Source organism: Procambarus clarkii, chromosome 26 (assembly GCF_040958095.1).
Source record: "Procambarus clarkii isolate CNS0578487 chromosome 26, FALCON_Pclarkii_2.0, whole genome shotgun sequence".
Taxonomy (NCBI): domain Eukaryota; kingdom Metazoa; phylum Arthropoda; class Malacostraca; order Decapoda; family Cambaridae; genus Procambarus; species Procambarus clarkii.
Window position 1 is genome coordinate 21288003 of NC_091175.1, and position 118471 is coordinate 21406473.

General features: G+C 42.3%; 2 protein-coding genes and 1 long non-coding RNA gene across 5 annotated transcripts; 1 reads left to right on the plus strand and 2 right to left on the minus strand.

Annotated features, from left to right (window-relative positions):
* Nucleotides 1–31649: 31649 nt before the first annotated feature.
* On the minus strand, nt 31650–32015 carry LOC138368825 (urease accessory protein UreE-like). Its single transcript, XM_069331529.1, has one exon. It carries the CDS (start codon nt 32013–32015, stop codon nt 31650–31652), a length of 366 nt encoding a protein of 121 aa, XP_069187630.1.
* A 22924-nt stretch (nt 32016–54939) lies between these two features.
* Nucleotides 54940–98095, minus strand: LOC123756862 (tigger transposable element-derived protein 1). 3 transcript variants are annotated; one of them, XM_045740247.2, is made up of 4 exons: nt 97892–98095; nt 79185–79424; nt 62390–62484; nt 58029–58757 (listed from the first exon to the last, which is right to left on the minus strand). In XM_045740247.2, exons 1-4 carry the CDS (start codon nt 98010–98012, stop codon nt 58626–58628), a joined length of 588 nt encoding a protein of 195 aa, XP_045596203.2. In that variant the 5' UTR covers nt 98013–98095; the 3' UTR covers nt 58029–58625. The 3 variants fall into 3 exon arrangements, with proteins under 3 accessions (XP_069188072.1, XP_045596203.2, XP_069188071.1); XM_069331970.1 differs by lacking the exons at nt 79185–79424; nt 97892–98095 and adding an exon at nt 76880–79178; XM_069331971.1 differs by lacking the exons at nt 58029–58757; nt 62390–62484; nt 79185–79424; nt 97892–98095 and adding exons at nt 54940–55317; nt 76880–79178.
* LOC138369043 (uncharacterized) lies at nt 66018–67566 on the plus strand. Its single transcript, XR_011229734.1, has 2 exons — nt 66018–66298; nt 66951–67566. It is a non-coding gene; the product is annotated as an uncharacterized lncRNA (long non-coding RNA).
* Nucleotides 98096–118471: the final 20376 nt, after the last annotated feature.

Genomic DNA, 118471 nt, shown 5'->3' on the forward strand with positions numbered 1-118471 from the left:
TTAATATATTTTCTCTAATTTTTTTCTTATGAAATGATAAAGCTGCCCATTTCATTATGTATGAGGTCAATTTTTTTTATTGGAGTTAAAATTAACGTAGATATATGACCGAACCTAACCAACCCTACCTAACCTAACCTAACCTATCTTTATAGGTAAGGTTAGGTTAGGTTAGGTAGCCGAAAAAGTTAGGTTAGGTTAGGTTAGGTAGGTTAGGTAGACGAAAAACAATTAATTCATGAAAACTTGGCTTACTAGGCAAATCGGGCCTTGCATAGTAGGCTGAGAAGTGCGTTCTGGCTACTAGGTACGACATATATATATATATATATATATATATATATATATATATATATATATATATATATATATATATTGTGAATCGTGTCCTACTACTGGACCTGTCCACCCACTCGTCCACACACCTGCCCACTCATCCACCAGGCCCCCGCCCCACCAGCATAAGGTAGCAGTGACTGCCAATATCCAAGGAACAACTGATGCAAATATAAAAATATATTATACAATAGGCAAGATAAAATTGGTAAACTATGTTAGTAAAGAATAAACAAAGAAAGCGGTGCGATATGTTACAACCAGATAAATGTTCCCTCTACGCCAACCTTAACAGCTTAAACTATTGTAACTGCATGGTTAATTAAACAATATAAATATACACTTCCCGAAATGTTATATACAAACCTGTACATATAAAGTAAGAGTTCTTGCTGACAAACTTCAAGGTCACGTAAATAATAATAATAATAATAATAATAATAATAATAATAATAATAATAATAATAATAATAATAATAATAATACCAAGGAAATCACACTAACGTAATATATAACTGAGAAAATCAATTGGAGCAATGCAGGGATTCGAACCTATAATACTCCCAGCTGCGTGCCTTAACCCACTAGACCACAATACGTTATAAGTGCTGTAATTTAACCTGGGATACTACCGAGTTCTCTCGAGACATCTAGATGATACTAAATCAAGTTTTCACAAATTACATGCACACACTGTTGTAGCGTATCGTGGTCTACAGGGTTAAGGTGCGTGGCTGGGAGTACCCAGGTCACAGGTTCGAATCCCCTCATTGCTCCAATTGATTTTATTATTGATATATCACATTAGTGTGATTTTCTTGTGTATTAAAGAGGAGCGTATTGCTGTGGTCTTTGCACAAGTTATGCAGTCTCACCTTGAGTCTGTAGTCTTTGGAGATGAGAGTAGAAGCAAGTCTAGACTTCCTGGGTAGATGTAGGAGGTAATAAGGTAGGTGGGTCCTCCAGTTACAGCCTTGGGGTAGTCCAGACCCAAAATATCAGCAACAGGGTTACGGCAATGTCTTCGAGCCCAAGATGTTTGGTCATTTCTCTGTCCGAGGCGTGCGCAGTTCCCCGCGCACGGCTGCCATCCACCAATCACGACACAGCTTGTAATCCACCAATCACGATACAGCTTGTAATTCACCAATCACGACACAGCATGTTAGTGGACCAGCCATAGGCTTAAGGCCCGCGCAGGAATATCTCTGAAAAAAAGGACACAGCTTCATCTATTGGATGACACTGTAGTGATTTCAGTACCCCCTACAACACGGCGGAGTTGAGGAAAAATGGCAGAGGAGAAGCAACCGACCAGCGAGAGATCAACAAGCAGAGAACCACGAGACCAGAGGCTCCCTCACACCTTCCTTCAGCCCGTCCTCCAAACAAAGACCTAAAAGTGATTCCATGCACCCGCCAAACCCCCTGTTTATGAATGAAAAGCGGTTTACACACGACTCACAACTGATGACGTTCGAACACTTCTGGAACAAGTGCTTCACGGACGAATTTTGTTCGAACCACAATCTTGAGATTATCTCAGCCCGTCCTCCAAACAAAGATCCAAAAGGGATTCCATGCACCCGCCAAACCCCCTGTTTATGAATGAAAAGCGGTTTACACACGACTCACAACTGCTGACGTTCGAACATATCCGGAACAAGTGCTTCACTGACGAATTTTGTTCGAATCACAACGCTATAAATGCTTCACCCACGTACTACAAATACAAATAATCGCCAAGAGAACCTAAACACCTAACCTAACCTATGCCTATATATGCACATTATGCTAATATATTATAATATTAATTTAGATTTGAGAACATTCGCGTTTTGAATGAACAGCATGTTAAAATTTATGAATGCGTCTGTGGGGTCGACCGCTGGATGTAATGGACTTGAAAGTTGAGGGCAAGTTACCCTCCTTAGGTTTGTATAGTTGTAGAATACATATGAGTGGATCAGAGACTTTTGTTTACTTAACCCTTATCTTGTGGATATTAGGGCACTCAAACCCCATTTCTCCAGCAGACACTTTGAATGTGGTTCCTTTCATAGAATGGCGGAGAATTCCTAAGCCTACACCAAAGTGTACCCGGGTAATTTATGAAAACTTGATTTTGTATCAGGTCGGTGCTTCAAGGGGCCCCCTAGTGGATTCAGTAGGATTTCAGACTGAATTACTTATAGCATATCGTGGTCCAGTGGCTTAAGGCGCGTGGCTGGGAGTAGTACCCTTGGTCTCTGGAATAATAATAATAACAACAAACATTATAATTAAGAGTTCACATGGCCCATATTAACTTGCTGGCATTCGTGAGTACTGGGACTTTAACAAGTCGGTTCTCAGGTAATTTTCCTATTGTGTTGTGTGTACTGAGGGTGGTTGTTAAGAGGTAAATGTTAGGGGTGATTGTGAGGGGTGACTGGTAAGAAGTGAATGTAAGGGGTGATTGTAAGGGGTGACTGTTAGAGGTGAATGTAAGGGGGGATTTTTCCCCGTTACATTTTCAAAATTCACGATCTTAAATTCTGGTATATTTCTTTAGCGTTGAACACACACTAAAGAAATTTGTGATTGCTCTTTTTACGACCGTTTTATACATATAATTTACTGAAATTTGATGTAAATTAACTCACATAAATGTACAACCATTTATAATGGAAGTTTTTTTATTTGATTGTTGCTGAGTCAGATGTTGCAGTAGGCTGTCTGTTTCCGCGGCAACGTTGCCACGATAGCAGCAACCCGTCCGCCTAATAGGACGTCCCATTTTGACGTATACTCTATTGAATGCCAAAAATTGTCGTACTAGAAAATGGTAGTGGCTCGCGAAATTGACATACTATCCCGTTTTCTGTTTTGGGTCCTCTGGTAGGTTAGGAAAAGGGTGTTTTAGTACGACAGTTTCTTGACGTTGGGAAACCTTAGGAGGACGGGTTAAATTACTAACCGGGACGGGATAAATTACTAGCGCTTCTTTTCGGTTGTACTACGACTCTATTTAAATTTTAACGTTCTTGTGCATAGAGTTGCATCTATTTCTACAGCATACGCGTCTGCATTCCCGAAAAAAGTGGTTGTCAAAGCCACAGTACCAGAGTACTGCTGGATATTATAACAGCCCACGTATTTTGGACAGTTTTCTCCTCTTCCTCTGCTTCCTAAAAACCTACCAGTACGCAAATGTGACTACGATTTATTAAAAGCCTTTTTAAAGAACCATTAGTAATTATTTGTCACACACCCTGATTGACTTATAAGCTTTCTCATTGGATACAAGTTGCATCGTTCATTACACGATTGTCTAACAATTTTAAAATCAACTTAACCTTAATGAACCTAGCCTAACCTAACCTAGCCTAACCTAACCCAAACATACCTAACCAGATTAAATCAAAGACTATTCGTAAATGGTTGTACATTTATGTAATTAGGAAAGTTTACACAAAAGGTACAGTGCATTAATTACACAAGAATGACAACAACAGCAGGACAAATAGACACTGTTATTATCAGAATCACAACCTCAGTCCGTAACAACTTACACAAGCCATTACAATAATGGCCGCACTATAGCAATCAAAATCAAACTTACATTTTAGGCATAAAGTGAGCGAGCATTTAGATAGCAATTTGAAAGATGATATAATAACTAATTTTGTCAGGGGGACAGGTAGCCTGTATATATATATATATATATATATATATATATATATATATATATATATATATATATATATATATATATATATATATATATATATATATATATATTATTAAATATGACCGAAAAAGTAAGATTAATAATTCTAACACGAATTTTCTCAATCTTTCGTACATTACGCTTCACTGTTGGAGGTAAATCAAAAATCACTTCTCCAAAATTCATTTTTATTTCTAGTCTGACGCGACACGGGCGCGTTTCGTAAAACTTATTACATTTTCAAAGACTTCACAAATACACAACTGATTAGAACGTATCTCTGATTTTATATCTACATTTGAGTGAGGTGGGAAGGGTGATGTGGCATTAACACAAGACAGAACAGGAGGGGATATTAATAGGGTATTAAAAGTATCAACACAAGACAGAACAGAAACAATGGGTATTGAATAGAAGTGTTTGTAGAAAGCCTATTGGTCCATATTTCTTGATGCTTCTATATTAGAGCGGAGTCTTGAGGTGGGTAGAATATAGTTGTGCAATAATTGGCTGTTGATTGCTGGTGTTGACTTCTTGATGTGTAGTGCCTCGCAAACGTCAAGCCGCCTGCTATCGCTGTATCTATCGATGATTTCTGTGTTGTTTACTAGGATTTCTCTGGCGATGGTTTGGTTATGGGAAGAGATTATATGTTCCTTAATGGAGCCCTGTTGCTTATGCATCGTTAAACGCCTAGAAAGAGATGTTGTTGTCTTGCCTATATACTGGGTTTTTTGGAGCTTACAGTCCCCAAGTGGGCATTTGAAGGCATAGACGACATTAGTCTCTTTTAAAGCGTTCTGTTTTGTGTCTGGAGAGTTTCTCATGAGTAGGCTGGCCGTTTTTCTGGTTTTATAGTAAATCGTCAGTTGTATCCTCTGATTTTTGTCTGTAGGGATAACGTTTCTATTAACAATATCTTTCAGGACCCTTTCCTCCGTTTTATGAGCTGTGGAAAAGAAGTTCCTGTAAAATAGTCTAATAGGGGGTATAGGTGTTGTGTTAGTTGTCTCTTCAGAGGTTGCATGGCTTTTCACTTTCCTTCTTATGATGTCTTCGATGAAACCATTGGAGAAGCCGTTATTGACTAGGACCTGCCTTACCCTACAGAGTTCTTCGTCGACTTGCTTCCATTCTGAGCTGTGGCTGAGAGCACGGTCGACGTATGCGTTAACAACACTCCTCTTGTACCTGTCAGGGCAGTTGCTGTTGGCATTTAGGCACATTCCTATGTTTGTTTCCTTAGTGTAGACTGCAGTGTGGAAACCTCCGCCCTTTTCCATGACTGTTACATCTAGAAAAGGCAGCTTCCCATCCTTTTCCGTCTCGTAAGTGAAACGCAGCACGGAACTCTGCTCAAATGCCTCCTTCAGCTTCTGCAGATGTCTGACATCAGGTACCTGTGTAAAAATGTCGTCAACATACCTGCAGTATATGGCCGGTTTCAAGTTCATGTCGACTAAGACTTTTTGCTCGATGGTACCCATGTAGAAGTTTGCAAACAGGACACCTAGGGGAGAACCCATGGCGACCCCATCTACTTGCTTATACATGTGCCCATCCGGGCTCAAGAAGGGTGCCTCTTTAGTACAAGCTTGGAGTAGTTTCCTCAGAATACTTTCTGGCATGTCAAGAGGAGTACAGGCTGGATCACGATACACTCTGTCGGCTATCATTCCGATTGTCTCGTCCACAGGTACGTTGGTAAACAGCGATTCTACGTCCAACGAGGCTCTTATCCCTGTGGCCCGTGTGCCCCGCAGTAAGTCCACAAATTCCTTTGGAGACTTCAGGCTGAAGGCGCAAGGAACATAAGGAGTCAGCAGGCCGTTGAGTCGCTTTGCCAGTCTGTACGTGGGTGTGGGTATCTGGCTAATGATTGGCCGAAGTGGGTTTCCAGGCTTGTGCGTCTTGACATTTCCATACGCATATCCAGGTTTATATTCCCCAATGATCTTTGGCAGGTGGAGTCCGGATTTCTTGGCGTTTACAGTTTCGATCAGTTTGTTGACCTTTGCTTTTAATTCGGCTGTAGTGTCCTTCGTTACCCTTTGGAACTGTCAGGGCAGTCGCTGTTGGCATTTAGGCACATTCCTATGTTTAGGGCCACAGGGATAAGAGCCTCGTTGGACGTAGAATCGCTGTTTACCAACGTACCTGTGGACGAGACAATCGGAATGATAGCCGACAGAGTGTATCGTGATCCAGCCTGTACTCCTCTTGACATGCCAGAAAGTATTCTGAGGAAACTACTCCAAGCTTGTACTAAAGAGGCACCCTTCTTGAGCCCGGATGGGCACATGTATAAGCAAGTAGATGGGGTCGCCATGGGTTCTCCCCTAGGTGTCCTGTTTGCAAACTTCTACATGGGTACCATCGAGCAAAAAGTCTTAGTCGACATGAACTTGAAACCGGCCATATACTGCAGGTATGTTGACGACATTTTTACACAGGTACCTGATGTCAGACATCTGCAGAAGCTGAAGGAGGCATTTGAGCAGAGTTCCGTGCTGCGTTTCACTTACGAGACGGAAAAGGATGGGAAGCTGCCTTTTCTAGATGTAACAGTCATGGAAAAGGGCGGAGGTTTCCACACTGCAGTCTACACTAAGGAAACAAACATAGGAATGTGCCTAAATGCCAACAGCGACTGCCCTGACAGGTACAAGAGGAGTGTTGTTAACGCATACGTCGACCGTGCTCTCAGCCACAGCTCAGAATGGAAGCAAGTCGACGAAGAACTCTGTAGGGTAAGGCAGGTCCTAGTCAATAACGGCTTCTCCAATGGTTTCATCGAAGACATCATAAGAAGGAAAGTGAAAAGCCATGCAACCTCTGAAGAGACAACTAACACAACACCTATACCCCCTATTAGACTATTTTACAGGAACTTCTTTTCCACAGCTCATAAAACGGAGGAAAGGGTCCTGAAAGATATTGTTAATAGAAACGTTATCCCTACAGACAAAAATCAGAGGATACAACTGACGATTTACTATAAAACCAGAAAAACGGCCAGCCTACTCATGAGAAACTCTCCAGACACAAAACAGAACACTTTAAAAGAGACTAATGTCGTCTATGCCTTCAAATGCCCACTTGGGGACTGTAAGCTCCAAAAAACCCAGTATATAGGCAAGACAACAACATCTCTTTCTAGGCGTTTAACGATGCATAAGCAACAGGGCTCCATTAAGGAACATATAATCTCTTCCCATAACCAAACCATCGCCAGAGAAATCCTAGTAAACAACACAGAAATCATCGATAGATACAGCGATAGCAGGCGGCTTGACGTTTGCGAGGCACTACACATCAAGAAGTCAACACCAGCAATCAACAGCCAATTATTGCACAACTATATTCTACCCACCTCAAGACTCCGCTCTAATATAGAAGCATCAAGAAATATGGACCAATAGGCTTTCTACAAACACTTCTATTCAATACCCATTGTTTCTGTTCTGTCTTGTGTTGATACTTTTAATACCCTATTAATATCCCCTCCTGTTCTGTCTTGTGTTAATGCCACATCACCCTTCCCACCTCACTCAAATGTAGATATAAAATCAGAGATACGTTCTAATCAGTTGTGTATTTGTGAAGTCTTTGAAAATGTAATAAGTTTTACGAAACGCGCCCGTGTCGCGTCAGACTAGAAATAAAAATGAATTTTGGAGAAGTGATTTTTGATTTACCTCCAACAGTGAAGCGTAATGTACGAAAGATTGAGAAAATTCGTGTTAGAATTATTAATCTTACTTTTTCGGTCATATTTAATAATATATGTCTACAGGAAAGACTGCTACCAAAATATACTAATATATATATATATATATATATATATATATATATATATATATATATATATATATATATATATATATATATATATATATGTTTCATTGAATATGACCGCATGTTCTGTATTTATTATTTTCTGGTTTAGGGCTTCTATCCCTCTAACTATTTTCTTAGCATCAGGGCTTAATTGGAATAGGAGTTCTCCAAAACTCATTTTCGTACTTTTAAGGTGAAGAAAAGAAGTGATTTACTATAGAGTGTATTACACTTATTTGTATAATTTGCACGACGTTTCGAACCTCCATGGTTCATTCTCAAGTGAACAGATCTTACAATACTAGTTGATTTTATACCCGCATTAGGTCAGGTGATAATACAATGAAGGTGAAAAACATGGGGGGGATACATAAGGGATAAACATAGGGGCTGCAGAAGGCTTATTGGCCCATACGAGGCATCTCCTATCTAAACACAAAGATTAATCCAGTGTAATTGGCCTGTTATGTTGGACATTGTCTTCTGTGTTGGCATCGATATGTTCTTGTCTTGTCCTTACTCTCATGGTGGGTAGAGTAAATAGTTCCGTGATTTGGGTGTTCATGGTAGGTCGCTCTATTCTTATGTGAATTGCCTCAAGAATTTGTAATCTTCTTGAATCTTGGGTTTTGTCTATTATGCAAGTATTCTTGTTCAACATTTCTCTTGTTAGAGTAATGTCATGGGCTTGTCTCATGTGATTCCTAGGGGCACCAGATTGAAGATGGCATGTCAAACGCCTCGTCAGCTTGGTCGACGTCATACCTATATACTTACATTGAAGGTTACATCCTTCGTGGGGGCAAGTGTACATGTATACAACGCTTGACTGCTGTAGAGGGTTCTCCGTCGGCTTCGGGCTGTTTTTGATAAGGAGTTCGGAAGTCTTCTTGGTTTTGTAGAATATTATCAGGTTTATGTTTTGGTTAGGAGTAGTGCTTTTTACTCCTTTACGGATTATTTCTTTCATTATTCTTTCCTCTTTTATATGTTCACTGTGCATGGTTGATTTGTAATATAATTTTATTGGGGGTGTTGTGGTTTCTGTTCTAGGTTCTGAATTATACCAACGGTCCAAGTGTCTTCTTATAGCAGCGTTTATTTCCGCGTTGCTATATCCGTTGTTCACCAATACCTGAGTTACTCTTTCAAACTCTCTACTCACGTTGCTCCATTCAGAGCAGTGGGTAAGCGCTCGACGAATATAAGCATTGAGAACACTGGCTTTGTATCTTTGGGGGCACTCACTTCTACCGTTAAGGCATAATCCTATGTTGGTGGGCTTGGTATATACGTTGGTGCTTAAAGAGGTTCCTGTTTTTGTTGTTAGTACATCCAAGAATGGCAGACTGTTATTTTCACAAAAGACTCAGATGAACTAATTGACCTAAAAAGACACCTAGAGAGAGAGTCAGTACTCCGATTTACACATGAAAATAGTGAAAATAACAGTCTGCCATTCTTGGATGTACTAATAACAAAAACAGGAACCTCTTTAAGCACCAACGTATATACCAAGCCCACCAACATAGGATTATGCCTTAACGGTAGAAGTGAGTGCCCCCAAAGATACAAAGCCAGTGTTCTCAATGCTTATATTCGTCGAGCGCTTACCCACTGCTCTGAATGGAGCAACGTGAGTAGAGAGTTTGAAAGAGTAACTCAGGTATTGGTGAACAACGGATATAGCAACGCGGAAATAAACGCTGCTATAAGAAGACACTTGGACCGTTGGTATAATTCAGAACCTAGAACAGAAACCACAACACCCCCAATAAAATTATATTACAAATCAACCATGCACAGTGAACATATAAAAGAGGAAAGAATAATGAAAGAAATAATCCGTAAAGGAGTAAAAAGCACTACTCCTAACCAAAACATAAACCTGATAATATTCTACAAAACCAAGAAGACTTCCGAACTCCTTATCAAAAACAGCCCGAAGCCGACGGAGAACCCTCTACAGCAGTCAAGCGTTGTATACATGTACACTTGCCCCCACGAAGGATGTAACCTTCAATGTAAGTACATAGGTATGACGTCGACCAAGCTGACGAGGCGTTTGACATGCCATCTTCAATCTGGTGCCCCTAGGAATCACATGAGACAAGCCCATGACATTACTCTAACAAGAGAAATGTTGAACAAGAATACTTGCATAATAGACAAAACCCAAGATTCAAGAAGATTACAAATTCTTGAGGCAATTCACATAAGAATAGAGCGACCTACCATGAACACCCAAATCACGGAACTATTTACTCTACCCACCATGAGAGTAAGGACAAGACAAGAACATATCGATGCCAACACAGAAGACAATGTCCAACATAACAGGCCAATTACACTGGATTAATCTTTGTGTTTAGATAGGAGATGCCTCGTATGGGCCAATAAGCCTTCTGCAGCCCCTATGTTTATCCCTTATGTATCCCCCCATGTTTTTCACCTTCATTGTATTATCACCTGACCTAATGCGGGTATAAAATCAACTAGTATTGTAAGATCTGTTCACTTGAGAATGAACCATGGAGGTTCGAAACGTCGTGCAAATTATACAAATAAGTGTAATACACTCTATAGTAAATCACTTCTTTTCTTCACCTTAAAAGTACGAAAATGAGTTTTGGAGAACTCCTATTCCAATTAAGCCCTGATGCTAAGAAAATAGTTAGAGGGATAGAAGCCCTAAACCAGAAAATAATAAATACAGAATATGCGGTCATATTCAATGAAACATGTTTGAAAGAAAACCTGCTGCCAGTATACACCAATATATATATATATATATATATATATATATATATATATATATATATATATATATATATATATATATATATATATATATATATAACAACAGTTTTGGATGAGGTGAACAAAACTTTCAACACAGGATAGAACACGAAACAATGGGTATTGAAGGTAAGAATGGAAGTAATTGCAGAGGGCCTATTGGCCCATATATATATATATATATATATATATATATATATATATATATATATATATATATATATATATATATATATATATATATATATGTCGTACCTAGTAGCCAGAACGCACTTCTTGGCCTACTATGCAAGGCCCGATTTGCCTAATAAGCCGAGTGATTTTCTTTATTTTCAATATGCATTTTCCGATGCATTTCCAAATGATCTGGTATTCCCTTCAGAAAATATGGAACATCAAATGATCTGATGTTACTATCACTGAAATATAAGAGAAACAGATAAAAACCATATGAAAAACACTGAAAAAAATTAACAAATAAACTATACTCATGAAATGAATGGTATGGTAAACAACACAGCTCAATTCCAAGGCAATGTCACAAAATAATGAAATCAAAATGAAAATAAATTGAAATCGATGAAATTTCAATTTATCATTGCAATCGGAAACATTGAAATTGAATTGTAACATATTTAGTATAGCGAGTGTTGCCCTTACGTGCAACAGATGGCGTTGTTTTGCAAACAAAGCATGGTTTTACCTGTCACAGGTGTGGCATCTATACTTATACTCACGAAATGAACTATATGGTAAACAACACAGCTCAATTCCAATGCAATGTCCCACAAAATAATTAAATCAAAATGAAAATAAATCGAAATCTATGAAAATTCAATTTATCAATGCAATAGGATACATTGAAATGGAATCGTAACATATTTAGTAGAGTAATGTTGCTCTTGCGAGCAACAGATGGCGCTGTCAATAAAAAAACATGTTTTTACCTGTCACAGATGTTGCATCTATGTAGTAGGTATATAAAAACATGCGCATATTCGAATGGAACATTGTGTCAACATTTTAAAGCAATCGGTGAAGAACTTTCGGAGATTACAGCATGTTGCTCTTATGTCCAACAGATGGCATTGTTTTTTAAACATGCATGTTTTTTCCTGTCACAGGTGAGGCATGTATACAGTAGGTAAATAAAAACACGCGTCTATTCGAATGCAACATTGAGTCAAAATTTCAAAACAATCGGTAAAGAGGTTTCGAAGATTTCACTCACATGAAAAAACACAGTTTTTAAAAAAAAACATATTTTTTTTCTCGTCACAGACGTGACATCTATGTAGTATGTATATAAAAACCTGCTCGGATGCGAATGGAACGTTGTGTGAAAATTTCAAAGCAATCGGTGAAGAACTTTCGGAGATTAGCGATTTTGAACCAACGAACATTACATATATATATATATATATATATATATATATATATATATATATATATATATATATATATATATATATATATATATATATATATATATATATATGTCGTACCTAGTAGCCAGAACTCACTTCTCAGCCTACTATTCAAGGCCCGATTTGCCTAATAAGCCAAGTTTTCTTGAATTAATTGTTTTTCGACTACCTAACCTACCTAACCTAACCTAACTTTTTCGGTTACCTAACCTAACCTAACCTATAAAGATAGGTGAGGTTAGGTTAGGTAGGGTTGGTTAGGTTCGGTCATATATCTACGTTAATTTTAACTCCAATAAAAAAAAATGACCTCATACATAATGAAATGGGTAGCTTTATCATTTCATAAGAAAAAAATTAGAGAAAATATATTAATTCATGAAAACTTGGCTCATTAGGCAAATCGGGCCTTGCATAATAGGCTGAGAAGTGCGTTCTGGCTTCTAGGTACGACATATATATATATATATATATATATATATATATATATATATATATATATATATATATATATATATATATATATATATATATATTACATTATATAATGACGCAAAGTATGCGAATAGTTCTGCTGACAGAGTTTACATTTAGTCAAATCTACATCAGCAGATGTTACAAACTGCCGAGGTACTTGTAGCCGAGACTAAGCCTAGCAGTGGTAACATCTAGAAGTCTGCTAACCTTATTGGATGACCCATAGACGTGCGGTTCTTCCTGCATAATAGAATGATGATAGATGGAGTAACTGGTGTGAATTTCACTTTGCCTCAAGTCTACGAGATTTTGTTGATGTTCCCGGAATATTACTGCCCTCAGGCTGCTCAAAGGCAGTCCAAGTTGGTAATCAATTCCCTCTTTATGAGCAAAAGGTTGGCTAGCTCATCAGTTCTATCATGCATTCGGAGGCCAATATGGGAAGGAATCCACAGGAGACAAACTCTGACTCCATCATTGATTATTTCACTATATCTGTGTCTAGCTTCAGAGATAAGCACGTCACAGTTATGCCTTGGGGAGCTGAGGGCAGTCAAGGATGACAAGGAATCACTTACAATTAGCGTGTCAACTTTGGATTCATATACGCGCTCGAGTGCAAGGATTATGGCAACCAATTCTGTTTGAAGAGTGGAGGCCCAGTTACTTAGACGCGCTCCACACTCATGGGAGAAGGAACCATCTCTCCCTGTCACAACAACTGCACTTCCAGCTGCACCATGGGACTGATGCAAGGATCCATCAGTGTAAATAATCTGGGAAAGGGAGCGCTCTCTAACTAAAGCATCAATTTGGCTTAAGGTATTGTACTTTGCTTCTTGTCGAAGCAAGGCTTGTTCTTTAATCAGCTCTTGAGTTGGAAAGGATGGAAGGGGGGGGGGGGGGCGAGAGTAATTTGGAAAGGAGTGATCTCCCATGGTGCAGGAAAGTGTCCTTGTTGTCTTTCTTGGTAGAGGTGATGAATATTATACATTTTGAGCACAGTGGCGGTTTTGGTAATCCATTTGGAGGGATGCTGACCTTCAAGAAAGAACTGTTGGACTATTATGTACAGTGTCCATCTTGATCCATCACCTCTCTCAAAAGTATCTATCGAGTCTATTTTAAAGCTGCCAATAAATATACTCTGGTGTGTGCCGGGAACCTACTCCGCCTTGTCTCCCACACAATAACCAAACCAATACTTCCCTCTATCCTTCTTGAATCAGGAACTTCTCCGGAGTGTAAGGGGGAGCACCTAGCCTAACTAAACAACTAACTGTAGTTGCCTAACAATGGTTACCTATAGTCATTGTTACGGGCCCTGACCTAGGACATGAGTTATCAAACATTTACGCAACCACTTACGAAACCTGTACATCTTTCCTTAATCATGGTGGCTTTGTTTACATTTATGAAACAGTTTATGAACTCCGAAGTTGTCTTTAACAATAATATCCTCGGGTTGTTAAGTTTCCAAGCTCGTAAACTGTTTCATAAAAGTAAACAAAGCCGCCATGATTAAGGAAAGATGTACAGGTTTCGTAAGTGGTTGCATAAAAGCTTGATGAATCCTGGCCCCAGGTCTAATGGCGCCAAGACCTTGATTATATCTACCCCGTTGTTGCTGCTCATCGAACTGAAGAACACTGATGATGTGGGAGGTTACCTCTCCAGGTGTGGGAGGTTACCTCTCCAGGTGTGGGGAGATTATCTCTCCAGGTGTGGGAGGTTACCTCTCCAGGTGTGGGAGGTTACCTCTCCAGGTGTGGGGAGGTTATCTCTCCAGGTGTGGGAGGTTATCTCTCCTGGTGTGGGAGGTTACCTCTCCAGGTGTGGGAGGTTACCTCTCCAGGTGTGGGGAGGTTATCTCTCCAGGTGTGGGAGGTTATCTCTCCTGGTGTGGGAGGTTACCTCTCCAGGTGTGGGAGGTTACCTCTCCAGGTGTGGGAGGTTACCTCTCCAGGTGTGGGAGGTTACCTCTCCAGGTGTGGGGAGGTTATCTCTCCAGGTGTGGGAGGTTACCTCTCCTGGTGTGGGAGGTTACCTCTCCAGGTGTGGGAGGTTACTTCTCCAGGTGTGGGAGGTTACTTCTCCAGGTGTGGGAGGTTACCTCTCCAGGTGTGGGGAGGTTATCTCTCCAGGTGTGGGAGGTTATCTCTCCTGGTGTGGGAGGTTACCTCTCCAGGTGTGGGAGGTTATCTCTCCTGGTGTGGGAGGTTACCTCTCCAGGTGTGGGAGGTTACCTCTCCTGGTGTGGGAGGTTACCTCTCCTGGTGTGGGAGGTTACCTCTCCTGGTGTGGGAGGTTACCTCTCCTGGTGTGGGAGGTTACCTCTCCTGGTGTGGGAGGTTACCTCTCCTGGTGTGGGAGGTTACCTCTCCAGGTGTGGGAGGTTACCTCTCCAGGTGTGGGAGGTTACCTCTCCTGGTGTGGGAGGTTACCTCTCCTGGTGTGGGAGGTTACCTCTCCAGGTGTGGGGAGGTTATCTCTCCAGGTGTGGGAGGTTATCTCTCCTGGTGTGGGAGGTTACCTCTCCAGGTGTGGGAGGTTACCTCTCCTGGTGTGGGAGGTTACCTCTCCAGGTGTGGGAGGTTACCTCTCCTGGTGTGGGAGGTTACCTCTCCAGGTGTGGGAGGTTATCTCTCCAGGTGTGGGAGGTTATCTCTCCTGGTGTGGGAGGTTACCTCTCCAGGTGTGGGAGGTTACCTCTCCTGGTGTGGGAGGTTACCTCTCCTGGTGTGGGAGGTTACCTCTCCTGGTGTGGGAGGTTACCTCTCCAGGTGTGGGAGGTTACCTCTCCTGGTGTGGGAGGTTACCTCTCCAGGTGTGGGAGGTTACCTCTCCTGGTGTGGAAGGTTACCTCTCCAGGTGTGGGAGGTTACCTCTCCAGGTGTGGGAGATTACCTCTCCTGGTGTGGGAGGTTACCTCTCCAGGTGTGGGAGGTTACCTCTCCTGGTGTGGGAGGTTACCTCTCCAGGTGTGGGAGGTTACCTCTCCTGGTGTGGGAGGTTACCTCTCCAGGTGTGGGAGGTTACCTCTCCAGGTGTGGGAGGTTACCTCTCCTGGTGTGGGAGGTTACCTCTCCTGGTGTGGGAGGTTACCTCTCCAGGTGTGGGAGGTTACCTCTCCTGGTGTGGGAGGTTACCTCTCCAGGTGTGGGAGGTTATCTCTCCAGGTGTGGGGAGGTTACCTCTCCAGGTGTGGGAGGTTACCTCTCCTGGTGTGGGAGGTTACCTCTCCAGGTGTGGGAGGTTACCTCTGCAGGTGTGGGAGGTTACCTCTACAGGTGTGGGAGGTCCCGCACCCTCTCTCAGGGATATCCTGCATAAGATATCCCGCATAAGATATCCCGCATAAGATATCCCGCATAAGATATCCTGCATAAGATATCCCGCATTAGATATTCTGCATTAGATATCCTGCATTAGATTTTCTCGGGGGAATCAATATTGTCAATGACCAGAATTTTACCGGCTAGTCCAAATGGAGCCTTACCATGAGCCAAATATAATTATTGACCAATCATCTTGCACTGTTTATAATTTGCAACAAAGTAAGAGCTCACGTGAAAATAAACATTAACAAAGAGCGCCACAGTCTGTGTGTCCCACCAAAGCTACCCACATGTACTTAAAATAACGGCCACGTCATGCCTGAAAGCCTCATAAGTTGTAAGTCAAAGAGCGGAACACGAGGGCTGGTAATGCCGAGGTGGTGATTACTCCTCCACCACTAACCGGCGTCTCCCACCACTAAGTCAAAGAACTTGCACTTGCTAGTACGTAAAACTCTAGTATCGACGTAGTAATAGCCCCTCGCACACAGTTCACATAACTAAATCGCGATAGAGTAAGCAGTTAAAGTTTACAAATCAATTGACATACAGGTGAGGGAGTGTAATTGACTGTGGCTCAATATTCGTAATCTGTCACTGAAGAATACCAGACTTGGCCGACATACAATTATACTCTTACATACACCACATAATCATCATCGATATAATAATTGCTATATACATTTAATATACACACTTACGACGTCATAGAGCCGGCAATTATAACTTACGAATTAATGAGGATAAAACGCCGAGACTGTTGAATCACGCAGAGGGAGTAAATCACAGGCTTTTAAAAGCCCGAGTATAAGTAGCGGCCGTCGTCACAGGCGGGGCCAGAGGTGCTGGGGAGGGGGGGGGGGGGGGGGTTCCAATATTGCCTGTTGGCTCATGGATTACGGCTCAATGGGTGTGCATGACTGGCGGGGGGGGGGGGGGGGGAGGGGGAGGTGTTAAGGCAGGACTAACACATTAGGGGCAACACCAAGCCTCGATTATGTTTGTCTTTCATTACACCCCTGACCACGGCCCCCTGCGCTCTCAAGGCTTAACCTCTTCACTGTTCACACACACACACACACACACACACACACACACACACACACACACACACACACACACACACACACACACACACACACACACACACACACACACACCCACCTATAGCGCATAGAATGAGAGCGAAGCTGCTGGTTATGGGGGACCTAAATCACGGAGAGATAGATTGGGAAACGAGGAATCCCCATGGCGGAAAGGAGACCTGGGGAGCGAAGCTGATAGACGTTAATGACAGGAATTTCCTAACACAGCATGTGAAGGAAGACACTAGGGAAAGAGGAGGGGATACGCCCAGCCTATTAGACCTCGTTTTCACCCAGAATGTAGAAGACATCGAGCATTTAGAACATGTAATACCACTAGGAGCCAGTGACCGTTGTGTCCTAGTCTTTGACTACATGATGGAACTTAAAATTGAGACCAAAGGACAAGAGGTCCGGGAAAGGAGACTTGATTACAGAAGAGGGGACTACAGAAGGATAAGGGACTACCTGAGAGAAGTGCAGTGGGAGGAAGAAATTAGAGGAAAAACAGTGCAAGATATGATGAACCAAGTCATATTGAAATGCAAGGAGGCTGAAGAGAGATTTATTCCAACAATAAAGGAAAAAAGCAGGAGGGAATATAATAACCCATGGTTTAATAGACAGTGTCAGTAAGCAAAAGTGAGAAGCAGGAGGGAGTGGAGGAAGTACAGAAGACAAAGGACAGAGGACAACAGGATTAGATGTAACAGCTAGGAACGATTACATTAACATAAGACGAGTGTCGGAAAGAAATTATGAGAATGATATTGCAATCAAAGCGAAAAAGCAACCTAAATTACTACATAGCCATATAAGAAGGAAGATGTCGGTAAATGACCAAGTGAGAAGACTGAGGAAAACAGAAGGGGCATATACAGAAAGCGATAAGGAAATCTGAGGTACTGAATGCCAGTTTCCATGGAGTGTTCACAACCGGGCCTGAGCAGCTCCCATTGTTTGAAGAGATTACCCTAGATGGAAGACTATCAGATATAGAGGTGACAGCAGAGGAGGTAATGAAACAGTTGACAACACTGGATGCAACTAAAGCGGTTGGTCCAGACAAAGTATCACCGTGGATACTAAAAGAGGCAGCGCAGGCTCTCAGCGTGCCTCTGGCAATGATCTTTAATGAGTCACTTATGTCAGGAGAATTGCCCAGTTGCTGGAAGGAGGCAAATGTCGTACTGATTTTCAAGAAAGGTGATAGGGAGGAGGCACTTAACTACAGACCCGTATCACTGACAAGCATCCCCTGCAAAATACTTGAAAGAATAATTAGGCTAAGACTTGTTGAGCACCTGGAGAGCAGTGAGTTTGTAAACAAGCACCAACATGGGTTCTGGACAGGGAAATCATGCCTAACAAACCTTTTAGAATTCTATGACAAAGTAACAAGGATAAGGCAGGACAGAGAAGGCTGGGCAGACTGCATATTTCTTGACTGCCAAAAGGCCTTTGATACAGTACCGCACATGAGACTGCTTTACAAACTTGAGAGGCAGGCAGGAGTAAGCGGAAAGGCCCTAGCGTGGGTGAGGAACTACCTAACAGGAAGGAGCCAGAGGGTAATGGTAAGGGGCGAGAAGTCGGACTGGCGAACAGTAACGAGTGGAGTACCTCAAGGATCGGTGCTGGGCCCAATCCTCTTTCTAATTTACGTAAATGATATGTTTACAGGAGTGGAATCATACATGTCAATGTTTGCGGATGACGCAAAATTAATGAGAAGAGTTGTGACAGATGAGGATTGTAGGATCCTCCAAGAGGACTTAAACAGGTTGCAGAGATGGTCAGTGAAATGGCTACTGGAGTTCAACACCAGTAAATGTAAAGATATGGAAATGGGATCAGGTGATAGACGACCAAAGGGACAGTACACAATGAAGGGGAACTGTCTACCTGTAACGATTCGAGAAAGAGACCTGGGAGTGGATGTGACACCTAATCTAACTCCTGAGGCACATATAAATAGGATAACGACAGCAGCGTACTCTACACTGGCGAAAATTAGAACTTCATTCAGAAACCTAAGTAAGGAGGCTTTTAGGGCGCTTTACACTGCCTACGTGAGACCCGTCTTAGAGTATGCCGCGCCATCATGGAGCCCCCACCTGAAGAAACACATAAGGAAACTAGAGAAGGTTCAGAGGTTTGCGACGAGGCTTGTCACAGAATTACGAGAGATGGGATATGAAGAACGTCTGAGGGAATTGAACCTTACGACACTAGAGAAAAGAAGGGAGAGAGGAGATATGATAGGAACATATAAAATACTCAGGGGAATTGACAAAGTGGAAATAGACTAAATGTTCACACGTAATAAAAACAGAACGAGGAGACATGGGTGGAAACTAGAAACTCAGATGAGTCACAGAGATGTTAGGAAGTTTTCTTTTAGCGTGAGAGTAGTGGAAAAATAGAATGCACTTGGGGAACAGGTTGTGGAAGCAAACTCTATTCATAATTTTAAAATTAGGTATGATAGGGAAATGGGACAGGAGTCATTGCTGTAAACAACCGATGGCTGGAAAGGCGGGATCCAAGAGTCAATGCTCGATCCTGCAAGCACAAATAGGTGAGTACACACACAGGGCCTCGCGGCTGAGTGGGCAGAACGCGGGGTTCGTAGTCCTAAGGACCCGGGTTCAATCCCCCAGTGATGGCAGAAACAAAATGGGCAGTTTCTTTCACCCTGATACCCCTGTTACGTAGCAGTAAATAGGTACCTGGGAGTTAAATAGCTGTTACGGGCTGCTTCTTGGGTGTATGTGTGTATGAAAAAAGTTAGTAGTTAGTAACAGTTGATTGATTGACAGTTGAGAGGCGGGCCAAAAGAGCAGAGCTCAACCCCCACAAGCACAACTAGGTGAATACACATACAAACATACACGGAATCTCACCTTGGATTCTAAAAGAAGGAGCAGAAGCACTGTGCCTATCCCTCACAATGGTGTACAAGTCACTGGGAACAGAAGAACTGTAAAAATTCGGAAGTTAGTTAATGTTATGTAATCCCGATATACAAGAAAGGAGAGAGACAGAAGGCAGTGAACTACAGGCCAGTGTCCCTAACTGGTGATGGAGAAGATTGTGAGAAAAAACTAGTAGAACATCTGGAGGAAAGAACTTTGTAACACATCATCAGGCATAACAAATCTTGCCTCGCAGGATAAATAGAATTCTATGACCAGGCGACACAAATTAGACAAGAAAGAGAAGGGTGGGTATACTGCATATTTTTGGATTGCCGGAAAGCCTTTGACACAGTACCCCATTGGAGACAAGTGAATGAGCTGGAGATGCAGGCGGGTGTGAAAGGAAAGGTACTACAATGGATAAGGGAGTACCTAATCAACAAAAGACAGCGAGTCACTGTGAGGGGTGAGGTCTCAGAGTGGTGAGGCGTCAAAAGTGGGGTCCCACAGGATTAAATTCTTGGACCTATCCTGTTTCTGATATATGTTAACGATCTCCTTGATGAAATATATTCGTTCCTCTCAATGTTTGTTAATGATGCAAAAATTATGAGAAGGATTAAGACTGAGGGAGATAGCAAGAGACTACAAGATGACCTAGACAAACTGAAGGAAGGAATGGTTCAATAAATGGCTACTAAAGTTTAACCAAAGTAAATGTAAGATAATGAAACTAGGTGAGGCAGCAGGAGGCCAGACACAAAGTACTGAATGGGAGACAAAGTCATCCACGAAACAGACAGAGAAAAAGATATAGGAATTGATATCATACCCAACCTGTCTCATGAAGCCTATACCAAAAGGATATCATCAGTGGCGTATGTGAGGCTGGCGAACATCAGAACTGCCTTTAGAAATGGTTGTAAGGAATACTTTAGAACCTTGTATACCACATATATAAGACCAATCCTTGAGTATGCGGCTCCATACTTCCAGCATACCTTGGCAAGCGTAAAACGAAGTTGGAGAAGGTTCAACGGCTTGCCACTAGACCAGTCCCAGAACTAAGAGATATGAGTTACGAGGAAAGGCTACATGAATTGCACCTCACATCGCTGGAAGACAGAAGAGTTTGGGAAGACATGATCACTACATACAAGATTCTCAGAGGAACTGACAGGTTTGGGAAGGACAGATAGTTTAACACGGGTGGAACACGAACAAGGGGTCACAGGTGGAAACTAAGTACCCAAATGAGCCACAGGGACTTTAAAAATAACTTTTTCAGTGTCAGAGTAGTTAACGGATGGAATGCATTAGACAGTGATGTGGTGGAGGCTGACTCAGTTTCAAATGTAGATATGATAGAGCCCAGTAGGCTCAGGAATCTGTACACCAGTTGATTGACAGTTGAGAGGCGGGACCAAAGAGCCAAAGCTCAATCCCCACAAGCGCAACTAGGTGAGTACTGGTAGTACCAAGCACGTCCACCCACGGGTCGTACCAAACCCGTCCACCCACGGGTCGTACCAAACCCGTCCTCCCATGGGTCGTACCAAACCCGTCCTCCCACTGGTCGTACCAAACCCGTCGTCCCTCGGGTCGTACCAAACCCGTCGTCCCTCGGGTCGTACAACAATACCACCTCCCCTAAACCAGCGTCCCCTTTTGAACGTCCCAACCACAACTCAGTAATTCACTGTCATATTTACTCACCTAACACCCAAAAACATCATCATACATTTGACCCAGAAGATCAACGTTGAATAATTGGAAAATAAACACGAGGTGTGACACAACGCGTCCAAAACACGGTACTCGGAAGACCGCTACCGCTTCCCGCCAAAAATCCTGTTTCCTCTCCACTCCCTTGGGGTCAAGTCGACTGTCCGCCGGTGTGTTTGACACAATGAGAAAGCGGTAAGCATAAGCCAACAGGGGACAATTATGTCATTAACGAAACGTGTTGCTTGAATAATGGGCACACAATTACAGGGCCAATTACTGGATATTACCCCCAGGATGGGTCATCCATACGCCATGGGAAGGGTGGCAGCCTTGTGTACGGAGTCAACAATAATCAATCAAATGTTCTACTTTGGTGTTATCTTAATATAAAAAAAACTTTCAACACGATCCTGAATAATCGCTTTCAATACTAATTACTTTTATTTAATAATATTTATAGTAAATACTTTACGCAATAGTACTATGAGAACGTGATTACTAATTAAAGTTGGTACCACTGGCAATGGGTCAGCTGTTTGATCACCCAATAATTGCGCGCCAAATATCGATTCACAGCGAGCTTTGTCATACTCACATACCACAATAGACTTTTCATACGGGTCCACAGCGGGCATTAACTGCTGAAACACATGAAAAGACGCAAACACAAGCTTAAACACGCCTGTCTAGCGGCCAAAATTAAATTTAGGGGGGCGCAAGTTTGTGTTGTGGCGGTGTAATAGTTAGGTGTGCATGGTAACGGGGAGTAACTGCTCGCGCGCCGCCCAACTAGCCAGCTCTTAACACCTGTAGCCCGCACCCAGGTTCCCACGCTCGGCGCATCCCAGCAATTTGACATGAAATCGTAATGATGAAATAACGGGGGCGGCATGATCGCATGGCGCGGCGGGTCAGGTGTGGCCCGCACGAGGGAGGGACTCGGGAGTGGGAGAGAGAGGGTGGGAGGAGGAGACGGGGCTGGAGTAAGGAGTGAGAAAGGGGTGAGAGGCGAGGGAGGAGAAAAAGAGTGTTGGAAGAGAAAGGAAGGGTGGGAATGCTTTTTTATACGGCAAGGGAGCAAATCTTGGTTATTACCTGAGAACCTATGCCTGTAGCCGCCTCTCAATGTTTGAATGTTAATCTAACCTACATATATAAATACATAGATACGCTTTATGACTGCCTTACATAAAGTGTTCGAGGTGTCTTTTACATCTTATCAATTTAAAAGCACTACAGTCACCTGTGGTTGATTATTCAATAAATCCCTGAACTATATGTTTAACAGATCTCTCACCCTGTCCATGGAGGAGAGAACAAAATGTATATATGCTGGTTAGCATTGTAAATGTGTGGCCACGTCTGTGGTAGAAAAAAAATGTTTGTATAAGGGCTTGCGTGAGTGCTTTACACGCTGCCCACACGTGTCTCACCATTAAAAACATATTAACCAAATGTCAGCTGGGCTGTAAATACAGACCTTGAATAAACATATAGCATGGGAAGTAAAAAAAGAAAAACACTTATATATACAATACGAAAGATTTTGTTGGTATAAACCTTAAAACATTTTATACCAACGTAAATAATAATAATAACGTAAATATCAACGTTATTATTCTAATAGCCTACTACTAACTAAAACTAATAATGTGGATAGATAGCCACAGGGGCTAGGGAGACAAGAAAGTATATTATCCTTCATTTAACAGGATATATAAGAACCAGTTGGGTTACTACAAAGACAGAGAACATAGTTTAACTCCAATAACTACCTGAAACCGAACTTGAAAACTACGCTTTCTACAAAGTTGGAATGAAAACACTGGAACCTTGAGTTGCTAGGCTAGTAAGTCTAGAATTATTTATATTATATAAATAACCCTAAACAAATTATATTATACAACTACTTTGTTTTGCTTTTCTGAGTATTACTGAAGATAATTAATATATAATGTTTCTGATCAAAGTAGCTGTTATGTGACGGTCAGTGTGACAGTCATGTGACGGTCAGTGTGGCAGTCATGTGACGGTCAGTGTGGCAGTCATGTGACGGTCAGTGTGGCAGTCATGTGACGGTCAGTGTGACGGTCAGTGTGACAGTCACGTGACGGTCAGTGTGGCAGTCATGTGACGGTCAGTGTGGCAGTCATGTGACGGTCAGTGTGGCGGTCATGTGAAGGTCAGTGTGACGGTCAGTGTGACAGTCACGTGACGGTCAGTGTGGCAGTCGTGTGAAGGTCAGTGTAACGGTCAATGTGGCAGTCATGTGAAGGTCAGTGTAACGGTCATGTGACGGTCAGTATGTCAATCATGTGACGACCAGTGTGACAGTCATGTGACGGTCAGTGTGTCAGTCATGTGACGGTCAGTGTGACAGTCATGTGACGGCCAGTGTGACAGTCATGTGACGGTCAGTGTGACAGTCATGTGACGGTCAGTGTGAGTCATGTGACGGTCAGTGTGTCATGTGACGGCCAGTGTGACAGTCATGTGACGGCCAGTGTGACAGTCATGTGACGGTCAGTGTGACAGTAATGTGACGGTCAGTGTGGCGGTCATGTGACGGTCAGTGTGGCAGTCATGTGACGGTCAGTGTGGCAGTCATGTGACGGTCAGTGTGACAGTCATGTGACGGCCAGTGTGACAGTCATGTGACGGCCAGTGTGAGTCATGTGACAGTCATGTGACGGCCAGTGTGAGTCATGTGACGGTCAGTGTGACAGTCATGTGACGGTCAGTGTGACAGTCATGTGACGGTCAGTGTGACAGTCATGTGACGGTCAGTGTGACGGTCAGTGTGACAGTCATGTGACGGTCAGTGTGACAGTCATGTGACGGTCAATGTGACGGTCAGTGTGACGGTCATGTGACGGTCAGTGTGACAGTCATGTGACGGTCAGTGTGACAGTCATGTGACGGTCAGTGTGGCAGTCATGTGACGGTCAGTGTGACAGGCATGTGACGGTCAGTGTGACAGTCATGTGACGGTCAGTGTGACGGTCAGTGTGACAGTCATGTGACGGTCAGTGTGGCAGTCATGTGACGGTCAGTGTGACAGTCATGTGACGGCCAATGTGACAGTCTTGTGACGGTCAGTGTGACAGTCATGTGACGGTCAGTGTGACAGTCACGTGACGGTCAGTGTGACAGTCATGTGACGGTCAGTGTGACAGTCATGTGACGGTCAATGTGACGGTCAGTGTGACGGTCATGTGACGGTCAGTGTGACAGTCATGTGACGGTCAGTGTGACAGTCATGTGACGGTCAGTGTGGCAGTCATGTGACGGTCAGTGTGACAGGCATGTGACGGTCAGTGTGACAGTCATGTGACGGTCAGTGTGACAGTCATGTGACGGTCAGTGTGGCAGTCATGTGACGGTCAGTGTGACGGCCAATGTGACAGTCTTGTGACGGTCAGTGTGACAGTCATGTGACGGCCAATGTGACAGTCTTGTGACGGTCAGTGTGACAGTCATGTGACGGTCAGTGTGACAGTCTTGTGACGGCCTAAAGTGAAGGCCAATCTTGTACTCTCAGCTTTTCATAAATAACTAGTTTACAATCGCCACATGTAGTATCTGGCACAGCTCTATATAATGTGGAGTAAACATACGTTTTTCAATTTGAAGCCTAACAAAAAATGTAAATAAAGAGCTGCTTTCAACTCCCAATCGAAAGTCCAGTACGGGCTCACCATAGCCCGTGCTGCTTGGAACTTTTTGTTCCGAGTAGTTGACTCTAAAGCAACAACTACCAATCAGTATTCATGGAACAAGCATGCAACATGCGCCAATATAACCACGTGCGCGCGCACGCTCCCGCGCAACATGGCAGGCACTTGTCTTCACTACTCTGTCACTCCCACAGTATCTCACAAATCACTACACATTGTACATATATGTACGTATAATGTATGTACTACACTCGATTTGTACATGCATTATACAGTTATGTTCTCTGCTCTATCGTTCGAGACGTTCAAGCTTTTTATAATATTCTATTTCCTGGTTCATCATACGCATTAGGCGTTTATTTTATCATACGTTGCACTCTGCTTATGTATTTTAGGTCCATTTGTTGTAGCTTAATACCTTCCATTCAACAACCCTTATATTTCATATGTCATTTACGAACGTTATTGATGTTACTGTTCGTAATACATTATTGTTAATATTGCCACTATTCACCTGATGCATATTGTTGTCTTGTTTGTTTTCAATTGGCACATCTCCTGTGCCAGGGGAGGGAGTACGACGGGATCACCATAGCCCGTGCTGCTTGCGACTTTTTTGTTCAGAATTGCCGAATCTAAATTTTGTAATTATCAGGAGAAAGCGCCAAGTCATTACGATTTTATAGCACTTGGAAGGGGTCAAGATAAGGATTAGGGATGGGACGGGGGTAAGGAATGGCGCCCAACCACTAGCTGAATCTAAAACAACAACAAACAACACCTGATGCCTCAATATGTGTGACCTTACTTAGGAAGGATGGAAAGGAATTGGGAGTGTCATGTCTAGAAGGTCCACCTCCTCCCCTTCCCACCAGGGAACTGAGGGCAGGATTGTTGTTATAGATTCAGCTACTGGGAACAAGTTCTAAGTAGCACGGGCTATGGTGAGCCCGTAACTTACCTGGCACAGGAGCGGGGCAAGTAGCACAGGCTATGGTGAGCCCGTAGTGGACTTACCTGGCACAAGAACGGTACGTGGGCAGGATTGATGACTGATGAAGATTAAACCACCCAAGAGGTGGCACGGGCATGAATACCCCGTACAAGAGGGTTATCTTGAGATGATTTCGGGGCTTAGTGTCCCCGCGGCCCGGTCCTCGACCAGGCCTCCACCCCCACGAAGCAGCCCGTAGCAGCTGTCTAACTCCCAGGTACCTATTTACTGCTAGGTAACAGGAGCATCAGGGTGAAAGAAACATTTTGCCCATTTGTCTCCGCCTCCACCGATGATCGAACTTGGAAAATCAGGACTGCGAATCCAAAGTGCTGTCCACCCACTGTCAGGCGCCCTTTTTTTAGGGCAGGAGATTAACCCTGCTGATAAGAAAGGTCTGAAGTTTTAAGGAGATGGTTATCTTAGTAGGGAAGGATTCCGAAACTACACAAGAGGAACCATAACAAAGGGATGACCAAAGATAGTATCAGTGATATAAGAATAAGAATAAAGGTAACTGCAGAAGGCCTATTGGCCCATACGAAGCAGCTCCCTAATATATACAGATATACAACTATCCAGAACGGAATACGATAGAAAGAGCAGTAGGACTGACTCTCGATTAATCAACAGAGACTTCAACCACAGCCAGATAAATTGGAAGAACAGAGATCAAGAAATTGCAAATACATGGAAACACAAATTAATAGACGCATCAACGATAAATTTCCCAAGCACACATGTCAAAAGGCATACACAAATAAGAAATTATAACGAATCAGCAAGTATTGAGATGATATTTACTCTGGACGAACTAAGACAAAATGGGAGTCAGTTTTGAAGCCCATAACAATATTTAAATTACTATTTACTCATACCCCATTGGCATATGTATGTATTTGATGGAAGTACGAATAACCTGTACAGGAAAAGATCAAAGATATAAATCTGGTATACTGTAGAGTACATTTTTATCAGAAATACTGTGAGCAATAACTCAAAGAGGAAACAAATGAAGACATGAAAGAATTCCTCACCCAGAAATTATGGGAAGCAGTCAGTATGGGTATGGGATATGCATTCGCCCACAGGATGGGTATGTGAGATACATCCGCTCACAGTATGGGTATGTGACCCACTATCACTCACAAGATGGGTATGGGACCCACTATCACTCACAAGATGGGTATATGGCCCACTACCACTCACAAGATGGGTATATGGCCCACTACCACTCACAAGATGGGTATGGGACCCACTACCACTCACAAGATGAGTATGGGACCCACTATCACTCACAAGATGGGTATGGGACCCACTATCACTCACAAGATGGGTATGGGACCCACTACCACTCACAAGATGGGTATGGGACCCACTATCACTCACAAGATGGGTATGGGACCCACTACCACTCACAAGATGGGTATGGGACCCACTACCACTCACAAGATGGGTATGGGACCCACTACCACTCACAAGATGGGTATGGGACCCACTATCACTCACAAGATGGGTATGGGACCCACTACCACTCACAAGATGGGTATGGGACCCACTACCACTCACAAGATGGGTATGGGACCCACTACCACTCACAAGATGGGTATGGGGAGCATAATAAATGAACTAAACCAAAACTTTAGACAATTCAGAGAAAGGTCGGAAACACTTGGACCTCTTGACCTTCTCTCTAACATTGTTTTGTTCTAATAATGTTTTACTTTATTAATTTGTAATCTTTCTTATAATTAAAATTCACTTTTTATATATAATTATATGAGAAAAACATTGCGGCGGTATGATGGGATCGAACCCTCATCCCTGACTTCCCCCAGGCACACGCATTACCGACTGAACCAAGATGGCTTAAAAAAATGTCAATAAAACAAAATTGTCTTGGACAATCTTGTTCTAATTCCCATTCTCGGTGACAGGAATCCTGTACTTACGCTCATGGAGGTCCCCATTACACCAACTACTGCACCGTCTCCAAGTTGCAACCCACAACAGTTGACTAATTCCTGGGTACCTGTAGGCGAATAGAGGCATCAGTTAAAAGGAAACGTGTCCAACCGTTTCTCTCCTGTACGGGAATTTTACCCATACAGGATATGAGGTCGTTAGGTCCTCAAGCTCCCTTAGTCGAGCTGAGGACCTAGACATTCTACAGGACCCATATAACGTAGAGCCCTCGGTGATACACCGCGTGGTCGTCATGTTGGCGTCGGCACTAATATTGCACTCTCCTCTACTACTAAATATTATAAAAAGGCGTTATTGATGCAGGAGTTAATAAATGAGTCTTAATGGAGGCGAGTGTTGCGGGCACTGCCACCATAACTTCAAGTTAACTGTGGGCAGCCATTACAATGTTTGCTGGCTATTGTGTCAGGCCCCATTCACCAAAGGCTCGCTCTAAACCCTGCTTAAACACCAATAATGAAATTGTGTTGCAATTATTTATAGCCAGAGTCATGCATCATGCAATACGTTATCATAAGCACGCACAAGTTTGTCGCATTATACTACAATGACCGCTCGCAGTCGACCGAATTCCATGTTAGTGAGGTCAAGCCTCGTCTTTTTGCCGCCACTTCCCCTCTCTTTATCTACCCCTCCTCCGTCCCTGGCCCGGCCCCCCTCCCTTCATCTACCCCTCCTCCGCCCCCTGGCCCGGCCCCCTCCCTTCATCTACCCCTCCTCCGCCCCTGGCCCGGCCCCCCTCCCTTCATCTACCCCTCCTCCGCCCCCTGGCCCGGCCCCCACCTGCCACAAGTCATGATTGTCGGTGGCGTCACACAATCTGGGTGAATAATTATGAATAATCACTAAGGGCTTTGTATCAGTGCCGTGTTTGCCCTGTAGCTTGGTAACGGCACACAACCGACCCTAACCTCCACCTGGCACCTCCCACGGCTGCTCATTGGCGGAGGAGCGACGGACGTTCTCTGATTGGTCAGGATGACGCAAGGCTCGCCTGTTGGCCAATCACACTGTTGTTTGTATAACGTGGAAGCTCATCATTGTTTTGTGATTGGTTCTTACACGACGGTGCCGCTCCTTTCTGTACTATTACAAGCCAATTTCCATGTAAACATAATCCTACAAATCCTTCGTGAGATAATAATGATGAAGCATACTAGTAAGCGATATCATGCAATAAGAATGATGTATTTGGTCACCACACAAAAGCAAGAGATAATATGAAGATAAAAACCATAAAGACAGCAAGTAGCAATGTCTCCACTAGTGTCAGCGGTGGTAGTGCTGCTTCTCACTCCTACATGATCATTCCTCATGAAAATCAGAGCGGATGAGACTTCGTCACGGAAGGTGGGCGCATCTTGAATCATATATGACGCCCCATGTCGAAAAATTACCCAGTTGATCATGAGCACTGATGTTAGAGCTGAGTATTGGACGCGCTAAGGCCTTAAATATTCACTACTAGCTCCATGGACCAAGATAATTACTCACATAAAACCGAGACTCCCTGACGACTGTCTACTTCAACTACTCGAGCCCAAAACCACCTTGTTTGTTTTGTCATACGCATACTAATAATTTTGTCGTATAAGCCTTACGAGAAAGCAGGACCCCCATCACCTCCTTGTGTATAGCAAATGACGTGAGAAATGAGGATAGCGAGGCGTGCCAAGATGACGGCTCCAGGCGGGTCTCCCTCATTATCAGACCTTGTGTGCGCCTCAAGATATAAACCACGGCCTGATTTAGTGTACTTTTAACCATAAACTATCATATATTGCCTATAATTATTGACAATAAATTTACACAGAGTCGAAGGAATCACACTCTCGTAAAGTTAGCTATATTTCTCTTTGAAGACGCTAGGTGGCGCTGTATGTTTCAGTGACGGTGGGTAACTCATGGTCTTCCTGGGGGGTCCTCGTCGCCTTGTTGGGGGTCCCTCATGACCTTGTTGGGTGGTCCCTCATGACCTTGTTGGGTGGTCCCTCATGACCTTGTTGGGGGTCCCTCATGACCTTGTTGGGTGGTCCCTCATGACCTTGTTGGGTGGTCCCTCATGACCTTGTTGGGTGGTCCCTCATGACCTTGTTGGGGGTCCCTCATGACCTTGTTGGGTGGTCCCTCATGACCTTGTTGGGTGGTCCCTCATGACCTTGTTGGGTGGTCCCTCATGACCTTGTTGGGTGGTTCCTCATGACCTTGTTGGGTGGTCCCTCATGACCTTGTTGGGTGGTCCCTCATGACCTTGTTGGGTGGTCCCTCATGACCTTGTTGGGTGGTCCCTCATGACCTTGTTGGGTGGTCCCTCATGACCTTGTTGGGGGGTCCCTCATGACCTTGTTGGGTGGTCCCTCATGACCTTGTTGGGTGGTCCCTCATGACCTTGCTGGGGGCCCTCATAACCTTGTTGGGGGTCCCCTCATGGTCTTGCTGGGGGGGCCCTCGTGGCCTTGTTGGGGGTCCCTCATGATCTTGCTGGGGGGGGCCTTGTGGTCTTGTTGGGGGTCCCTCATGGTCTTGCTGGGGGAGGGCCCTCGTGGCCTTGTTGGGGGGCCCTCATGGTCTTGCTGGGGGGGGCCCTCATGGCCTTGTAGGGTGGTCCCTCATGGTCTTGCTGGGGGGGGCCCTCGTGGCCTTGTTGGGGGTCCCTCATGGTCTTGCTGGGGGGTGGCCTCGTGGTCTTGTTGGGGGTCCCTCATGGTCTAGCTGGGGGGGCCCTCGTGGCCTTGTTGGGGGGGCCCTCATGACCTTGTTGGGGGGCCCTCATGACCTTGTTGGGGGGCCCTCATGACCTTGCTGGGAGGCCCTCGTGGCCTTGTTGGGGGTCCCTCATGGTCTTGCTGGGGGGGGCCTTGTGGTCTTGTTGGGGGTCCCTCATGGTCTTGCTGGGGGGAGGGCCCTCGTGGCCTTGTTGGGGGGCCCTCATGGTCTTGCTGGGGGGGCCCTCATGGCCTTGTAGGGGGTCCCTCATGACCTTGCTGGGGGTCCCTCATGACCTTGCTGGGGGTCCCTCATGACCTTGCTGGGGGTCCTTCATGACCTTGCTGGGGGTCCTTCATGACCTTGCTAGGTGTCCCTCATGGCCATGCTGGGGGTCATTCATGACCATGCTGGGGGTCCCTCATGGTCTTGCTGGGGGTCCTTCATGACCTTGCTGGGGGTCCCTCATGACCTTGCTGGGGGTCCCTCATGACCTTGCTAGGTGTCCCTCATGGCCATGCTGGGGGTCCCTCATGGCCATGCTGGGGGTCCCTCATGACCATGCTGGGGGTCCCTCTCATGACCATGCTGGGGGTCCCTCTCATGACCATGCTGGGGGTCCCTCATGGCCATGCTGGGGGTCCCTCATGGCCATGCTGGGGGTCCCTCTCATGACCATGCTGGGGGTCCCTCTCATGACCATGCTGGGGGTCCCTCTCATGACCATGCTGGGGGTCCCTCTCATGACCATGCTGGGGGTCCCTCTCATGACCATGCTGGGGGTCCCTCTCATGACCATGCTGGGGGTCCCTCTCATGACCATGCTGGGGGTCCCTCTCATGACCATGCTGGGGGTCCCTCTCATGACCATGCTGGGGGTCCCTCTCATGATCATGCTGGGGGTCCCTCTCATGACCATGCTGGGGGTCCCTCTCATGACCATGCTGGGGGTCCCTCTCATGACCATGCTGGGGGTCCCTCATGACCATGCTGGGGGTCCCTCATGACCATGCTGGGGGTCCCTCATGACCATGCTGGGGGGTCCCTCGTGGCCATGCTGGGGTCCCTCGTGGCCATGCTGGGGTCTCCTCATGGTCTGACCTTTGTTGAGTTTACACTGCCTCACTTTCCGTCCCCAGAGCTTGAGTTTACAGTTCAACGGGGTTAACAAGGTTCACCTTCTCCATACTGTTAAAGTCAATAAACTGTCTCAGTATTTTCCATACAATTCACACGCTCCAAAAATATGTTTGCGGGAACTTGATATGTAAATATTTGCTTTATATAAAGTTATTGTTATTTTTTACCCGAATTGTTGTTATAGAGTAATTGAATGGCAACTTTCTTGTAATATTTGCATAATTCCAGACGTTTAAATTATTATTTGAGCTCCAGCTTCGGGACCCGGCTTTCAGGTATGGATCACCTAAGGCAGGAACATGGGAAATGGAGCTCTGTTATAATTCATTGTGTAGGGGGACAGGCAGCCATTTTATACATACAGTATATGTTAGGCGTGTATCGAGGTCCCCCCCCACCCCCAGGCCCCTCCCCAGGGTATAACACCACAAGCTGACTAACTCCTGGGTGCCTATTTACTGTTAGGTGAACAGGGGCAATGCCTGAAAGTCTACACAGCCCCGCTCCTGTGCCAGGTAAGTTACGGGCTCACCATAGCCCGTGCTACTTGGAACTTGTTCCGAGTAGCTGAATCTATAACAACAACAGGGGCAATGCCTAGACATCAGCAGCCAGGAAGCAGAACGCATAGCAGTGAAAATAAACAGTAATAAAACCAAAGCAATGACCGTTAAAATGAGAACTCAAGACATCAGACTCGCAATACAAGGACACGAAATTGAGTGGGTTACCTCTTTTCAATATCTGGGAGTCATAATAGACAGCCAGTTGAAATTCACTCAAGAAATTGAATATCTTCGGTAACTTTGTAAAGCTGGAATCTTAGCTGCTCCCTGACAAGTCTTAGAGAGGGTGCATCTCTACCAGTACTCAAAATGTACTACGTTCAAGCAGTTAGGTCACTCATCGACTATGCTGCTCCTGCTCTTACATCCCTCAGTGATAACCAATGGCAGAAACTGGAAGTGTCTCAGAATGATGCTCTCAGAACAATGCTGGGAGCACCTATATGAGCGCGTCAAGAGAATCTAAGAATGGAAACCAACTTGCCAGCCTTAGAAAAAAATCAAATAAAGAAAGCCATAATAAACAGCAAAACTTGTTGGAACCACCGCCAGATTGTCAAAGATAGCATACACAAATCGCTTCACAGAAACCTTCAATATAGAACAAGTGTATGGACGGATAATCTGGTCGGGATTCTAGAGAAAGTGGACTTGAAATAGACCATTATAAACAAAGGAGAAGATAGACCATATCAACACTTTCGGCAGCCTCCTTCATAGGAAGAATCGAGTCTAAAGATAATCATTGAAGGATTACCAGATAAAAAATCAGCATGTGACCCACAGAGGCTCAAAGCAGTCATAGAACAACAAATGGAACCCATCTCAAGACCTACAACCACTCACATCTTCACAGACGGATCAGTTGATCAAGAAAGAGGTTCTGCTGGGGCAGCAGTTTACACTAACAACCATGAAGCTTACTGGAGCATGAATAGTGGGTGGTTAACTTTGCAGACAGAATTATATGCCCTGAAGGACGCCACAAACTATACAATTGAGAATAATTTACATGATGTCATCATTCATTCCGACTCTAAATCTTCGCTCCAGGCATTGTTATTCAGCCAGCACAGAAATAATATACAACTCGTCACAGAAATCGTACATATAGGAAAAGAAGCCCATAATCTAGGGCTGTCAATCACCCTAAATTGGATACCAAGTCACATTGGCTAGATGGTAATGAAAAGGCAGACTCACTAGCAAAAACTGCCACTGCTCTACCTGTTGTACAGGTTAAAATACCTCCAAGTTTTTCACAGATTAAGGAGCAAATCAAGAAGAGAATACTCTCAACTATCAAAAATCGCCACAGAGCCAAAGTAGCGGAAAGAAGATCCACTGCAATGTGGTACAAACAAGCCACTGGGTACTACTCTTTCAAAGCACTGTGGAGAAATGCCCGACAGACCACTGGAACATTATCTAACACACAGTGCACAGTTACAAACCCATTAAGATTTCAACTTAGATTCAACAGAGCAGAAGTTGTTAAACACACATGGCAAAATCTTACTGAAGCGACCATACGAGTCATAAATACTCATACTCCGCCCAAGTAAAACAGAAACAAGCAACACTTAGTGGGCCAGCCAGAGGCTTAGGGCCCGCGCAGGAATATCCCTGAAAAACAAAAGAAAAAAAAATACCCTTTCAATCCTGGCAAAAAGATATCCAGAGACATTGCAGTAGCCATACACAGACTCAGACTTGGTTATAAGAGCTGCTGGGAGGTAATAAACTAAATAGTTAAAGAATGTCATATCTGTGGAACAGATGCAGAGGCACCACTATTGCATTTCTGGAATGTGAAGCAATTGAAGCCCTGTGCATCAAACTTATTAATCCAACGACAGCAGCTGCATTAGATGCAAGTTCCACAGCGATTACAATGATTAGAAAAGCAGTTGAAGAATGGGACACACTAGCAAACATTCTCCATTTACATCCGCCATCAAGATAATGTTATTAAAACAAGACTAAAACCGGTTCGCTAAAACAGAAGCGAAAAAGAAACAGGGGAAAAGGAAGAACCCCCACCTCCATTTAAAACTGACACAAATATCACAGTAACAAGGTTATCGCGAGTAACCGAACTCAGTTACGGGCTCACTATAGCCCATGCTACAAGAACATTTCGTTCTGAGTACCTAAATCTAAAACAACAAAAATCATGATGTGGGTCTGCCTCCACAGAGAAAGTTATTCTCCACCCGAGCAAAAATGATGTCATCGCAGGAGCGTGTCGTGTGCAAAGTTCTTAAGAAGTCACTTGAGGTGAGAGGGTGTCAAGAGTCAGGACGCAAGTCGTCGCTCCTGAAGAAGGATATTTGCGACTTATGGAGAAGATTCTGTGAGGAGCTTCGCGAGTGACGTGTGAGGAAGCTGTGGGAGGACGATTAGTGACATCTCTTAAATAGTGGCAATGAGTAGGGGCGACCTGAAGCCAGTTGGGTGGTCGTGCCCTGAGGAACCGCAGTGGTGAATCCTTCAAGAGGATTGTTTGGCCAGGTGTACCTGATTGGCACCTGTGCTGTGACCCTTTACACGCAAGTCAAGATTGAAAAAAAAAGACAATTAGTGGCAGTCAAACAGAAGTTGTGTGGACGACTGGGCAGAGCGTCGCTACCTAGATATTTTACGGTAAGAGCTTATTAAACTACCGTATGTTGCTTGTTGTAGCAAGATCGTGTGCCCAGAGATCTTGTATAATGTTCATGAACGTAAATTAGAAAGTCTGTGGAAATAATGAAATGATATAACGAGTTTAAAGTGAATTAACACTATGAAGGCGGGAGCGACACGTACTTACTCGGCTGTGGTTAATGGCTGACTAAGGGGGAGAGCCCCCCCGGTGGACGGAGATTTTCGGTGTGGACTCGTCCAGGTAGGGGAGTACCCCCACAGTACAGGCCAGTGAGTGGTATTAGGAGGAGGATTTTATTTAATAAATGCTATTTGTGTTTTGATGGGAGGATATTTTTGCTATTATGTGGTAATGGAATTTTAGGTTTATGTATGATAGACGTGGTGCGCCCAGAGTTGATGTAGCAGTGGTATATGGAGGACGCGAGTCATTAGTTGATGTAGCAGCGATATAGGAAAGCTACATGAGGACCTACTTAATTTGAGGACCCAGTAGTGGATGGTCCCAGTAGTGATTCCTAGGAAGATCAATCACCATAGAGGACACGTGTTATGTAGCGAGAGTAGCTGATCTTCCGGGTGAGATAAAGATGAATTATGTGGGCATCATTATATGTTTGAGAGATGGATGGATTTATGTAGAATGTCCGACGCAATGCAAGGTGAGAGCTTTGATATGTTTTGGGTGTATTATATAAATTACGCGTAAAAAGCCTAACCCAGACGATGATGTGACTAATGCACAGCGGGTTGCTGGAGGTTCAAGCAGCAGCCTAACAATTACTTGGAGTACGGATCATATGTAAGCGTGATGCTATTTTGTAGAACCATTACCATTATTATTTTATTCTCTTATTGTTTGCAGTAAATGTTTGTCTGTTAGATAACTCACCCTTGTCCTGGTGAGGATTTCTATTGATTTTATTTATTCATTTATGTACATACAAGAAGGTACATTGGGGGCTAAGACATAGCAATGATGATTTTACATTATTGTAAAGCCACTAGTACGCATAGCGTTTCGGCCAAGTTCTTAATCTAACAGATAATTTTAAGTAGATAATTGCCACCATTTCTAAGAGGAAAGAGAGAAATAATTGCAGTCCAGACGACAGCACGCAGAAAACAAAGAGGGGAGCCAGGAGGAGGTCAGCCTAAAACACTGAGACAGAGGGTAAGTCATAGTGTGTAGCCATGACGATGAGCCAGTTCTGAGCCGAATTCCCAAACGTTGAGCCCCTTCTCCATATTTAAGTTCATTGTCCAGCCCGTCTTGCTAAGGTTTCCCTACGTCAAGGAAACGGTCAATTTAAAGTGTCCTCTTAACCTGTCCTGCAGACCTGTCCTCTTAAAAAGAACGTCGCTTTTGGCCGTTTGCCCGTATGGCCAAATTTGGACGTAACTTGAAAATGAAAAAAAAATGAAAATAAATTTGGGATTTTTTTTCAACAACAATACAATACAATACAATACAATTTTATTTAGGTAAGGTACATACATACAATAAATATTTACAAGGATTGTTTGACTTATAGGTAGAGCTAGTACATACAATGCCTAAAGCCACTATTACGCAAAGCGTTTCGGGCATGATAAACTTAAATGACAAGCTTAATACTAATTGAGCATAATGAGTAGAATGAAAACAAGAAATGAAAACATAGATGAAAAAGCAGCACAAATACAATTATGTCGACAAACAGCGCTCTTTAAAGAAAAAAACAGACATTGGTTGACAATAGAAGGGTAAGGTAGGTTACAGGGAATTTATTAGGTATAGCTTCGCTTTTAACTTAAACTGGTTGAGAGAGGTACAGTCTTTAACATGGTTGGGAAGGTCATTCCACATTCTGGGCCCCTTGATTTGTAGAGCATTTCTAGTTTGATTAAGTCGTACTCTAGGAATATCAAAACTATTTATTTCTGGTGTGATGCTCATGGGTTCTAATACAACCTTCTATGAAGCTTTTGAGATCAGGATTGGCATTATAGTTTAGCGTTTTATATATGTATAATACACATGAGAGAATGTGCAGTGACTTAATGTCTAACATATTCAGAGATTTAAGTAGGGGTACCGAGTGATGTCTGGGGCCAGAATTGGATATTGTCCTAATAGCAGCTTTGTGTTGAGTAATTAGAGGACGTAAGTGATTTTGGGTAGTAGAGCCCCAAGCACAAATACCATAGTTGAGATATGGATAGATAAGGGAGTAATAGAGAGTCACCAGGGCAGGGCGTGGTACATAATATCTGATCTTAGAAAGAATGCCCACAGTTTTTGAAACTTTTTTTGATATGTTTAGAATGTGTTCCTGGAAATTCAGCTTGTGGTCAATGAGAATGCCAAGGAATTTGCCATCTAATTTGTTACAAATTTGGGTATTGTTTATTTTGAGATTTATTTGATTAGAGGATTTATTGCCAAACAGAATATAGAAGGTTTTGTCAATGTTAAGGGTGAGTTTGTTGGCAGTTAGCCACAGATGGACTTTATTTAGCTCAGTATTTACTGTGGCATTTAGAGCAAGGGGATCAGGACTGGAGTAAATGAAGGAGTAAACAACAGTAAGTTAAGGGTCCTCTGGTAGGTTAGATGGGCAGGAAATTCTCATAAAGTTTCAAAACGTTATGAAAAACGTTAATTTAAAGTGTCCTCTTATAACCTCTGCGCGTACGCCGGACGACTCAAACAGAACACGGAACAGGACGTCACTTTTGTGAGTCGATTTCATTTCAAATTACGTCCAAATTTGGCCATATCGCGCATATGAGCCAAAAGTGACGTTATTTTTAAGAGGACGGGTTGCTCTCCTAACCTACCACAGGACCCAAAACAGAAAACGGGACTACGTCACTTTCGCCAGCCGCTACTATTTTTTAGTATGACAATTTTTGGCCTTAACGATCGTAACGTATACGATCGAAAAGTGACGTTCTTTGTAGGAGTACAGGTTGTAGGAGTACAGGTTGTAGGAGTACAGGTTGTAGGAGGACGGGTTGTAGTACAGGTTGCAGGAGGACGGGTTGTAGGAGGACAGGCTGTTTTAACGGGTGACTCTCCAGTGTGTGCTCTGCTGGTGTTAGTAGCAGTGGTGGTGAAAGATTAGTTTTTTATTTATTTTATCAGCGGCTCCCTGATAAGTTGAAAGCCCAGAGTAAATTGGGTGACATGACTGATGAAGATTAAGCCACCCAAGAGGTTACACGGGCATGAATAGCCCGTAAGTTGTGTGACACCTGAGAGAAGAATATTAAAGGGGGCCCCTAATAAGACTTATTCTTAGTTATTCTGAGTTCTATTCTCATAGCTGAGGGTTTTCCCTGTTAGTTTTACACGCAGATAGGTACAGGAGTAGACGACTTCTGACTCCTGTTGACAGGTTTAGAATTTTCCCTTCCCATAGCTCATGGTAAACATTACCCGGCTAGTTTTACCTGGAACACGACCCGTCAATCGGTTAAGAACCAGGTTCTCATTTACCGTTGGATGACCAGTTAAGGAATAGCGTCCGGTCAATCATCCATGTACTGAGATCGAACAGGGAGTGATCCCAGGCGGCGGGGGTTAGAATCCTGATCGGGTCAAGAGATATTTAATATACAGTACACACACATTTTAGGTTTATATGGAGGTCAAACTAACCTCCTCCAGGTCGAATTAACTACTGACCTTCCCTAGGATACAACCCCACAACAGTTGCCTAACTCAGGTCATCCAGGTTAACAAGTGAAGGTACCTATTTACTGTTAGGTGAGTGGAAGAATTAGGTGAAAGGAAACGTGCTAACCGTTTCAGTCTCGCCTGGGATTATCGAGTGAGTCTAGATCGAACCCAACTGTACTACCGAGATCCTTACCTACACAAACTCACTAGGTAAAAAAAACAAAAAAAAAAAAAGTGGTATGTAGGTCTACATCGGTCAGTGACCTAGAAAACTTAAATATTTATAGAAATTATCGTACTTTACGTAATAACGTCCTTTGGAAACACTTAGAACGATAATTTTTACTACTGAGCAATACACTGTGGAAATATATGACGTGACGGTTTATTTAGAAACAGGCCAGGTAAGGTAGTAGTAATACAACTCTGTGAACCTGCACCTGCAGGTCAGCTGGTGTGTGTACTAGTAGGGAGGACATGGAGGGTCCCCTGCCAATATTTTATTTAGGGGAGTGGGGGGGAGGCATTGGTCTTTATTTCATCTTTGGATTATGAATTGTGAGGCTTGATTTCCGTCCAGTAGATCAAGGCTCTCAGGCCACCAGCTATGTGGAGGGAAGTCTCATCTTGGAGTAATCTTTCTACTACTCCTTATTAAGACTACTCAATAGCTCGCTCAATAGAGTTTCGGCCTCACAAGCGTGGGGTCCACGGTTCGAGTCTCCTAGAGCAAAGGTGAATGGACTGGAGTGGACCGTTCAACTGGCCAAGGAATTTGGTGAATATGAACCATTATCTAAGGAGGGTGTTCACCGGCTCTACATAACGGTTGAGACAGAAGAGGCAGTGGAACATCTAACGACTGAAGGATTTAAGAATATTGTTTTAAATAAAAAGTAAAAAATTCCAGTTTGGCAGCAGGATGCTGCTTCTGGAAACTCTCTTTATTGAGACTACTCAGAGCCCAGTCGACAGAGCTTCGGCCTCACATGTGTGGGGTTCACGGTTCGAGACCCATACAGCCTAGGTGAATGGAATTTGTTTTAGTTACTCCTGAAGTGGGAATAATTTACACTAAGTTAGTTTTTAAGTATCCGACATACTTGGACCCTGAATTTCTTCATCTCAACAATGAAAGTGTTGTATGGGCTAAGAGGAACATTGTACGTGGTGAAAAACAAAGCCAGATTGTTGCCTGATTAAAGGGTTAGGCTCCAGAAAGACTTTGTACAAGGACTTGGATACAGGAAAGTGGCAAAATATATTGAGGAGCTTCGTTATGCATGAAGTGTTCTCGCTGGGAACATATGGCTTGAAAATGTCAATTTGACCCCAGATGTCGGTATTGTGGAAAGAAGCATGACTCGTGACAGTGTAGTCAGGATTGACAAAGGAGAAATATTTTTGCCATCTTGCTGCAATTGTCGAGGCATCCACAATTCTGGTTCCTCTCTATGTCCCATGAAGCCCCATGTGAGAGATTCCAAGCCGACACCCATAAGCAGGGCAAACGTAGCTCCGAAGGAAGGCAGGATCGTACAGCAGGAACAAGTAGAAACAGTGGAGAAACAACGATATTGTGACCAACATTTGGGAGAAAGGTACGGCGACAATTAAGGGTAGCCTAGTGGCAGTATGACACAAAGCTGAAAAAGTGTACCCTCGTGATGAGGTACAGGGCAGCGTCGTGCAGTCTGCGATCGGTACACACATCTTGGAATACCTAAAAGAGTTGGACAAGAGGATTTAAGCTTTCGAAACATTAGCTATGGCAAACAGATGGGGTGTAGTGAGGAGTGGAAGAGGATGGCGTATCACGGATGGAAGTCTCGGGAAAATGAACTATCCACTAATGATGGCAGTGTTCAGCCCCGTATGGTGGAAAATGTTGACGGAGAAGCTCAGGAAAAATGGTTTACAAATATAAAATTTGAAGACATAGTTAAAATAGAGTTACCTTTGATTGTAGTAGGGGATGTATAATAGTATTTCTTGGGCCATGAGAATAATCTTGGGATTATTCTCGTGGCTTCATTTTGTACTCTCTCTAATTTGTTTCGTTTGCCTTTACCAAAACAAAAAATGACAGGGGGCAGCATTATCAATAAGAGATCTCACAGTATGACATGTGATTACCATTGGAATGTGAAATATAGAATGATTAATTATTGTGTACTTTATGGGTTTGTGAGCCCCTTGACGGACCTTATACAGACTAAGGTAGAAATAGTCTAGGCTACTCTATCCTTTTGAGATGTACTTCCTTTTCTCAATAAACTTACTTGATTACCTGCCTAATAATGATACACTATTCTAAAGTGAATACACAAGTTAAAACTGGAAAAAAAATTTGTTTAGAAATCAATGGCACAAGTCCATGGGTTGAATTCAGCTCAATATGCAGATGATGAGTCACAATAACGTGTGAAAAATGTTGACCAAGCCACACTGGAAATTGAAGAGACGACGACGTTTCAGTCCGTCCTGGATCATTATCAATCGACTTGACAATGGTGTAGGACGGACCGAAACGTCATCGTCTCTTCAATTTCTCGTGAGCTCTGTAGTGCAACTAGGCGAATCTACACTCGGCTCCTACCTCACCCTGAAGTGCTGCAACCCTTTTCACGTGCGCCTCATGGAGCCAGTCCTGATGCAGCTCTGAGTCCGTCTTGCGTAATATTACCTCGCCGAGTTATAGGTGAAACAACAGATGGGTAAAAAATAAAGTCTGGGGGTGAAATGATGGTAGTTCATTGGCGTTGTCCTTTGATTGTTAAGAGGGCATGCCAATATACACCCAGGCTGGTCGCCTGGTCGTCGTGGAGACCACAGCACCCAGGCTGGTCGTCGTGGAGACCACCACACCCTGGCTGGTCGTCGTGGAGACCACAGCACCCAGGCTGGTCGTCGTGGAGACCACAGCACCCAGGCTGGTCGTCGTGGAGACCACCACACCCAGGCTAATCGTCGTGGAGACCACAGCACCCAAGCTGGTCGTCGTGGAGACCACCACACCCAGGCTGGTCTCCTGGTCGTCGTGGAGACCACCATACCCAGGCTGGTCTCCTGGTCGTCGTGGAGACCACAGCACCCAAGCTGGTCGTCGTGGAGACCACCATACCCAGGCTGGTCTCCTGGTCGTCGTGGAGACCACAGCACCCAAGCTGGTCGTCGTGGAGACCACCATACCCAGGCTGGTCTCCTGGTCGTCGTGGAGACCACAGCACCCAAGCTGGTCGTCGTGGAGATCACCACACCCTGACTGACCTTCAACGCACTGCGCCGCTCCAACGTAAATAAAGGCGGGAAAAGACGGCGGGTTAGCAGAGTCTTAACAAGGTAGTTGAATAATTAGCCAGAGTAATAAGTGCCGAGCGTCATTTAATATGTAACTCAATATATTATTAAGTTATATAAACTCCGCCGTATCTTCAACTCATATAAGGGGAAATGTAAAAAGTTTGTGCACTGTTTGTCCCACGACATCATTATCATCAATACTGCATCTACTGGGAGTCCTTTAATTGTCTGAATTAATTAGTTACCGTTGTTACATATTTGTAAGGCAGGATATATTTTTAACAAAACCACGTTGCGTTGATTTTATTAGATTGTTCACGGCGAGATGGTGAATGGTTTGGGTTCTTTCCATGAGTTTGCAGATGTGTGATGTCCTTTTTTTTTAATAGGAGTGACATTTGCATATTTCCAGTCTCGGGGAACTATCCCTTGGTCCAAAGATTTTCTGAAAAAGTGTTTCAATGGAAGACATACTTCAGCTGCTAGTTCTTTTACGACTTTGGATTGGATTGAATTCCATCCACACCTGGGGCTGTTGAATCTTTGGTTACCAATGCTTTTCCTAATTACAGCCCATGTTCCACAAAATCTTTAAGTTTTAAGCACGTTTTCTTTCGTAGTTTCTTTTGGTTGACCTGATTTCGTGGATAATTGAATTTAGACCCCCTTCTCTATATCTCATGTTTTTGTTTTGTTTTTTGTAGATCGATGCCTGCTTCAGAGGTTTTGTGTAATTATTAAAGCTCTTTTTACTGCCTGTATCATCCATCTAGGCTTTCCTTTCTTTCTCATTATTTTGACCAAGCTCAGTGATGACCTTTTGAAGTCTTCCCATGATACACCGATGCTTTGATCTTCTATTAACTCCTTCCAGGTGGTGTTTTGCAATTCCTCTCTCGTTCCTTGATAGTCTCCTCAGGGGGTAGTCTAAAAAGTCATCATCCAGGACTTTTACAAGGGTTTCCATAATTGTACTCCATCTTAAAATATTATCACTAGAAGGGGGGCGAGCTTCTTCCCTACCTGTATTCGATTGATCATGCCATCTTCTGATGCTGGCACAAGATCTAGAATGTTTTTCCATCGGGTAGGTTGTGTCTCAGGGGAATTGACACAGCAGTCAAAGTCAAATAATTTAGTACAAGTGATACTCGTACAAGGGGGTATAGGTGGAAACAGAGTACCCAGCTCAATAAGCTCAGGAACCTGTACAAGAGTTGATTGACAGTCGAGAGGCGGGACCAAAGAGCCGAAGCTCAACCCCTCTCAAGCACAACTAGGTGAGTATGTGATGTAATCCCCATGTAAAGAACAGGGCAGGTCAGCAGTTATACACGCCGAGAAGAGTTGGTGGTAGGCAACTTCCCTGTGGTACTCCACTTATCAGTTCTATTGCATACCCAAATCAGTAAGTAATTATGAAAAAGGCACCAAACCGGGATGCATACCCAAATAGCTGCCGATGCTAAGCTTTTCTGTTCTTGTCTATGACGCTGCACCATGTGACGGTAAATCTCTGTTGAAGCTATCTATTCAAATACCTTGAATTTTAAACAGGTGTGCCAGACTGTCAAAAGCTTTTGATACATCTTTCAGCAGTTTATCACATTGCTTATTTTTCCCCGACATGAAATTGGCTATACTGTATGTTCATTTGTCAGGGCTATAGCTGTATGGACCCCTCTGTGGTGTCTGACAAACTTTTGTTCCACCTCCATGCGCTTCACCAATCTGTCGCTGATAATTTTGTCGAATATTTTACCTAAAATCCCGAAAATGGAAATTGGTCTGCAATTCCCTGTTCAGTTGTGATTTACCTGGCTTAAAGATTAATTTGATAGTGACATTTTACAAGTAGGTGGGGAACAGTTCAGATGTAAGTGCTGCATTTAACGTGTTAACATTTAAAAATTTTAGTTAAAATTACTGTACTTCTCTTCTGTTTCAATCTCTGCTGTTTCGTCCATCATGTAATTTTCATCATTCTTTTTACCTTTTTTCCCCATATTTTTCAATTCAATTTATGGTTTTGATCTCAATTTTTTTTAAGTTTTAATCTAAATGTTTTCCCACATCATGCCCGAAACGCTGTGCATATTAGTAGCTTTAGGCATAGTATATACTGTACTAGCTCTATCTAGAAATCTAACATTATGTTTGTAACTCATTTTGAATGTATGTACTTGAATAAACATTATTATTATTGCAGACGAGGAGTCACAAGTACTTGAATAAACATTATTATTATTGCTTACGAGGAGTCACAATAACGTGGCTGAATGATTATTATTATTATTATTCAGGTAAATTACTGGATTGGGATCACTGTTAGGTTTGACACTACCAGTGTTTTTTCTAATGTCAGGTGGGCCGGATTCAGGAAGGTACTTACGAAGGTTTTTCCTCTTAGCTAAGAGCGAATTCCTTCTTAGCGCCTTCGTGGCGGCTAGGTCCGTATTCAAGTAGGTACCCTAAGTGGAAAAACCTTCGTAAGTTCATTCCGGGATTTAAGTGTGGTTTCGACCACTCGTAGCTTTACGTAAACTGGATATAAGTCATTTTTTCTCTACTACATAACACTGGGATCGATTTATGATATTGGAACATGACCAAAATATTATAGCTGGTGAATCTAGTGAAGAGGAATCCTTCGTGTTAGTTATATATGCATTCTCTGCTTGAAACTTGAAGTAAATATGTGTTTGATGATAGTAGAATTACTTTTATAATAGCAAGATATTATACCAGTAGTTATTAAGTAAATAAACACTGGTGAACATGAAATATGAGAGAAGGTGATGAGCCCTGCCTGATGGGATCATTTACTATCACCAAATGCCCCTGTTCACCTAGTAGTAAGAGTGTACCTTAGCTATACATACCCATTTCTAATTTATTTAGTTTGGTTTTATTTTGAAATTAAATCTGGGTGAGACATAAAATAAAAATATGCTGCACAAATGATGTTAGGTAAGGAGAAGGGTAAAAATGTCACAAACTTTATTCATTGAATACTTAAAGCTATAATTATGACTATATACTGTAGATTATTAAAAAAGAGAGAGGGAAGTAGGGGTCCAAAACCTCTTCCTGTTATACAATTTGGGTGTGGAACAAGTAATTATCAAAAGAAGGCACCATGCCGGGAAGGCTATGTAGCAGTAAGGCAGTGAGGTGAGGCAGCTACTTATTTGAGAAATGCTTATTTTATTTACCTTATAAGCTGAGGCAACTTATTTTATTTGAGGAATACTCAGCTGATTCCTCTACATTTAGCATGGAACAAATTTGTGTCCAAGACCTCTTCCTGTTACTCAATTTGGCTGTGTGTAACCAAACTAGAAGTGCTCTACAAATCAAGGGACCCAGAATGTGGAATGACCTCCCGAATCATGTCAAAGGCTGTACCTCTCTCAACCAGTTTAAGAGTTAAACCAAGTACTGCCTAATTAACTCCATGTAACCTAACTTACCTCCTAAATGTCAACCCATGTCTTGCTATTTTTTAAACAACGCTGTTCACCAACATGTGCAATTGCTGAGTTATGCTATGCTAACCCCCCTTTTTGTATTTTTTATTCCTTCTTTCAACACAATTTATACCTAATCCCGATTACTAAGTTTTAGTCTGTGTTTTTTCCCCCACACCTTGCCCGAAATGCTATGAGTATTAGTGGCTTTAGGTATTGTATGTACTAGCTCTGTCTATAAATCCAACATTATGTTTGTAAATCAACTGTATGTACTTTTCCTGAATAAAATGTATTTATTATTTATTTTTTAATCAGTAAGTATTAAAAGAAGGCACCAAGCTGGGAAGGCTATGTAGCACCATTGTGTGTAACAATAAACCAAATTTTTTTTAACAAATAATGCACCTGTATGGTAAAACAAATCCTGTCAGCTGTAAAAATATTGATGCAGTTATTTAAATGAAAAATATAATGAAAGAAATATTACTGGTTTATTTTTATCCTATCTTTTTGTACTGTACAGTATATCCAAGGAAGTGAAAAATTGAGACATAATACACAATTTAATGAATGATTAGCATGGATTAGCAGTTCAAAAGAAATATGACTTGTATTACATATCAACATGAGATCTTAATGATCCATGGTCAACATGATTTAATAAGGATAATACAGTACTGTATTTGTAATAATACAAACTATAATTTAAAATCTTTATTACTGATTTTTTTTATTAAGAAGATTAGGTATACACAGCAATGTGCTGCTACCCTATTCTATATGGAATATTACACAGTGTAGATAAAAAACTAGCTATAAGTTTATCTAATACTCCCATCTCACAGGATGGTTAGACATACTGTACATGGAATCAATTTAGAAAATACCAGCCTCAATACAAAAAACAAATCAACTCTGACTAAACAACTCTAAGCAATTTTCACAAGAGGTAAGCACTGAATCATGGAAACATTATATTATAATTACTCTTACCAGTTTCTACAAAACTCCTCTCAAACAATGTATTTTTAAACATGTTTAGGTATACACAGCAATGTGCTGCTTCCATATTCTGTCTAAAGGACCACACAGTGTAGATCAAAAACCAGCTACAAGCTCACCTCACAGGATGGCCAGTCATACATGGAATTAGGAGAGAACAAAATACTTAATGCTGATCTATTAGCCTCCACTGGCAAAATCTGGGTGCAGCACAAGAATATCTTACAATATTCCTGAGTGTATGAAGTAATTACAGAGCTCAAAATACCTCATACCATTTGGTATGAAGTCACTGATAACAGGACAATCACAGATATAGTGTTGGAGAGTATGTTCTCTCAAGTAGGACTGAAAACAGATGTTTTTTCCACCAAGAGGGCTATAAACCCATGGAACCGCCTACCCGCTGAAGCCGTAAATGCCAAATTCCAGCTAAAAAATGTAATTAAGACAATTGGCGGGCCCTTCAACAAGCCGCCGGCTTTCTGTCCTCTTCGAGGTCACTAGATAGTTAGTGGCCCTTGGGTAAATTCAGTAAATATATACAATAATTGTCAGCGCATCTTCCGAGCAACAAGGACAGCTACACAGTATCTCTTAGAATTACGTAGGTAAACAACAAATGTAACATATTTGTTTACTACAATGTCGGTGCTGGCTGTAGAAGTTGAAAAAACATTGTTTTACTTCGAAATATACTAATTTTATAAGAAAATTCGACGTAAATAGGAGGCAGTAGAGCTGCGATAAGCCAGCGCTAAATCTTCAATATGAAGAATGTTGCTGCTCTCTGATTGGCCAAACGAAACACAGTAGTGACCTCTATCGGCACGCAGGTGAACCAACAATTTTTCTTCCTAAGTATACCTTATTGAATAGCACCTAAGCATCTTCTTAGGGCGCACTTAGGAACCTTCGTAGCAAACCCACTTACGAAGAAATACACAGAGCTTCCTGGACCTAGATTCAGGAAGCTCTGTGTATTTCTTCGTAAGTGGGTTTGCTACGAAGGTTCCTAAGTGCGCCCTAAGAAGATGCTTAGGTGCTATTCAATAAGGTATACTTAGGAAGAAAAATTGTTGGTTCACCTGCGTGCCGATAGAGGTCACTACTGTGTTTCGTTTGGCCAATCAGAGAGCAGCAACATTCTTCATATTGAAGATTTAGCGCTGGCTTATCGCAGCTCTACTGCCTCCTATTTACGTCGAATTTTCTTATAAAATTAGTATATTTCGAAGTAAAACAATGTTTTTTCAACTTCTACAGCCAGCACCGACATTGTAGTAAACAAATATGTTACATTTGTTGTTTACCTACGTAATTCTAAGAGATACTGTGTAGCTGTCCTTGTTGCTCGGAAGATGCGCTGACAATTATTGTATATATTTACTGAATTTACCCAAGGGCCACTAACTATCTAGTGACCTCGAAGAGGACAGAAAGCCGGCGGCTTGTTGAAGGGCCCGCCAATTGTCTTAATTATATTTTTTAGCTGGAATTTGGCATTTACGGCTTCAGCGGGTAGGCGGTTCCATGGGTTTATAGCCCTCTTGGTGGAAAAAACATCTGTTTTTAGTCCTACTTGAGAGAACATACTCTCCAACACTATATCTGTGATTGTCCTGTTATCAGTGACTTCATACCAAATGGTATGAGGTATTTTGAGCTCTGTAATTACTTCATACACTCAGGAATATTGGAAGATATTCTTGTGCTGCACCCAGATTTTGCCAGTGGAGGCTAATAGATCAGCATTAAGTATTTTGTTCTCTCCTAATTCCATGTATGACTGGCCATCCTGTGAGGTGAGCTTGTAGCTGGTTTTTGATCTACACTGTGTGGTCCTTTAGACAGAATAGGGAAGCAGCACATTGCTGTGTATACCTAAACATGTTTAAAAATACATTGTTTGAGAGGAGTTTTGTAGAAACTGGTAAGAGTAATTATAATATAATGTTTCCATGATTCAGTGCTTACCTCTTGTGAAAATTGCTTAGAGTTGTTTAGTCAGAGTTGATTTGTTTTTTGTATTGAGGCTGGTATTTTCTAAATTGATTCCATGTACAGTATGTCTAACCATCCTGTGAGATGGGAGTATTAGATAAACTTATAGCTAGTTTTTTATCTACACTGTGTAATATTCCATATAGAATAGGGTAGCAGCACATTGCTGTGTATACCTAATCTTCTTAATAAAAAAAATCAGTAATAAAGATTTTAAATTATAGTTTGTATTATTACAAATACAGTACTGTATTATCCTTATTAAATCATGTTGACCATGGATCATTAAGATCTCATGTTGATATGTAATACAAGTCATATTTCTTTTGAACTGCTAATCCATGCTAATCATTCATTAAATTGTGTATTATGTCTCAATTTTTCACTTCCTTGGATATACTGTACAGTACAAAAAGATAGGATAAAAATAAACCAGTAATATTTCTTTCATTATATTTTTCATTTAAATAACTGCATCAATATTTTTACAGCTGACAGGATTTGTTTTACCATACAGGTGCATTATTTGTTAAAAAAAATTTGGTTTATTGTTACACACAATGGTGCTACATAGCCTTCCCAGCTTGGTGCCTTCTTTTAATACTTACTGATTAAAAAATAAATAATAAATACATTTTATTCAGGAAAAGTACATACAGTTGATTTACAAACATAATGTTGGATTTATAGACAGAGCTAGTACATACAATACCTAAAGCCACTAATACTCATAGCATTTCGGGCAAGGTGTGGGGGAAAAAACACAGACTAAAACTTAGTAATCGTAATTAGGTATAAATTGTGTTGAAAGAAGGAATAAAAAATACAAAAAGGGGGGTTAGCAAAGCATAACTCAGCAATTGCACATGTTGGTGAACAGCGTTGTTTAAAAAATAGCAAGACATGGGTTGACATTTAGGAGGTAAGTTAGGTTACATGGAGTTAATTAGGCAGTACTTGGTTTAACTCTTAAACTGGTTGAGAGAGGTACAGCCTTTGACATGATTCGGGAGGTCATTCCACATTCTGGGTCCCTTGATTTGTAGAGCACTTCTAGTTTGGTTACACACAGCCAAATTGAGTAACAGGAAGAGGTCTTGGACACAAATTTGTTCCATGCTAAATGTAGAGGAATCAGCTGAGTATTCCTCAAATAAAATAAGTTGCCTCAGCTTATAAGGTAAATAAAATAAGCATTTCTCAAATAAGTAGCTGCCTCACCTCACTGCCTTACTGCTACATAGCCTTCCCAGCATGGTGCCTTCTTTTGATAATTACTTGTTCCACACCCAAATTGTATAACAGGAAGAGGTTTTGGACCCCTACTTCCCTCTCTCTTTTTTAATAATCTACAGTATATAGTCATAATTATAGCTTTAAGTATTCAATGAATAAAGTTTGTGACATTTTTACCCTTCTCCTTACCTAACATCATTTGTGCAGCATATTTTTATTTTATGTCTCACCCAGATTTAATTTCAAAATAAAACCAAACTAAATAAATTAGAAATGGGTATGTATAGCTAAGGTACACCCTTACTACTAGGTGAACAGGGGCATTTGGTGATAGTAAATGATCCCATCAGGCAGGGCTCATCACCTTCTCTCATATTTCATGTTCACCAGTGTTTATTTACTTAATAACTACTGGTATAATATCTTGCTATTATAAAAGTAATTCTACTATCATCAAACACATATTTACTTCAAGTTTCAAGCAGAGAATGCATATATAACTAACACGAAGGATTCCTCTTCACTAGATTCACCAGCTATAATATTTTGGTCATGTTCCAATATCATAAATCGATCCCAGTGTTATGTAGTAGAGAAAAAATGACTTATATCCAGTTTACGTAAAGCTACGAGTGGTCGAAACCACACTTAAATCCCGGAATGAACTTACGAAGGTTTTTCCACTTAGGGTACCTACTTGAATACGGACCTAGCCGCCACGAAGGCGCTAAGAAGGAATTCGCTCTTAGCTAAGAGGAAAAACCTTCGTAAGTACCTTCCTGAATCCGGAATCTAGGTCCTTGTTCTTAAATCCTCATTGTTTTTTGGAACTCTTTCAATGGTTATATGGTTCGTAAGGTGGCACTGAGGTGGTTGTTAAGTCTCTTGTTTATATTGGGAGTAGTTCCCAATTAGCCTCTTCAATGATCTGAGAAATACCTTTGATAATGTAAACCAGAACTCTTACTTAAACTTCATCAATATGGAATCAGAGACCTTTCTCTGAACTATACAGTATTAGATCTTTATGATGGACATCAATATGTAGCCATCAATGACAACCTCCCCCACTCTATCATTAACCATAGAAGTGCCACAGGGCAGCATCTTTGAATTTCTCATTTATTATACACATCAATGATTTGCCAAATGTCTAACATTCTTAAATCTATACTGTACTATTTGCTGACGATACTACCGCCCACAAGATGGGTATGGGGTAATAAATGAATTAAACTGAAAACCGAGCTCTCCACATATGTCAGTTGCTTAATTTAGAAACTGTACTTGTAGTCGATCTTGAACCCATTGATGATGTGACGACTTGTACTGAATTTTGTAACTAGTTCGTCAAGATTGTAACTTGTTTAGCTAAATGAATTGTGGGGTTCAGTCCCTGAGCCCATTGTGTGCCTCTGTAACCCTTTCCACTACCGCCCACAAGATGGGTATGGGGTGCATAATAAATGAACTAAACTACTACCTTCATCTATTCAGACCTAAACCCACACACTAAATAATATTGCAAATAAAGAATTAACTAAGTCAACTCATGGATGTCAACCAACAAACTCACTAAACATAATAGACCTACTACATTTTACAGTATTTGCAAGTAAATCATCAAACGAAATTCACCTTCAGACAAACAATGTTAACATTAGCATTACAAATTATTTAAAAGTTCTTTGGTCTATACAGTACACAGAAAAGAGTAAACCTCAGCACCCATACACAAGACAGCACAAAAAAAAAGTATAAGAAACTGTTGGGATACTCTCTAAAATCAGATATGGTACCCCACTGTGTCCTCCTTTCACTGTAAATATAAATAAATAAATAAATACATTTATTTAGGCAAAATTACATACATTCATACAAATTGAGTTACAAGCAGACTGTTGGATTTCCAGATAGAGCTAGTATATGCTATACTGTACTACTAAATATATCCTTATCTAACATACTGTATCTGTGTATAGGGTTCAACCACTGCAAATTATCTCAAGCCCATCACCACCCAGCAAAAAAATATCAGAACTATAACAAACTCTTCAGACAACACAGTCCCTGTTTAAATCCCTAAACATGCTGAACACAAACATACTCACACAATCTCTTGTGCTATTTATATTGTACAAAACCTTGTTCTAAAATGCTATTCCTGATCTAAAAACCGATTGATTGATAAAGATTAAGCCACCTAAAAGGTGACACGGGCATTAATAGCCTGTGAGTGGAGGATCTAAAACTCTTCCTTGATAGATTTAATAGAACCTGTGAAACACCACAGCAGGAATAAATATCAGATATCCCTAGTCAGACATTCCATGTGCAAACACACTATGCAAATAAAAGAACACAGTCTATAGAACTCACTCCATAATGAATTAACAAATTGTCCAACTTATGCTTTATTCAAGGGCAAAACCAGAAAGTATCACATTAAATTCTCAATTTCCTTCCTTGTGCTACCCTCTCACCCAATTTAGTACTCTAGACATTCAACTTTACCAGTACAGTGTATAACCAATACAGTACTATCAATTTATTTTATAGTTAATAATAATAATTTATTTGCAAGAAGGTACACGGGTCTCCATAATTTTGGTATTTTTATATTCAAAGCCACTAACACGCATAGATTAAGGACCTGCCGAAATGCTAACATGTACTAAGAGAATTAAGATACATTGTAGCAGAATTTGAGTTAGGCATAATAACTACTAGATATTATCTAAACTCAGATTCTGCTACAATACAATGTATCTTAATTCTCTTACTTCTTGTTAGATTAAGAACCTGCCCAAAACATTATACATGTTAGTGGTTTTGCAAGAATGTAAGAACACCAACTTTATGTATTCTCACAGCCCAATGTACCTTGTATATAATAAATAAAAATTGCAGCCATTTTACACAAGATTTTTAATTGCTCATTCTATTTTGGGAGAACAGTTGACATTTGTCCTCGGGGTTTATTCTGAATATATTTGCAGGGAGTAGGGTTGTGGAGGATCCCTCAGTGTGGCAAAAGGCATGAGTAGGGAAGTGGAGTACACCTGCCAGGAGGGAGGGAGGCAGGGATGAGGAGCACACCTGCCAGGAGGGAGGGAGGGAGGCAAGGATGAGGAGCACACCTGCCAGGAGGGAGGGAGGGAGGGAGGCAGGGACAAGTGTTCCCTGCCAATGCATAGCTTTGACGTTTTACATTCTTGCAAAGCTCACATAACAGTTGGTCTAGAGCACATCCTGGAATCTTCCTCAAATACCAGTTGACCTAGTTTTGGGAAGTTACTGCAAATACTGTAGCTAAAACTATTACATCAACATTACCTTGCAGTAGATTAATGAAAAAAAAAGTACCTTGGAGTCAACATCCACCAATCACTGAAAGTCACACAAGTGGGAGTGGCAGTAAAAATGCTAACCAAACCCTAGGAATACTCGAGCATACCTTAACTTTAAGGTGGTAGTCATTCAAGTGCATAAGTCCCTGGTGCACTGGCACCTGGACTATTGCATACAGACATGGAGACCATCTTCTTTAAGACAGCTTCATTAGAGAAAGTTCAACACCAGGCAACAAAAAATTCCAGAACCAAGTCAACTCTCATACCAGGACAGGTTGAGAGCTATAGGGCTAACACTACAAAAACATGATGGGGCTGATCTCATCAAAACATTCAAAATACTGTACTGTACCGAATACTTTGGAGGATGTTCATCCGGACAAGTATTTCATAAGATCAGATGTAACGCAGACAAGGTGTAATGGTTTCATGGGCAAGCCATGGTGTGGGACTGAAAACAGGAGATGCTTTTTCACTTATAGGGTATTGCCTACCTGCCAAAGCTGTAAATGCCAAAACTCTGCAGTTTTAAAATCCAGTTTGAAAAAATCAGGATAAATGGGGGACTTGACAAGCCACCAGCTTCCTGTCCTCAATGAGGCTACTAGAGTTAGTGGCCCTTGGGTAAATTCAGGTAATTGCATTCAACTAAGACAAACGCGGACAAAGCCAGTCCCCGTGGCACATTAGTAAGGCACTCGCCCAGCGCTTTGCAAGCGCTTTGGCCTGGGTTCGTATCCTGGCTGGGGAGGATTGACTGGGCGCCAATCTAACTATAGCTTTTGTTCACCCGGTGGTGAATGAGTACCTTGTTAAGCAGGAGAGAGCTGGCAAGTTAGCCAAAGAATCCAACTTTAGAGCAATAGTACACCAAGAACTTCTTCAAAACTTTATAGGTCTGAGGCAAGGTGAAAGCTACATTAGCATTTCCATTTAGTCTTATGTAATCTCACCAACCTATTGTACCTTCTTGCAAATAAAAAATTATTATATTGCTTATACAAGAAGTCACACATCTATGGCTAGGATCATCAATAAAGTCAGCAGTCTCCTTATGTCAGCACAGTACTGCTTAGCTTAGACAGTCTCTGGGAATTTGCATTACCTGCCAACAAACTTTACCAAATGTAAATCAACAAAATTATATGCTCACCCTCCATCACCATGTGATGGAGTGCAAAAAAATGCACAAATTTATAGACCTCTAACAAATGTTCAAGGAATGTAAATATTTAATTCAAAGTGATCTACTACCAGAAATTTTAGCCAAATTAAATTAATGATCAAGTGTCTGTTGGGGGACAGGCAGCCAAAGTGTATTCATAAATGTTTGGCTCATATAGAGGTCCTCCCCCTTCCCATGGTTGAATTACTGACCCCACCTAGGATGCAACCCCACAATAAGCCGACTCACTCCTGGGTACCTACTTACTGCTAGGTGAACAGAGGCATTAGGTGACAAGAAATATCCCCTGTAATGTACGATTATGTTACGTTGCTGGGTAGATTAATGCACAGTGTTTGGCAAGTCATATTTATTTAGCAGTACAGGTATTTATTATAGTAGTCGGTGGCATTGTCGTTGACGTTCAGACTTAGCTTGGAGCAGAGCAGAGCCGAGTGAGGCCGGAGTCGCAGAGCTCTATGCGGGAGAGCGTGGAGGCTCAATGGGGAATTGTGAGTGTCTGAACTCGGGGAGTGAGCGTTGTAGCTCTATCCGGTCATAGTCTGCCGTCTGTTCTGTGTTGAAGCTGTAGCGTCTTTGGGTCGATTAGAATTGCCTACGCCAAGTGGTACATTCTTGACTGGAAATTGTATTGTCAACTATTCGCAATTCGCTTGCTTATATTCGGTGACTACACCTCGGCTTCCTCCAACCAGGATGGAAAGAATGTTACCTGTAAATAGGGATAGGATTATAGTTTGTGTAGTTAGTGCTAATTAGTTATGCCATTAAGATAATGAGACACTAGTGAGTATATTGTTTGTACTTGCTACACCCCATTTGGTATTTGCAGGTAGTAAATATCACTAACCTCTCCACTGCTGCCTACTGGATGGGGATTGGTGTACATGATAGGCAAATAAAAATTATAGATCTAGTAGAGCCAAGGTCTACTTGGCTCAAGTGATTGTACTTTTAATTCTCGCACCCAAACTAATATACTGTACATCAAACCAAGTTGCTTATCAAGACTAATGTGCTTAGTTAAATGAATTGCAGGCTACAGTCCGAGCCTACAGTATTATGTGCCTCTAACATTCCCACTATTGCCTACACAGAATACTCGTTCCTCTCAATGTTTGCCGATGAAAAAAATTATGAGATTAAAACAGAGAAAGACAGTACGAGGCTACAGGATGACCTAGACAAACCGATGAATGGTCCAGCAAATGGCAACTAAAGTTTAACCCAAAAAATGTAAGGTAATGAAACTAAGTGGAGGAAATAGGAGGCCAGACACTGGATACCAAATGGGAGATGAAATTCTTCACGAAACCGAGAAAGATCTAGTTGATATCACGCCAAACCTGTCTCCTGAAACCCACATCAAAAGAATAATATCGGTGGAGTATGGGAGGCTGGTTATCAGAACTGCCTTCAGAAACCTGTGTAAGGAATGCTTCAGAAACTTTTATACTAACTATGTAAGGCCAATCCTAGAATATGCAGCCCCAGTATGGAGCCCGTACGTTATCAAGCACAAGACGAAACTGGAAAAAATTCAGAGGTATGCCACTACACTAATACCAGAATTAAGAGGCACGAGTTACAAGGGGAAAGGCCGAGTGAACTGCACCTCATGTAGGTGGAAGATAGAGCTTGGGGAGATATGATCACCACATACAAGATTCTCAGGGGAACTGACATTAGAAAGAACTTTCAGTATCAGTAGTTAGTAAATGGAATGCACTAGGAAGTGATGTGATGTAGGCTGACTCAATAGTTTCAAAATGTAGATATGGAGCTCAAAAAGTTCAGGAATCTACACCAGTAGATTGAGGGCCGAGAGGCAGGACCAAAGAGCCATAGCTCAACCCCAGCAAGTACATCTATGCGAGTACAGGATGGGTATGGGTTGCATAGTAAATTTACTATCCTAAAGAGTAGATTATACAGGTAACCCATGTGGCATCTCAGTGCCAAAACAGAGGCCAACATAGGGCAGACACCTGAACACCTGTGTGGCACTAGCTCAGTCACCTGTGACTAAACCATGGTTTAAGATATTAAACGGTGGAAAAATTGCCATTGATGCTATAAAGAGCAATAAAATTTAGATCATATGAATGGTTAGTGCAATCAAACCATGGTCACCCTTCCAGAAAATTACTATTATGAGTTCAAGATAGAATCACTGAGCAAATGTGCCAAAGATGGTAGATTGTTTAGTGTGGAAGTGCCATAGAGCAAGATTAGACTGTACAATAATTACAATAGCCTAATTGGAACCTTGTAGCAAAAAATATTTCATTTGGATTTTCCTTCATTTTAGATATTTCACCATTTCAGTATTTTACACTACTATTTGCTTTAAATCTGAGGGATAATTGATTATGTACCACTAGGTAAAATACCTTCCGTTGTTTTCTAAGATCATTTTTATTTCAATTTCTTCCAATTCCATCATTGTTGCAATAATGTTTAAGTTTAAATTTAGGGTTCCTGTGGGCTTCAAACTTGGTTATGTTCTGTATGCTATTTGAGAAAAGTTATGATATAAAACTGCTTTACCTACTAGGTAAACCATGTCTATTGCACACTATATTATTATTACTAATACTATTGTAACAATCTGTTGAGGTTGGACCTGCAGTGGACCAGGTAAGTGAACTGTGCTCAGTCTATTTCCTGTTTCGGTTGTTCAAGATTCGCTACCTGGAACAAAAAGTTCCAAGTAGCACAGATTACGGTGAGCCCATAATGGACTGTTGTTTCGGGTATTCATGAAAGTGATGATCTCTCCTGCCATCTCCAAATACATCTTGAAAGGTCACAATTTGTTACAGGTTGTGATACAGTGGTTAATTGTTACACTGTACATTTAATAAACCAACTAAAAAGCGAAGCATTTACCTCTAATACACATGCAGAATCAGTATCACCCCAAGACAGGTATAATCCTGCAAGAATAATTTCAGCATAATACAGATGCTGTATAAACAACTCACTTTACATATACAAAGTCATTAAAATAGTTTTTCAGCATCAGTGGCACTGCCAAGCGCACACATGCCAAGCCAAAAATGAAGCTATTAGTACAGCAGCCAAACACACCAAGATACCTACTGGTAAGTAAGTTGAAGGTACCATCAGGGGTACCTTCAACAGTGATTTTATTAAGAATGCCACCAGTACTCTTAGGCTTCATATAACTCTGGTAAGTGTGAGTACTAGAGTGCCATGGACATTAGATCTCTTCCCCTCAGATGGCTTCTGAATTTCAGTTACACATCATTCTGAATTTCTATGTACATTACTGGTTCACCAAATAATTTTAGTGGCCTTAAACAAAACTATCTGCATTTTACTGTTCACAGACTTTACATAGTAATTTGTTCACATTTCAAATTTAGAAGGATGTTTGTTCTAGAATAAATAACCTGGTGAATTTTTAAACGGGATTATATTTTTAAATACTGTAGAACATTAAAAAGGAAAATTAACAATGTTAGAGCTTTGTAGGCTCAACACGTCAATACATTGTGTTACTTTATAATAAAAAATTTAAATTAATCTTAAATCACACAATCATTCAATTCATGAATCTAAGCACCTAGAAATAAGGCATAAAATTTTAATTGATAGGTTTACATTTAATGTCACTATATGCCCATAACCAAGGCCAATGCTGTGTTTTGCCGAGGCACCTAAAACTGACTGATCACCTTACCAGCTTGTGAAATGCACACAATTATAGTAGTGGGACTAAATTTGCATCATTATTTGGATGCCGTTTCCTCCTCAATACAATTAGTGAAGATGCCTTACAATTTTTTTTTCAATACCCATAGTATGCAAATTGCAAGTACAGTATAGCACACAAGGCCTACATGGTAGGCTCAAAACAGTTTTAATAAAAGATTAACTTAATTTCTGAACATTTACAACTATATTATGCTTCTGCACTCTGGTTAAACAGTGTTGGCCATATTATCAAGTAAACAAGGAGAGGCCATTCAAAAGTGTTCGGTCAAAAACCAATTAAGGGATGCCATCAGCCTTTATCTTCTGAGAAATGGCTGCCCCATACCACTGGATCTCATCCAGGAGCTTGTCTAGGTTCTTCTTTATCCTCTCGTCTGTGCACTCTTCATCACTAAACTTCCCTTGGACCTGTTAATATAAACATTATTTACCAACAAGGAAATTAAAGAGAGCACTAAAAAGCGCACTATGCATCTGTGCGATAGTGAAGCTAGCTCATTTCTTTTTAGATATGAATTCGGTAACTCACGCTTTACTTTCTCGATATTCAATGCCGATATACTTCACTATTGTGCAGACGCATAGTGACCTCTTTAGTTACAGCATTTGTGATTATACTGTATTTAGAGGCAATGGAAACATTCATGTTTGTAATAATTTTTAATTTGGCAATTAAAATTAATAAAAATTTGTAAATCAATCCAAATACTGTACAGCACTAATACTCCCTGCAGAAAACACATGTCGGTTCTTCGTAAAAGTTCACAAACATTGAATATAGAGAAAAAGCATGAGTATTATTGAATTCATATCTTAAAAGAAATGAGCTAGCTTCACTATTGTACACACACATGAATGTAACCAATGGTGCTTATTGCAAGTAATCTAGATAAATAGAAACAGTTCACAACCTATCAGTGGCTGAGCACATGCCAAGATATAATAGTAAAAAAAAGTTCATCAATATTAAACACTTAAGCCTTGCAAAATAAAAGGAACAGCTCTAAATTCCAAGCAAAGACAACTAGCTGGAAAAATATTTTGCTGACAAAAATTAATATGACAGCAACACCACCACTTCACTAGATGGTTGTCTATATTGAGACCAAACCAAACAATGCACATTGCTGATATTTAAAATCAAGTTAATCAGCGATGAATATATTCAAACTAGCCCACAATACCAATGCATGTCTGGAGGAAGATTCTTTATTCTCCTTCATGCTCCAAACTCTTTAATCCAAACGTTAGATCACAAATCTTCATTCCACATGCTGAGCAGAGGGTTCAATAAGTACAAGGTACTGACTGTATACTTTAAGTCATTTGGGATTCAATAAGCTTTGCATCCTTGATAGGTGCGGAGCATCCAAAGAGTAGAGAGAAAAGGGACGGTGAATAAGATTACAGTGTATTAATGACTATCATTTCCCCATTGTCCAGACAACCCTGTTAGGTTTATATTGAGGGCCTCAAGTAATTACTGATGTTTTCTAGGATAAAACCTAGAACAGTTGCCCAACTTCTGGGTACCTATTTTCTGCTAGGTGAGCAGTGCCATTAGGTGAAAGGAAATGTGTCCAACCATTTCTGTCCCACCAGAGATCCTTGATTGCAAGTCAAGAACGAAGCCAACTAATATTTGGAAGCAAATCAAGAAATGCAATTCAGCTTCAGATAGACATTAGCAATAAAAATTATGTAAAGTTCCTTGGCCTATACTTAGATAAGCGACTAACTTCAGCACCCACACACAACATAACTAAAAAGGTTTCTAAAACAGTTGGTATACTCTCTAAGATCAGATATTATGTACCCTACTCTGCTCTCCTCTCACTATTACACACTTATCTATCCCCATCTTACTTATGGTATCTGTGCATGGGGTTCAACCTCTGCAAACTACCTCAAGCCCATCATCACCCAGCAAAAATCTGCTATCAGGATAATAACAAACTCTGCTTTCAGACAACACACAGTTCCCGTTTAAATCTCTAAACACGCTAAACAAATTCACTCCATACATTCTCTTGTGACTGTTACATTTATAAAACCCTTTTAAGTGCAAACCCTGTTGTGAAACTCTTCCTGGACAGATGTAATAGAACACAATCACCATAACAGACAAATATCTAACATCCCCAAAGTCAAATTTAATCTGTAAACACTATGCAAATAAAGGGACCAAGTCTATGGAACTCACTCCCTAATGCAGGCAATGAGTCACAATAGCATGGCTGAAGTACGTTAACCAATCCACGCTAGAAAATGAAGGGACGACGACGTTTCGGTCCATCCTGGACCATTCTCAAGTCGATTGTGATGAGGGAAAGAGATGATGGCAATAAATAGGCAAGAGAGATGAGGAGCAAGGCAAAAGGTATGCAAGGTAAGGTGTAGTAGAGGGGATAGTAACAGGAAAAAGTATTTTTTTTTTTATTATTATACCTTTGTTCTTTTTCCTGTTACTATCCCCTCCACTACACCTTACCTTGCATACCTTTTGCCTTGCTCCTTGCCTCTCTCTTGCCTATTTATTGCAGTCATCTCCTCCCATCACAATCGACTTGAGAATGGTCCAGGACGGACCGAAACGTCGTCGTCCCTTCATTTTCTAGTGTGGATTGGTCAAAATCACTCCCTAATGAATTTAAAAACTGTCCAACTTTTGCCTTATTCAAAAATAAAACCAAAAAGTACCTAATTTCATCTTCATAGCTTTCTACCTAGTGCTTTACTTCACACTGTATCTAGTGCTACCCAATCCCCCAATGTTTGTACCCAAGTCATATTACTTTACCATTGTAATCTTAGATGATATCTGATATCATGGTTGTTATATTGAGTGCATATTCTACTGCATTATTCCTTGAAACGATCCTCAAATTGAGATTCAGTGAACCAATGTAACCCTAAATTGTTATCCTAATGCACCTAGTAATTCTAGTTCATTATAGTGTATTATTATTGTGTATTATTCTAATCTTTGTTTTTGTGTCAATTTCTTACAATGTACCTGTAATAATTGTCAATTTTACTGTAATTTATCTACTTAAAATTTTCTGTACCTGTAAAGTAAAGCTGTGAATTACCTATAAACATTGTCAATTATACTATGAATTATCTACTTATAATTATCTGTTAGTTTAAGGACTTGCCTGAAACAATGTGTGCTAGTGGCTTTACAAAAATGTAAAATCAACTTCATTTCTATGTTCTTTGTTAATCCCCAAGGTACCTTCTTGTATATATATAAATAAGTAAAAATAAATAAATACCAGAACCTAATATAAAACTTAAAGCAAATGTAATTCAGATTTACACCAAACCAGCTCACTGAATTCACTCAACCTAGCAGATTTAAAGAACCACAACAATTATTCTTTACAAATCCATCCAGCAAGGTACAGTATATGAACAAGAAATTCAAACATTTATTGTAACACTGGAAGAGAAACCAGCAGTGAACAATCATGAAAGTGTTCACGATTTATTTTACCAAAATTTATGTCTAGTAATCTGTAATCTAAAATTCCCACAAATAACGAGGCCGGGGGGAGGGGGGCTTAAATTATGCAATTACACCGACCTCTCCATAAGGTCTTAAATAATTATCCCAGATTGAGCAACTTCCCTGGAAGTTTGAAAGCTCTATTTTCCCATGCAAATAAGGGTCTTGGATTGTGGACTAGCCTCATTGGCAATAAAATACTGTACTATGTACATTTAATTTAAAATAATAAAGTACTAGTACCTCATTTATGTTAATTCACTAAATTCATTGTGTCGGGACAGGAAGCAGGGGTGTATTCATACACGTTTGGCTTTTATCGAGGTCTTCCCTCACCCCAAGGCCGAATTATTGACCCCGCCCAGGATGCAACCCCACAACAAGCTGACTAACACCTGAGTACCTACTTACTGCTAGATGAATAGAACATTAGGTGAAAGGAGTTGTGCCCAAATGGTAGTCAAGTACATAGTTTCAAAAAAATTTTCTTGCCTTTGTACAAGAATCAATACAAGAGTAAGTAACATACCTGTGGTATAGCACAGACTGAAGGGGTGCTAATCATGCCAAGCTCACTAAGGAAAGGCCGTGCAAAGGCAGCAGCTCTAACTCCGCCAAACTGACCTGAAAATTAAAGATGGATTAGTTGAAGAAAGACACTGCAAACCAATCTTCAAATACTTATCAAAATAACTAATGTAGTTACTTTGTTTGGGCGTCAACTCGCTCACACTTCAGTCGTGGTCCATTTTTCAGACTAGGACCTTCCGGCCCACCTGCAGTGGCCTTTCAGTGCTAGTTTCTTTGCCTTGTGGGATATTTCATGCGTAGCCTTCCGGCTATTTTCCTCATGCTGTGCCTTGCGGCATTTTGTGGGAAATTCAAGTATACCTCCGATATATTTATATTGTTAAGAGCATTTATGAGGTTGCCTATTGCTGCTTTGCTATGTAGTCAAAGCTAATTATGTATTTCTTGGTATTCAATGATGTATTTATGTTATGAGGAAGGTGGGATAGTGCAGTAGTTGGTTTTGTCAGTGATTATAGCAGAAGAAAGACAGTGTCATTAGTCCATACGTGGTCCAGGGTTGTAGCAGATGTTTGGGCGATTCTGTTGGGCTTGGCAATTGTGGGGATTAGCATATAGGAGTTCATGCTGTTACAATAGTAGTCAACTTAGGGGGCTATCTTGTTGACAAGGGTGAATGTTGAAGTCACCTAAAATGTGATTTTTAGAGTTTTTGTTGCTTATGAGTAGATTCCTCAGATTGTTTGAAAATGCTGTTATAGTATACAGTATTGGTATTGGGAAACCTATAAACTAATAAATATAGGAGATTTGAGAGATTCGATTGAGAATTGAGCAGAGATTCACAGGAATCACTAATTATACTGGTGCATGAGAAGATATCTTTATAATAGATAACTGTACCACCCCCACTGTCTGGCCAGTAGTTAGGAATAGCTTTATAACCAGTTAAATTACATAGTTGAATATGGTCTTTACTTAGCCATATTTCTGTTAAGATAATGAAAGTTTAGTACCTAGTGCTACCAGTAGTACATTTATATCAATTTATTCACAAGAAGGTACAATGGGTTGGTGAGATTACACAAGATTGATATTTGTACATTCTTGCAAAGCCACTAACATGCATAGCTTCCGGCAGGTCCTTAATCTTACATATCAGGCAAGATGAAAAGGCACATTGTAGCAAGGTTTTATATCAACAAATAACTCCAATACAAATTTACAGGTAATTGCACTGGTAAATATACAAGTCTTAAGTACTAATATTGGGGAAATGGTAGTACAAAAGAGTGAGTTTGAAGCACAAGGTAGGAAACCGAGGATGAAATTAGGTACTTTTTAGTTTTAACATTGAGTAAGGCATTGGTTGGAAAATATTTTAATTCGTTAGGGAGCGAGTTCCAAAGACTGGGTCCTTTTATCTGCTCGGAGTGTTCGCACAGATTTAGTTTGACTGGGGATATCAAAGATTTATTTCTAGTATGGTACTCATGGGTTCTATTACACCTATCGAGGAAAAGTTTCAGATTAAGATTAGCATTTAAGGTTCTGTACATGTAAATAGCATGGCATTTTGGTAAAGTCCTTAATCCTAATTTTCACACACACATCCCCAGGAAGCAGCAAGTAGCAGTTGTCTAACTCCCAGGTACCTATTTACTGCTAGGTGGACAGAGGCATCAGGGTGAAAAAAATGCCCATTTGTTTCCGCCTCTGCTGGGGATCGAACCGAACCCTTAGGACTACCACCACCATCTGAGTGTTGTTCACCAAGCTGTGAGGCCCCCATAATATAGTATGGAGGTGTGTGAGAAAAGGTGAAAATTGGACACCTACAATATACAAATAGGGAGATGAATACAATGTTAAAAATGAAAGCCGATATCCAATATTAAGCAAATATATATCTCTAGTATTACTTATAAAAGTAAAAACTAGTTCAATTCAAGTAGGAATAAAATGAGATTTGATAGTCAATTTAATTGTAATTCCAAGAAATTCCAATTACGGATGAATTGAGATTCAAATGATTAATTCATTAGGATAATGAATTTATGACATGAGCAACAATCACCATGAGCAATTAGTCACCACATTGATAATTGGAGGTCCTGAGCACTTCACCAAAGTCTCGTCCAATTAAAATTAAGCCTTAGTATTTCCTGAATTTACTCTACCACCACCATCCCTCTAGTCAATCCAGGCATCACTAGATACCCCATCTACTAACCCTTTGGGTGAAAAAGATCTTTTTCTGCATACATAGTATTGCAACTTGAGGTTAAATCTGTCGTCACTTGTATGCATAACATCTGACCTCTGAAAGAAGGTCTCTATTAATATCTTAAAAAAAAAAAAAGTTTGTCGTAACTATATATTTTATATATTAGATCTAAATTTACAAATACAGTGGAGCCTCTAACGAATTTAATCCGTTTCGGCACTGAGCTCATGTGAAACAAATTTCCCTATTCAAAATAATGGAAATAAAATTAATACATTCCACCCCCAAAGTTTAGTTTAGTTCATTTGTCAATCTGTTTAGTTTAGTTCATGTCAATCTGCTGTATGGTGTCTATTAATCTTGTTTAAATTACTAATCAAGCTGTCAATGTAATCAATCAGAGCTTTAATATAACAATGTACTTTAATATACTTATCTCTCTCATCTCATTTTTCTCTTGTAATGTATCTATCATTTATCAATTCTGATTGAAATTACCTACTTAAAATTATCTGCTAGATTAAGGACCTGCCCGAAACGCTGCGCGTACTAGTGGCTTTACAAGAATGTAAATACTATACTATCCAATGTATTCTCACAAACCCAATGTACCTTCTTGTATATATATAAATAAATTTATTATGCACCCCATACCCATCTTGTGGGCAGTAGTGGAAAGGGTTACAGAGGCACATAATGGGCTCAGGGACTGAACCCCACAATTCATTTAGTTAAGTTACAATCTATGAGCTAGTTATAAAATTCAGTACAAGTCGTCACTTCATAAATGGTTCGAGAACAACAATAAGTACAGTTTCTAAATTAAACAACTGACATATGTGGAGAGCTAGTGTCACAATTTATATGTTTGTCCTGCACACCGCCCCCATCCAGTGGGCAGCGGTGGATAGGTTACAATCACTTGGTTACTACCTACAGTTAGCAAACTGGGGATATTTGGCTAAAATTTCTGGTAGCAGATCATTTTGAATTAAATATTTACACATTGCTGGAACATTGGTTGTAGAATTGTCTCTGAATTCACGTAACTTTTCGCACTCCATCACATAGTGACAGAGGGTGTGCGAATAATTTTGTTGAGTTTACATTTGGTCAGGTCTACATCAGCAGATAATGAGAATTCCCAGAAGTACTTGCAACAGAGTCTAAGTCAAGCAGTAGTAACATCTAGAAGTCTGCTGATTTTATTGGATGAACCATAGATATGTGGCTCCTCTTGCATGATAGTATGATAGATGGAATTACTGGTGTCGATTTCACTTTGCCTCAGATCTACAAGATTTTGTTAAAGTTCTTGGTGTACTACGGGTCCATAGAATTACCCCAATCATCCCAAAACAGGCCAAAACTACCCAAAACGTATTAGCATTACGTAAGTAATGAAGAAATATGGTATATTTACTTACTATAATGTTGGTGCTACACGTAGAACATGATCAAACCTATTTTTTCTCTCAAATAATCTAATTTCATAACGAAATGAGACGTAAATATGTGAGAGGTGACGCCATAGGAAGTCGACGGTCCAAGCGACAATTGTGTGGAGCGACTTATCCAAGATATATGGTCGCCTGGAGAGTGTTTGCTGCCATAACAGCCTCCTGTACACAGTGATCCAGTCGTCGTATTTCATGGCTCAAATTGTCGCAAATTTAATTGGTAATATTAACAAGTAGAATGTGTATTTATAATAATATTTTTCATAAACAGCCACAAAATATTTAATATTTATTAAAAAAAAGTGTCTGGAAGTTAAATCAATTCCACATGACAATAAATTTGTTATATAGATACTAGCGTTATTCGTTGGTCTGCGTTCGCTATTTAAACTACTCCAGTCCTTTTCGTTCATAGAACACCGAACCCTACACGCTCTCTGATATATTGCTTAATTAACAAATATTCACAAATAAAGATTATATTTATATATGTTATCAGAAAGGCAGATATAAAATAGTTTGTGTTAATGCATCACAGAGATTATACCTTATTAGAGAGGAAAAATATTCATATTTTAAACAAGGCTTCTTGGCCGACGCTCTCCCTTTCGATGGGAACTATGACCTTTTGAAAATCAATGTTAATTGAATCTATATATTATAAAAAACGAAGTTTTTTATGTCATCAGAAAGACATATAAGCTGCATGTTAATACTTTGGTATAAATATAACTGAAGTGAAAGCGAAGATATATGCCTTTTTATAGTTACTTGATGGCTCGCTCAGGGAGTGTGAAGGCCTGCACACAAGCCAATCAATTTTATAATTAATGTACATATATGCAAAGTAACGTCAAAGGTTTTTATTTCAGAATGAAGACAGATGTAAGAGGAATAATAAGAGGAAATGAAGATGAAGAAATGATAAAAAGAATGGCAATAGTGGATAGTAGTAACACACTTAAGAATTATTCAGTAATAAATACAAACTCGTCCTTCACCTATGATAAAGGAAAGTCAACTTGGAAGGATTCAATTTACATGAGATTAAGATTAGGATACAAATATATCTGGCAATACGGAGTTGATGTCAGTGAAAAAGATAAGGAGTGTAAATTATGTAGTATGCCGCACGCCCACACCTTAGAACATTATGTATTATAGTGTCAACTTATTGATAACTATAGAAATAAGGAAATAAGTAATGTACCACATCAAATTGTTTGTATGTGTGATAATGGTATGATAGACAGTATACTTAGGAGCTACAAAAATTTTGCCCCAAGAGTGTAACAATTGTATGCTGTACTTACTATATTAACCTGCAATGTTAAATGGGATTCTTGTAATGTTAATTGTCTATTTGTACTTACTGAATTTGTGCGCCCCTTGAGGGACTTGAAGTAGAGGGGGTAGAAATAGCCTAAGTTACTCTATCCCTTTGAGATGTATTTTTTTCTTGTCTCAATAAACATACTTGAACTTGAACTATAAATATTTTTGGCTTCCTGACCATAAAGTTACCGCCGCAGTCGAGGGTAAGAGACCGGATGTACCCCATATACAAGCCGCACTAGCTATTAGTTCATAAAAGCTGACAACTTACCCAGATAAACATTACTTCCTAATTATATATATATATGCAAATAATACAATTAAAATGTTTAAAACATAATTATATATATGTATCATGTGGACAGTTTTTAATGTAATTTTTTCTCCTGATATTCGGGTTCTTTATTATGCTTCATCTTGAGGCAAAGCCCAATACCTTACGCCATATTGATGCTCTGTCCACAGATCATTCTCTCTCTCTCTCTCTCTCTCTCTCTCAAATCATATACATTGATGGTTTCCTACACCGCCACACGGGTGCAGCTGCAAGTGCAGTTGCCTCTACCCATCAGACAGAAATATTTGCCTTGCTTGTTACACTAAAATGTGTACAAGTGTGTGTGTCTATATATGTATTAACACGATATACTGAACGGGGTGAGAATAGCTTGAGCTATATAGCTCAATAGCTTGTTAGTGGTGCATGGTGTTAGTGGTGTATGGTGATATTGGTGTATGGTGTTAGTGATGTATGATGTTAGTGATGAATGGTGTTAGTGGTGTATGGTGTTATTGGTGTATGGTGTTAGTGGTGTATGGTGTTAGTGGTGTATGGTGTTCGTGGTGTATGCTGTTAATTGTGTATAGTGTTAGTTGTGTATGGTGTTCGTGGTGTATGCTGTTAATTGTGTATAGTGTTAGTTGTGTATGGTGTTCGTGGTGTATGCTGTTAATTGTGTATAGTGTTAGTGGTGTATGGTGTTAGTGGTGTATGGTGTTAGTGGTGTATGGTGATATTGGTGTATGGTGTTAGTGATGTATGATGTTAGTGATGAATGGTGTTAGTGGTGTATGGTGTTATTGGTGTATGGTGTTAGTGGTGTATGGTGTTAGTGGTGTATGGTGTTCGTGGTGTATGCTGTTAATTGTGTATAGTGTTAGTTGTGTATGGTGTTCGTGGTGTATGCTGTTAATTGTGTATAGTGTTAGTGGTGTATGGTGTTAGTGGTGTATGGTGTTAGTGGTGTATGGTGATATTGGTGTATGGTGTTAGTGATGTATGGTGTTAGTGATGTATGATGTTAGTGATGAATGGTGTTAGTGGTGTATGGTGTTATTGGTGTATGGTGTTAGTGGTGTATGGTGTTAGTGGTGTATGGTGTTAGTGGTGTATGGTGTTCGTGGTGTATGCTGTTAATTGTGTATAGTGTTAGTGGTGTTAGTGGTGTATGGTGTTCGTGGTGTATGCTGTTAATTGTGTATAGTGTTAGTGGTGTATGGTGTTAGTGGTGTATGGTGTTCGTGGTGTATGGTGTTAATTGTGTATAGTGTTAGTGGTGTATGGTGTTAGTGGTGTATGGTGTTCGTGGTGTATGCTGTTAATTGTGTATAGTGTTAGTGGTGTATGGTGTTAGTGGTGTATGGTGATATTGGTGTATGGTGTTAATTGTGTATAGTGTTAGTGGTGTATGGTGTTAGTGGTGTATGGCGTTCGTGGTGTATGCTGTTAATTGTGTATAGTGTTAGTGGTGTATGGTGTTAGTGGTGTATGGTGATATTGGTGTATGGTGTTCGTGGTGTATGGTGTTAGCTGATGTGTGGCGCGGGTTGGCCAATAAGTTATGCCTTAGCATAACTTATTCTTACTAATCATAACTTAGTAACCTTCATTCTGAGGTTAGGTAATGATGATAGAGTTACAAGATACGAGCTAGATGGTGTTGAGATTGCGAAGTCGGATTGCGAAAGGGATCTGGGAGTTATGATTAGTAAGAATTTAAAACAAAAGAATCAATGCATAAATGTTCGTAATAAGGCAAATCGGACACTTGGATTTATTAATCGAAGCGTTAGTAACAAGACACCTGGTGGATCAAGGAATCTCAAGGAAGGGGATAAATCATGGACACCTAACCATTTTGTTCCATTAATGTCCTTGCCTCCACTGGGTCACATATCCATAAACAGTACCCAGTTACTAAGCACTATTACATCCACACCTCTAAGTTTGTGTCAATCACCATTATCTGTACCCCCTATGTATACATCAACTCCAGTCGGAAAGGATTTTACTACTTTTGTGTCCAAAATACAGTATGACTTTAAGGAGACACACACTTTGTTAAAAAAAACTCAATTGTCGACTGATAACGATAGCGAAAGCTCTGGCAAGCTTCGCAATGGAAAATTTTTAGCTGTAGAAGAAGTCTATTGGCATTTGCGAGAGAACAAGGTGTTTAAAAGTGTCCCAAATGGGCCTAAAGAAGATACATTTTATGTGGTTGACAATTCACATAATCTTACTAAGGGCGCCAAAACACGGTCGACCTTTCCAGACGACTGTGGAGTGTGGAACAGTGCCAGAGGTACTACCGTGAACTCCTTATTCATATGGGATAATAATAATCGTTTGAGGATATTATATTTGAGAAATGAGATATTTTGTAAAAGAGTATTATCAAAAGGGAAAACGCAGTGGGTTCCCTTAGAACCTCAGCCCTCCCCAGATACTCTCATCACAATGCACCGTTATTACACAGTCCTCAAAGGGCAGGAAAGCTTTAAGAAAAGAGTAACTGTTATTAAAGAGCTGGAGTCTGTAGCTATTGTAGAATACTGTGGCAAGCAAACAGGAGAGACGATGCATGGAAATTCACAAAACAACATTCCATATGTTCGGACCAGGCCTGAAGTTTTAGAAAATATAGGCAAGATGGTTAAGATCCAACCTCCACGAGAGGTTTATCAAAATCTGCTTATGGAAGAATCATGTTTAGCCCCAAGAGACTTCCAACAGGTAAGGAGTAAAAAATATCATGACAAGATAAAGGAACGCAAACCTATTCATAGGCACAATGTTGCTGATGACGTTTTACATGTAATTAGCATGATTAATACCCATGATTATGTAAAGAAGATAATTATTAAGCCGAACAAAGTCCCCTGTGTGGTACTGTATTCCAAGGAACAACTTGAAGATCTCAAGCAACATTTGTGTGCTGCAGGAATGGAAAACCCTAATGTTATCGGTGTTGACAGGACTTTCAATCTTGGCCCTTGTTATTTAACAACACTTGTGTACAAGAACACTACTGTAGTAACAAAAGAAAAATCAAGCAACCCTATATTCCTCGGGCCCATGTATTTACACTGGGATGGTGAATACGAGACTTACTTATCATTTTTCTCCCACCTAAGAGGCAAACTCGATAACTGTATTAACAACTCGAATGTAATGATTGGTAGTGATCAGGAAATCGCGTTAAGAAAGGCACTTATGTGTTGTTTTCCGAAGGCAACATTGTTATTGTGTAGTAACCATCTGAAAGAAAATGTTCGCCACTATTTAACGGATAATATAGGATGCACGAACACCGATAGGATTCGTATCCAAAAGAAAATATTTGGTACAAATGGGTTAGTTAGAAGTGTTTGTGAGGATCAGTTTGAAAGGGGAATCAACAATCTCATATTTTACTTTTACAAATACCCAAAGTTCAAAGATTATTTTGATAGTCGTTTGAAATCTTCTTTATGGAATTATGTGTGTGTACCTCACGCAAAAGCCAAAATGGACACGTTATGGACTAATAACAATTGTGAGTCACTAAACCATATCCTGAAACTGACTATTGATTGGAAACCCCAAAAACTGCCAGAATTAATTGAAAAAAATTGCAATGTTTCAACGCTCCAAATGCTAGATCTGAGGAGAGCATTACACGGAGAAGGCAATTATATAATATCATCCAATTTAGATAAGTACCTGGTTCCTAAGGAAGTTTGGGACCAAAAAACTAAAGATGAAAAGAGAGATTACTTATGGTGCTTTATATCAAGAAAACCTTATAATGAAAATACTAAAATGTATGACAAAAACAAAATTTTTTCAATCCCAAAAACATTTGGAATTGCCAAAAAACCATATCAGCGTAAGCGCCCCCGAAGTGAAAGAGCAGTTTAATGCTATATAATAAATGTGTTTTGGAAATAGTAGCTGACGATTTTGTGTTGATATTGCATATCTCTTACCTAATTTGTATTATGAAATATGACATGATAGTGCGTTACAGACTTCAGTTAGGAAATAATTGGACTTGTAATGTGATTACTGATCCATCTGTATCCCAGTCATTTTACTATGTTAATTTTATGTAATTTATTCTTAAGCTTAATAACATTATTTAAATGTGCTAAATTTCCATTTATATATATATATATATATATATATATATATATATATATATATATATATATATATATATATATATATATATATATATATATATTCTTCTTGATATATATATATATATATATATATATATATATATATATATATATATATATATATATATATATATATATATATATATATATATATTATGTTTCCAAATTTCTGATGATATACAACATATTGTGGTTTATAATTAAGTTCTTAGTAATAGTGATCCTGCATCAAAATTAACAATGTTCAAATTCGGTTTTGTATGTTAAAATTAACTACATTTTTATGTTAATTTCTTTCTGTAAATAATGATGATAAAGTGCAATAAAGGTATGATTGAGACAATGTTAAATCGTTAAATCCTAAATATATCTTGAGTCTTATACTTGAAATATTAAATGAACATATAATGTGTAGTGTAGTGTTTCAATTATTATTAAGAGGGAAGGGTTGGGGGTAATGGTTCATATGTCCACATTCGAATGCCCCTCTTCCCAGGACTGGGGGTGCGGGAGTGTACAATAAACTATACCCACCTCCGGCAGCAGCTTGTCGAAGGCGGAAGTGGAGTCTAGGCCGTTTGTCATGAAAATTATAGTGTGATGGCTCTTATTTTTATTATGGGTACATAATAAGATTATGCCTTTATTCTTAATTTATATTACAATGCTGGTAAAATACACTTCTTGATGAGTATGGAGTACAAATGAACTCATTGTGTACCCTATACTCACAGGATGAGTATAGGGTACACAATAAACTACCACTCACATCATGGGTATGGGTTGCACAAGAAACTATCGGAGAGCAGAGTATGGAAAGCAAAGTAAACAAAGATTCACACGATGAGAAAGGGTTCCACAATGTCCTATGACTCACAGGATGAGTATGAGGTGCATAATAAATTACCATTCATAGGATGAGTATGGGTTTCACAATAAACTAAAGGTAACAGGATGAGCATGGGTTGCACAAACTATTGGTAACAGGATGGGTATGGGTTGCACAATAAATTACTGTGCTAGGATGAGTGTGAGTAGGATATATATATAAACATATTGTGGTTTATAATTAAGTTCTTAATAGTGATCCTATCCTGCATCATAATTTACATAATATATATATATATATATATATATATATATATATATATATATATATATATATATATATATATATATGTATATATATATAATTAGGAAGTAATGTTTATTTGGGTAAGTTGTCAGCTTATATGAACTAATAGCTAGTGTGGCTTGTATATGGGGTACATCCGGTGTCTTACCCTCGACGGTACCCTCCTTACCCTTATCCGCGGCGGTACCTTTATGGTCAGGAAGCCACGGATATTTACAATGGGGCTCGGTCAGTCAATATGATTCCTTTGACATCACTAAACTAACTCTTATGTATTCTGTTCTCGTATTGACAATTTGAATGACATCAAGAATATTTTGAATATCTTCTGATATAGATGGTGCTGTAGTTGATTGTTGTTCATGACAAGTCCAATGGGTCATTACCATCGCTCAGATTAGTGGGAAGAAATTCTTGCTGCAACAATGTGTGTTCTCAGAGCTAACTAGGGTAACTAAAATACTTATTTCCTAAATAAATACTTTAATTGTAAATATTTGAAAATATATGGTATGTATCATCGGCGTGAATGCATTTTGGTTCTACAAGGTAGCCAACTCCATCAAAATATTAAATATGTACCCAACTCAATTAACGATTAATCAACCAATTACTCCATGGGATAACTTGGATCTAGCAGTTGATTTTGTAAATGCACCCAAGAAAGATAATGTACACTCTACATTATTAAAACAGTTAACACTGTGAAGCATCACTGAAAGTACTCAGAGTATGGGTAACGATGTGTATCAGTGCTATACCGACGGTTCTGTAGAAGAAGGTGGACGATGTACCGGATGTGCATGTAATATATTTGAACAATCTTCTCTCTTACATACATGAATGAAGCGCTATGCTAAACTGTGTAATTACTATTTGAGTACTGGAACACTTGATGATATATTGAACTTGTACCCTAGATTGACGATGTAACGTATCAATTATACAATGAATGTATGTGATGTAACTCTATAACCTGAGCTTGTGAAAGCACCTTAATCACCTTCAGTGATTAAGTGCTTAATTGCACACTAGTTTCTCTATCAGTTATCTCACCCTGTCAGAGTAAAAGAGACAAATATATGTGTATGTATGTGTTCAGAATTCAATTTCACCTTTGTAAATGCACGTTAATGACACTATGTAAAAGACACATCGAACACTTTATGTAGGGAATACGTAAATCTGTGTATTTATGTATTTACGTATGTAGCTTAGCCTAGCATTTTAAAAACACTACAATCACCTTATGTGGTTGATTGTTCAATAAATCCCTGAACTATATGTTTAACAAATCTCTAACCCTATCAATGGAGTTAGTTTAGTTCTTATATTATGCACCCTATACCCATCTTGTGGGCGGTAGTGGAAAGGGTTAGAGTCCATGGCGGACTGAAGAAAATGTATATATGATGGTTAGCATTGTTAATGTGTGGCCACGTCTGTGGTAGAAAATAATACAAAAAAATCAAATAAAGGTATTATTGAAACTTTATACGAAAACATTAAATCCTAAATATATCTTTAATATTATACTTGAAATATGGTATACTTTGCTCTCTCCATCGTACTTCTGCACCTGCTGGCAAGTGGTTCGGTGCAGTGTGCAGGTGATGTTCATTACTGGGTGAGCTGGCAAGTGGTGCTCACCTGCCAGCTCACCCAACGAAAATTTGGTTTTTAATACACTTACACATTTATTGGGTCTTTCCTTCACCTTCATTCAAGCACTAGGGTATTACAGTAAGTGTTTTAATTATAATATTTATTAACGTTATTATTTTTAATTTTTATTATTATTAGTATTATTATTAACAGGAGAGGATCGAGTGTGTGTGTGTGGGGGGGGGGGGGGGAATAATGGTACACATGTCCACATCCCAATGCCCGCCCTTCCAGGACTGGGGGTGCGGGGGTGTACAATAAACTATACCCACATCCGGCGGCAGCTTGTCGAAGGCGGAAGTGTAGCCTAGAGAATTTGTCATGATAATTAGTGATGACTCTTATTTTGATTATGGGTCTGTAATCCAGTTAAGCTTTTATTCTTAATTTATATTACAATGCTGGTAAAATACACTTCTTGATGATGAGTATGGAGTACAAATGAACTCATTGTGTACCCAAGTTCAAGTTCAAGTATGTTTATTGAGATAAGCAATAAATAAATCTCAAAGGGATAGAGTAGCTTAGGCTATTTCAACCCCCCTCTAATTCAAGTCCCTCAAGGGGCGCACAAATACTGTGACTACAAATAGACAAATAACATTACAAGAATCCAAACAAGAATTGTGAACCCTATACTCACAGGATGAATATAGGGTACACAATAAACTACCACTCACATCATGGGTATGGGTTGCACAAGAAACTATCGCGCAGAGGATGAATATGGAGAGCAAAGTAAACAAAGATTCACACGATGAGAAAGGGTTGCGCAATGTCCTATGACTCACAGAATGAGTATTAGCTGCACAATAAACTACAGGTCACAGGATAAGTATGGGTTGCACAATAAATTACAGGTCACAGGATGGGTATGGGCTGCACAAACTACCGGTAACAGGATGAGTATGGGATGCACAATAAATTACGGGCCACAGGATGAGTATGGGTTGCACAAACTACTGGTAACAAGATGAGTATGGGATGCACAATAAATTACCGCACAGAGGATGAGTATAGGGTGCACAAACTGGTTGGGTAAATGGAAATGGTTGGGTACATTTCCTTTCACCTAATGCGACTATTCATGTGTCCGGACTTTCAATTCAGTTATATTTATGCCAAAGTATTAACATGCAGCTTATATTTATGTCTTTATGATGACATAGAAAACTTCGTTTATTACAATATCTAGATTAAATTAACATTGATCTTCGGAAGGTCATAGTTCCCATATCGGTAAGGAGAGCGTCGGCCATGAAGCCTTGTTTAAAGTATGAATATTTTTCCTCTCTAATAAGGTATAATCTCTGTGATGGATTCACAAAAACTATTTTATATCTGCCTTTCTGATAACATATACAAATATAATCTTTATTTGTGAATATTTGTTAATTAAGCAATATATCAGAGGGCGTGTAGGGTTCGGTGTTCAATGAACGAAAAGGACTGGATCACTGTGTACAGGAGGCTGATATGGCAGCAAACACTCTCCTGGCGACCATATTTCTTGGATAAGTCGCTCCACACAATTGTCGCTTGGACCGTCGACTTCCTATGGCGTCACCTCTCACATATTTACGTCTCATTTCGTTATGAAATTAGATTATTTCAGAGAAAAAATAGGTTTGATCATGTTCTACGTGTAGCACCAACATTATAGTAAGTAAATATACCATATTTCTTCATTACTTACGTAATGCTAATACGTTTTGGGTAGTTTTGGCCTGTTTTGGGCGATTGGGGTAATTCTATGGACCGTGTACTACTGCTCTCAGATTGCTCATTGACAATCCAAGGTTACACTCAACGTCTCCTTTAGAGGCAGATTCTTTGGCTAACTCATCAGCTCTATCATGCATTTGGAGGCCAACATGAGATGGAGACCACATGAAATGGACTGTTACCATTATTAATAATTTTGTATTTGTGTCTAGTTTCGGACACGAGCATGTTACAGTTATGTCTTGAGTTGAGAGCATTTAAGGATGATAAAGAGTCACTTACAATTAATGTAACAAGTTTGGAGACTTGCACATTTTAGTGCAAGGAGCAAGGCAAATAAATCTGTCTGAAGGGTAGAGGACCAGTTGTTTATACAGACTCCCCACTCAAAATATAGGCCAAACATCAATATGACATTTTATAATGTAAATATAATACTGTACATGTAATTATAAATGTTTTGTTTAACCGTTTTCAATTGTACATGTACTTTACCTTATGAAGAGTCGTTGCTGGCTTGAGGGAGACGATGGGGAGGTGGGAAGGAGGAGAGGGATTAGGGTGTGGAAGGAGAGTCCACCTCTGAGTCAGGCGGGCTCGCTCTCCTTGGAAATTTCACCCCACTGTGACTGGGTTGTGGTTCACTATCACTTGCTCGACTTTTCTTTACCTTTCCAAAGAACCTATCTATTGACAATTGCTTTTGTCTTCGTTTTAGGATGTCCCTAAAACGAAACAGCAAATTATCATTAAACATGTTCACAGACCGGATTGTCACTGCTTTATCAGGGTGATGCTTTTCCAAGAATGCGGTTATCTTTTCAAACATTACCAACACTTCCCTGATCTCACGGGAAGGGGCAGCATCGTCCCTTACCTCCTCCTTCCCTGATAAGAGCTCTTGTACCTCCTCTTGACTCAGCTCCTCCAGAAGTTCCAAGAGTTCCTCAGTGGTCAGTTCATCACTGTGCTCCTCCACTAACTCCTGCACATCAGCAGCATCCAACTCCAGACCCAAAGTTTGCCCCAGAGCAACAATATCATCCACTAGATGCACTTCCGGGTCGTCCACAGGTGCAGGTGCATGACCGAAACCTTCAAAATATCGCTCATGGACACCCATAGGCCACAGGTTTCGCCATGCAGAGTTTAAAGTCCTCCATGTCACTCCTTCCCAGGCCTTATCGATCAAACGTAAGGCACCCAGGATATTGAAGTGGTCCTTCCAGAATTCTTTGAGGGTCAGCTCTGTAGCCTCTATTACATCCACACACCTCTCCAACAAAGCCTTCGTGTAGAGCTTCTTAAAGTTGGCAATGACTTTCTGGTCCATGGGTTGGAGGAGTGGAGTGGTGTTGGGAGGAAGAAACTTTATGGTGATGAACTGATTTTCTGGAAACAAATCTTGCATCTGTGGAGGATGTGCAGGAGTATTATCGAGCACAAGCAAGGCCTTGAGTGGTAACTGCTTCTCTTCAAGATATTTCCTCACCGAGGGGCCAAAAACGTCATTGACCCATTCACTGAAGAATATCCGCGTGACCCGGGATTTCTTATTGGACCTCCACATCACATTCAGTCGCGTTTTGTGCACTTTACACGCCTTGAACACTCGTGGATTTTCTGAGTGGGAGACGAGCAGCGGCTTTACCTTGCAATCGCCACTTGCATTGGCGCAGAGCACGAGGGTAACCCGATCCTTCATCGGTTTGTGGCCAGGCAAAGATTGTTCCTCTTGTGTGATGTAGGTCCTCTTCGTCATTCTTTTCCAATACAGACCAGTCTTGCCACAATTAAAAACTTGTTGGGGCAAGAACTCTTCCTTAGCAACAAATTCCTGAAACACTGGCACAAATTTCTCGGCAGCAACTTTATCAGAGCTGGCAGCCTCCCCATGTCGCACAACACTGTGTATACCGTTTCTCTTCCTAAACTTCTCAAACCATCCACGGCTTGCCTTAAATATCTCCTCATCTTCAGACGACGCGCCTGGTGTATTCCTGACAAGGTTCACATACAGCAACTTTGCCTTAGCACAAACAATAGCTTCAGACACACTATCGCCATGTAATTGCCTTTCATTCATCCAGATCAACAGTAGCTTTTCAACATCTAGGATTTTTGGACGTTTCTTGGTAACTTTGGTAATGCCTTGAGCCACTTCAAGCTTCTTAAATTCTTCCTTCCTCTTCAAGATGGTGCAAACTGTTGACGAGGACCGGCCATACTCCCTGGTGAGATCAGTCACATGCTTTTCTATGATTTCCTTCTTCAAATCCACAGTAATTGTGTCCTTCCTCTTGACAACGCTATATTTATCAAGTAGCTTCTTTGGCGACATCGTGCGTTACAAACTGTAGTCACAAAACCACAAAAAAACAAAGAAAAACACAAATATATGCAGAGGGATGCTTGTCCTGCGCGATACAACAACAACACTGTCGTCGGAGGCGTCCGAGAATTTGCGAGAACCCGCGAGAATGCTAGGAAGCACCATGTGTTTTTCTCGTTAATGGAGCGAAAGCTCGTCAATCGAGACAAATTTCGGCGAGTGGCTTGCTCGTTACTCGAAATGCTCGTGGATAGAGCCGCTCGTCACTCGAGGTTCCACTACTGTAGCATTTTAGTAATAGTTGTTAAAGTTTATGGGAAGCAAGTGCTGTAATTAAGAACATTCTTAAATAATTTAGCAATTATAAATAACTTGCCTAATTAAGGCAAGTATCAGGCTCTATATGCTCTTAGAATATTTTTCCAATAACCTAACTTCAGGCAACAAAAACTAAATTTAAGGACCAACCCATGGAGTAGCAGACTATAGCACAAGGCTTGTGTCTGTAGGAGTCTGGGGGATACTGGTTCATGGTGCTAGTGAGAGCTGGGGGCAGTGCACAGTTGTATTCTGGGGTGACGATCACAAAAGCGTTGGCCTCCTTTATCTTGGTATTTGTGGCCACCATCCAGTCTGGTGCAGAGCTCTGGTCCCTGCGGAAGTGCAGTGGTTGGTGTACATGGCCATCGGAGCCCAGCTTCAGAGGATCTGTAACATGCGCACACATTTTAGTCAGTCTAGCTAAAATTACTAAAATTTCTTCAGTTCCATTCATGGCTTAAAATGTTAAATTGTACAATTATTCAACCCATTTCGTATGGGTGGTTAGTTAGTTTAGTTCATTTATTATGCACCCCATACCCATCTTGTGGGCGGTAGTGGAAAGGGTTACAGAGGCACATAATGGGCTCAGGGACTGAACCCCACAATTCATTTAGCTAAGCAAGTTACAATCTTGATGAGCTAGTTACAAAATTCAATATAAGTCATCACATCAACAATGGGTTCGAGATAGACCTCAAGTACTGGTTCTAAATTAAGCAACTGACATATGTGGAGAGCTAGTGTCAAAATTTATGTTTGTCCTGCACACCGCCTCCCAATCCAGTGGGCAGCGGTGGATAGGTTACAATCACTTAGTTACTACCTACAGTTAGCAAACTGGGGATATTTGGCTAAAATTTCTGGTAGCAGATCATTTTGAATGAAATATTGACACATCGCTGGAACATTGGTTATAGAATTGTCTCTAAATTCACGTATCTTTTCGCACTCCATCACATAGTGACGGAGGGTGTGCGAATAATTTTGTTGACACGGTTTACATTTGGTCAGGTCTACATCAGCAGATAATGAGAATTCCCAGAGATACTTGTAACCGAGTCTAAGCCGAGCAGTAGTAACATCTAGAAGTCTGCTGATTTTATTGGATGATCCATAGATGTGTGGCTCCTCTTGCATGATAGTACTGGTGTCAATTTCACTTTGCCTCAGATCTACAAGATCTTGTTGAAGTTCTCGGTGTACTGCTGCTCTCAGATTGCTCATTGACAATCCAAGGTTACACTCAACGGCTCCTTTAAAGGCAGATTCTTTGGCTAACTTATCAGCTCTATCATGCATTCGGAGGCCAACATGAGATGGAGACCACTGCAATCTACTGTTATGGGTGGTAGTAATAATTTCATAAAAAAAATCACTAAAAGATCTGCAACATGGGGTTTATGGTGATGTAATAGGGGGAATGGAAGGAATTTAACTGATGGGAGTTAATGGGAATGAATTGAAATTGAAATTGAAATTGAAATAAGTTTATTGAGGTAAAATACACACAAAGGGATGAGGTAGCTCAAGCTATTCTCACCCCATTCAGTACAACGTGTTAATATATACATAGACACACATCACAAATAAACACATTACCAAACATTTTGAGAGGTAAAAATATACATTTCCTCCTTCACAAGTAGTATGTTATCAGACGTACACACAAATACTTTTATGACCTAGGTATACTGTATAGACAATTTGCAAGACACCTGCAGATAATTCAACAAAATATTACAATCTTGGTGCAAAATTCTTATATCTCTCAAGAATATCATCAACCTTTCCGTTGTGACACATCCAGGCTATTTGTTCAGGAACAGTCCTTATCTCAGTGTTTCTATATACACTAATCAACGGACAATCAAGAATATAATGGGCAAGGGTGTGAGACCTTAACAAACCACATAGTTTACACTTCGTGTCATTACCATGAACATCTATCCCATATTCCCAGTAATATTTGTACCCAAGCCTGAGCCGCATGTACACAGAGTCACTCCAAGCATTTCTCCTTTTACCATAAGTGAAATGGGTGTTTTGACTCACATACATGTAGTGTTGCATGGTTTGACTACTCTCATACATTATCTCTCTCCTCTCCACTCCCGCCTGTGCCTGAATATTTCTGATTTTGCTTCTTATTTGTCTCATTGTGAATTCACATTCAATGTCAACTTGTGGTTTTGATGTGGCACGTTTGGCCAAGTCATCCGCCACCTCGTTGAGCACTATTCCAACATGAGATGGAATCCACATGAATTTCACACTATAACCTTTCAGCTGTATCTCAGTTATTCTTCTCTTACAGTCCTCCACTATAGACATGAAGACTGGGTTTCGACTGTTTAAGGACTCCAGTGCTCCTCGGCTATCGACAAATACAAAAACATTTTTGTCGTCATGACGTACTTCCTCCAAACACGCCAGAATGGCCTGCAGTTCAGCTTGTGTGGATGATATATAATTACTAAGCCGGAGTTCAATTATCCTGTCCACAGTCCCAAACTCCGTATAATCCCTTATTAGGACACCACACCCTGCCCTGCCATCCTCCGCCACCGACCCGTCGCAATATACATGTAAACTGTTGCCTCTTGGTAACCGAGATATCATGCTTCCATACAAACACCGTAATTGTCCCGGTTCATGATGAATCTTTTTCACCTTGAGGGGTACAATTTCGACGTCTATTTTCTGTACTTTCCAGGGAGCAGACATATTACACTTTCGAGAGGGTTTACAGCAGTCAAGTACGTCGTATTCCCTGAGGTCATGAGCTAATCCTCTCGTATAGCGTGTCTCCCTCAGTTTCCTGGAAGTGTGTACGTCACTCAAGCAGGTCTGAACGCTCTCAAACAGCTTATCCCCTCCTTTTCTCCGCATGAAACGAATAGATACTCTAGTGTTAATGTCACGGACTCTATCACACACACACTGTAAATTTAATTCCATTCTCATTATTTCAATCATTGCATTTCTTTGACATCCAAGGATAATCCTCATAGCCTCGTTCTGTATCAGCTCTATTTTTTGAATTCTGCCTTGGCCTGTGTAAGACAATACGGGTGCTGCGTAGTCTATCAGGGATCGAACAGTGCTTATGTATAACATCCGCAAGATAGGTACCCCAACACCTTTACCAGAAAAAGCCAGTGCTTTTAGAGGATGCAGACGGGCTTTACATAAGGTGCTGATATGATTTATTTCAGCATTTTTACTCTCACATGTGTATCCAACATACATGCCCAGATACTTTTACTTCTGTACACGGCTCAGTTCCACACCATTTAGAGTAAGTGTTATATTTCTTCGTTTCCTATACTCGTATTTGGTTTTATCTGCATTTATAACTAAGCCTAACTTGTGACAGGTTGTACCAAGTATGTTAAGAGCATCTTGAATTTTGTTCCCAGAAGTGCCTTGTATAAGAATGTCATCAGCATATATGATCGTCGTGACCCCTGGAGGATACATCTCTGACGCTAATCTGTTCATTAATACATTGAATAAGGTGGGACTTAATACTCCCCCTTGTGGGGTACCTAACTGAAACCTCCGTTCCTCAGACATGTATCCCTGGTAATACACCTGACCTTTTCTGCCTTGCAGGTAATCCCTTATCCAGTGTAGCAATCTCCCTGTTATTCCCAGATTGGCTAATTCGTATAAGATTACTTCCCCATTGGCTTTATCAAACGCTCCTTGTAGATCAACAAAAACTCTACAATTGTCATCCACATTAGACAAACACTTTAAGAGACAATCCGCAGTACTTTTGCCTTTGATAAAACCAAAGAGATTATTGGACATGTTATCACCTACAAGGTAGAGTAGCCTATTTAACAAAATCCTTTCCATCATTTTACAAAAGCAGGATATTAAGGAGACAGGTCTGTAGCCTCCGTTTGACTTAGGGATAGGAATGATGACAGCCTCTTTCCATTTTCTTGGTAACTTTCCCTCTCTATAACTCATATTAAACAAATCAAGTAAGGGATTAGGTTTCATACCGGCTAAATAATTAAGTATGTCATACGTTACTCCATCTTTTCCCGGAGCAGTGGAGCTGCCACTTTTTATAGCATCCAGTAGCTCATCGTGGGTTATCTCAGTGCATGCTATAGATCTTGTATTTAAGGCACATAAAGTTACTCCATTTCTAATATTTTCCCATGACTCAATGGTGACTCTCGTGTCTGCAGGTAAGGACTCCATACCAGCAGCACTTGCCCATTTATCTACTAACTCATTAGCAACTTTCCCTAGATCTGAGTGAGCAATGAATTTGGTCTTACAACCCCTGACTTTATTTACTGCTCTCCATATGTCTTTAAGGTTCTTAGTATTACCAATGGCCTGAGCAAAGTCTTGCCAGTATCTGTCCCGCGCCTCCTTCCTCACCTGACTGCATTCCCTAGCCACTTCCAACATTGTATTTTTCTCTTCATCCCTCATTCCATTTTTTAACCATGCTTTATGCGCACCCCGTAGCATTCTCTCCCATCCCTTGACTTGCTGATCATTGGAATATTTAAATTTCTTAGGTCCGTGCGTCTTGCTTCCCCTGCCCCCGTTATTTTCCCTCTGTACTAATTTCTCTATGTTCTCGACCATGTCCTCGTAAAAACTATCAACGCAGAGCGGCGTGTAATGTTGATACCAATCTCCCATATTTTGAATAAAATAATTTTTCATATCTTTCTTAATATTTAGCCTTTTCCTTTGAAAGTGGACTTGTTTTTTCCCCAGTGGTAATTCAACGTTCAAGGCAAAGTGGTCACTAAGTAGTTCCCGAACAACCCGAGCCTCCCCCATGATCCCCTGAGAGTTTAAAACGCAGGCATAGTCAAGCCGTCCTCCCCTGATGTGAGTTGGTTCATTGTTTCCCAATAGACAGGTATCTGGATGATCTTGTAGAAACTGTAACCACTTGACCCCATTAGCATTAATACTACCCACTGTCCCAAGGCTTGTGTGCCGAGCATTAAGGTCCCCAATGACCAGTGAAGGATTAGTATAAATGCAGTCAGGTAAATAGTTAGCGTCGAAGCAGTTCCTGGATACATACAAATTAACTACAATAAATTCCCCTTCCCTTAATGATAATTTAACACAGACACTCTCTATACCTTGCGTTTTTGATGGCGGTTCTACTAACTCTGCTGGTATGGAGTTCTTAACATAAATCGACGTGCCTCTGATGTTATTTGCAGCGAAGAGGTGAAACCCTTTATAACCATTTAATTTCAATAATCCTTCATTCCTATCCCCTGTCTCTTGGAGAGCTACAACATCAATATCATTTCCCATCACATAACAATGAACATCTGTAACCCTGTTTCTCAAACCATTAACATTCCATGACAACACTTTCAGCCTAGGGTGATCCATTATTAATCAATTCACTGTCTAAGTCATCCCCAATAAGTTCACTAAATGATAGCCATACCTTGTATAACATCTCCCACCTCCTCCCAAGTTCACCAGTAAAAGCGACATTGCGATTCTCAAGAGATTTTTTCAGCCCTGAGATGTCCATTATTGGCCCAAATGATTCCTTCATTTCATGTGTAATTATAGGGTTCTTCCTTTCACTACGACTACCATCATTCACACACACTTCACTTTCCTTCATTTCATCACTCAATATTTCATTTTTGTCCTCAACCACTATATCCTGACTATCCTTCACCGTTTTGTGATTTTCCTTGACCTCCTGAACGTTTAATTTAGCCTCGATGGACTCGATTCTCTGCCCCAGATTTTGGAGGAACTCACCAACTTTTTTAAGTTCAGCCCACACTTCCTTGACCATATTATTATGACCCTCTCTCTGAGCCACAGTAGCCACTTCACTCACCGTTACACTGTCACTGCCGGAGTCCTGAGTGGTGGCGTGGCTGCTTGTTGCTGGAGCCTGCCTAAGTAAAGGTGACTCCTTTACCCACGCATTCGTCCGGTTCACTGGCACTGTTTGGGGCAGACTGTTTTGCTGTGCTCCCGGTGTCTGGGTAAGAGCTCTTGCTTGCTCTGTAACATTCACCGGCCGGAGAACAGCCATACTCGGCCTCTTGCTACACACAGCCGAGCTTGCATTGTGAACACCTCCACAGTTGCAGCATCTGGGAACTATTTTCTCACCCAGATTCAGTCTGTTTCTACACACAGTAGAGAGGTGAGACTTTCCGCAGAAACGACATCGTGGATCATTTTGACAGCTCCAGGATTTATGCCCCCATCTGCAGCATTTCAGGCATATTATGGGCTCTTCCACGTACTTTGCTACATGCCTGTAGCCAGCCCCGGTGATGAACACTTTTTCGGGTACGTCACCTCTCACTAGAGCCACCACCTGACTCCTAGCTTCACCTTTAATAAGGTGACGCTTGGCCCACACAAATCGTTGGTCGTCGAGTATAAACTCGGGGTCCAGAATCTGAGGGTATTTATAGATAATTACCTTCGTCAGCTTCTCGTTCCCCTCCGGTATTTCCATAAGAATTCCATCATATCCTTGCTGGCTAAGAAACGTCACTGCCTCCCTAGAACCTACCGTTAAGTAAGGTCTGTTTACACCTTCCTTCAGCAGGGGCTCGAACTTGCGGTGTTCTCTTCCGAGTTTGACGGTCCACAGCAGCTTCTGATGATAGGCCAACGTGCATGAGGCAGGGAAGAGAAGCCTCCATCTCCGCTGATCCTCACCTTCCTGACATCGTTCCGTCCGTTTGTCTGCATCAGTCTCGGCGTCGTTCTTCATTCTTTTATCGTTTCCGTTAAGTGTATTACTGTCCACACTACGCCTTGCCTCCTGTCTTCTTCGTTTCTTCTTATTCCTTGTCAGAACTTCTAGATACTCGCCCTCCTCGTCTGACTGGCTGCTTTCAGGGTCCATGTTAATAACGCCGTGAGAAGTAGCCATGTCTTCTGGTGACTGAGTCTCCATCTCAGTACCCAGCATGGGGGGAGGGGGGGGGAAGGTGCGGAGCAGGTATCTTGACCCGACCGCGTCCCAGGTAAGACTGTGGGAATGAATGGGGTGGGGAAAAGTTAAAATTTGAAAATTCCTACTTTAGAACGCTTATATCTCTAGCCTCGTACTTGCCTGTTCATTAAATTAAGTTAGATACGATCACCCGTGAATCCTAATGGTATGCTTGCCTACTCTTAACTAGTTTCCAAGCAAGGTTCCTCTAGACTGGGTGGATTTACTACCAACTTTCAAATGTTAAATCTATGAACTTCCTATATTACAGTTCTACCGTTACAACTGAGGGGGGGGGGGAATGTCCTACTTAATATCTAACATTCAAAGACTTGAGTCGCTGCACATCCTCTCAAGTGTACTTTATGTATTTAAAACTGAACTGTAATGCCAATCCTGACTTTAAATGCTTTCTAGAAGGTAACAGAACCCATGGGCATCACACCAGAAACATACCTATTTGATATTCCAAGAGTGTGTTACAACTAATATGAGTGGGGCTTCTATGGGGTACTGGTACTATTAAGGGGTAAAGGTAGTTAGAAGACAAGAGTATCAAATATGGGAGAGCTAAAAGGCCCGGCCCCCAAAATAAACTATCCACAGTAGTAATAACTTGCTACAAGACCATATATGTTAGTCTAAGGGTTGATCACTGCGCTCCCACCTTGGAAGAAGAGATACTCTGTAATTCATGTACTTATTTATTAACCCCTTAACAACCCCCCATATACACTCACACCAATAACAATAATAATAATAACTTTACCACACTATCTTACGTTAAAAGCCTTGGTCCACATAGACAGGATACATTAAGGTTTACACTAATAACAAGCTAGGGTAAAGTACTACTGGATAAGCACTGAAGCTGGATGCAGCTTAGGGTAGTGAGACCATGTGGTACCCTAATACAAAACACAACACTTAGGGTAAACAAAACACTGGCAAATACTAACCCCAGGTCTCACCAATAGTTACTACCCGAGTAGGTTCACTTAGTAATGCCCCGTACTTAACTTAAGGATACAGGAACTTCAGGTAAGGGAAATAAGTAAGAGGAGAAGGGAGAAGAGTAGGGATACAGCCACGGAGTAGGTCTTATCCGCACGACACCAGCCAGAGAGAAGCACGAGCTAGCGACCAGCTGCCTCCCTCATGCCGTGGTGCCGGAAGGAGCCTAATTGATCGTGCAGCTAAGCACATTAAAGATCTTCCCCTATGCAACGTATTGTTACTTTATGAATGATTAGAAAGTATTAGTAAGCAAAGTTGGTGCCTATGTTATTATTTAATAATCAACCCCCAGCTCAGTCTTTAAATGCTCTTTGAGAAACAATAATAGTCTTACGTCTGGCAGGGAAGATACAAACAATTGCTATCCGCGATGCGCCAACTGTACTACTAGGAAGTTTAATAGCTCAATTTTGACCTCTGGTTTCCACTGGAGAACCCAGGGTCGTAACAGAGTGCAACTTGACCAAACTAGAAATGCTCTACAAATCAAGGGACCCAGAATGTGGAATGACCTTCCCAATCATGTCAAAGACTGTATCCCTCTCAACCAGTTTAAGAGAAAAACCAAGTACTACCTAATAAACTCCATGTAACCTTCCTTTTCTCTTAAATGTCAACTTATGTCAACCTGTCTTGCTATTTTCAATCAATATTGATTATTGACCAACTTGTTTAACTGCTGATATATGCCATGTATAATTTTATGAAAATTGTAATCTGTTTAAAATTCCTTCTGCTGTTTTGTTGCATTTTCTATTCTATCCAGCATGTAGTTTTTCTTTATTTTCCTTGTTTCAATTAAATTTGTTTTTGAACTCAATTAGTATTAATATTTCAGTCTAATAATCTCATTTATTTCAGTCAATTAGTATTAGGTTTCAAATTTTTTCCCCACAATTTGCCCGAAACGTGTGTATTAGTGGCTTCAGGCATTGTAATAGCTATCATTCCAACATTATGTTTGTAACTTATTTTAAACATCTTAATACATTCATAAAACCTTTCAGTTTTCCTTTTATCTCGGCAAAAATTTAAAAACCTTTTCCCAATCTCCTGTTAATCCCCGTGGCGGCGCAGTGGTAAAGCATTTCTTCCGGCGTTTTGCGAGAGCTTTAGCCTGGGGTTCTTATATCCTGGGCGGGGAGGATTGACCGAGCACCAATCCTTATTAACTGTACCCTCTGTTCGCCCAACAGTGACCGAGTACCCGGTTGCTTAACTACTTGGCAGGTCGTGTTCCTGGGAAAATTAGGATTAAGGCCCTGCCCGAAACGCCATATGCGTGCTAGTGGCTTATACAAGAGTTCTAACATTCTTGTAATAAAACAAATAAACTGCCGTTCAAACAGTGAGGCACCGTGGGCCGCGTATGGCCCGCGGCCTTGTATGACATCCCTATAGTAGGGTCTATGTACCGGTTGAGGGTTATCTTGAAATGATTTTGGGGGTTTAGCGTCCCCGCGGCTCGGTCCTCGACCAGGCCTCCTTTTTGTTACACACCCCCAGGAAGCAGCCCGTAGCAGCTGACTAACTCCCAGGTACCTATTTACTGCTAGGTAACAGGGGGCATCAGGGTGAAAAACGTTTTGCCCATTTGTCTCCGCCTCCACCGGGGATCGAATCCGGAACCTCAGGACTACGAATCCGAAGCACTGTCCACCCAGCTGTCAGGCGCCCTGAATGTTCACTTAAATTAAGCCACCGGGCTATGATATGGTGTTGAACCCACATTTTCTGCATTTATTTTGGTAGACTGTTATAGCTTCGCAGCAGCAGCAGCTGCCCACAGTACGTGTTGTGACTAGCTGATCACTAGTCCTTTTTGTAACGTTGTATACCACCGTCAGCTGTTATCTCTGGTGAGAGACTTTACACGTCACGCTAACACGCCGTATCCACCAGGTGTGAGTCACGATGCACAGTCATGCTGACAGTCCCAGATTGTCAGCATGACAATTGCAACAGGAACTGGCTGGATCGCCCGCACATTTCAAAATGTTTCCTTTAGCTTTAAAGATACTCATAGCAAATAATTTACCCTCACATTAGCACAATGTTTACATTATAGAGTCAAGTCCCGTCATTGGTGGTAGTCACTTCCGCATTCGATGGGGGATTGGGGATAAATGGGGATTTCGATGTGGATTCAATATATAACTTATTTAAGAATATTCTAAACAAAGCACAGGAACGTAGTATACCATACAAATTGAATAGATCGTATACTAATGACCCAAAGTGGATAACAAAGAATTTGAAGAACCTTATAGGTAAAAAGAGAGCTTGGTACAAAAGGATTAAAAATGGGGAGGTCACTTTAGAACAGGAATTCGTACAACTGGTTAGAAATGTTAAAAAAGAGATAAGGAAAGCAAAAAGGAACTATGAAGTTCGCATAGCAGGGCAAGCAAAGACAAATCCTAAAGGGTTTTTTCAGTTATATCGTACTAAGACTAGGGAAAGGATAGGTCCATTAAAAACTGAGACAGGTCAAATAACAGATAGTGATGAAGAGATGAGTAGTATTTTTAATAAATATTTTGTATCTGTATTTACTAAAGAGGAACTTAACAATATGCCTTCAGCCGAACAAGTCTATGTGGGTGGGGACGAGGACAGGTTGACGAGTTTAGCAGTTACCAGGGAGGATGTTCTTAAACAAATAGTAAAACTCAAACCAAACAAATCCCCAGGGCCGGATGAAGTGTTTGCCAGGGTGCTTAAAGAATGCAAAGAGGAGCTTTGTGACCCACTGTCAACCATATTTAATAAATCAATAGAGTCAGGCAGAGTGCCAGAGTTTTGGAAAGTTGCTAATGTGATACCAGTTTTTAAGAAAGGAGATAGATCACTTGCGTCTAACTATCGACCAATTAGCCTAACGTCTATTGTGGGAAAGTTACTCGAATCTATAATAGCAAATAAAATTCGTCTTCATCTTGAAAAACATAAATTAATAATTGAGTCGCAACATGGTTTTATAAATGGCCGTTCATGTTTAACAAATTTGTTATCTTTTTATTCTAGCATTGTTGAGGCAGTTGATAGTGGTAAGGATTGCGATGTTGTATACCTTGACTTTAGCAAAGCTTTTGATACAGTGCCACATGAAAGACTGATTAAAAAAATAGTCTCTCATGGTATTGGGGGTGCTATATTAAGCTGGATTAGGGCATGGCTATACCAAAGGAAACAGAGAGTTAGTATAAATGGAATCAAGTCAGAGTGGGAAAATGTTGTAAGTGGAGTGCCTCAAGGCTCTGTCCTGGGACCTCTGTTGTTTATAATATATATAAATGATTTAGATTCAGGTTTGAGTAGCAACATTTGCAAATTTGCCGATGATACGAAAATCGGTAGGGAAATTAATTCGGAGGAGGACTCACTATCACTTCAAGTTGATCTAGATAGGGTTTTGAAATGGTCAAAGGATTGGCAGATGCAGTTTAATGCTGATAAATGTAAAGTTCTGAGGTTAGGTAATGATGATAGAGTTACAAGATACGAGCTAGATGGTGTTGTGATTGCGAAGTCGGATTGCGAAAGGGATCTGGGAGTTATGATTAGTAAGAATTTAAAACAAAAGGATCAATGCATAAATGTTCGTAATAAGGCAAATCGGACACTTGGATTTATTAATCGCAGCGTTAGTAACAAGACACCTGGTGTGGTTCTCAAGCTATATCTTGCTCTAGTTAGGCCCCATTTAGATTATGCAGTTCAGTTTTGGTCGCCATATTATAGAATGGATATAAATTCACTTGAACGTGTCCAGCGTAGGATGACTAAGTTAATTCCCCAAATTAGAAATCTTTCATATGAAGAAAGATTAACAAAGCTTAAGTTGCATTCACTGGAAAGGCGAAGAGTTAGGGGTGACATGATAGAGGTTTACAAGTGGATGAATGGACATAACCGGGGGGATATTAATAGGGTATTAAAAGTATCAACACAGGACAGAACACGAAACAATGGATATAAATTGGATAAGTTTAGATTTAGGAAAGACTTGGGTAAATACTGGTTCAGTAACAGGGTTGTTGATTTGTGGAACCAATTGCCGCGTAACATTGTGGAGGTGGGGTCCCTCGATTGTTTCAAGCACGGGTTGGACAAGTATATGAGTGGGATTGGGTGGTTATAGAATAGGAGCTGCCTCGTATGGGCCAATAGGCCTTCTGCAGTTACCTTTGTTCTTATGTTCTTATGTTCTTATGTTCGACAACAACCACCATCTCCAGCGCTGGAAACGTTACAAGCTATAGACGTGTGATATTAAGTATTTCAATATTTCAATCCCATCTCCTTCCAGGAGCTTTTTGCAACCCGAGTATCTTTCCAGGATTCCTCCAATTGACACACAACTTGTTGAGAAGTGTACCGGTGTGTTGCATCACGGCGCCGCCATGTCTGAATGGAAAGATCGCACCTGAGAATTCTTAAACTAAACACATCTTGTGAGAACGTGCAAGGATGGCTGGCTGGCTATCTTTGATCACGCCAAGCAACAAGGCTCGACATCTCTTATTAAAAGAACTAAGGGTAACAATACACGGAGATCACACTAACGTGATACATAAAATGAACAAAAGGCAGTGTCTGGGATGCTCCCGGACGCAGGTTCGAATCCTCGTCACGGCCCTTGTGGATTTGTTCTAAGGGTAACAAGTTTGTGATAACATTTCCAAGAAATTTAGATTGAAATTATATAAAAGAAAACTAAATCATAACCGATATCTTTGGGTACCATAACAAAACTTTATAGAAAATATTCGTTACATTTTATAGCAAATTTTAATTTAGGTTTTATCAAGCGAATTTACATAGAGGAAAAAAAGGGCTAAAGACGTAGTGTGTACCGCTAGACTAACCAACGGGGATTTATTTTTTTTGTTATTAACAAGCTTAGGTATACACAGCAATATGCTGCTACCCTATTCTATATGAAAGATTACACAGTGTAGACCAACAACTAGCTACAAGTTAATCTAATATTACCATCTCGCAGGATGATTAGTCATACATGGAATCAGGGAAGAAAATACCTGCCTTAATACATAAACAAACCAACTGACTAAACAACTAGCTATAAGTTCATCTAATATTCAGACGGGACTGACTGGATATTAAGAACTGGCAACACAGGCAGACGAATTCCTAAAATAGATCAATAATTGCTTCTTCAGATTGTTACAGATAATGCAGGTCAACTTTAGTCAACTTGCTATAGAACGGACAAGTTTAACTGAACACGTCGAACAAAGTATTAATTCCACGACTTTTGAAAACATTCCTGTCAAGTGAGAATTTTACATTCTATAGAGAAGTGAAGAATAAGGGGTGACAATTTAAGTATACCAGTGGATGAAAGGGTATAACAAAGGGGATATTATTAACGTTAAATATATCTACTGAACACTAAGGAATGCGTATAAATCGACAAAGTTTAGACTTAGGAAAGGACATGAATACTGGTTTATAAACTGGGTTGTCTTTTGGAACACATTTCCATGTAACTGACGCCGGATCACTTTGTTTCAACCATAGTTAGACATGTGATCCAGTTTGGATGGACATAAATATGCACTACCTCGCATGGACCGAGAGCCTTCTTGTAGTTAACCCAATTCTTATGTCCATGGTCTACTATCACACAATCATGTTTCCCCCTACAAAACTAGCATCCAAGAAATTTATTGAAAATAATACCCTTATCTGCCAAACATGTTTTTGTAATATAGGTGCGTCTCATACGGCGGCAATTAGGATAGTTGTGTTGACCAGACCCCACACTAGAAGGTGAGGGGACGACGACGTTTCGGTCCGTCCTGGACCATTCTCAAGTCAATTGTGTGTGGTCTGGTCAACATAATTTAGCCACGTTATTGTGACTCATCGCCTGCACAGGGTAATTGTGCGGTATAGCAAGTCTATAAGAAGAAATATTCAACGGGAAAGCCGGAAGACTTCTTGCTGGATACCATATATTAAGGAATCACAGTCACGGAGCTGGTTGACAAGTAATTTAAATCCTGTTTAAGTCTGATCCATGTCGCTGGAAGCTGGCCCCCAACTCCGCAGACTTTACTTTAAATAAGTAGAAAGCCATTTTTAAAAGACCCGTGCCACCTTTTGGGTGGCTTAATATTTATCAACCACTGCCTCTCTCTTGCCTTACTTAATGCCCGTGCCTCCCATCACAATCTACTTTATAATGGTCCAGGACGGGCAGAAACGTCGTCGTCTGGTGCGCGCTTTTGTCTTCAAAGCTTCGTCAAATTCTTCTTCGCGATGGGGAGCCGGTCGGCCGAGCGGACAGCACGCTGGACTTGTGATCCTGTGGTTCTGGGTTCGATCCCAGGCGCCGGCGAGAAACAATGGGCAGAGTTTCTTTCACCCTATGCCCCCGTTACCTAGTAGTAAAGTAGGTACCTGGGTGTTATAGTCGGCTGTCACGGGCTGCTTCCTGTGGGTGGAGGCCTGGTCGAGGACGGGACCGCGGGGACACTAAAAAGCCCCGAAATCATCTCAAGATAACCTCAAGAAGAAGATACATGCAGTTTGCAGAGTTATGTAAATTTCAATAGATTTTTAATCCTCGCCACCCCTTCCCCCACCCTGCCACCAATATATGACAAATTTTAAGTTTACATTCGTTAGCAATTTTTTGTCCAGTTCAGATAAGCTTTAGAATCACTACAAAGGTTAATTTATTAATGTCGCTAGCTTTTATAATTAAAACAAATACTATTTACGGCCTTCATATACGTATATCAAACGACATTTCCTTAATAATGTAATAGTTATAATCGGTATTAGGTTATTTAGTCAATAAAAACTTGACATTTGTAAAGTCAATTATAAAACAACCAAGTTTATCTACTAAATTTTATATATGCATAATGCAGGCCTAGCAACTATTTGTAATAAGCAAATGACTCCAATTAGAATTCCGAGAGTGAAGCAATCCAATCTCAGTGACCGGTAGTGTGTACACAAGGTAAGCACACTTGTCTTGGTCACTGGAGACCTTGCTACGTCACCGACGGGGAGCTCCTCTGGCTCACCGCCAAGGTTAACCCCAGAAAACTACCCCATCTGTGATTCCGGGATAGTCTACCCCTGCAATGCCCCACATAATAAACTAGTTGTAACCAGCCGTTTAGTTCTGTAAACATGCTATCCCTTTGGAAATTCCACGTTTGAACCAACAGGTAAAATTTAAAACGTTTTAAAGGACAATTCATTTATAAGGATTGTATAGCAGACGAAGGCTACTCTGGCTGTTTAATGGCGACTCATTGAGACGTCCGTCAGGTGCTGTGCGGAGGATGAGCTCAGGCTCCTTGCTCCCGCCTCTCACCACTTAATTGTAGATGTTCCAGAGCCTATTAAGCTCTTCATATTTATTCATTTATTTGCATACAAGAATGTACACTGGGTCGCGAGATTAACAACAGGTGTTTGAGCGTTACAGTCCACTAACACGCATAGGGATTCGTGCACATCCTTAAGCAAACAAAATATAGATACATCATTGTAGCAGAATTTGAGTTAAATATAAATTGATAGTACGTATTGATATTTTACTGGTGAAGTTTAACGTCTTTAGTACTAAAATTGGATCAGAGAATCTTCAAACGCCTGCAAAGAATACTTTATCACCCAGTCATACGTTAGGCTGCGAGCAGCCGCGTCCAACAGCCTGGTTGACCAGACCACCAACCAGGACCGGGAAGCCTGGTCGGAGACCGGGCCGTGGGGCCACTGATCCCTGGAAGCTACACAAGGCACAAGATAGGTAGAGGGGAGCAAGAAGTCGAAAACAGGATGAAAATGAGTTTTTTGGTTTTACATTTTAATAAAGTATAAGTTGGACAATTGTTTAAATAGGGAGTCAGTTCCGTTGAATGGACTCTTGTATTTGCATGGAGTGTTTGCACATATTTAGTATGACTAACAATATCAAATATTTCTGGTGTGGTGTTCATGGGTTCTATTACAACTATCTAGAAAGAAGTTCAGAGCAGGATTAGCATTTGGGAATAAGGTTTTGTACATGTAAATAGCACAAGAGAATGTGTGGAGTACGTTTAGCATGTTCAGGGACTTCAGAGGGGCTGTGTGTTTGAAGTGTGTTATACTTCCGATACATTTAAAGCTGCGTATGGAGTGTGGCTCCACTTAACTCGTTCCACTTGTCCTGTAACCTGGCACTTAAACTTTAAGAAGTCTGACTCATTTGGATACATTCTTTCCACCTGTGCCCTCCAGTTCGCGTACAGACTGCTGCTCCGCATGTCCCCGAACATTTTATAGGTAATCATGACTTCCTCCTACATCTCTTCCCGTGACGAAGAGATCCCAACTCTCAGACCCCCCCCCACACACACATCCCAACTCTCAGACCCCCCCCCCCACACACACATCCCAACTCTCAGACCCCCCCCCCACACACACATCCCAACTCTCAGACCCCCCCACACACATCCCAACTCTCAGACCCCCCCCACACACACACACACCACAACTCCCAGACCCCCCCCCCCCCACACACACATCCCAACTCTCAGACCCCCCCCCCCCCCACACACACACACACACCAACTCTCAGACCCCCCACACACACACATCCCAACTCTCAGACCCCCCCCCCACACACACATCCCAACTCTCAGACCCCCCCCCACACACACATCCCAACTCTCAGACCCCCCCCCACACACATCCCAACTCTCAGACCCCCCCACACACACACACCACAACTCCCAGACCCCCCCCCCACACACATCCCAACTCTCAGACCCCCCCACACACACATCCCAACTCTCAGACCCCCCCCCACACACATCCCAACTCTCAGACCCACCCCCACACATATCCCAACTCTCAGACCCACCCCCACAGACAGCATCCCAACTCTCAGACCCCCCCCCCCCACACACACACACACCAACTCTCAGACCCCCCCCCACACAGCATCCCAACTCTCAGACCCCCCCCCCCACACACACACACACACCAACTCTCAGACCCCCCCCCCACACACACATCCCAACTCTCAGACCCCCCCCCCACACACACATCCCAACTCTCAGACCCCCCCCCACACACACACACCACAACTCCCAGACCCCCCCCCACACACACATCCCAACTCTCAGACCCCCCCCCACACACATCCCAACTCTCAGACCCACCCCCACACACAGCATCCCAACTCTCAGACCCACCCCCACAGACAGCATCCCAACTCTCAGACCCCCCCCCACACATCCCAACTCTCAGACCCCCCCCCCCACACATCCCAACTCTCAGACCCCCCCCCACACATCCCAACTCTCAGACCCCCCCCACACATCCCAACTCTCAGACCCCCCCCCCACACATCCCAACTCTCAGACCCCCCCCCCCACACATCCCAACTCTCAGACCCCCCCCCCACACATCCCAACTCTCAGACCCCCCCCCCCCACACATCCCAACTCTCAGACCCCCCCCCCCCACACATCCCAACTCTCAGACCCCCCCCCCCCACACATCCCAACTCTCAGACCCCCCCCCCCACACATCCCAACTCTCAGACCCCCCCCCCCACACATCCCAACTCTCAGACCCCCCCCCCCACACATCCCAACTCTCAGACCCCCCCCCCCACACATCCCAACTCTCAGACCACACACACACACATCCCAACTCTCAGACCACACACACACACATCCCAACTCTCAGACCACACACACACACATCCCAACTCTCAGACCACACACACACACATCCCAACTCTCAGACCACACACACACACATCCCAACTCTCAGACCACACACACACACATCCCAACTCTCAGACCACACACACACACACACACACACACACACACACACACACACACACACACACACACACACACACACACACACACACACACACACATATTCAGTAACTGCTGTAACCAAGACATAATAAACCAAGCTCTGAATATCATCACCCAACTCGTATACGTAAACACACATTACAATTATCAAAAGGCACCAAGCCGGGAAAGGTATACGTATAGCACCGGCAAATGTGCGGGAGATTCAAAAAGGCGCCAAGTATCACTCGGGACCTACGTTACTAGGCTATCATAATCAACTCTTATCATACTCTTTACCCAACTCATCATGCATTCGCACGTCAGTGTGAGAAGCTATTGTGCGAGTCCCTCTTATCTGTGCCTCGTTTTAGGAAAAACATGTTATAGTTGTCTTTAGTAGAGTACAAATCAGGGATGGTATCGACACTAAATTTTAGATTGTGTATACAAGTGCAGCTTGACTGTAAAGAGTAGGTCTGACAATTCAGTTAAAAGTACCGTTATTCATACAGAAAAAAGTCAATTAAGTCAAATTTGTGAAGCACAACAGTTAGGTTTAAGGCATTGTGGTAAGCCAGTATGGGGGTTTGGCACTGTATACACACTATCCTGGAATTGTTGGACGGCATGACGTTCCAATACATCAATACATGGACCATTCTTATTAAAATTTATTATACGACTAGTGTTACAGAGGAGCTCCCCGACCACTTGAGAGCGGCTATACACTGCCTGGAAGAGCGTATCCGCGCTCTATACTATAAAACTGACCAATACTATATTTTACTATAAACTGACCAATAACCTGCCACACAACTTGTGGTTAAGTCCCCAAAACGTTCAAGTCGTGATCTACTTGGTTAGCTAGATGAATTGTGGGGTTCAGTCCCTGAGCCCATTATGTGCTTCTGTAACCCTTTCCACTACCGCCCACAAGATAGGTATGGGGCGCATAATAAATAAACTAAACACAGTCCTAATCCACTCACCAATTAGCTCTACATCGTGGCTCCGCTGTTGCAGACACTTCACAACGTAATTAGCGATTTTTTCTCCTTGGCGTCCCTCTCGGGTGGAGCCAAGGAAGACCAGAAGACGCAGAGGGGACATGTGGCAGGCTTACAGACGACAACACTCTTTAAGGACAGACTAGAGGTGACTGACGGGAGCTGCTCGAGGAATGTGTATGGCTGCTCCTGGTGCAGTTGCCGCCTCTCACAACTTCCTCCGCTCCTTACACTTTGTCCTCATTTGTATTTATTAAATTATTTATGACGAATGCTTCTTTGCCCTCGTACAGGTCTCTATCTATTTGTGTGCATGTATTGTATCAACTAGAGCAAGAATAATTATAGGTAAATTTTGTTTGAATTAGTTTAGTTGGCGTTGGTGGTACCACCACAATCCCAGCTGATATCCGCTTACCGATAGTTTCTTCATTATGTATAATTATTGAATACCTCTGTAATGTTTGGAATTATTTTGCTAACCAGTTTGATGTGGAATATCAGATGTATACTATACTTTGCAATTCCTCATATAGAACAGGGTAGCAACATACTGTAGTCACCTAGTTGTGCTTCAGCTCTTTGGTCCCGCCTCTCAACTGTCATTCATCTGGTGTACAAGTTCTGAGCCTATTGGGCTCTATTATATCTACATTTCATTTTAAACTGTTTATGGAGTCTGCCTTCACCACATTAGTTCCTAGTGTATTTAATTTGATAACTACTCTGACACTGAAAAAATCTATCTAATATCTTTGTGGCTCATTTAGGTACTCAGTTTCCGCCAATGTCCCCTTGTTCGTGTTCCACCCGTGGTAAACAGTTTATTATTATGTACCCTATCAATTTCTCTGTGATTTGTTTATGTGATAATCATGTCTCCCTTAACTCTTCTGCCTTCCAGTGCCGTGAGAGTTAATACTTGTAGCCTTTCCTCGCAACTCATACCTCTCAGCTCCGGGACTAGTTAGGTGGCGTACCTTTAAAGTTTCCCTAAATGTTGTGAACCTAAGCTTGTTAATAATAGAAACGATTATTAGCCAGCCCGTCCTTCTAAGATTTCCAAACGTCAAGAAATTATGGTTCTAAAGTGTCCTTATCCTAACCTAACCTAACAAAGCGAGGACTTTGACGCAATGCGCAATGGTTATGGAACGATCCCAAACAATCCACAAGGTGGAAGAAACCCATCAGATTCAACATAGCCATCCAGTCATTAACAATAATTCAACACAATGTTCTATGCTGGACTCCGCACAGAGCATTGGAACTCAGCAACTTGTACAGAGAAATAGACCCTGATATAATACTCATTAACAGCCACGGAAAAAAGAACAGCGAGAAGATCAAGATCTTCAATTACAAAATTTACCAGGTCAACAGAGCTGACCAGGCCAACGATGGAGCGGCAATTGCCGTTAAAAGAAATATTCCTCACAAAATTCTAGATAACTTCCAAGAAAATTTCCTGGCAATTGAACTCCAAACTACGAAAGGTATAATCTTCATAGGAACATGCTACCAACCACCAAGACGTCCTTACCTTCCCCTGGCCGACATCATGAAACTCACCAGAAGGAACAGACCCGCCTACTTCCTGGGTGATCTGAACGCCAAGCACAGAACACTGGGACATGGAAAGAACAACCAAGCAGGAGAAGCCATCCACAATATGATAAGGTACGGAAATCTAACCCACTTGGGTCCAGACTTCCCAACTTACGTCAGACAAGGCCACAGTGGTAAACCAGACATAATACTGTCAAACAACCACCACTTCCTAAACACCCACATAGAAAGGGGCCCTGTGAGCACAAGCGACCACCTACCAATAATAATGACGCTGTCAACTAACCCTATTCAGAAACCCTCACCACCAAGACTTCAATACACAAACTGACTGGGAAGCGTTCAAAAGCAGTGCACAGGAAATCAGTGTCACAGATTTTAATGGAAAGGAAACATCATGCATAAACGCCGAGTTAAATACATGGATTAACACCATAGAAAAATGCATGATTGATCACATCCCCGTAGCTCACCACATAACGCTCCCACACCCCCCAGCCACTGAGGCGCTCAGGACACTGCAAACCAGATATAACAATCTTCTACAACTCATAACACAACACGGGTGGACGGATGAGCGCAAAAGACTACAAAGGGAACTTCAAGATGAGCTGCAAGATCTGTGCAAAACAGAGTACACCAAACAATGGGATGACCTAATAAGCTAAATCCAAGTCGACTACAGAAACCCGGGAAAGTTCTGGAAAAAAGTAAAGACCGTGATGGGAAGCTCTTCTGAGGAAACATCCTACATCATAGACGCCTCAGGAAATAAACTCTATGAGGAGAGAGAACAAGAGCAGGAATTCAGGAAATTCTGGGAAAAAATATTCAGGATAAACCCGGAAGAAAATTTAAATTTTTGCCCAATTAATGAAACGGAAATTACAACTCAAGTCGATAACAGAGCTACAGCACTACTCCCGACGCAAACAATAGACCATACGCGATGACTGCCACCTTATGAAACACATAACCATTGCGGAGGTCCATAAAACAATTATGGGTTTCAAGAACAAGGCGCTGGGCAACAGCCAAATAAATAAGATGGTATTATCCAACCTACCAGTGATTGCACTCCATCAATACACATGTATCTTAAATGCAGCTCTTGCATCTGGACTATTCCCCACATACTTCAAGAATGCCACAATTAGATTAATCCCCAAGCCGGGTAAACCCCCAACCCAAACTGAAAACTACAGGCCAATTTCCCTCCTCGAAGTACCAGGTAAAATATTCGAAAAAATTATCAATCAGAGACTGGTGAAGTACATGGAAGAGGAAGGGAAGTATAACACCAGGCAACATGGGTTTAGAAACCGCAGAGGGGCCCATACAGCTATAGCCCTGATCTACGAGCATATAGCCAACGCAGTGTCGAAAAAAGATCAGTGTAATATAGTGCTTAGGGACGTCTCGAAAGCCTTCGATAAAGTGTGGCACACAGGCCTAAAATATAAGATATCTGAACTAGGGCTTCCTGAGAGATTTACTGCTACTCTCTGCAGCTTTATAGACAATAGAACTGCTAGGCTTAATATAGGCAGCTACTTGGGTGACGTAATAGAACTGAAAAGTGGAGTACCACAAGGAAGCTGCCTCTCCCCCACTCTATTCAACATATATACAGCTGACCTACCCCAACCCCAGCATGGAGAATACATCACATACGCTGATGATGTTACCCAAATAATATGCCAACCGGGCCCATCAAAGCCGCTACTAGCCGACAAGACCAAGGCGGCAATTAAACTCATAAACAACTTTGAGAATGGAAATGGAAATGCAATGGAAAATTAGCACCAACAAACAAAAGTTCCAAATAATACACATTGCGAAAAGAAACCCGGACCCCATCATCCTTGATAACCAGCCGATCCAATATACGGAGGTAGGCAGAATACTGGGACTTATGATAAATAGAACAGGGATACAAATTCATGTAAGGGACCGACTAAACAAAGCCAAAGCAGCATTAGGAAAACTGAGAAGATTCCGAAGCCTCAGTACTAACATTCAGATCCACCTATATAAGGCTCTAGTTCGGCCTCATCTAGAGTATCCCCCAGTACCACTACATACCATAAAGAAAACTAACATGCAGAAACTGCAAGCAGTACAAAATAAGGCGCTTAGGAGAGCAGCAAAACACCGTCCACCATATGATCAGACAATCCAGGAGCTCCACGAACTCCTGAACATACAGCCACTAAACATCAGACTGCAGCACCAAGTCATCAGGGTGTGGAACACCATCGAAATGTTAGAGGACCCAATGTTTGAAAGATTACTCCAAGATGAGACGCCCCGCTCCCACAGCTGGTGGCCCAAGATGAGACGCCCCGCTCCCACAGCTGGTGGCCCAAGATAAGACGCCCCGCTCCCACAGCTGGTGGCCCAAGATGAGACGCCCCGCTCCCACAGCTGGTGGCCCAAGAGCCTCGATTCTCTGGACGAAAACCCCGCCCCACAGTATATAATCCCCAGATGAGTTATATATGTATATATATGAACAGTTCATATATGTGTATGTATGAACAACGCGATAAATAATATGTATGACAACTCGATAAATAATAATAATAAAATAAAGAGCCTTAAACAGAACAACATGTGTGGAAGCATCGGAGTGTGTATATATGAATGCTACACAGTATTCATCTATGGACATCCATATATGGTGAAACACATGTGAAGAACCTCTCACACACTCACAGCTCCCTGACAAGAGGGAGCCAGCTTAGCTGCCAACACCCACACATCGTGTCAGCAAGGCGGACAGCCCGCCTGCTTTCATACCTCTCATTGTATTTCCCACTTCTATACTTCCCTTCACCTATGCCTCTCCTTCCTCTTTACTCAAAAAAAAAAAAAAATCCTAACCTACCAGAGGATCCAAAACAGAAAACGGGACAGTATGTCAATTTCGCGAGCCGCTTCCATTTTCTAGTACGACGACTTTTGGCCTCAGGTGGAGTATACGTCGAAATACGACGTTCAATTATGAGGACGGGTTGTATTAACAAACTTTGGGTAGGATATGAGACAATCTTCCAATATCCCTCTGTGGATTAATTACTGTAGTTACAAAGCTCAGGTATTTCATGTCATTTGGTCTAAAATCTCTGATAACGACATTCACAAATATAGTGATTTTAGTGATAATATAGTGATAAAAGCAGCCCAAAGTGCTCTAGCTCTGGTTGACGGGGACGACAACTGCAAAGTTCTCACAGCTGGGCCAGCACCTGGGGCTGCCCTCCAGCACCAGGGGCTGCCCTCCAGCACCAGGGGCTGCCCTCCAATACCAGGGGTTGCCCTCCAGCACCAGGGGCTGCCCTCCAGTACCAGGGGTTGCCCTCCAGCACCAGGGACTGCCCTCCAGTACCAGGGGTTGCCCTCCAGCACCAGGGGCTGCCCTCCAGCACCAGGGGCTGCCCTCCAGCACCTGGGGCTGCCCTCCAGCACCTGGGGCTGCCCTCCAGCACCAGGGGCTGCCCTCCAGCACCAGGGGCTGCCCTCCAGTACCAGGGGTTGCCCTCCAGTACCAGGGACTGCCCTCCAGTACCAGGGGCTGCCCTCCAGCACCAGGGGCTGCCCTCCAGCACCAGGGGCTGCCCTCCAGCACCAGGGGCTGCCCTCCAGCACCAGGGGCTGCCCTCCAGCACCAGGGGCTGCCCTCCAGCACCAGGGGCTGCCCTCCAGTACCAGGGGTTGCCCTCCAGTACCAGGGGCTGCCCTCCAGTACCAGGGGCTGCCCTCCAGCACCAGGGGCTGCCCTCCAGCACCAGGGGCTGCCCTCCAGCACCAGGGGCTGCCCTCCAGCACCAGGGGCTGCCCTCCAGCACCAGGGGCTGCCCTCCAGTACCAGGGGCTGCCCTCCAGTACCAGGGGCTGCCCTCCAGCACCAGGGGCTGCCCTCCAGTACCAGGGGCTGCCCTCCAGCACCAGGGGTTGCCCTCCAGTACCAGGGGCTGCCCTCCAGTACCAGGGGCTGCCCTCCAGCACCAGGGGCTGCCCTCCAGCACCAGGGGCTGCCCTCCAGCACCAGGGGCTGCCCTCCAGTACCAGGGGCTGCCCTCCAGCACCAGGGGTTGCCCTCCAGCACCAGGGGCTGCCCTCCAGTACCAGGGGCTGCCCTCCAGCACCAGGGGCTGCCCTCCAGCACCAGGGGCTGCCCTCCAGCATCTGGGGCTGCCCTCCAGCACCAGGGGCTGCCCTCCAGTACCAGGGGCTGCCCTCCAGTACCAGGGGCTGCCCTCCAGCACCAGGGGCTGCCCTCCAGCACCAAGGGCTGCCCTCCAGCACCAGGGGTTGCCCTCCAGCACCAGGGGCTGCCCTCCAGCACCAGGGGCTGCCCTCCAGCACCAGGGGCTGCCCTCCAGCACCAGGGGCTGCCCTCCAGCACCAAGGGCTGCCCTCCAGCACCAGGGGCTGCCCCCCCAGCACCAAGGGCTGCCCTCCAGCAACAGGGGCTGCCCTCCAGCACCAAGGGCTGCCCTCCAGCACCAGGGGCTGCCCTCCAGCACCAAGGGCTGCCCTCCAGCACCAGGGGCTGCCCCCCCAGCACCAAGGGCTGCCCTCCAGCAACAGGGGCTGCCCTCCAGCACCAAGGGCTGCCCTCCAGCACCTGGGGCTGCCCTCCAGCACCAGGGGCTGCCCCCCAGCACCAGGGGCTGCCCTCCAGCACTAGGGGCTGCCCTCCAGCACCAGGGGCTGCCCCACAGCACCAGGGGCTGCCCTCCAGCACCTGGGGCTGCCCTCCAGCACCAGGGGCTGCCCTCCAGTACCAGGGGCTGCCCCCCAGCACCAGGGGCTGCCCTCCAGCACCTGGGTCTGCCCTCCAGCACCAGGGGCTGCCCCCCCCAGCAACAGGGGCTGCCCCCCAGCACCAAGGGCTGCCCTCCAGCAACAGGGACTGCCCTCCAGCACCAAGGGCTGCCCTCCAGCAATAGGGGCTGCCCTCCAGCACCAGGGGCTGCCCTCCAGCAACAGGGGCTGCCCTCCAGCACCAGGGGCTGCCCTCCAGCACCAGGGGCTACCCTCCAGCACCTGAGGCTGCCCTCCAGCACCAGGGGCTGCCCCCCAGCACCAAGGGCTGCCCTCCAGCAACAGGGGCTGCCCTCCAGCACTAGGGGCTGCCCTCCAGCACCAGGGGCTGCCCTCCAGCACCTGAGGCTGCCCTCCAGCACCAGGGGCTGCCCCCCAGCACCTGGGGCTGCCCTCCAGCAACAGGGGCTGCCCTCCAGCACCAGGGGCTGCCCTCCAGCAACAGGGGCTGCCCTCCAGCACCAGGGGCTGCCCTCCAGCACCTGAGGCTGCCCTCCAGCACCAGGGGCTGCCCTCCAGCACCTGGGGCTGCCCTCCAGCACCAGGGGCTGCCCTCCAGCACCAGGGGCTGCCCTCCAGCACCTGGGGCTGCCCTCCAGCACCAGGGGGCTGCCCTCCAGCACCTGGGGCTGCCCTCCAGCACCAGGGGCTGCCCTCCAGCACCAGGGACTGCTCTCCAGCACCAGGGGGCTGCCCTCCAGCACCAGGGGCTGCCCTCCAGCACCAGGGGCTGCCCTCCAGCACCAGGGGCTGCCCTCCAGCACCTGGGGCTGCCCTCCAGCACCAGGGGCTGCCCTCCAGCACCAGGGGCTGCCCTCCAGCACCAGGGGCTACCCTCCAGCACCTGGGACTGCCCTCCAGCACCAGGGGGCTGCCCTCCAGCACTTGGGGCTGCCCTCCAGCACCAGGGGCTGCCCTCCAGCACCAGGGGCTGCCCTCCAGCACCAGGGGATGCCCTCCAGCACCAGGGGCTGCCCTCCAGCACCAGGGGCTGCCCTCCAGCTCCAGGGGCTGCCCTCCAGCACCTGGGGCTGCCCTCCAGCACCAGGGGGCTGCCCTCCAGCACCTGGGGCTGCCCTCCAGCACCAGGGGCTGCCCTCCAGCACCAGGGACTGCCCTCCAGCACCAGGGGCTGCCCTCCAGCACCAGGGACTGCTCTCCAGCACCAGGGGGCTGCCCTCCAGCACCAGGGGCTGCCCTCCAGCACCAGGGGCTGCCCTCCAGCACCAGGGGCTGCCCTCCAGTACCAGGGGCTGCCCTCCAGTACCAGGGGCTGCCCTCCAGCACCAGGGGCTGCCCTCCAGCACCTGGGGCTGCCCTCTAGCACCAGGGGCTGCCCTCCAGCACCAGGGGCTGCCCCCAGCACCAGGGGCTGCCCTCCAGTACCAGGGGCTGCCCTCCAGCACCAGGGGCTGCCCTCCAGCACCTGGGGCTGCCCTCCAGCACCAGGGGCTGCCCTCCAGCACCAGGGGCTGCCTCCAGCACCAGGGGCTGCCCTCCAGCAACAGGGGCTGCCATCCAGCACCATGGGCTGCCCTCCAGCACCAAGGGCTGCCCTCCAGCACCAGGGGCTGCCCTCCAGCACCAGGGGCTGCCCTCCAGCACCTGGGGCTGCCCTCCAGCACCAGGGGCTGCCCTCCAGCACCAGGGGCTGCCTCCAGCACCAGGGGCTGCCCTCCAGCACCAGGGGCTGCCCTCCAGCACCAGGGGCTGCCCTCCAGCAACAGGGGCTGCCCTCCAGCACCAGGGGCTGCCCTCCAGCACCTGGGGCTGCCCTCTAGCACCAGGGGCTGCCCTCCAGCACCAGGGGCTGCCCCCAGCACCAGGGGCTGCCCTCCAGCACCAGGGGCTGCCCTCCAGCACCAGGGGCTGCCCCCAGCACCAGGGGCTGCCCTCCAGCACCAGGGGCTGCCCCCAGCACCAGGGGCTGCCCTCCAGCACCAGGGGCAGCAACACCAGCAGCAGGCGCACCAGAGGAAGACGAGGCTGCAGGACCACCTCCAACATGAAATTCAATCCAATCAGGAGACTGCTGCTACTCAGGTGCTTCAGGAGGGGGAATGTGAGCTGTGGTGCTGACCCCAACCTTCCCCCTCTCCCACCCTCCTCCCCCCGCCCCCCATCAAAAGGAACCTAAACCTAAAGGAACCTCTTATTCCTAGTGTAAACAAATCCAAACTGGCAAAACTGTGTATAAATACTTTGAAACCTATATCTATAATGAGCAAGACGGAATATGTATACTCAACAATTGGAGGCCAATGTGTGACATTGTTGAAATACTCAGTAAAGTTCCTGGACTTATACCGTAGTGGAATGGACAAATATATACCAACTTATTACTGTAAATTTATATAATGATTAATTTACTTTCACAAATAACTAAGATAATCATCCTCGGATGGAATAGCTATCAAAAGAGATCTGTGACCTGCATGTGACACTACTCACTGAACTGTGTATTCACCTACTTGTGCTTGTGGGGGTTGAACTCTGGCTCTTTTGGCCCGTTGCTCAACTATCAATAATTTTTCACACACACACACACACACACTGTACTCGGTCCTATCTTGTTTCTGATATATGTAAATGATCTCCCGGAGGGTATCGATTCATTTCTCTCAATGTTTGCGGACGATGCTAAAATTATGAGAAGGATTAAAACAGAAGAGGACTGTTTGAGGCTTCAAGAAGACCTAGACAAGCTGAAGGAATGGTCGAACAAATGGTTGTTAGAGTTTAACCCAACCAAATGTAATGAAGATAGGTGTAGGGAGCAGGAGGCCAGATACAAGGTATCATCTGGGAGAGGAAATTCTTCAGGAGTCAGAGAAGGAAAAAGACTTGGGGGTTGATATCACGCCAGACCTGTCTCCTGCAGCACATATCAAGCGGATAACATCAGCGGCATATGCCAGGCTGGCCAACATACGAACGGCATTCAGAAACTTGTGTAAAGAATCATTCAGAACTTTGTATACCACATATGTCAGGCCAATCCTGGAGTATGCAGCCCCAGCATGGAGTCCATATCTAGTCAAGGATAAGACTAAACTGGAAAAGGTTCAAAGGTTTGCCACCAGACTAGTACCCGAGCTGAGAGGTATGAGCTACGAGGAGAGACTACGGGAATTAAACCTCACTTCGCTGGAAGACAGAAGAGTTAGGGGGGACATGATCACCACATTCAAGATTCTGAAGGGGATTGATAGGGTAGATAAAGACAGTCTATTTAACACAAGGGGAACACGCACAAGGGGACACAGGTGGAAACTGAGTGCCCAAATGAGCCACAGAGATATTAGAAAGAACTTTTTTAGTGTCAGAGTGGTTGACAAATGGAATGCATTAGGAAGTGATGTGGTGGAGGCTGACTCCATACACAGTTTCAAGTGTAGATATGACAGAGCCCGATAGGCTCATGAATCTGTACACCTGTTGATTGACGGTTGAGAGGCGGGACCAAAGAGCCAGAGCTCAACCCCCGCAAACACAACTAGGTGAGTACAACTAGGTGAGTACACACACACACACACACACACACACACACACACACACACACACACACACACACACACACACACACACACACACACACACACACATACACACAGGGGAGAACAGATGCACAGAGAATGACAAGGAGGTGTGTGAAGAACTCAACAAGAGATTCCAGGAGGTCTTCACAATAGAACAAGGAGAAGCCCCTGTGCTAAATGAGAAAGAGGCAAACCAAGCAACCTTGGAGGAATTTGACTTCACCAGTGATGAGGTCAAAAGGTGTCTGCTGGAGCTGGATGTGACAAAGGCTGTTGGGCCTGACAGAATCTCACCATGGATACTAAAGGAAGGTGCAGAAGCACTAAGTGTGCCACTCTCTATGGTGTATAACAGGTCACTGGAAACAGGAGACCTACCAGAAAGTTGGAAGACAGCTAACGTAGTCCCAATATACAAGAAGGGTGACAGGTAAGAGGCACTGAACTACAGGCCAGTTTCCCTAACTTGTATACCATGCAAGGTGATGGAGAAGATCGTGAGGAAAAGGCTCGTAGAGCATCTGGAGGGAAATAACTTTGTAACGCACCACCAACATGGGTTCAGGGATGGTAAATCGCGCCTCACAGGTTTAATAGAATTCTATGACCAGGCAGCAAAAATTAGGCAGGAAAGAGAAGGGTGGGCCGATTGCATTTTCCTAGATTGCCAGAAAGCCTTTGACACAGTACCCCATAAAAAGCTGTTAAAAAAGTTGGAGCAACAGGCAGGAGTAAAAGGGAAGATGCTCCAGTGGATAAGGGAGTACTTAAGCAACAAGAAACAGCGAGTAACGGTGAGGGGGGGGGGGGCATCAGAGTGGCGAGATGTCACCAGCGGAGCCCCACAGGGCTCAGTACTTGGACCCATCCTGTTTCTAATAGTATGTAAACGATCTTCCAGAGGGTATAGACTCATTCCTCTCAATATTTGCTGATGATGCAAAAATTATGAGAAGAATCAAGACGGATGAAGATAGACAGAGACTACAGAATGAGCTGGACAAACTGGAGGAATGGTCTAGAAAATGACTGCTAAAGTTCAACTCAGGAAAGTGTAAGGTAATGAAATTAGGCGAAGGGAGCAGGAGGCTGAACACAAGGTACCATCTGGGAGGTGAAATCCTGCAAGAGTCAAATAGAGAGAGAGATCTGGGGGTTGATATCACACCGAACCTGTCCCCAGAGGCCCACATCAAAAGAATATCATCAGCGGCATATGCTAGACTGGCCAACATAAGAACTGCCTTTAGAAACTTGTGTAAGGAATCGTTCAGGACCCTGTATGCCACTTATGTAAGACCAATCCTGGAGTATGCAGCTCCACCCTGGAGTCCATACCTAGTTAAACACAAGACAAAGTTAGAGAAGATTCAGCAGTATGCCATCAGGCTCGTCCCGGAATTGAGAGGAATGAGCTACGAGGAAAGGCTAAAGGAGCTGAACCTCACATCCCTGGAAAACAGAAGAGTAAGGGGAGACATGATAACCACCTACACAATTCTCAGGGGAATTGACAGGGTGGACAAAGACAAACTCTTCAGCACGGGTGTGACACGAACAAGGGGACACAGGTGGAAACTTAGTACCCAGATGAACCACAGAGACGTTAGAAAGAATTTTTTCAGTGTCAGAGTAGTTAATAAATGGAATGCACTAGGAAGTGATGTGGTGAAGGCTGACTCCATACACAGTTTCAAATATAGATATGATAGAGCCCAGTAGGCTCAGGAATCTGTACACCAGTTGATTGACAGTTGAGAGGCGGGACCAAAGAGTCAAAGCTCAACCCCCGCAAGCACAATAAGGTGAGTACACACACACACACACACACACACACACACACACACACACACACACACACACACACACACACACACACACACACACACACACACACATACAAACGGAAGGAGTAGCGGAAAGGCCCTAGTATGGGTGAAGAACTACCTAACAGGAAGGAGCCAGAGGGTAATGGTAAGGGGCGAAAAGTCGGACTGGCGAACAGTAACAAGTGGAGTACCTCAAGGATCGGTGCTGGGACCAATCCTCTTTCTAATTTACGTAAATGATATGTTTACAGGAGTGGAATCATACATGTCAATGTTTGCAGATGACGCAAAATTAATGAGAAGAGTTGTGACAGACGAGGATTGTAGGATCCTCCAAGAGGACTTAAACAGGCTGCAGAGATGGTCAGGGAAATGGCTACTGGAGTTTAAATGATATGTTTACAGGAGTGGAATCATACATGTCAATGTTTGCAGATGACGCAAAATTAATGAGAAGAGTTGTGACAGACGAGGATTGTAGGATCCTCCAAGAGGACTTAAACAGGCTGCAGAGATGGTCAGGGAAATGGCTACTGGAGTTTAACACCAGTAAATGTAAAGTTATGGAAATGGGATCAGGTGACAGGAGACCAAAGGGACAGTACACAATGAAGGGGAACAGCCTACCTGTAACGATTCGAGAAAGAGACCTGGGAGTGGATGTGACACCTAATCTAACTCCTGAGGCACATATAAATAGGATAACGACAGCAGCGTACTCTACACTGGCGAAAATTAGAACTTCATTCAGAAACCTAAATGAGGAAGCTTTTAGGGCGCTTTACACTGCCTACGTGAGACCCGTCTTAGAGTATGCCGCGCCATCATGGAGCCCCCACCTGAAGAAACACATAAAGAAACTGGAGAAGGTTCAGAGGTTTGCGACGAGGCTTGTCCCAGAGCTACGAGGGATGGGATATGAAGAGCGGCTGAAGGAACTGAACCTTACGACACTAGAGAAAAGAAGGGAGAGAGGAGATATGATAGGGACATATAAAATACTCAGGGAAATTGACAAAGTGGAAGTAGATGAAATGTTCACACGTAATAATAACAGAACGAGGGGACATGGGTGGAAACTGGAAACTCAGATGAGTCACAGAGATGTTAGGAAGTTTTCTTTTAGCGTGAGAGTAGTAGAAAAATGGAATGCACTTGGGGAACAGGTTGTGGAAGCAAATACTATTCATACTTTTAAAACTAGGTATGATAGGGAAATGGGACAGGAGTCATTGCTGTAAACAACCGATAGCTAGAAAGGCGGGATCCAAGAGTCAATGCTCGATCCTGCAAGCACATATAGGTGAGTACATATAGGTGAGTACACATCCCCATGCAGGAAGCAGCCCGTAACAGCTGTCTAACTCCCAGGTACCTATTTACTGCTAGGTAACAGGGGCAACGGGGTGAAAGAAACTGCCCATGTGTTTCCGCCTCCACCGGGGATCGAACCCGGAACCTCAGCACTACGAATCCGTCTCCACTCAGCTGTCAGGGCTCCTAGCCCCTTCAACGTCACTTGTGAGTGTCTTCGCGAGTGCAGAGTTCCCCACAAGACCATCACCCGGGGGATTACTCCGGGGGATTACTAAGGTTGTCGTACAACCTTATATCCAATATCTCACATTCTATACATCAACAATTCCCCCCCCCCCACCCATCATCCTTTTTCAGGAAAACAAACCGAGGTCAACAATATCACGGAGGGAGGATCTATGTGGCCAACTCCATCCTCAATGTATTTAATCTATATGCTCCAGCAGGAGAGTTAAATTATATTGATCTTCCAGCCTGCGCTCAAGCAGAGCCCATCATCATTCTTGGTGACTACAATGACGTTGACACTACAATGTCAATGATACAATGACACAAGGACATTGGTGGCTCTCGCTTCAGTAACGAGAATGGGAATCGACTGTTGTCGCTACTAAATACTCATGATGATGTGCAGAGTGTGGGCGACCTTTTTTGTGGGTATATATCTGGAGGGAGTCCAGACCTCTGTGATGGTCGCAACGTCCTTGGCGCCTGGTGCGCCAGCGTGTTACATCATCTCTTGTAACACTTTATTATCAGACTATGATCCTAACTTAACTACTGCATGTATCAGTAATATCATCCTGCTCGGCGAGACATTTACAGCTGAGTGGTCTTCCTGGTCAACGAGAAGACCAGTAGTTCATCACTGCGGGACCTAGATACAAGGCTAAACAACATTTACATAGGCTTCCTGTCCCCGACAACGGGAACCATTATACAACCTTTTTGATCTGAGATTAAGTTAAAATTACATTAGCAATTTCTTCCATCATAATATTCCCTGGTAAAACTACTGAACTAAATAAAGTCCATCTTTGGCTAACTGCTAACAAACTCACCCTTAACATTGACAAAACTTTCTATATATTGTTTGGTAATAAATCCTCAAATGATATTAATCTAAGAATAAACAATATTCAGATCAGAAGTAAAGTTGATGGTAAATTCCTTGGTGTCCTCATCGATAACAAGCTGAATTTCCAGGGACACATTCTAAATATAGCAAAAAAAGTTTATAGAACTGTGGGCATTCTTTCTAAGATTAGATATTATGTACCTCGCCCTGCCCTGGTGACGCTCTATTACTCTCTCATCTATCCTTATCTCAACTATGGTATTTGTGCTTGGGGTTCTATTACCCAAAATCATTTACGTCCTCTAATTAGCTTAAATAAAAATAAAATAAAACACAAAGCTTCTATTAGAACGATAACTAACTCTGGCCCCAGACAACACTCGGTACCCTTACTCAAATCTCTGAATATGTTAGATATTAGGTTACTGCACATCCTCTCATGTGTACTCTATATATTTAACACTCTGAATTGTAATGTCAATCCTGACCTTAAAAGCTTCTTAGAAGGTTGTAACAGACCCCATGAGCACCACACCAGAAACAAATACCTTTTTGATATTGTGTTTGGCTAAGCAAGAGTAAAGTTGCTTGTAGATTAGTTTTTCAAATATTTTTGACAAGTTTGGCAGGATTGATATATGTCTGTAGTTGTTAACATCAGTGGGATCACCACATTTGTGGACAGGGGTTATTCTCGCTCTTTTAGAATATCTGGAAAGGTTTGGAGTTCAATTAGTGACTTGTTGAAGAGCAATGCAATAGCAGGAGCTAAAGATCTGGAGGCTTTTTTGTAAATTAAAGTTGGTATCTCCTCAAGGGCACTAGACTTGGTTTTAAGGGAAAGGATTATCTCATTAACATCAGTGGAATTTGCAGGCTTTAGGTACAGAGACTGTGGATAGTTACCTGTAAGATAGTCCTGAACATCAGTACTGGAAGATGGAATATCATTAGCGAGGGATGACCCAATGGAAGAGAAGAACCTATTGAACTCAATAGCAGTATCAGAGGCTGTAAGCTGACCATCGTTATTTGACAGGAGTGTTGGTTTGTTATTTAAAATCTTCTTTGATCCCAATATTTGTGAAATTGTGCTCCATGTTTTCTTAATGGTGCCCTTCGTTTAGGTAAATTTATCTTCGTAGTATTTAGTTTTGGCTCTCCTAATTATTTTAGATAGCAATGACGAGTAATTCTTTGAAAATTCTTTGGAGACGATTCCTAACCTATACTTCTTCTCAAGGTCATTTTTTTTATTAATGGATTTAAGTATTCCCTTTGTAAGCCAAGGATTGTTTAGCCTTTTAGTTGTGACTTGTTTCGTTAGCATAGGACAGTGGGTGTTATAAAGGCTGAGAGTTTTTTGTAGAAAAGATTTCACTGCTAGGTTGATGTCCCCTATGTTACCTAATGCGGACTCCCAGTTGACATTAGCAGCAGCAGCTATAAAATTGCCTATAGCGGTTTCATTGTGCAGCCTAAAGCTTATCTCCCTTGTCTCTAGAGGTGGTTTGTTAATGTTAGGAGAAATGTGGGGTAATGGTCTGTAGTGCTATCGATGATTATCCCTGAAGTAAGCGGAGAGGTTATGTTGGTCCAGATGTGACCAAGAGCCGTGGCAGTACTATCAGTGATTCTAGTAGGTCTAGTGATTAAGGGTATGAGGAAGCAGGAATTCATACAGTTGAGGAAGCTGGCAGCAGTAGGGTGTTCAGGCTCGCCGAGGTCAATATTAAAGTTCCCTGCGATAATTAGATGGTTTTTGTTCAGTCTGTTATCTAGTATTAGATTTCTAAGGTTAGAGTTGAATTCGGACACATCAGTGTTAGGAATTTTATGGACTGCTCCCAGTCAGGACAGGCTCGGCACCCTTGACTCTGAAGCTGGCGAAGATATACTCCCCACAGCAGTCTCTAGTTCTAATTACTTTTAAGCATGTCAGTTCTTGGTGGTAGTAAAGAGCAGTACCACCACCTCTCTGAATTGGTCGACAGTTGTGAATTGCTGAGTAGTTTGGTATATTAAAGAGTTGAGTAGTATCCTCTTTTAACCACGTTTCAGTAAGTATAATAAAAGAGAATTTGTTGTCAACAGTTTCAATCAAGGCGCTAACATCATCGAAGTGTTTGCTTAGAGATCATACATTCAAGATGATTACAAAGATATTGTGATTATGTGTTAATACATTGTTTACATCATGTGCTGTATACTAAATACATACTAAACAAATGCCTATTTGATATTCCAAGAGTACGACTGAATCAAACTAGAAATGCTCTACAAATCAAGGGACCCAGAATGTGGAATGCCCTTCCCAATCATGTCAAAGGCTGTACCTCTCTCAACCAGTTTAAGATCAAAACAAAGTACTACCTAATTAACTCCATGTAACCTACCTTACCCCTAAATGTCAACCCATGTCTTACTACTTTAAACAATGTCTTACTATTTTTAAACAATGCTGTTTATTGACCAAATTGTATATTTGCTATTTTCTGCCATGTTCCCCCCCTTTTTTATTTTTTCAACACTATATATACTTAATGTCAATTAGTATTAAATTTTAGTCTAAGTTCCCCCCCCCCACACACACACCTTGCCCGAAACGCTACGCGTACTAGTGGCTTTAGGTATTGTATGTACTAGCTTTTTCTTTAATCCAACACTATGTTTGTAACTCATCTGAAATGTATGTACCTGTCCTGAATAAAGAATCTGAATCTGAATCTAAAAGACCACACATTTATTGACCATCCAAAAAATGACTCCAGATTTTCCATTCCATTCACCTGGGCTGTAGGAGTCTCGAACCCTGGACCCCATGTATGTGAGGCCGAAGCTCTATCAGCTGAGCTATGAGTAGTCTTTATAATGAAAGTTTCCAGAACTTTCAATTTCCACGGTTCGAGACTCCTACAGCCCGAATGAAATGTTTATTTCCATGGAAGTGTGGATGGCAATTTATATGAGTAGATGTTACTATTGCTCAGCTTAGACTAGGCTACAAGTATCTCAGGGAGTCTGCATTACCCACTGATGTACACCTGACCATATGTACACTGCCAGCAGAATTATTCGCACACTGCGACATTACAGATTCAGATTCAGATTCAGATGTTTATTCAGGTAAGGTATATACATACAAGTGATGTTACATTAATGGATTGATATATAGATAGAGCTAGTACATACAATGCCTAAAGCCACTATTACGCAATGCGTTTCGGGCAAGAAAAACATTAATATCTAGAACTTAATACTAATTGAGCATAAAGAATAAAAGATGTTGAGAACAAATACAAATAAAGATAAAAAAAAAGGGGGAACATGACTGAAAAAGCAGCACAAATACAATAGGTTGACAAACAGTGTTGATTAAAAAAAAAAGAAAAAAAAAGAAAATAACAGACATGGGTTGACAATAGAGGAGTGAGGTAGATTACAGGGAATTTATTAGGTAGTGTTTAGTTTTTATCTTAAACTGGTTGAGAGAGGTACAGTCTTTAACATGGTTGGGAAGGTCATTCCACATTCTGGGCCCCTTGATTTGCAGAGCATTTCTAGTTTGATTAAGACGTACTCTAGGAATATCAAAACTGTATTTATTTCTGGTGTGGTGCTCATGGGTTCTGTTACAACCTTCTATGAAGCTTTTAAGATCAGGATTGGCATTATAGTTTAGCGTTTTATATATGTATAATACACATGAGAGAATGTGCAGTGACTTAATATCTAACATATTAAGAGATTTGAGTAGGGGTACCGAGTGATGTCTGGGGCCAGAGTTGGATATTGTTCTAATAGCGGCTTTGTGTTGGGTAATTAGAGGACGTAAGTGATTTTGGGTAGTAGAACCCCAAGCACAAATACCATAGTTGAGATAAGGATAGATAAGGGAGTAATAGAGAGTCACCAGAGCAGGGCGTGGTACATAATATCTGATCTTAGAAAGAATGCCCACAGTTTTTGAAACTTTTTTTGATATATTTAGAATGTGTCCCTGGAAATTCAGCTTGTGGTCAATGAGAATGCCAAGAAATTTGCCATCTAATTTGTTACAAATTTGGGTATTGTTTATTTTGAGATTTATAAGACTAGAGGATTTATTGCCAAACAGAATATAGAAGGTTTTGTCAATGTTAAGGGTGAGTTTGTTGGCAGTTAGCCAAAGATGGACTTTATTTAGCTCTGTATTTACTGTGGCATTTAGAGCAAGAGGGTCAGGACTGGAGTAAATGAAGGTTGTGTCGTCAGCAAATAGAATTGGTTTGAGGTGTTGGGAGGCATTTGGAAGGTCATTAATGTAGATGAGAAAGAGGAGAGGGCCAAGTATGCTGCCCTGAGGAACACCAATGTTGATGGGTAGGGTGGGAGAAATTGTATTATTCACAGAAACATATTGGAGCCTGTCAGTAAGGTAGGACTCGAGGTATTGTAGGGAGTGTCCTCTGACTCCATAATGATGTAATTTAAGAAGAAGGTTTTGGTGGTTGACAGTATCAAAAGCTTTACGCAGGTCCACAAATAACCCAACAGGGAGCTCCTTTTTATCAAGAGCTGTATGAATCGAGTTAAGCATACTAATAAGTGCATCGTTAGTGCTTTTTTTGGGTCTGAAGCCATATTGGCAAGGGCTAAGTATATTGAGTTTGGCTAGATATGAGTAAAGCTGCTTGTATATAAGTTTTTCAAAAATTTTTGACAAGTTTGGCAGGATTGATATAGGTCTGTAGTTGTTAACATCTGTGGGGTCACCACATTTGTGGACAGGCGTTACTCTCGCTTTTTTTAGTACGTGACGGAGTGCGAAAGATACATGAATTTAGATATAGCTGTGTACGACCGGGCCGCTGGGACGTTAAGCCCCGAAATCATCTCAAAGTAACTTCAAGGAATAGGAGATATTCAAGAAATGTGTAAATATTTAATTAAAAATTATTCACTACCAGAAATTTTAGCCAAATATTCTCCAGTTTGCTGACTGTAGGTAGTAAATGTGAGCAATTGCACCCTTGACATGTCACACTGGCTGGTGAAGGTTTTATCTTGTACGTACATATCATTCTCAGTTCTAAATATATTAAAAAATGTTTATTAATTACTAATTCAAGAATGTTTCTTAATTTGTGCAAATATAAGTATGTTAGTTGTGAAACTATCATACTGGATGATATAATTTAGTGGTAGGCACATTTGTATAAGCAACGCAATACAAATATAAATGGAACAGTTTTCATTAAATATGTCGGAAATAACAAGGGTTATTAACTCACATATAATCCTGTAACACAGTAGTCAGCACACAGCACAGCTCCTGTGCCAGGTAAGTCCACTACGGGCTCACCATAGCCCGTGCTACTTGCCCCGCTCCTGTGCCAGGTAAGTCCACTACGGGCTCACCATAGCCCGTGCTACTTGCCCCGCTCCTGTGCTAGGTAAGTCCATTACGGGCTCACCATAGCCCGTGCTACTTGGAACTTGTTCCGAGTAGCTGAATCTATAACAACAACAACAGTAGTCAGCACATACGGTCTACCGCCAAAGGTCCCGGGTTTGATTCCCGCGTGGGATTCAAATGTTTCGACACGTTTCCACGAACTTTACCTGATGGTCTCTAGCAGTCTCTACCTGACTGTTCACCTAGCAGTAAATAGAGTTTTATGAATGCCAGGAGTTTGGCAACTGTTGGGGGCAGCATCTTTAGGAAGGTCAGTCGTTGCCTTAAGCATATATAGGGGAACCTCGATAAGCCAAACAGGTTTGTTCCAGACTATAAGGAATTTATTTTTTCATAACTATCGCCCTCTCATGGTATTAACTGGTGAGTAGGTTACCATAAGGGTCTATTTTGGACCCAACCTTTTTTGTCATATAAATCAATGACATACATGAGAATATACAAATCACATCATCAAATCTGCAGATGACATTAAGATTTATGGTAAAGATCTAAACAACAATCACATAACAAGCAGATAAAACTCTCCAAAGATGGTTACACAGTTGCAACAGACTTATAAATTACAATCGAATTCAATAGCTTTTTTCATCAATTGGTGCTAACTTTTGCCACAAAATTCCCAGAGACCCAGACACATGCTAATACTGTACTGTACACGATTGCAGAAAAACTTGCACGGATGATTAAGAACATAAGAACATAAGAACAAAGGTAACTGCAGAAGGCCTATTGGCCCATACGAGGCAGCTCCTATTCTATAACCACCCAATCCCACTCATATACTTGTCCAACCCGTGCTTGAAACAATCGAGGGACCCCACCTCCACAATGTTACGCGGCAATTGGTTCCACAAATCAACAACCCTGTTACTGAACCAGTATTTACCCAAGTCTTTCCTAAATCTAAACTTATCCAATTTATATCCATTGTTTCGT

Excerpts from the sequence above, each read along its gene's own strand:
- LOC138368825 (XM_069331529.1), bottom strand. The coding sequence starts at position 32,015 with ATGGTCATGAGGGACCCCCAGCATGGTCATGAGAGGGACCCCCAGCAT.
- LOC123756862 (XM_069331971.1), bottom strand. The coding sequence starts at position 78,725 with ATGTCGCCAAAGAAGCTACTTGATAAATATAGCGTTGTCAAGAGGAAG.